This window comes from Hibiscus syriacus, unplaced genomic scaffold, assembly GCF_006381635.1.
Source record: "Hibiscus syriacus cultivar Baekdansim isolate YM2019G1 unplaced genomic scaffold, ASM638163v2 tig00111005_pilon, whole genome shotgun sequence".
NCBI lineage: Eukaryota > Viridiplantae > Streptophyta > Magnoliopsida > Malvales > Malvaceae > Hibiscus > Hibiscus syriacus.
This window is the reverse complement of record NW_024062949.1, coordinates 118,078-238,900: the sequence shown is the minus strand read 5'-3', so window position 1 is coordinate 238,900 and position 120,823 is coordinate 118,078. Positions and strand designations below refer to the sequence as shown.

General features: G+C 34.3%; 8 protein-coding genes, 1 long non-coding RNA gene, 1 other non-coding gene and 6 pseudogenes across 10 annotated transcripts; 9 read left to right on the top strand and 7 right to left on the bottom strand.

Moving 5' to 3' along the window:
* The first annotated feature begins 3,881 nt into the window (after positions 1-3,881).
* LOC120149409 (60S ribosomal protein L17-2-like) lies at positions 3,882-5,723 on the top strand. The gene is made up of 7 exons (XM_039162204.1): positions 3,882-3,987; positions 4,075-4,111; positions 4,219-4,259; positions 4,840-5,070; positions 5,144-5,246; positions 5,328-5,395; positions 5,486-5,723. The coding sequence occupies exons 1-7, from the start codon at positions 3,985-3,987 to the stop codon at positions 5,537-5,539; spliced, it is 537 nt and encodes a 178-aa protein (XP_039018135.1). The 5' UTR covers positions 3,882-3,984; the 3' UTR covers positions 5,540-5,723.
* Positions 5,724-9,959: 4,236 nt separating this feature from the next.
* On the top strand, positions 9,960-12,389 carry LOC120149407 (F-box/kelch-repeat protein At1g67480-like). The gene is made up of 4 exons (XM_039162202.1): positions 9,960-10,032; positions 10,638-10,706; positions 10,807-11,649; positions 11,735-12,389. Exons 3-4 carry the CDS (start codon positions 11,186-11,188, stop codon positions 12,360-12,362), a joined length of 1,092 nt encoding a protein of 363 aa, XP_039018133.1. The 5' UTR covers positions 9,960-10,032; positions 10,638-10,706; positions 10,807-11,185; the 3' UTR covers positions 12,363-12,389.
* A 1,473-nt stretch (positions 12,390-13,862) lies between these two features.
* LOC120149406 (mannosyl-oligosaccharide glucosidase GCS1-like) lies at positions 13,863-22,944 on the bottom strand. The gene is made up of 21 exons (XM_039162201.1): positions 22,642-22,944; positions 22,437-22,510; positions 22,040-22,291; positions 21,322-21,490; positions 20,517-20,603; positions 20,349-20,417; positions 20,059-20,235; positions 19,457-19,564; positions 18,645-18,766; positions 18,387-18,494; positions 18,238-18,311; positions 17,371-17,496; positions 16,510-16,577; positions 15,943-16,092; positions 15,804-15,854; positions 15,490-15,546; positions 14,862-15,008; positions 14,611-14,702; positions 14,414-14,523; positions 14,211-14,274; positions 13,863-14,137 (listed from the first exon to the last, which is right to left on the bottom strand). Exons 1-21 carry the CDS (start codon positions 22,942-22,944, stop codon positions 13,993-13,995), a joined length of 2,553 nt encoding a protein of 850 aa, XP_039018132.1. The 3' UTR covers positions 13,863-13,992.
* Positions 22,945-23,654: 710 nt separating this feature from the next.
* On the bottom strand, positions 23,655-27,070 carry LOC120149477 (proteasome subunit beta type-5). The gene is made up of 8 exons (XM_039162251.1): positions 26,929-27,070; positions 26,619-26,753; positions 26,389-26,518; positions 26,091-26,197; positions 25,097-25,231; positions 24,902-25,005; positions 24,120-24,220; positions 23,655-24,028 (listed from the first exon to the last, which is right to left on the bottom strand). Exons 2-8 carry the CDS (start codon positions 26,730-26,732, stop codon positions 23,901-23,903), a joined length of 819 nt encoding a protein of 272 aa, XP_039018182.1. The 5' UTR covers positions 26,733-26,753; positions 26,929-27,070; the 3' UTR covers positions 23,655-23,900.
* A 6,844-nt stretch (positions 27,071-33,914) lies between these two features.
* LOC120149475 lies at positions 33,915-38,181 on the top strand (annotated as a pseudogene).
* An 846-nt stretch (positions 38,182-39,027) lies between these two features.
* On the bottom strand, positions 39,028-40,706 carry LOC120149476 (AAA-ATPase At3g50940-like). The gene is made up of 2 exons (XM_039162250.1): positions 39,678-40,706; positions 39,028-39,568 (listed from the first exon to the last, which is right to left on the bottom strand). Exons 1-2 carry the CDS (start codon positions 40,659-40,661, stop codon positions 39,170-39,172), a joined length of 1,383 nt encoding a protein of 460 aa, XP_039018181.1. The 5' UTR covers positions 40,662-40,706; the 3' UTR covers positions 39,028-39,169.
* A 2,634-nt stretch (positions 40,707-43,340) lies between these two features.
* Positions 43,341-45,644, bottom strand: LOC120149504 (annotated as a pseudogene).
* Positions 45,645-49,651: 4,007 nt separating this feature from the next.
* On the top strand, positions 49,652-50,688 carry LOC120149462. The gene is made up of 4 exons (XR_005518476.1): positions 49,652-49,835; positions 49,979-50,140; positions 50,409-50,449; positions 50,532-50,688. It is a non-coding gene; the product is annotated as an uncharacterized LOC120149462 (long non-coding RNA).
* A 377-nt stretch (positions 50,689-51,065) lies between these two features.
* LOC120149503 lies at positions 51,066-54,795 on the bottom strand (annotated as a pseudogene).
* Positions 54,796-56,116: 1,321 nt separating this feature from the next.
* LOC120149536 (ankyrin-2-like) lies at positions 56,117-58,723 on the top strand. The gene is made up of 4 exons (XM_039162287.1): positions 56,117-56,448; positions 56,565-56,840; positions 56,912-57,049; positions 57,185-58,723. The coding sequence occupies exons 1-4, from the start codon at positions 56,122-56,124 to the stop codon at positions 58,721-58,723; spliced, it is 2,280 nt and encodes a 759-aa protein (XP_039018218.1). The 5' UTR covers positions 56,117-56,121.
* A 2,943-nt stretch (positions 58,724-61,666) lies between these two features.
* Positions 61,667-66,913, top strand: LOC120149538 (annotated as a pseudogene).
* Positions 66,914-81,538: 14,625 nt separating this feature from the next.
* On the bottom strand, positions 81,539-83,002 carry LOC120149451 (annotated as a pseudogene).
* Positions 83,003-96,290: 13,288 nt separating this feature from the next.
* LOC120149498 (non-specific lipid transfer protein GPI-anchored 1-like) lies at positions 96,291-97,010 on the top strand. The gene is made up of 2 exons (XM_039162270.1): positions 96,291-96,675; positions 96,778-97,010. The coding sequence occupies exons 1-2, from the start codon at positions 96,312-96,314 to the stop codon at positions 96,993-96,995; spliced, it is 582 nt and encodes a 193-aa protein (XP_039018201.1). The 5' UTR covers positions 96,291-96,311; the 3' UTR covers positions 96,996-97,010.
* Positions 97,011-101,602: 4,592 nt separating this feature from the next.
* LOC120149398 lies at positions 101,603-104,802 on the bottom strand (annotated as a pseudogene).
* A 5,240-nt stretch (positions 104,803-110,042) lies between these two features.
* On the top strand, positions 110,043-110,124 carry TRNAS-UGA. The gene has a single exon. It is a non-coding gene; the product is annotated as a tRNA-Ser (tRNA).
* A 1,950-nt stretch (positions 110,125-112,074) lies between these two features.
* Positions 112,075-113,974, top strand: LOC120149495 (nuclear transport factor 2B-like). The gene is made up of 2 exons (XM_039162267.1): positions 112,075-112,437; positions 113,571-113,974. Exons 1-2 carry the CDS (start codon positions 112,144-112,146, stop codon positions 113,643-113,645), a joined length of 369 nt encoding a protein of 122 aa, XP_039018198.1. The 5' UTR covers positions 112,075-112,143; the 3' UTR covers positions 113,646-113,974.
* The last annotated feature ends 6,849 nt before the right edge of the window (positions 113,975-120,823 follow it).

Genomic DNA, 120,823 nt, shown 5'->3' with positions numbered 1-120,823 from the left:
AGTTTTTTTTTATGTATCGATTTATTTGTAATGAATACTTCTTATTACAGTCGTACATATAAAGACTGCATAAGAAGATTGTTTAACTATGTATTTATTTATTTATTTATGCATATATTATATTTTATATTTATTTTTAATTTTTTAATTGTCGAAGATCTTTCACGGAAACTATTTTCAATTTGGAGTTGGGGGTAACCTACTACCCCACCTCCCCTTACCCCATTACATATGAGAAAAGAATTTTGTTGTTGTTGTTAACGGTTACTTGGTTCATAGTCTCATTTGTCTCCAAATTGTTGATTTAATCGACTAAATTATGTATTAAGAATAATATGTTAGATTATATTAATGTAGATATTATTATTAGTGGTTTTATATTTAGAAATGTTAGTAAATATTATTATGTGTAAGTAGGTAAGTATTTAACGATTTTTAAATTATTTCATTTAAAATTTTAAATATGTATTAAATACTTTCTCGAATATATGTATTAAATATTTGATTGAACGCAATAGAAAAAAAATGATTTACAGATAAGTTAATTTTTATCTATTTATAAAATTCATTTTTCTTATTCTTATTATTAAATGTCTCATAAATAAATTTGATCACCGATAAACATAAAACACACACCAGACCATAAAATCTTAATATATACATATATATATATATATATATATATATATATGTATGTATGTATGTATGAGCACATAAATATCGAAAGTTTATACATCCGGTTTATTTTTTTTCATATAATTTATAGTTTTATCAAACAAGACGTTTATTATCGTTAATTTATGATAATTATGAAATAATAAATGTTTAAATTCATTTTAATAATTTAATAATAAAAATTAATTATTCTTGTTGTTTTGGTGTCGGATATGAAAATGAAATTTCTAAAAATAATTTATTTTAATCACTAAAATAATTTTACTCGCAGTAAATAAACCATCTTTTAATAAATACTATATGAAATGAGAGGGTTTCATGCTAGAGCAATTGACAATGTTTAGATTGGGAATTGGGATGAGGAGTGAGAGGGGTGTCGGTAGGGATGGACATGGGATCCAAAGTCGACGAGTTTCGATTTAATTCGATCGGGTTAAATTTTTCTTTTTATTTCAGGTTCGGGTCGAGTTGGATTCAGATTTAGGGTGAAAATTTCTGATCCGATCTGAAAAAAATTAATTTTACCTCGTATATTTAAGAATAATTATAATAATATCTCTCTATATATTATTTTTTTCAATTCAATCATTCTTTTTATTGAATAAAAAAATCTTTTTTATTATTTCGAATCGGGTCGGATCAAATTTAGATTTTATCTTAAAAAATTAGATCAGATAAAGAGTATATATTTTTTAAGTCGAATCGAATTAGATAAATAATATAAAATTTTTAAGTCAAATATAATTGCCCTAAACATGATCCATGTCCATCCCTAGGTGTCGGGGCCAAGTGGGGGAACAGAGGTTTAATAACGTGGGGCTTGTTGTGGGGGAAGGGGGCGCAGCTGCTGTGAAATCATTAAGGTGCCTGAAATGGGCCCTCATCAAAAAGTGTATCATTAAATTCAAATCGACTGTTTGGACTGTCTTATAATGCCATTGGAATTGGATTGGATCTCCAAGGTGTTAGATGACAACTTTTTATGTTGCACTTAAAGACGGATATGGGATTGGTGACCCAAAATATTTTTGGTAGGGTACGTAAATAGTCTCTTAATTATAAAATAGTTTAATCAAAAGTTACAAAATAATTAGTCTGTTATTCGTATGTTCTAAATTGATCGTTGTTTAAATGGATGTTAACTAATTGATTTGTATGATAAAAATTTAATATTATAACTATTTGAATTATATTTTGTAGATCGACTTTCCGTTTGTATTATGTCATAAGCCAATGCTTGAAATCAACGATGATTTCAATCTACATCATTAAAATACGATTATATAATATCTCAGTCAGGAAGTTAATACCTAATTTAAATGACTATAAATGTTTTAACGAAAAATTACTAATTTTAAACATATGAATAGTCAGTTAATTATTTTATAATTTTTAATAGTCAAAGTCTCAACAATGCAACACTTTATATTTAAGGGATCATTTGTATACTTCATCCTAATATTTTTAAAAAGTGTGAATTTATTAAATTTTATAAAGACAAAAATAAATTATTATCAGAATTATATAAAAATTAAAATTTCTTAAAGACATTATCTTCGTCAACCTTCTCTATCCATCTTTGGTTGTACTTAGGGATGGGCATGAGTCAGATAGGTTTTTGGTCCACCGAACCTGACCCGATAATAAAGAATCCTCCACTCGAGATCTGACTCGACCAAAACAATGTTTCACCCGACCCGATATATAACTTCAAAGTCGACCCGACTCGAAATAATAATAATAAATATTATTTTTATTCAAGAAAAACAATGACTTAATTGAAAAAATAATATATAGATGAATATTATTATAATTATTTCTAAATATATAATGTAAAATTATATATTTTTCGGGTCGGGTAGGGTCGAGTATTTTTCACCCTAAACCTGAATCCGACCCGACCTGAACATCACATTTAAAAAATCTGACCCGACCCGACCCGAACATAATTTTTTAAAAAAATCTGATCCGATCATATTGAATCAGAACCTGTCGGCTTCGAGTCCATGCCCATCCTAGTTGTACCTGCATTACTCTGTTTGGATTTACTTGATAGGATTATGCTGATGCAACTCATTTAAAGAGGTGTTCTTCAATAATGAAAATCGATTGAGCATAATGCTCAAATTCTTTTTTTCGTAAAATAAAAAGAATATAAGATAATATATGTTTAAAAAAAATTAAATTCTTTAACAATGAAAGCACGAACTAATTTATCTTATGGTTAAAGTTATCGTTGTTGTTTATAGAGGTCATGGATTCGAACACCAACAGCTGCAACATGGTGATTGAGCGTTCATTGTCAAGTGATTGAAATTATTTAGAACAGATACTACTTGTAAGTGATTTAGTAAATATATTGTATTAAAAGTATTTAAAACAGATACTACTTTTACGTAACAATATCATAAATGTTAGTTTTATTTACTATAATAACATTTTAAATTATAATATTACGTACAAAATGATATAGAATATCAATATATTTTATTTATTCGTAAAATATTTGATACTTTATAAGAAATATGATACTATGACAATCAAATGTTTATCGAGAGAACTGAAGTTAATTCGATTCAGTTAAATTGATTGAGAATATAGTAAAACAATCAGATTATTTTTTTGTTAACCGTTGATCAATTAAATCAATTATTTATGTAATATTATTATAATAAATAAATGATTAAAGAAATAAAATCATAAATAAAAATACATATATTTACGTGGAAACCCTTGACAAATAAATTTCCTAACTTCAAACCCTAAATCTTAAACTCAAAACCTCCACCCTAAATTTAAGTCACAAATCTCAAACCACAAATCCAAAATATAATCCCTAAACCCTAAATCTTAAATCTTAAACCCTAAATCCTAAACATTAAGTCTAAAAAGGAAAAATATTATTTTATCGTGAATTAAAGAAATAATTATTTGTGGATTATAAATTTTAATTAAATCCAAGTCATTTATTTATTTAAATATAACACTATAAATTAGTGTACAACTTATTAATTTTACATAATGTAATTGGATATATATATATATATATATATATATATATGATAGAATATTATCATTTGCTAGTTTAAAAAATAAATTATAAAATAATATTACCTCTTTCTCATGAAAATGGTGTGGGCCTCTTGGGTCTCTAAATGCTTTAAATTTTAGGTCTGGATCTGGGTACTTAAAACCCAATTCTGGAAGCTCTGAAAACCCTAGAATCATATCACATATAACTTGTTCTATCTTCGCTCCGTTAGTTCTTTCACGCGGCAGAAGTTAGCTTAGGCAACCAGTTTAGCAGCCATGGTACACAATACTCATCTTTCTTGGTTTACATTTTCATTTTTATATTTTTTGGTAATGAATGAACACTGAACTCGATTTTTTTTCCAGGTGAAGTATTCGAAGGAGCCAGATAATTCCACCAAGTGTAAAGTCCCATTTCTTCTTCTCTCTCTCTTTTTGAGCATTTTACTTCCTCTTTATGCCCACTTTTTGTTGGAGATTGAACTCATGGTTCGTGTTGATCTTGTGCAGCCTGCAAGGCAAGGGGCTCCGATCTCAGGGTTCATTTCAAGGTATTATAGCCTTAGTTCGCTGTAATTGGATCTGATCTTCATATAAATTTATGGGTATTGGTTTGCTTGTTGCTTAGGAGTGTATGTTATTGTGTACGGTTGAAGATTCAATGTACTATGTTTGCTTGGTGCTGCTGTTTTATGATTGTTAATTAGATGTCAAATGGCTTGGCTCTACTGTTTTCATGTAGTTATAAATAGTCATATTGTTGTCTATATGAGCAGGTGCAAATCATTTATGTTTTCGTTTCATGTTTGCTGGAGGGAGGATCTTTAAGTGTTTCATGTATTGTTTGAGTGTGTTTTTTTTCCGCGTAGTGTCTTGTTGCCTTTTGTGAGCGTGGCTCTCGTAAATATAGGATAATTACTTGCATTGTTATTCAGTGAACCTCTGGATCTTCTTGGTGACTGAAGGTTCCGTAAATGATAGATTTTAGTGTTTGATTAATATGGAAATTCGTTAAATTGGTTTTTAAAGGTGTATTGATCTTGGTTGGTTTTGTTTTTGTTTGCCTACTCGTTGTGTTTTTTATTTTCTGGTGATCACCATCGAGTCTCATACCTGGTTATTGCTCTATAGAACACAAGGGAGACTGCATTTGCTATCAGGAAGTTGCCATTGGTAAAGGCTAAGAGGTATTTAGAGGATGTTATGGCTCACAAACAGGCTATACCTTTCAGACGCTTTTGCCGTGGTGTCGGACGTACTGCTCAGGCGAAGAACAGGCATTCTAATGGACAAGGTCGCTGGCCTGTAAAATCTGCGAAATTTATTCTAGATTTGCTGAAGAATGCTGAGAGTAATGCTGAGGTATGCTTGCTGCTGTGCTTTGTTTCATTCTCGTTGATATTCCGTTCATAACAAACCTTAATTAATTTTGTAGGTCAAGGGTTTGGATGTCGATGCACTCTATATTTCTCACATCCAGGTTAACCAGGCTCAGAAACAAAGGCGCCGTACTTACCGCGCCCATGGAAGAATCAATCGTATGTTTTAGAACCATGCACTTATCCTTTTATACACTCTATTTTGTCTTTGCATGTTTACTAGACTGTTTGTTTTGCTAGCTTACATGTCTTCCCCTTGCCACATCGAGCTAATTTTGTCCGAGAAGGAAGAGCCTGTCAAGAAAGAGGTAAATTGATAACAGAACTTAAATCTCTTCAATGGTTGAAAATATGCTGCCAATGTATTTATGGTTGAAAATAACTTCGCCTTCTTGCAGCCCGAGACTCAATTGGCAGCTAGCAAGTCGAAGAAGTCTCAAGTCGCTGCGTAAATGTGCTTCCTCTCGAGTGAATGATTGGAATTCTGGTCGATGAAAGTTGTATGTTGAACATCTGGTTTCTTTCAAAGCAGAATGAGTTGTTATTTAAGATGTTTTCTGAAACCATGTTTAGTTAACTGTTATCTGAGATTCCTCTTGGAGACTGTTTAATCACTGTTTTTATATGTTGCATGAAGTTAACGAAGAATTGCCATTGCCATAAATAATAATTAGTGGGAAAGGATCAATGGCCTCTCTCACCACCAATGGACCTAGTGGTTTCAGTAGTTGCTCCGGCAGTGGCCGAGCCGAGCCTTTTGAACGGGACAACTCGTCTGGCCCTCGAGCGAAATCGAAGGTCACGGTAACATATATTATATTTTTAATAAATTAAGAAAATTTTAAATAAATATTATATGGGGTAAAAATCTTGATAGGTTCAAAAAAATCATAGAGTTGAGAATGTAATAAAGCAATTGGTCTGGTTTAGTGGTAATGTATAATATCAATGGATGAAATGACAATCCAGCTCAGTTGGTAGAGCACAAGGTTCTTAACCTTGAGGTCGTGGGATCGAGTCCTATGGATAGTATTTCATAATTTTGAGATCTCTTACGGAAGCTGTTCTTAACTTAGTATTGGTGACAGTTTACTATCTTACCTCATCCTTATCCTATTACATGTGGGAACAAGGGACAACCATTTTGTATAATATCAATGATAAGAATCAAATTCCCCAATCCTTTTGATGTGATAAATATTATTTTATTTAGGCAATGGTTGATATGAAGAGTTCAAAGGATAATAACAAAAGTCAAGTACATAGATAGTTATCGACAATAGAGTATTGTTTTATTGCGTTCATTGATTATTAAGAGTTATAAAATGATTTCTCGATTATAAAATTTTGTTTGGTTGAATCCCTCAATTATTAAAATCTACAAAATGATCACCTAATTATTCATTATGTTTTAAACTAGTCTTTTTTTTGTTAAAATATGATATTCTAAGTTGAACGTTAACCTGTTAATTATGATATGATAGAATATGATCTCTGAATCTAAACGACTATCACATCTCAGTCATCGTATTAACATCCGACTTAGACAACTATCAATTCTTTAACATAAAAAGATGAATTTGGAACATAATGAATAGTCGGGTGACTATTTTGTAACTTTTAATAGTCGATAGATTTAACATAGCAATATTCTATATAATCAAAGATTATTTTATAACTTTTAATAATCGAATGATTTAATAAAATAATATTTTATAATAAAAAAACATTTATGTATTTTATTTTAATAACAAATAGCTTAACTATTATTGAAATCACTTTATTCGTTTAATATCAACCACTTAAATAAATTAAAAGTCACAATTTTCAACAGCCTTTTGTTTTATAATTTTCTTGAACAACCCACAAACGCCAGCACCGCACCATCAAACGGCATGAGACTCGAACCCAGCCTAATCTGATTTGGTCGGATTTTTTTTAAAAAAAAATTGGGATCGGATCTGATTCGAATTTAGGGTGAAAATACTAGACCTGAAAAAATATATAATTTTGCTTAACTATTTAGGAATAATTACAATTATACCCTCTATATATATATTTTTAATTAAAACACTGTTTTTATTAAATAAAAATATTTTTTATTATTTTAAGCCAGATCGAATTTTTAAATTATATATTGAGTCGAATTCGGGTCGGGTCAGGTCTATGATGAAAGATTCATTATTCTCGAATCGGATCGGGTTGACAAAAAAAACCTGACCCACCGATTCCTATAATGATCCAAATGCCCCATTGGCCGTCAACTTCGTCTCCACTCCACCACCATCGCCCTTCATCCCCAAAACAAACCCAACTATCTTCAACAAACATAATTACGGCAATACATATATTGTCCTGTCCATTGCGCCATGGACTTTGTTCGGTTGCTTACGGCGGAGGAGAGGCGGCCGCAGTGGAGCAGAAATCCAGAACTCCAAGTAATCTTTAACATTCCCATGCGAGTCTATGGCATGGACGAAATGGAATCTCATTGAATTTTATTTTTCTTTTCTTTTTTTTAAAAAAAATAACAGTTGTTCATGAAAATTTATCGTGAAAACGCCACACTACCGGCCGATTCGTTGAAACTAACGGTGTGTAATTAAAGGCGATAGTGTGGAATGAGAGTGGGAGCACGAAAGTCAAGGTGATGAGTCTATTCTAGAGGATAAAATATGGAAAATTTTGTTACTACAAGACACAACCTATCCTTTTCTTTTATGTTTTATCAACTTGAGGATACTTTATCGCAAACTTTAAGAGACCCCATTATCAAACTATACCGTCTTGAGGGATAAAATATAAAAAAATAATGATTGTTTAAGTTAAAAAGATACGATAGTCGTTTAAGATTATAGAATTAGATTTTATCATATCACAGTTAATCTGTCAACAATCAGCTTAGAATATCATTTATTTTTAATGTAAAATGACGAGTTTTGAATATAATGAATAGTCGAGTAACCATCTTAATCTATAGTTAGAAGATAATTTTATAATTTTTAATACTATGGATGTTCAATTCAAAAGTTATATTTTTTATCGGAAAAATATGTAAATATAGTTTAGGTTTACACTAGATGTCTTAAGTAAGGTTAAGAGTACAAATTTTGGCGACTGCAAATAAAATAAATTAGGTTGGGAGGGTCACGGTCATCCTTATCTTGTAGTACTCGATTCAAATTAATCGATCAATATATCAAATATCGGTGATTTTTAGCAGTATTGTTTGGACTTAAATGTATAAGCAGATTATTGGTTTCCTATACCGCTATTCGTTACAACACTATTATTTTGTCTTTCTATCTTGTGCTAATAAGTGATATATATATACTTTATATATTACGAGTTAATTCAACGTGAGTTAAAGTCAAAATATTATTCTAACAAAAATTAAACCACTCCAGTCGTAAAATAATTGTTATTACTTTTTGAAGTCTCAAATTCAAGTATAAAAAATACTAAAAATACGAGTGTTTAATGTTAAATGGTTGAGAATTATCTTTGAACATATATTGTCTTCTACTTACCCCAGATCAATAAAAAAAATTAGAGTAAATTATCTGTTTAATATCTAAACTATCACTTTCGTTCTATTTTAGTACCCAAACTTTCAAAATGTTCAAAACCGTACATTATGTTTAGTTTTTATTTTATTTTAGTACGCGTCACTATATTTTTATGGGTAAATTACATCATTCATCACTCAATTATATTCTCGCTCTTATTTTGGTATTAAAGTTTAAAAAATTTATGACATGACATTTTTTTTATCATTTTATTAATATATAATTAAAAATAAAAAAAATTAAATTTAAGAGTTAGAGTGATTAAATTATGAGTAATTTGAAAATTAACTAATTAAATTAAAAATTTAAGCTATAGTGACCAAAATATGAGTGACAAGATAATTGAGTGATAAATAATGTAATTTATCTATAAAAAGGGTGCCACATACAAATCACATGTTAAGTTTTTAACGGTGAGTTACTAAAATGAAACAAAAACTAAATATTATGTATAATTTTAAAAAACTTAAAAGTTTAGATACTAAAACTGACCAAAATTGATAGTTTAGACGTTATACACATAATTTACCCTTGTTCTAAAATTAGTAAATATTATTATAATGATAGCATTTTTATAATAAAAATGAATGAATTATTTATCTAATATTAACACGATATAAACAAGACCCTAAATATAAAAAAAAGGTAAATTATAGTTTTTGTACTTAAACTATAAATTTTAGTCCGTTTTAATACCCACACTTTCAATTCTTTAAAATTATAACTAAAATTAAGGTTTTGTTTCATTTTAGTACCCCATTCATAATTCAATGTTAAATTTTGAAAAAAAGGGTGAAATTTTATGTACTAAAATAGACCAAAATTAATAATTTAGCTATTGATGATGGGGTAATAAAATGAAACAAAGCTTAAACGTTCTGTATAATTTTGAAAATATTGAATGCTTGGGTATTAAAACGTATTAAAATTAATAGTTTAGATATTAAACACATAATTTATCCTAAAAGAAGTTAAGGGGTGAAGAATGACGTGGTGGCGTCCTGTCAGTTCAATCTTCATTCTCCCTCGCTATTTCCATGCTTTATAAATTCATTTTCCCACTTGATGACTATCCAGTTCAGTTGATAGAATACAAGATTTTTAATTTTGAGGTCGTGAGATCTAATTTCATAGAAAACATTTCATAATTTGACGATTTTCTACGAAAACTGTTCTCAATCTAATATTGGAGTCAATCTACTATCTTATCTCCCTTATCCCATTACATATGAAACAAGAGACAGCCATAAATTCATTTCCCCATTCGCCGCTGTTTTGCCTCAAAACAGATCACTCCCACCTCCATTAACACTTTCCTTATTATTATCATTATTAACAAAAAACCAGCACGTTATCTCCTGTTTTCCTGGATCAAAGTAACCCTTCCTTTACCATCATCTTTCTTCATCTTTCCTTTTCTGTTTTAGATCTTTATCCTCTTGTTATTCTCGGATTTAATCTGTGTTTCCTTTTCCATTACCCTTACATTGAGTTTGTTTATTTCTAATCTAGTTTTGTTTTGTTTTTAAATTCTTACCAGACTAGATAACCTCTTTAAGACATAGATTTGTGTGTGTGTTTTAACTGTGGTTTAGTGTTTATACTCAGATCTAACTGTGTTTCTTACGCTGTTAGAATGGAGCATTGAGATGTCTGTGTTGATTGGCTTTGGCTTAGGAAATTTCCCAGCAGTACATAGTTGCTGCCGCCGATAGGGACGGAGCTAGGATCGAACATTAGGAGAGATAAAGATATATTAAGTATTTAAATTTAAAAACTGGAAAGATTAAAGGCCTTATCTGACTAATATTTAAACTAACAAGGACCTAAAATGTTATTCTACCAAAAATTTGGAGGGCCACAGCCCTGGCTCCGTCCGGCTGCCGGCCTGTAAAGTCATGGTAAAAATAAGTTGGTTCTACAGGAACTTGGTGTGGTAAAAGTTGAATCGACCTTTCTTCATTTTACTTTATACATTCAGGTGATTCCTGGTTTCGTCGAAATGGAAGTTATCGGGGGTTAAAACTGCTGAAATTTATGGCCTTAAGAGGTATTTATGTTTCCGAGTTTTCCGATCATGATCGGATCGAACTATTGTGGTTTCCCATCTTTTGTTACTAATTTTCCTTGGTTTGTGATCTTGTGTTCAGATATTTGGGCGATGTGTGGGGAAAGGAACGGGTGCGGAGGTGTGAGAAAGACTTTACCGGGTGCGACGGTCGATAACTACTCGAAGAGCGAGGCCTCTGGTATGGAATATGAATCAGACTGGACTAAGAATAGAGTGTCATCGGCGTTGACAGCACAGGTGATCCGTTCAGCTACGTCGCTTATGCCTTGGTGTTGTAAAATCCCTATAGGTGATGGATTTCGTGAGTTTCTTTAATTAGTTGACTAGCATTTGTAGAATTATCGACGCTTTCTTTTGGGAAATATATTCGAATTCGAGGACTCGTTTAGAAAATGCCTGGTTTTGCGAGAGAATAGAAGAGAATCACGGAACCGAATACGTGCCTTACCTCCCCGGTTATGCAAGATACACTGATTCATTCGAAAGGCAATCCGCATCAATCTTCTGCAGCCATTGATGAATTAGACAGCCCGCTGCTTCCGGGTCTTCCTGATGATGTGGCTAAGTATTGCCTTGCTCTTGTTCCTCGTTCCAGCTTCCCCGCCATGGGCGGTGTATGCAAGAGGTGGAGATCATTCATTCAAAGCAAAGATTTTTTAACAGAGCGAAAGATAGCCGGAATGCTTGAAGAGTGGCTTTATGTTCTAACTATGGATTCCGAAGGAAAGGAAAGCCATTGGGAGGTTTTGGATGGTTTGGGGCAGAGACACAAGCTTCTTCCACCAATGCCTGGTCCCGAAAAGGTCGGGTTCGGGATAACTGTCCTTAACGGAAAGCTGCTTGTCTTAGCGGGCTATTCTGTTTTGAACGGTACTGCCTTGGCTTCAGCCGATGTTTACCAATATGATTCTTGCCTCAACAGGTTTGTTTTTGGTTTTCACTTCTCATAGCAGTCTTAATCCCCTCCAGTTCCACTTGTTGGTTTTAACACGTCTTCACATTTGCAGCTGGAGCAAACTAGCAGACCTGAATGTTGCTCGCTATGATTTTGCTTGCGCGGAGGTCAACGGTGTGGTTTACGTTGTTGGAGGACATGGCGCCGAAGGCGAGAGCCTCTCCACTGCAGAGGTGTATGACCCCGATACAGATAAGTGGACCCTTATTGAGAGCCTACGCCGACCTCGCTGGGGTTGTTTCGCATGCGGATTGAACGGAAAACTCTATGTCTTGGGTGGTAGGTCGAGCTTCACTATAGGAAACTCGAGGTATGTCGACGTGTACAATCCCGAGAAGCGCACCTGGTGTGAGATGAAAAACGGTCGCGTGATGGTCACTGCACATGCCGTGCTGGGGAAGAAGCTTTTCTGCATGGAGTGGAAGAACCAACGGAAGCTGGCGATATTCAGCCCGGACAACGATTCTTGGAAGATGGTTCCGGTGCCATTGATGGGGAGCACGAGTATAGGGTTCCGATTCGGGACACTGGACGGGAAACTTTTATTATTCTCGGTGGAAGGAGACCCCGGTTACCACACCCTTTTGTACGATCCGGATGCAGCCCCGGGTTCGGAATGGCGAACTTCTGATATGAAGCCATCTGGTTTGTGCCTATGCAGTGTGACAATCAAAGCTTGATTAATTGAGGATCTCAAATGACCAATCCCACATGTATTTTCCATTCAAGTTCATTTGTTTTGTGTTAAAAGACTGATTGTCAGGTTTCAAAACTTGTGTTGGGACTGAACTTTGTTTTGTGTAGTTGATTAATGGATTCACAAGTGGTTTGGTAATAATAATTTTAGGCCAAAAGCATAAATGGTCCTGTACTTCTGAAAAAAATTCCAATGAAAAAAATTCAATGGGAAACTTATATTATTTTTTCTTTTAATATGGTCTTCCAACCAATAAAATAAACTTAATGCGTTGACTAATGTTTTTTTTCATGGACCGTTATAATATATATATGTCAATTCACAATGTCGACGTGACGGTTTAAGGAATTAACATGACAATCTAGGGTGATAGATTAACAAGACATATGATATGACACATGAGCTAGATTGATAACTCAAACATGGTAGATGAATTGCTACTTCAGCATTATGGACCATTACGTTAGTATCGTGAACCGACAAAGCAGTATTGTAACAGTCATCAACGAAAAATGTTAGTTAAAGAGCCACGTTAGATTTGTTTTCTGAGTTTGAAGGTCACATTGAGAGAAAAATAATACAATTGTCACGTTAATTTTTTTCAAAGGTACATGGACTTCTAATGTATTTTTACCTAAAATTATTATCAAATGTAAACGTACAACTCAAAGTTTCCATGCTTGTTAACTTATGGGAATAATAACTATTTAATGATATCTAAATACATGTTTTTAATACGTAGCGTATGCATTGTTTCTTTTTGAGTAAAATTTGTGCAATTTTTAACGTAAATTTATTTTGATTTTGAATGGTGACAATATTAAAAATTTTATCCGAAAAACCTATCACGTCGACAACGAAGACAGCACGTGCTGAAATACTTCATACATAGATGAGAGCGTCATTTTCCTAAAAAAAAAAAGTTGAATACCATTTTTTTTCTAAATAAAGTTGTTGGTATGTCAATTTCTTAAATAAATATAAAATGAAAATTATTCTTACAATATTATCAACGCTGCTGATATCTTTAGTATATCGAATAATAATAATAATAATAATAAATTGGATTTAAAGGTTTATTTTGCCAAAAAAAATGGGGAAGTGATTTTAGAAGATATTGTTCATATTGTTTTAGTATTTATTCTGCATTAAACTCGGTCAATAAAATTGATTGATTTAAAAACAATCAATTCTTTTGAATAAAAATGTAGGGTTCACTTTTTTTATTAATTTGAGATAAATATAAGATATTGTGTTCAAAAATAATTATTAATCATTGAACACTGAATGCTCACACTCTTGAGATTTCTAGTACTTGAACCCAAAAGCTTAATGAACAACAATTCATTTACCACTTAGATTGCTCGGTTTGTGCAATTCATTTAGTTTCGGCAAAAAAGTATCACTTTCGTTTTTACTTTTAAAAGAATAAAAATGAGATTGTTAAGTATAGAACCGAGATTCAGTGGACTTGCTCTTAGTATTTGAAGATCTCAAACATAAATTAGATTCAGTCATTTTCCAAGTAAACTGAGCTAACTGAAAGAACAAAAATAAAACAGTTCTACAGGGGGCTTGGTTGTAGTTTTGAAACCACAACTTACAAAATCTGGCTACATTTCGGTGTATTCTTCTGCCATGATTAACAGCACGAGTGCTGTCCAACCAGTAAATACGCGCGCCCCTTTCCCCTTTCCCTGCTTTTGATCATATTGTTCCCACAAGAACCCGGTGTCGTGATAGTTATCAACTACGTTTCTGCCACATTGTGCAAAAGCAATTTGAATCGTATTCGAAAACCCGTTAACGGTAGTTAATTCCGAATGCATACCTTATCAAATTCTGTCTCAACTCCTCATAAATGGTTCTGGCTTTGTCTCTGTACGGTCCGTTCTCTGTGGAAAATTGCTCGGTATATCATCAGGAACAGAGGCATTGAAGTTGAAAGGAAAACGATCAACTCTTTTTCGAGGGTACGGGTTCTGGTGGTTATAGGAAGAAAAGGGGATGAAAGGTTAGGTGGAAATCGCTTACCTAACGAGTAATACCGGAGTGATGAAAGGATCATGTAGTTCATATTCATCCAAATAGGACCTCTCCAATAAGGTGAGTCGTGCTCTGTGTTGCGTTTCATGTACAAGGAGCTGAGACATGCAAGACCAGAGTTAATTATATATTCACTGATTAAGCAAATCCTAGCATTAAACTCAACAGAAAAACTAGTATATTACCTAGATTTCGCAAGTGAGCGAAGTCCATAATTAGTCCATAAGACGCTCCGGTTTGAAATGAGCTCCAGCTGCTTTTCCAGAATCCACGATTCCTGCCCAAACAAAGTATAATATAAGAAATATATCCAAAAAAAAAAAGCAAGAGAAATCTATGTTGGTGAATGAAGAGTTTTTAAGATAAAAACGACAACAATGTAAAAGCATCTATGAACTGATATATTGATGTCATTAGAACAATCTAGGGAACTTACAGATGGAATAATTCTTGTCATAAATGGGAAAAGGCTGACATAACCAACATGAGGAACCAATTTCAGCTCTGGCCTTTCCAATACTTCCCGCACAAGCTCTCGGTTCACATAATTATTTCTTATCACTTCTTTCCAACGTAAACGGACCTATAATAAAAAAACAGCAGAGTGATTAAAAAAAGAAAAGGCAACTCAAGTTTGGAAAACCTGAGACCTAAGCAAACAGCATAACAACCTATTTTACAGAAGAAAATCCGGCTTCATATTACAATATTGTGAATCTTAGCAGGTTAAATAAAAAAGCCTCGCATACGCCATTTATAATAACAGGCACAGAACAGTGCGATGCCCAAAAGAGAATTGTTAGCTTATGATAAAGTATTGAATGTGCATTAAATAAGTGAATCTTGTCCATATCATCAAATTAATAAGCGCCACAAGGGTCAGACAGTGATATATATATATATTACTAACAACAGTTGAAAAAGCAAGTGCATTAGAAGAGTCTCATCAGCAGCATATAATGCCAGATAAAATGGAAAACATGTAGCGCATATGTTTTCATTCATGAATAGATTAGCAGATAAATATACTTGTCTATAAAAAAAGCAAGATGCAAGAAGTATACCTTTTCCGTATGATTTCCAAAGTCGAAATAAGTTCCAGAAGCATGGTCAAAGTGCATCTGGTAAAACATCAACTCAAATGAGACATGAAAAAGCTGAACTCTAAGTGCAATTCGTAGAACTATGTCATGTACATTGAAATGAACATTTAACGCTTCCATATTTTGCTCTTTGTAGATAAAAGAGGTAAAAGAATGAAAAGAAAAATAAAGCCATGCATAATAACAACACAATAATGAACTCATGTATATTATGATTTTAAAGAATTATGCATGGCTTAATAAGAAAGCAATTTGAGCAATGATGAAAGGCGAACCTCATTCAGAGTATTGAAGTCTGAAAGCAGCTTAGATGTAGAAACATAGTCCTGAACCAATTCATTTTCAAGATCCCGTTAGTAATTGAATTTCTGATACTTAATGGGGATATTTTATTCTCATTACTGTATTTCTAACCTTTCCAAGTTTATATTCCTTCCCAATCAATTCTGCAATTGAAACCATGCAATCTGCTGCAAGAAGCATCCAACATCTAAGATCCACGTGACGCTCATCTTCAGTTGGGTGTGATGCACGAGGATAATCATCCAGCCCAGAAGAAAGCGTCTGCAGAGAACCCAAACCATTCCATTTACTACAGATGCTTCAGAAAGCTTAGTTTTTATTAACTTTATCTTTTTAATAAATCCAACGTATATGATTTTAAATGAGAAAGGAAAACTAACTGTTCTAACAAAAGTTCCACAAAAACTTAAATAGGCCGACTTGTTTCAAAAACCATGAACCAAAAAAACCCTTAAGCCTTAGGCCAGGTTTGAATCCAACTACACCTAAAACATCCAATCTGTAGCCCATCCCAGGCTCAAGCTCAGTGAGAAAAAACACATATTTGTCAAGCACCATAATTACCATGGCGTCTTAAAATACACACACAAATCATTTGCTATTTAAAAGATTGTAAAGAAAAAAAAAGTTATATCTTCAATGCACTATCAATGTCTTGGAAGTGCTGCAACATAGAACCTTTGGGTTTAATTCACGAATTGTCGAATTGTCTCTCCCATGCCAGTAATAGCTACCAATATCCTTCCCTGATGTCATAAAAATAATAGCATAATTAAAGAGGGGAGGTGATAGATACAGCAAAAGTTTTCATTATCTCAAGTTCTAAACAGTTCAAAATGGAGGCAGATGCGCTAGCTAAGGCTGGTATAGGCTAATTACAGTGGTTTTTAGGGGTATTTTATTTTGGGTCTTCGGGTTCTTTGTAAGGGTTTTATCTTGTTCTTTTAAATCTTATGCATCTTTTTCTATTAATGAAGTATAAGGCACTCTTTTCCTCCTTCCTCTGATTAAGGAAATCATTTTGAGTTCCATTAATCATGAAGGGGTTTTTTAATGAGGCCTTCAATTCTTATAAAAAAAAAAGTATCCATGTCGTACTTCAGAAAACTAGAAGAGACTGATGAATATCTAGTAATAATTTCTATAAAATATTAGTGCAGGAAACGTGCTCCCAAAAGTTTCATGTTTAAGAAACGCAAGAAAACCATAAGCCAAGCCATATTTTCAGTTTTCACATGTTTATATTTTCTATAACTATTCTACCAGCAAATATGGAACAAATAGTAAGAAATTTTAGTAGCTTATATCTCTAAGAATTTGAGCCACATTCTCAATAGCCTTGCTCAAAACTCCACCATATCGCCATTAACCTTGAACTTGTTGCATTAGACACAACACACAAGGGAGCATTCTGTGAAAGGTTGGTCTGACTCTACCTCCTTTACATAATGTCATTGCAGAAGCCCAAAAGGAAACTGGTGTGGCAAGGTCAATTATTTCTGTGAACACTCCCCTAAAGATAAAATATCAGTAATATACCTGACTGGGTAGTATTGTACCACTGGAACCATGCTTCAAGCCGAACAAAAGCCTGCTGTAGGAAGGAAATGATCTCATTGTTTTCAGAGGCTGTAAACTTTTTCTTCTTTACACCATTAACAAGATCTGGAAGAGAAATTCATACTACATTTCACACCATGTGTATAGAATCTTAATCCAGGAAAAAGAATGAAATCAGACTAAAGAAAGGAAAATAAGATCTAAATATCTGGCAATCATAACTGTATCCAAAAGAGACACTCCTGAAAAATAAGAAACACAAGCAACAACATAGTCTGAGTGCATGTGCAACAGTCCCCGTACTTTTTCAAGCACTGTTCCCAAATGGATGTTTTCCAGCTGTGGAACCTAATCTAAATAGTTTATCGACCTATGTCCAAAAATGATGGCCAAATTCACAAAGCAAATCATACACAGATACACTAGTAGACTTTGGCTTTCTAATCCACAGATCTGATCCAACTTTGATCACGTTCATATGTGAAATGTGCAGTCTTTCTATCAGAAATATTTATCAGTAAAAAATGTTCTTCCATCAGAAAATAACTGGTTGAATTAAGATAAAATCATCTCTTTACTTAAGAACAATAATTATAGTCATTTAAACCATTATTGGAACATCACCCTCTGGTTATGCACTGGGATGAACAGCATATCATTGCAAGAGAACCTAGGACCAAATCCTACTTCATTCACAAATTATTCAAATCACATTGCATCAATGCAGCAATCCTTTTCATGATACTGAAATAATCCTCCCTTCCTTGTCATATGAGTATTGATTTGTTCGACTTAAATCACCTCCCAACATCAGTTGAAAACAAATTAAATTTGAAAACAACTTACCACGTAAAACCAAAAATAGTGTTGGTGGATTTCCATTACTTGAATGCTGTAGAACAAATTCTGAAGGAACCTTACTGCAATTAAACCATAGAATACACAGAATTTTGTCAACTGATATAACTTGGAACTTAGAATTTACTGCAACCTACCTTAGTGCTTCAGCACCCAAAATTTGCTCACGAGGAATCCAGCCATCAATATTTATCAGATCTAACCAGTGTCCTACAATATCCAAGCTTATATGAAGATCCCAACGCCTGCTCAACATTCATCGACATATGTGCAAACATATGCCCCAAGCATGATAAGCATGATACATCCTAATCAACTATAGATTGTGCGGAACAGTGAAGAAATGAACTAAGGGCAATCAAGAAATTTATCTTTAAGACAAATGCATAACTAACCAGATTAGTAGTTGATGAAAACCTTCATCCCAGAGAAATCCCCTTGGAAAGAATGGTCGACTTGGAACAGCTGTGTATAGCTCAGCTGGCCAATATAGAAGAAAATCATCATGACTTTTAACCTGCAAGATATGTTATCCCACTGTATTGCTTTGTTTCACAGTATAAATGACAGTTTATGATAAGTACAAGCTCTAGTATTTTTTTCCCTTTTTCTTAATAGAGTTAAGCATAGCTAGGTAAAAGGGGGAAATAGCACAGAATAGACACCTACAAACTAACAACATGGACCAGGTTAACAAACAGCAAGAGTCTAGAATCTAATCACTAAAGTTTCCTGGTCTAGGTATTCCATTCTCTTGGACAATAAATCCCCAATAGATTCTCAAATAAGAAGAACAGAAGAGATCCTAAAGGAAGATTAGCCAAATGCTATCGTATAGGATTGTACTGTTAAAGGACTTGACAAAGAAAGACATTATATGACTGCTATTATATGACTGCTGCAACCTCAGGAAGCATTTTGGAAAGAGAAATTCTTGCCAAAAGGTTGTTACTTAGGGCCAAGCAAACATACATTTGGCGCTCCCTCAGAATCATGTAACCATACTCCCAGATGCTTACCGAATATCTGGCTCTTAAAAAACTATTAATGAACTAAAAGTCAACTGAAAATAGCAAATTATCTAACTTCTTAGGGAATGGATTAGGGAGATAGGGATAAAGCAAAACGTGAATTATTCCCAAAAAATGTAATGACTAGAATGACCAGAAAAAACTAATAATAATAAAACAAATTGCAAGTAACTCACATTAGAATTTTTGGGAACTGATATTTTTGATTGGCCATAGAAGTAACCTATGCCACCCAACATATTTCCAATAGCAGCCTTGCCCACATGAATGGAATTAGAATCAAGCTGCAAGTGCAATGCTACAACATCAGCGTTACTAGAAGAGCAAAATTAACAGCACAATGCAGACAAAATATAAAACGAAGGAAAAGAAAAACAACTCTTATTGTCTACTAAGATCATGTTGAATGCCAAGAAGAGGGTATCCTATCAAGCATTTTTTGATCCTTAATAGCCATAATGACACCACGCAAAATCAAACTTATCTTCAAAAAGAGAGGATATGATAGTTTGATCAGTTGAGTTCCAAAATAGTTGACAAAGAAATCTATCAACTACCAAGACTTCCCTTTTCCAATTAAGCTACAAAGACTGATGCATAAGGGGGGGGGGATCGTTTCCTACCATACATGATCAAAAGTGACCAGAAGGGATAATAAACTGGCAGCAAGAAAAATTAGGAAAGAAAATGATGCAGAGGCAGCAGAGTTAAAAGAACAAGTAATAAAATGTGAAGAACCACAGAATATGTGGAAGAGTTACTTCACAAGAATCAATACCTTGTCAGCAAGCTTAAAGCAATTCGCAAATTTAGCATCAAATTCTCTTTGTTTCTTGTTTAGTTGATTGGTCAATGAGACACCTGCAAAATTGTTTATGCGTTCTTCTACTCTTGAATTCTTACCAGTTCCAGATACAAAAACAAAATCTGTTTCCAGTGGAATCCTTCCAGAAATCTGCATAAAAAATGAAAACCAAGGATGTTGTAGGCAAGAAAGTCAAATCAACGCTAACATCAAGAATGTGAACATTTCAAGTGTAGTAGTATTCATTGCGTACATGATATTACCTGAAACACTAAAATGTTAGAAGAACTCTGGTAGATATCAGGTAGCTGCAGCCGATTAAATCTTATTAACTAGTAAAAGGCAAAAGAAGCAAGGGTGAAGACAAGTTATTAAAAAAAACTGTCTCCAACAACTGAAAAATATAGGATGCATATGAAAATCTGACATACTTGGGACGCAAGGTTTTCTTGGACAAGATCTGACAAATTGTAGATATGGGGTGTCCTCAAACCAGAATAATGTACTTCCAGATCAGCCTACAAAAGAAGAACAAAAAATGTTGGCCGCAAATCACTATCAACTAACAAGTAAAAACTTGTGAAAAACAAAAATTTATTGAAGACCATTATTTTACATAACAAAATCTAGATCTTGAACGCAAATACCCATTTGGTGTAGTGGCTAAGCCACTTGGTGTTGCACCCAACATCCAGGGTTCAGACATTGTGAATTGCATCCCCCTCCCCCTAAATTGTAAACTTATAACAGTACCCAAAAAAAAAAACAGATATTGAACTCTCACAATCAATTGGTGAGAAGGTTAGAGGGGAAATTTCGATTAGTCAATAACTAGCTCAAGAAATAGCTCGGGAATATATTAGCTATTTGGAAGTTAACATTCAGAAAGAGGCTAGCCTAGTTGACCCATATAATTCAGACACTGTTTAGTTTGAATCCAAGACATTCAAACTGCAACATAACTACCAAACACATGTGATTCCGTAAAAATATTAGGCACTGCTGCAAAGTATGATTTTGAAGCAACAGAAGACCAATTATATTAGTGGGCAAATTTTGTCAGTCACTTCCTAAATGCTAACCAACAAAAATAATATTTGAGTTGCTTTGGTAGCATGAATGGCAAGTAGGCAAAGAGAGCTTCCTACTATATGAACTAATTTTCTCTTTGGTATCAAATTTTCATTCAAATAGAAGCATTGTGATTTCTAACTCTGCCACTCAACTTCCCTTTACCTTTGATTTTAGATGTAGCTGCCACTCTCCAATGTCTGTCCGCAACCCTGATGCCAGGAGAGAATCCTCGAGAATGTCCAATTTATCTCTACCTAAACTTAGAGCATTTCCATCTTCATCAGCCAAATAGAAAAAAAGATGCCCATTTCTCTGCATCTCGTCATTCCACCTAGAGACGTAAAATGAAACATTATAAACTTGATTGCACAGTGAACTTGAATAGTGAACCATGCCACACTCAAAATTGAACATCATGCTCTGCATGCAAATAAATGCATTCTTTAGATATTTCTAGGCATACCTTGTCATTCTAGATTGACAATAAACATGCAATTATGAGTGTATGGAAGGATGTAGAGAACAAGCAATATTTCTAAGCGGTAGTTTACCAGGCTTTACATTCACACTACTGAATAATGAAATTAAATTTCATTCTTAGAGTGAAGGGCATGCTATATATATGGGAAAATACAATCTTCAATGCATTAAATGACTGAAAGAATTCTACACATAAAATTCAAAGATACAGAACATTAAAAATGTTAAGTCACAGAGTTGATCGTCAAATCATTTAAAATGTATTCCGTTATTCAAACTTTTTATAGGCCCGTCATAAATCAATTTCAACATTTTCCCATGGCTTCTTTTAAAGAAAGCACCAAGTCTAACATGTCTAATTAACAACACAAAAGCTAAAATAGCATATCAAACAACATACCCTTGACTTCGTACATTAATTCGAACTGCCCAATCTCCTCCATAACCACTTCCATCCTCCTTATGTTTCAAGAAACTTGTTGATAAAGTCGTATCCTGGTCAACCAGAACTTGATGACCAAAGTCACGTCCATTATGACTCGTCCAACCATATGTGCTCAGCTCATCAGAATCTTGGCAAACGTGTCGAATAACATACCTCCCATCCTTTATACCAATCCACATTAATCCAGCAACTAATGACCAAGGTGTCCTGCCAGTTACAGATTGCTAATTAACACCCCCCAACCACAATAGTTTAGCTCCCCAAAAAAAATATGAACTTATCTCCTCTGCTCCAAATTATAAAGTGAAAGGGAAAACATATAAAGTTCTATAAATTTAAAATATGAGAGTACCTGGCGCGAATCCCAAAATAAACATGAGGACGATAAGTTCCCCAGTATAAGCTCTCCTTATGCTCGCCTTGAAACTGCAACAAACCGAATCCTTCATTACCAAATACGTACATAAAAATACTCCTATATACTTACATTCATAACGGCAATTCAAAAACCTTTATTTAAAAAGAATGATTAGATAGAAATTTATTTTCTACAGTACCTGAGGCAAGTCCATGATTTTGGGAGCTGGAAACGGAGTGACGACTCTAGGTCTCCGAGCTTCTTCAGCTGAGCTAATGAGATGATTGACAAAAAAGAAGACAATTAAGGCCGAGACGATGCCGATACCTAGCATGATTTTAAGATCAGCGTTGAGGACTCGGAGTGCGTTTCCGTGATCTTTGGTTTTAACTCTGCGGACTTTAGAGGTTGGTTTAGGCTTATTGAAAGCGTCATCGTCTTCGTTGACATCAGTGGAGGATTTGGCTCTGGTCCGAGCGCTTCGTCGACCGCCGCCGTACATTCTCAGACTAGGGTCTCGATGGTTGTGAGATCTTAGATTAGGGGATATTTTCTTGCACTGATCGATGGAGGTTGGAGAAAAAATGGAGCTACAGAGCGAACGCCGGTGAGTAGGTAGGTGTGCCAAAATGGTGGGGAGCCTACGTTTTGAGCCCAGCCCATCATGATGGATATTGGACCATTTTTTCTTAATTGAGGTTAATGATCTTATAAGTCCCTATATTCTTCAATTTTTTTAAATTTAGTCTCTCCATTCTTAAAACCAGCCATCTAGTATCTCATCGTTTATGTATGTATCTCATCGTTGGGTTTAACGAATAAAAAGTTAAACAATATAAGCATATTTAGTTGCCGAAAATATAAGGGATTGCTCACTATTATAAAATTAGATCAATGAACGAATCAATTTATAGTTAAGGTTAAATTACATGTTTAGTACATAAACTATCAATTTTAATCTGTTTTAATACCTAAACTTTTAATTTTTTTCAAAACCATATCTAATATTTAATTTTTATTTTATTTTAGTACCCATCATCAAAAACTTAATCAGTTTTAATCCGTTTTAGTACCTAAACTTTCATTTTCTTTTCAAATTTTAATGTTAAGATTTTAACGAGATACTAAAACAAAACAAAAACTAAATGTTAAATATAATTTTCACCATTCTATTTCACTCGTAAAAAATGCTTGGAACCTAAAAAACAAGGATAAATATAAAAATCTTGGGAGTTTACTAAAACCAGATTAAAATGTTCAGCACCAAACAACAAACTGAAGATCACTGAATTCAAACTGAGGGGAAAAGTTCTTATCACACTAACTTTGCACCCAGATCCATGAGCAAATTGTCTTTCAAGGCGAAGTTGAGGAAACTGCTTCGTAAAAATAAGAGAGTATATCGCGCTGACCGATCTTATGAACCTTCAACTTGGCCCCAAGTTGATTAGATCCCACTTATGCAGCGGCTACTTCAACCATTTCCTGTTCCACCGTGCTCGGCATCACCGGATAGTATTTATAGTGAAGTTCTCCGACATCGTCACCGGATAGCTTCTTCCAGCCATTTGGCCCCACGTAGTAAACTGATAAAATATTAAATTCAATTAAGTGTGTTCAAACAACAGTTACTGAGAAAAATCTTTTCAACTTGAGAGAGAGAGAGAGAGAGAATACCGCTAGCAACACCACCACTGGCTCCATCACGGAACGTGGCATGATAAATAGCTCTTCTGGCCAGCTCTGCAGCTTCTTCAACAGACATATCATACCGATAGCTAGCACCAATCCAAAACAAGATATTAAAAGAGTATGAATACAGATCATACAAATCGAGGCAAATATAAAAATGTAGCGAATAATCTGATAAAATGGGAATAGGAAAAGGGAAACTCGTTGGTTTACATGCTAGAAGGTTAGAAAAGTTGATGCCCTCAAACAAAGTTATAGAATTAATTACGGGAACAGCGATACTATCATTGAGCATGGAAATCAAAAAGATTTCACTGGAATAGAATTATATTATGGTAAAAATTATGATTAGGCAGCAAAGCACGCTTATTATCAAAGCCGCAGGTAAAAAATGTTTTCAACAGAAGCACTTGGAAGTAGATAGAGCCCAAACATTAAAATAAAGCATTTGACAGGTTTCTTCAATGCGTTCCTCTCCACTGACTTGTCTATTAATATATAACTTTACAATAAGACTGATAACTTTGTAGCTTCTTAAACTGACTATCATTTGACAAACATAATTTTAAACCTGACTTTACAAGGAGGAGATCGTGATAACTTCACAGTTTCTTGGCCAACCATGTAGCTTCTACAACTAACTTATCATTTCATGAACTTAATTTAAAATATAACTTTACTAGTAGTAGACCATGATAACTTTACGTCATAATATTGTCATTAATCAAGAACGATGATAATGAAAAAACATGGAGAAGATTGCATACCCGTTATCCAGCACACCATAAGCATATGGTGAACCAGATCCAACAGAAAAACGCATTCCTTTTAACCTTCCCCCTTCACTGTCCACATAGTATAGTCCAGGACCCTAGAATCCAGGTTAGGCAGATAGTTCAAACATGCAAGCAATACAATGCAAGGGGAAAACGGGGAAAAGAATAAAATTTAGTTTTGAATACCGTTTCGTCCCATCCAGCGATCATGGTTCCAACTGACAGTCCCATTCCTCTGTAAGAGTAGAGAATGTTCGCCAACAGTTTTGATGCCCCCGTAACAGAAATTCTACGCTTGTTTGCTAATTCATGCAGCCGGCACTAGATCGTAGAAAATGATAGTCCATTAGCACTTCATGCACAGAAGGATAATTAGAAAAACACAATAATGAGGTCTAAGATTTTTCTCAACTAATTGAAAGCCAGGAAGGTTGCATTGTGGGTTATATTGGCACCAAAGGAAAGGCACAGACCACAGTATTGCACGAGTGCTCCACTTTCGTTTTACAATATTACATTTTGATAGCAAGGCAATTACGCAAACAGAATGCCACAATATTTAGCTACCCAAGCAATGGTGAACTCATTTGGAATACTTCCTACTAAAAAAAACTAATATTAAAAATCTACATGCTCTATGAGTGGCATTTCACAACTACGTACATAGTCTTAATATCAATATCATACAAATAATTTCGTGTGGTTAGAACTTGAAAAGGTTAATCTATGTGTGTAAGTCACATTGGAAGGGGCACTAAGACTACTTTGTTTATTAGTAAGCTATGCTAAAAACCAAACTTTTTTTCTAATACATTTGTTCTCATATACATGACATTGATGTTAGATTATAGATCCAATGAAGAAAACCACCTAAAATCTTATCAAAAAAAGAAAAAAGAAAACCACCTAAAACTAGATATAGTATCATACTCACTTTCTACATTGTATAACCCCATGTTTTATACAAAATTGCAACATATGAGCATCAATGAAAACCGCAACATATGAGAATGTCAAAATGACCAATAGACTACTTTTTTTTTCTCTACAATTCCTTACATAAGATCCAACATGCAAATATATACAGTATATAACACGCAATAAGATATCGAACACAAAAAGAGAAAAAGACCAAGATGCTATCCCATTGACACAAGAGGGCACTTTTTTGTTCTATTACCTTGATGCCTAAATTTCTGTGCCAAAACTGGCAGTCAGCAGCTCCTCCAGCCATTGTGCCAAGCATGTAAGGATTGATTTCAATAATCTTCTTCACCGACTGTGAAGCTGCCAAATTTTACCAAAAGGAATGGAAAATATACTTTGTTTCAGCATTTCCATCCCAGAAAAATCATAATAATTTCAAGGTATAATCTACAATGTCCATGAATAATAGACTCTTTACTGAGCAAGAAATTTCTGAAAAAAATATCAACAACTTCAAAAAAGAAATAATGAAAAAAAAAAAAAAAACATACAGATATAGCCTCCCATGCTAGCTCTAGAATCAGCAGCAACCATGACGCCTTCCTTAAAGATGAAGGCAAGCGTGGTGGTACCCTTAGCAGGTTTCACCATCTGAATAGCTTCTTTTTGAAACCCATCAAACTGTGCAACACACCGATCAAATATAAAATAAAGCGTAAATCTCTACATTTACCAAGAAAATTAATGCAGTGCTACCAATTAGCAGAAAACTTCAACTCACATCAGTAGTGTTTGGGACCTCGAACGACGGAGCGGCGGAAAACCCATCAACAAGCTCACTCGGAGCACCCCAGACAGGCGCAGCCGATTCTAAACCGCTGGTGTCAAGCTTCATGATCGGTTCTTACAAATTCTACAAAACAGTGAGATTGAATCAGAAAATTCGATGCATTCGTTGATAATTTCTTTGCCCAAAAGACAAATCGAAACATAAACCCTAGGCGTAAAAACAAAAAACTCTCCCGGTTAAAATATTAAAACCGATATATACATATATAAACACACAAATGTGAGGTTGAGAATAAACCCGCTACGATTCAAGACGAGAAAAAATAAGGGAGAGATCGAGTGAGAAATAAGCTGCAGCAGATTGGAATCTAACGAGGAAAAATGGGTCGTCTTCTACTTTTGTTTCCCATTTTTCTTGCGCTATGGGAAACTGGGAAAATCTGCTTGTTTGGGTCGTCTCGGATTGGCCCAAGTTTTTATTCAAAACAGGGATTGAAGTTTCGATACCACACGATAAACCCAGAGGCCAGAATCCACGACATCGGCAAAATTGGCCCAAACAGGTCATACCGATAAAAAAAATTAGCTTATTAGATCATCTTTAAAGTTAATTTCGAATCTACGATAAATATTATAGTCAAGAAAAATTCATCAAGTCCATATATCGAGTTTATTCAGATAATATTTTTTTATAACTTATCACATCGACGTGGATTCAAGTCATTGTAATAAATATCGTAGATCCCAAATTAACTTTAAAAATAATTTAATGGACAATTTTTTTATCCCACTAACCTATTAAGCCAATTTTACCCACAACATCACCTATCAAGATCTATGGGCCAAGAACTGGATATGTACTATTTTACGATATTATATTCATGTAATTTTTTTTACTTTTTTATATATACTGATCAATAATTACTGGTAAAGTAATGGAATCAGAATATTTAAATATAAAATAATATAACAAGTAAAATTATTATACAATTAGAGTATAAAGATTAAATTTATTTTAAAAACAGGGTTAATTTAAATGATAAATAAATTGATTATATCGAAAGGACTAGTTTATCTTTAAGTATAAATAGGGGATCGTTGAAAAGGAACCGAATGAACAAGTACAATTTTCAAATAAAAGGACTAGTTTTCTCGGTCCAACTTCTCGATTGCCCTTAAAAATTTATCTTTAAACATATATTATATTATACTTACGTCATATTACTTTATCTGATTCGACACACATATAAAAAGGTTACCTTTTAAATCTAATGTATTTTATTTATTATACTTTATATAAAGAACCTAATAATTTATCGGGTAAAGTATACAAACGATCCCCGATTGTATGATAATATTCTATTGAGTCACTTATTATTAAAAGTTATAAAATGATCCCCTGACTATATAAAGTTTTTTTGTCGAGCCCCTCGACTATAAAAAATTACAAAATAGTTAATTAAATATTTATTATGTTCGAAGTTTGTCATTTTCCATTAAAAAAATAATGATTGTATAAGTTGGACATTAACATGTTGACTGAGATATGATGGTCGTTTGAGATTATGAAATCAAATTTTATCATATCTCAGTCAGTACGTTAACGTAAAACTCGAACTGTAGGCAAATGTTTAACAGAAAAAGACAAGTCTGGAATAAAATGAATAGTCGAGTAACAATTTTGTAATTTTTAATAGTCCGATGACTCAACAAAACAACTCTCCATAGTCAGAGGATCATTTTATAACTGTTAATAGTTAATAGATTTAATAAAATAGTATCCCATAGTCGGGGACTATTTGTTGTACTTTACCCTAATTTATTTTACTTGACCAAACATAACTCAACAAGCAATTGAGGTCAATAAATGCTGAAGCAGCTGAACTACTAGTTTTCATGCAAGAGAACGTGGACGCAACCAACGCTACGAGAATCACAATACAATCCACACTATCCACAATTTGTTCATTTTGATACTTATAATTTAGATACCATAAGATTGTATAATATATATTTAAAAATAAAATATAGTTTTAAATAAATAATAAAAAAACATAAAATGAAGATGATATAAATCATGATCGGATCAAAATAGATAATATAAATCGCTTATGTCTACAATAGTAATAAAATAAATTATAGGCTAAATTACCTATTTGGTATTCTATATATTTTTGAATTTCCATTATGATCACCCACTTATTATTATTTTTTCAAAATCACATTCAACTTTATATTTTAGTTATATTTTAATATATCACTCTTTAAATTGCCTAATTATTAATTTTGGGTAAAAAATAATTAAATGATTAAATAAAAACACAAAACAACCAGTTGGTCTAGTGAGAAGAGACAATATATCTCTAAGTAAGGTCAGGGTTTTGAATCTTGACTATTGCGAATGGACCAAACTGGGTTGGGGAGATCGTCCTTGCTTTTGCAGTACCTGATCTGGATTATTCGATCAATAGACCAGATACCAATGGTTATATAACAAAAACACAAAAATAAATAAAATATCACATAGGAAATTTACCCAAAATTCTTTTGTTTTACCTGTGTGATGACCAAGTAAAAAAACATTGTAAGTTTTTTTAAAAGCAAAAGACAAATATGTAGCGATGAGTAAAACCTAACGCAAATTATTCCAAAAGCGAAGTACAAATTGTTCAAAATTTTGGGGGAGAAATGAAAACATAACCAAAAGATACGGGTATGCATGGAATTTTTAAGATTTAACATTAATTTTTTGAACTACGGGCATCAGATCCTATCGATCGACTAATCTAGATAGAGTACTACACAAATAATATCGACTTTTCTAATCAAATTTGCTCTATTTGTAATAGTCAGAATTCGATAAGATTTAACATTAATTTACATAAAGAGTTCACATTATTTGCGCTAAAGAATGGGAAAGGAGGAATATTCACATCTTTTATTGTGACGTTCTCTAAAAATGGTTAATAATTGACTATAAAATATATTTCCGTCAAAATTTAAATATCGAATTGGTATTACTTTTTAATATAATTAGTTTTACTAATTTCATAACTGATATGGATCTAGAAAGAATTTAGATTAATTATTTTAATAATTTAGGTGATCAGATAGGGATGTATGCATAATTTTATATTAACATTTTATTTTTAAAATTTTATAAGTTGACAAAATTTAAAAAATTTAAGAGGTATAAATAGATTATAAATATTAAATACAATAAAAAATAAAATATATGACAATTCGAAATTTTTACGAAACAACCCTCACAATTTTAATAATTTTAACGATTATCTAAAAAGAACAACATTTACATTTATCACTTAATGAATTCAAGTAGATTATAAACATTAGGGTGTGTTTGGCTGGGGGAATGTGAGATTCCTATAGAATGAAATTCACATTCCCCGTTTGGTTGGCCGAGAATGTAATTCCCGGAAATCTTACATTACCAATAGTAGATTTTTTGGGGTATATTACCGGGAATGTCATCACCTCCATTTCCTTAGGTATTGTTGGATTACCGACGTTTTGAATAAAATACCCTTAATTTATTTTTTCCAAAAATATGCTTATTCTGTCATTGAATAATAAAAATTCTACGAATGTTAAATTACAAATTTATCCTTAAACTATTTTAGATTTACAAAAAAAAATCTATAATTAAAATTTTATATGAAGTTCAGGAGTTAAAATAAAATTTTACCCTTTCATTAAACCTTTTTATATTTTCAATTTTGTAAAAAATATATATAAATTTTATGAAATTGATTTTTTTAAAGAAAATATATAAATATTTTCCAACTTGTTAAAAAATAAATATATAATAAGGACAATTTGGTCAAATATATATTCCAATAATCTTTTATTCCTTTAACCAAACACGGTAATCTTACATTCCTGTTAAACCAACCAAACACAAAATACAACATTCCCAGTAATCCTATTCCCTGGTAATCTTTGATTCCCACTGGTAATCTTACATTCCATGAACCAAACACACCCTCACAATTCAAAATTTTTACGAAACAACCCTCATAATTTTAATAATTTTAAGGGTTATCTAAAAAGAATAACATTTACATTTATCACTTAATGAATTCAAGTAGATTATAAACATTAAAGGGGTGAAGTATGGATAAGGATGACAATACGTCGAGTTTTTGGTTAATTTGATTCGGAAAAAAAATTATATATCTCCCACCCAACCCAACCTGACCAAAAATATATATATCTTTCACCTGACTGGCTGACTGCAATCCAATCGTAGTTTTTCTAATATAAATCTGACCCGACCCGATCTGATATAAAATAATTACTTAATTAATATAATAATTTTTTAAAAAATAAATTATATTATTATCTTCAGGTCGGAATTTTTTTCATCCTCCACCAAAACTGACCCATTCTGACCTAAACCCTAATTTAAAAAGGAAAATAATTATATCGGGTCGGATCAGGTCAAAACTCATTAATTTTGGATTAAATTACGATCCCTAAATATGGATGATAAATAACACCTACACCGCTATACGAAACTAGGCTGTTTTTTTGCTAGTAATTGCTTCATCTATGCTTCAAATTCACCTTCAAGACTCGCCAAACGTTACCACGATACATGAAAAATATATGCACACACGTAGCATCTCTTGTTGGAGAGGCAAAGATTAAAAGCAAAGCAACCAAAAAGGCATCGATCTCAACTGTTATTTAACCAGATGCTTGGCTTCAGGGATAAGGGTGACAACAAAAGGGGGCTAAAGTGTCACCACAACGTTTGCTCCATGTGACATGCACCAAATTGTGTCCATGACCTTAAATTCTTTCACATTTCTTGACCAAACTCTTCCCCCTTTTTTTCCAAAATGGGGAAGTACAAATAAAATATTTGAATTTAATTCTGGTAGTGTATATGAGAAAAATTATTTCATATAGTTAATGGAGTTAAGGGTTGTGGTTTAGGATCTTAAAATCCAGAGTTTAGGGTTTAATATATATATATATATATATATATATATATGAAGAATTATTGAAAAATTAAAACATTATAATCAATATTGGTCGATCTCTGTCATTGTGACACGTTTTTCTATGTTCTTGTGGCATGATCCTTATATTTTTTTTTGCATTTTTTCGCATACATGTGGGGTCGTTTTGTTTATTGCACAAAAAACATCACGGCATTTATTTTATGATTAGTTTATCGGTGGTCACGTATAGTAGATATTCTCTTTTGGAAAATTTGTTTGTCGATGTAATCATAATTGTATAGCGAAGAAGCCTGTCAGACTGTTTGGTTCGCTCACCACTCCTTTATCACCGCGTAAAACATCTCATCCGACAGAGACAATTGTTTTTTATGAAGATTATTAGATTTTAATATTGATCGTCTCAATTGATTTTTTTTTTGTATCTTTAGGTTTAATATTTTGTTTTCCTCTTCATATTTCTTCCATTATTAATGAAACTCAATTATTTTCGTTCGGAAAAAGAATAATAATATTTCTTTCATCATTAAAACTATTTAATGAGTTTTCTATTATATAAAAATATAATATAAAATTATCTTTGAAGTTTCCATTTCGGTAAAGGAAAAAAAAAACAACTTGGGTCTTGTGTTAAAATCTGGCCGCCAATCCTCAGACTGCAAACAACCTGGCCGCCAAAGCTTCGGACAATCGACACGACATCATGTGACATGGCACGTGCGCATTCATCTCCCAATTACTGCCGTAGGAATAGTGACTACGAGTCCACGGGAATCCATAAATCTAGCAATCTGAATCCAATCCTCAAATTGTTTAACTTAAATATTAATTAATAATTTTTAAACATTTATATATTTAATAAGAGATGACCATTCAGCTCAGTTGGTAGAGCACAAGGTTCTTAACCTTGAGGTCGTGAGATCGAATCCTACGGAAGGCATTTCATAATTCGGAGGTCTTTTACGGAAGCTGCTCTCAACCTGGTGTTGGGGGTAGCCTACTATCTTACCTCCCCCTTACCCCATATATATAGGAAAAAGGGACAGTCATTTTTTTATATTTATATATTTAATAAATCTTTATTCTTTTACTAAAAAAATAACTTAATTTCTCATAATATTTAATCTTAATTTCGTCCTAACTAATTTCAAATGAGATATAATAATAAGATTGAGATCTAACCTGTATTATAGCTTTTTGTAACTTTGAATAACGTTTGCTCGTTGGAATTGGATCCTTTCTCGTGAGAATGATAATGATATAACTCTTTGGGTACCTAGGGTTCGTAACGAGTCGGATAAGGGTCGATTTTCCGGTCAATCAGGCTTGATTTAAAAATATGTATTATTCACCCAAATTTGTTCCAACCTAAAATTTATATATGTTTCATCTGACTCGACCGACCCAAAAATATATATTCTCCACACGAATCTTATCCGATCAAAGTTTAGAGTATAAATCTGACATAACCCAATCGATCTGGTATAAATAAGGACTTAATTAAAAATAATATTATTTTAAAAAATTATATTATTATCTTCGGATCAGGTCGGATAAAAGATTCTCATCCTACCCAATCTCATATCTTTAAAAAATTTAGTCCGCTTAATCATAGTCAAATTTAATTTTTTTTAAAATCGAATCAAATCAAAACTCATGAATTTAAGTTAAATCCTCCATCTTAGGTGCTGTTGATCAGATCACAGCGGTGGGCATATTATAAGCGGGTGAAGTTCAAAATTTGTATTTAAAACATGTCCACGTGGATGGGCGGGCCGGCCCTTATTATTATTTTCACAACACCATAGGAGATTCCCGCCTCTGTTCTCCTTCACGGAAACATGTCTGCCGCCAATGAAATAGAAGTTTGTTTTTTTTCTCTTGTCCCCAAAATGCCCTTGAAATCGCTTTGTTTTTGCTTTTTTTTGTTGGTACGTTATCAGTACGTATACGACCGTATGTTATCGGTACAAATTGTGTCGTCCTCATGTTCGAATACTGATAATTATAATTTAGCAATTAGTACACTCTTATTTTATTTACAAATTTAAATAAGTTTAATATTTTTAAGAATTTAAGAAGGAAAAAATATATTTGAAAAATAAATTTGATAATATTAATAATAGAAGTAATGCGTGGCACAGAATTCACTGGTGCTTTATACTTGTAGCATTTACAGTCTTTCACCTGCAATAATTTTTATTTATTTCTTTATAAAAATAATTTCCAATATTCCTTTCCATTTGGTTATTTACCCTCACTTTCTCGAGAACCAAACACCCAATCCTCTCTGCATTCCAGATTTTCCTCTGAGAAAATTTTGAATCCAAGAATCTAACTGAAATCCTAATTTTCCGAGAAAATTTTATATGAAGCCGCCTTGGTTACCTCCGTTTTCTCCTGTATGTTTCTCCTTTTTTTTGAACCCTGACTTTGATCCAATCTCGTTTTAATTTTTCCCTTTCTTTACTTGAAAGCTTGGAGTTAGCACTTAACCAACAATCCACATGGCTATTGGCAATCTCATTGTAATTTTCATTTCAGAACAAAATAGGCATTGTTTGAAAATAGCAGAGTTTGTTTTTATTTTCAAAGTCGTGTTTGTAAATTCCATTTTTGGCGCGTTTCTGTTTTTTTTTTCCTGTTTCTCCCGATCTCCATAGGAAAATTAGCATTTCGTGTTACATGTTGTTATTTTCTCCGCCCTGCTTAGTCTATGTTCGTGAGTTTCTTGTTTGTTTTGCTTGTTTTCGAATTCAATCCGATAGTGATTCTCGTCCAGTCTTGTCTCCGATCGCTTTCACAAAGGTCATTTTGTTCCATACAATTTGTGGATTCATTTTTCTTCCATTCTTTTAAACAGTTATCGTTTGATTTAACTGTTTCTTTACTTAATAAAATATTGATTTCATTTTTCAATTGTTTTATGAGATGTCTAAACCAAATTTCTTAGCAGCAATGGTAAGATTTTTGTTTCTTCCAGGATTTCAAGTTCCCTCTCACGGTGTTTGACGGTGACATATTTAGATCAAAAATCGAATTTCTGCAAAATTTTTCTTTCCATTTAAATACGTGTTTGCATTTGTTTTGAAGTCGCAATGATGTCCAAATCAATAGCTTATCCATGAACGCTCATATTGCCTAGTTTTTTTCTCTTTTATGTGGTGAGGCCTTTTCCCTGTCCATTTCAACGTATGCAGTGTTTTATTTTTAAACTTTTAGGCGTATGAGAGGAGACAGTTGAAAATTATACATATATGCGTGCGTGTATCTCTCTCTCTCTATATATATATATTCTGAAAGATAATTTGTTCATATAGAAAAAGAGAACTATAGAAATGAGACAAATATGTCATTTACTTTGCTGAGGTGCATCCTTTTATTCAATTTGAAGTTCTTAAAGCTTGGTTCCTTTCAGTGCAATCCGAGAGGGGTTGTGATTTTTTTTCATGGTTGGTAACCATTTTGGTGTCGAAGAGAAGGGCAATGATTTTCTTTTTTCTGTTCGAAATTGTTAATTAAGGGTATAAAATTAATATAACATTAAAGTTTTAAAATTATCAATGTAATTTGAACTTTATTTTGTTTTTTAAAATATTTGTTGGCGGCTAGTTTATAACCTATCTGACTCTGTTCTATTTTCCTGGGCATTTCAGTTGATATAGATTGTATTTTAATGGTTTCCTGCTTTGAAGGCTAAATTATGGATGACTCTGAGGTTGAAGAGAACCTGTTTGCAGTTAGTGATGCCAAGGTAAGAATTTGGTAGCATTTGGATTTTTTTTGCTGTTCTTTGAATTCTAATTAACTTCACAAAAAAGCACATGCTTGCTTGCCATTTTTTTAAAAAACTTTGCAGAATTTTTTTTTGTTGGTATCAATTCATCTCTTAAGTTTATAGTTCTTGTTACTGTTTTTTTTTAAAATAAAAGACCTGTTTTTGGGAAGTTGTAATGTTTGAATCTTGTCGCATTTTTTTAGGACAAAGGAAAAAAATCTGAATTTTCACAGTTTTCTAACCTATTTTCTATTTTTTTTCTCATGCAGTTACATGGAGAAATGTGCAAGACACTTTCAGAAATTTATTGCAAAGTTTTGTCGATATTCCCTTCCGTAGAAGCAGCACGGCCTAGGAGCAAATCTGGGATTCAGACTTTATGCTCATTGCATATAGCTCTAGAAAAGGCTAAAAATGTTCTTCAACACTGTTCAACATGTAGTAAACTTTACTAGGCAAGATATATTTATGCATAGTTGTATATGTATGTACTCATATGTATTCTTAGAGTAGTGTTTTTGATTTTTGTTTGATGCATTCACTTACTGATTTTTCTATGTTTTGTTTTACACCATGTTTTTTCTTAGAGATTTTTACTAACGGTATTGTTCTTCACATTTAGGCTATTACCGGAGATTCTGTTCTTCTGAAATTTGAGAAGGCCAAATCTGCTCTTATTGATAGTCTTAGGCGCGTAGAAGATATAGTTCCACAGTCCATTGGATGTCAGGTAATGATTCTCCCCTTTTGGTTTGAGATTGAAATTATGTAATTTTTCGAGTATTCAAATAAACAAGGATCTTTTTTGCAAGCAGTTAAAGTTTGTGTTTATCCAAATCATCCTAGTGCATTGTTATATTTCCTAATGATTGTGGTTCAAATCAAGAAGGATTTTCAAATTATTAGGAAATTTGCTGTCATGGTTATATTGGAGTTACCTGCAATATGAATCTTCCTATGTGAAACCCTGAGTAGCTGTTGCTTTTTCTCGTACACTAACGGTATTCTCGATTACTTGTTTGGCTTCAGGTGTTAGAGATTGTAAATGAACTTGAGGAGGCTGTTTTCTCACTCGATCCGTATGAGAAGCAAGTTGGTGAAGAAATAATTGCATTACTCCAGAATGGGAGGAATTTTGAAGAATGTAATGATACCAATGAACTCGAGTCTTTTCACCAGACAGCTTCTAAACTTGGCATCACGTTTTCTAGAGCTGCCCTTGCTGAAAGAAGGGCTCTCAAGAAGGTGATCGAAAGAGCCCGTTTAGAAGAGGACGAGAGGAAGGAATCTATTGTGGCTTATCTTTTATCTCTTATGAGGAAATACTCCAAGTTATTTCGAAGTGAGGTTTCAGATGATAATGACTCACAGGGTTCAGCACCCTGTTCCCCCATTGTTTTGGGTTCTCTTGATTATGGAGGGGCTGGTGGTAATGGCCACGCATTTGAGCTGCAGCTGTCAAAGCTCAATTCATTCAATTTCAGGACAAACATTAGGAGATCTGAAGAGATACCCCTTCTACCCGAAGAATTACGTTGTCCAATATCATTGCAGCATATGTATGAACCAACTGTAATTGCCTCTGGACAGACATATGAAAGGATCTGCATCGAGAAATGGTTTAGGGATGGGCACGACACCTGTCCGAAGACTCAACAGAAGCTCCCGCATCTCTCTTTGACTCCTAATTACTGTGTCAAGGGTCTCATTGCAAGTTGGTGTGAACAGAACGGAGTTCCTATCCCCGATGCCCCCCAAGAGTCTCTTGATCTTAACTACTGGAGACTGGCCTTGTCTGTATCCGAGACTGCAAATTCTAGATCAACGGATAGTGTTGGTTCATGCAACTTCAAGGGGGCTAAGGTGGTTCCTTTTGAGGAGAGTGTTACAAGTAAGGATGTGGAAGGAAATGAAGCTGAAGATGAATCTTGATCCCCACAGGAAGAAGTTTTCGAGCTCAACGTATTAGAAAGATATCAGGAAGTCCTATCTGTCCTGAATGACGAAGAGAAATTGATGGAGAGATGCAAAGTTGTGGAACAAATAAGGCTTTTGCTGAAAGATGATGAAGAGGCCAGGGTTTTTATGGGGGCTAACGGTTTTGTTGAAGGATTATTGCGATTTCTAGAGTTGGCTGTGCGTGAACGGAATGCAAGAGCTCAAGAAGTCGGGGCAATGGCTCTCTTTAACCTTGCTGTCAACAATAACAGGTATGTTGCTCATGTCTTATGCCTTTGCTTAGTTAAACCCGGAGATGAATCGTTACGAGCAATACGTGTTATTAATATTAGCACTGTTATTCATGTGATTGTTCGGCGTTATGTATGCCATTATTAAGATGAATCTTTTTGATGTTCTTGTTTTTCTCTAAAATAAATATCAGGAACAAGGAATTGATGTTAGCGGCTGGGGTGATTCTATTGCAGGAGCGTATGATTTCCAACTCAAAAGCCGATGAATCGGCAACTGCTCTGTATCTTAATCTCTCTTGCTTTGAGCAAGCCAAATCGATCATAGGCTCAAGTAAGGCTGTCCCATTTTTAGTCCAGCTACTAGGAGGTGAAACTGATTCACAATGCAAGCTTGATGCTCTTCACACGCTTTATAATCTTTCAACCGACCACTCCAGTATTCTTTCTGCTGGCATAGTTAATCGCCTCCAGTCACTTGTGGTCTCGGGTGACCATACCTGGACGGAGAAATCCATTACGGTTTTGCTAAATTTAGCTTCAAGTGAAGCAGCAAAACAAGAGATGGTATCAGCCTCTGGTCTCATAACTATAGCCCGTTTTATTTTGACCATTATTTTTGAATTTTTGTCAGTCGTCACTTAACTATTTAAATACATTCATCATGTCACTTGCCGTTAACATTTAACGAAAATACTGATGTGACAGTTAATAAAATTGGTATAATTACACATTTGGTCACTGTTACCTATATATTATATCAATTTGATCATAATTTTAATAAATTAAAATTAATCTTCGAATCATATCGTGCCACATGTCATTAGTTTTAAATATCATGACACATGTCATCGTTTGATTGGAAGATTTAATTTATTTAAATTTAATAGTTTTATTTCTCACCAATCAGATAATAGCACGTGTGATCCTCTAGTGGAAAAAAAAATTGAAGCTGCTTAAATAAGGGAGGGGGAAATCAAACCTGGGCCTTGGGTTTGAAAGAAATGCGTGCCAACCATTAAACCAAGCAAATTACTTGATTTGGGATAGATTAGATATAATATATATTTTGTATATTAGTCTAAATTTAAATTCCTATATTCTAACTTAACTATTTTATTCTTATTTTTAATTTAAAATATATTTTTTATTTTTATTTTGATTTAAAAATGTATATTTTATTCTTATTTTAAGTTAAAAATATATTTTATTTTTATCTTAATTTTAAAATATTATAAAAATAAAATATAAATATTTAAGTTAAGGTAAGAATAAATTATTTTTTAAATTAATAAAAAAATTAAAGTTCACAAACGCCGCTACCTTTTGCGGAGCTTCTTGCGACGTTTTTACATACGTTGGGAAAGTTTTTAGCGGCACTGAAAAATGTTGTTATAGAGCTAAAAAAATGCCGCTAAAAACGTATATTGATATTGGGTCAAGTTATATAATTTAGACAAGCTGAAAATATTATTCAAAACCTTTTGCAATGCTAAATACATATCACCAAGCAATGCAATGGTGTTTGCCACTAGATTTCATGTAGGTAGAAAACCATGTCTTGAAATTCAATTTAGTATGAACGGATTTACCTATCTAAACCTGCTTCTTTGCGATCGGAGTCACGATCTTCAGATCGCACTTTCTTGTCCCGAAGGAACTCGATGAGTCCTTCGAGGGCAATGTCAGTGTCTTCACTCTTCATAAGCTCTTCTGCAACTTCTGCAGGAGTTACCTCCACTTCCACCATCAATTCATCAATTTCATCGAACAGATTATGATGAGTGATGCATAGGTAATTAGAAGCAAGGACCCTGAATCCACTAGGGGTGCAGTAGGACATGTGGATATGCATGTCCATTCGACCCGGCCTTAGCAAAGCCGGGTCAAGCTTGTCTTTATAATTTGTTGTAAACACTATTATTCTCTCGTCTCCGCAACTTGACCATAGCCCGTCGATGAAATTAAGCAACCCTGATAAAGTTATCTGTCATGAAGATAGATATTAGCAACAGTTTAGTAATTAATGGAACTTGTATAGGCTTATTATGTGATAAAATAAATCATGATGATCGCCTATATATGCTTTCACTTACCTTGTTATCAGTACCAGGCCCAGACCTCTCATCTTGTCTATTCTGGAGGTCAATGCTGCAATCGATATCCTCAATCACAACCATTGATCGATTTTTGGTCGAAACCAACAACCTTCGGAGTTCCGAGTTGTCGTAAATGCTAGTGAGTTCGAGGTCATAGACATCAAATTTTAGGTAGTTGGCCATGGCAGCAATCAAGCTCGACTTCCCTGTCCCGGGAGGACCATACAATAAGTACCCGCGTTTCCATGCTTTTCCTACTCTTTTGTAGTAATCCCTTCTTCGAACAAATCTGTCCAAGTCGTCGAGTATCTCTTTCTTGACTGCAGGGTCTATTGCCAGTTTATCGAAAGTGGCCGGATGGTCGAGATTGGTCGATCCCCATGTTCCATCGCTGTCTTCACCAAAGTGTCCGAGTGAAAGGAGTTTCACCACCTTCTTTTCTTCTTTGATGGCTTTCGACATCTCAATTACATATGGCAAGTAAGAATTTATTACCATTTCCATGCATTTGTTATGAAAACTGAGCTCAAACACTTTATTTTCATCATTTCCTTGATGATTCATTTCCTTTTTCTCAACATAACACATTTCCCATTTGAGTTGGATTCCTTCGTACATGTCGAGAACCTTTTCGCCTCTTTGAATGGTTACAGTTACTTTATTGTCTCTCGGAGCCTTGGAAACCTTAAGCCTCTTCATCGACGCTGTGATTTTCGTCTGTAAGTAGGTCGTCGAAGCTTCATACAGTTCATTGAGGCAGTACCCTTCATATTCATTGATGAGGAGAGTCATCTGGGAAGAAGTTGAACAAAAGCCTCTGAGTTTCGACAGTAACAGGTTTTGGAGTTGTTCCGGGATAACCTGCGCGGTTATGGCTTGAACCTCCCTAACCACGCTTCGGGCCAGCATGGCCGATGCGGTGAATGTAGTGTATGTGGAGAGGACTGATGTCGTTGAAGGGATGTTTTTTACAGAGAACATCTTGAGAATTTTGGGGTGATTAAATTGACAATTTAAAATGCAGAAAAGGGTATGATCTTCGACTATCATCAAATATCATTGGCTTTTTATACATGGGAGATTTCTTTCGTTGCAAGCTACTCAAGCACGTGGTTAAGCTGGCTTTGTTTTTTTTTTTTTCCTTCTTTAGTCGATAAGTAATAATTTGCGTGATAAATTACAAATTTGATAATTGAACTTTCATGCAATTCTTATTTTACTCATACTTTCAAAATTTTCAATTTTCTCACTGAACTTTATAAATTGAGTCTTTTGATCACTCCACTGTTAAATAATTAACGGTATTATGACTTGGAAACATATAACAAAACGATGTAGTATTGGATCTCTAAAACATTTAAATTTTGACCAAAACGACATCGTTTTAATCTAAATATAAAATTATATTTCTTTTTTTCTTCATTTTTCCTTTTCTTTCTTTATTCTTCTTCTTCATCCTCTCATTCTCATTTTTTCTACTGTGGAAGTTGTGGAAGCATGCAAGGAAAATCAAAAATGATTTTTTGGTATTTTCATCCTCTTCATTTTTCTCTTTTCCCTCTTCATCTTCTTTATTTTTTGATATTTTCATTTTTGGATTTCAAAGAGAGCAAAAACGATTTATTATGATTGTTTGGTTCTTGAAACAAGTTTATAAGATTTCCACTGGAGTTGCTTGTGGATTTTGATGGTTGTATCTGATTAATTTGCTGATCGAGTTAGAGTTTGGTATATATTTTAGTTGTAAATTTGGGGTTAGGGTTTGATGGTAGGATTTGAGGGTTAGGTTTTTTTTCCCTGATTAATTTTTATTTTACTAAATAGAAATCCTATGTGGCTGAATTTTAATATTAAAATAAGTTTAATATATAAAGTTCAGTGAGCAAATTTAAAATTTTTAAAAGTACAATGAATAAAATAGAAATCACATGGCAATTCAGTTATCAAATTTGTAATTTACCCTAATTTGCGTGACAAATATAGGTGCCTATAGGGTTCCTTTCCCTAAGTCTTCAAACTTTTATAGAAAACGCGTAAAATAAGTATTCAATTTTTTCCTTAATTAAAGGGGCACGTTAGCTGTAAAACGTGTTTGGTGTCTATATTTTTACGCGGGTGATTTGTTGTGTAGAGTTTTGAAAAAAATTATTTGTTGAGATAAGGTCTAATTGAAATTATTTGTTGAGATAGGTGAAATTTACAGTTTGAACATATGTCGCCAGACGCTCCTGACGACCAAGGAGGTCGCCATATCGTCCTGCGAGCTGTGGTGAGTTGCTTTATTACCTATATCGGTAATTAGGCATCTCGCCAGTTTGGTCGTCGGGATCATATGACGACCTATAAGGTTGTCCGGAATACATGACAACCTCCATTTCAACGTAGTTAAAAAGCCTAATTACCGATGTAGGTAATCGTTGTTACTTAGGAAAATTTAGGTAATCGCATGAAAGCCTAATTACCGATGTAGATAATATTTGTTACTTAGCCTAGCGTGCATGGCGACTACCCCTCGGATGACATCGGATGCTCAGCGTGTTGGGACGTGCATGGCACATGCAAAATATCTCGTAGTTCGAGAAGAAATGGCGACCTAGTAGGTCGCCCGGATGGCATGGCGACCTACGGCCAACACTGTGATTTCATCATATTTGAACAATTAATCTGGGGAGTGCATTATCTCGTGAATTAATTTATTGGAGAACATTATCTCAAAAGTTTTACTATTTTTACACTATAAATATGAGAAATAATAAAAAAAAATCTTGTATCTACAAGGATTAGAACCATTATCAAAGATTAAATATTAAAAAAATTCAAAATAATGAATAGTTGCATTTACATAAATATTTACAACCTTTATTTCAATATTTTCAATTTAAAAAAAAATTGTAAAGAGAAAGCAATAAAAATCGTTTTCAAATGTATATCCATTTATCAAAAATTATTTTAAAAATTTTCAATTAAATAATCATATACTTTTTCCATTTTATAAAAAAATGAAAAATGAAAATTGCACTATTCTGCTGAAACCAAATATAAGTGCTTATGTTTAATATTTTGTTTAATACAAAAATAAGTGTCCAATTTATCTTTTGAAGAATATTTTATTATTTAAAGAATTTTTCCCTTGAAATAGATACTTAAGTTTTCTCGATTATACTTTTAGGTACATATTATTTATTTTTATATTTTAATAATAAAAATATTATTTTTAATTAAAAAATTTTAAAAAAAAAGTTTAATTGTTTTATAAAAACCTATTTTTTAATGAAATTGTAAAAAATCCTAAGAAGCTAAATATCTCATTTCAACCAATTATCAACCGTCGCCGGTCTTCTCCGACCACCATTGTCATCGTCGGACGGTCACCCACCCATTGCCACCCATCTATTGATAAATCGTTGTCCTTACAGTCACCCAAAATCACTAAATTTAAAATCCTCAATATACAAATCCCTAATTCCCAATTTTAATTTTCTAACCCAAATGATCGCCAACCATCTCCAGTCATCTTCGTCGTTAAACGGTTGGGTTTTGATCAGAGTTGCACGGTGTGTCAAATGGTGGTGGCGATAAGAATCTATGAAGAATGACGATTGTATTCGATGAACCTTTGAATGCTTATCCAAGGTAAATGGTGTTATATTACGACAAAAGTCAACAGGGTTTGATCGGAGGTCGACACTGGTGATGATGGTGGTGGTGGTGACGGTCACCATTGACCGGCCGACAGGGCATGGAAGGAGAAAGGGAAGGGATAATGGAAGAGAGAGCACAGGGAGGGGGCTGCTTTTTTTTTTTTTTTTTACAAAAAATGTTTTTAGTTTTTTTATTTTTTTAAATAAATTCTCAAAATTACCATGTGAAACATGTCACTTAACAGAGATATTTAACTGCTGTTAACGTCCGAGCACCTAAAAGTATAACGTTTGAAATATTAGACATCTATTTTTAGCGAAAATTCTTTAAGCATTAAAATAATTTTCGAAGCATAATTTAAATACTTATTTTTATATTAAACCTTAATATTATCTTCACCATTGCTATAAAAATAAAATGATAATAAAAAAAACTTAAACAAACCTCAATTTAAACTCCCTCCAAAAACAAAAAATAGTAATTTCTATGCTTTTTATTCTGTCTCGTCATTTTCAAGACTAAAAAAATTAACAATTCAAATTATTTAATAAATTTATCCTATGTTTAACCCTAATGTTTCTTGCCTTCTTTCTCATCTTAATAATCTTATCAATTTCACCCCCTCTCTCTTTTGCCTTGATCTTATTTTCACTCTCATTTCTTCCATTTCTTTCATTTTCATCCTCTAACCCGGTCTCTCTTCCATCGGAGTCGCAATTTTCCGACTTCGATTTCTTGTGTTGAAGAAACTTAAGGAGTCCATCGAGGGCTATATCAATATCTTCACTCTTCATAAGCTCTTCCGCAACTTCTGCAGGAGTTACCTCCACTTGCATCATTAGTTCATCAATTTCATCGAACAGATCATGATCAGAAATGCATAGGTAATTCCAGGCAAGAACTCTGAATCCACTAGGGGTGCAGTAGGACAAGTGAATATGCATGTCCATTCGACCCGGCCTTAGCAAAGCAGGGTCGAGCTTGTCTTTATGATTGGTTGTGAACACTATTATCCTCTCATCTCCGCAGCTCGACCATAGCCCGTCGATGAAATTAAGCAACCCCGATAAAGTTAACTGTCATGAAGAGAGATTACCGTGTTTGTTTGACATAAATGTAAGATTACAATATACGTGTAACATATTATTGTGAATGTTGTTCTCACCTGTTCGTTAGTATCCTCCTCATATCCGTCGTATTCCCCAAGCTCGAATCTCTCGCTTTGTCGATTCTTAAACTCAATGCTGCAATCAATATCCTCAATCACAACCATTGATCGATTTCGGGTTGAAATCAGCAACCCTCGAAGCTGCGAGTTGCTTAGACCGGTGAGTTCGAGGTCATAGACGTCGAATTTTAGGTAGTTGGCCATGGCAGCAATCAAACTAGACTTGCCTGTGCCAGGAGGACCATAGAGCAAGTACCCTCGTTTCCATGCTTTCCCTACTCTTCTGTAGAAATCCCTTCGCCGAAGGAATCGGTCCAAATCATCGATCAACTCCTTCTTCACCGCCGGATCCATAGCCAATTTATCGAACGTCGCCGGATGGTCGAGATTGGTCGATCCCCACCCTCCATGGCCGTCACAAATGAAGTTCTTAAGTGAAAAGAGTTTCACCACTTTGTTTTCTTCTTTAATGGCCTTGGATCTCTCCATTACATACGGCAAATAAGACCTTGTCACCATTTCCATGCATTTGTTATTGAAACGAAGCTCAAGCAATCTATTTTCATTCCCCATATTTCTTCCGGGTTTACCTATATGGATATTTTCCTTCGTCTCGACACATATCATCTCCCATTTGAGTTCGATTCCTTCGTATACGTCAATAACCTTTTGACCTTTGTGTATGGTCATTTTTACCTTCGTTGAATGACACAAAATTTTATGTTACGAAACAGATTATTAACAGGAAAATATAAACAGTATCTAAATTACATAAAAATTCGAATTTTTAAGATTACTCGTTAGCCTCTTCAGGTCATCTTTAATTACCTTATTGTCTCTCGAAACCTTGAAAGCCTTAACTCTCCCCATTGAGGCCGAGATTTTCGTCTGGAGGTAGGTTTCGGAAGCTTCATACAGTTCGTTGATGCTGAACCCCTCGTATTCGTTGATGACGAGAGTCATTTGGGAATACGGATTCAAGAAAAAGCCATCGAATCTCGATAGTAACAGATTTCGAAGATGTTCAGGGATAAGCTGACGATTATGGCTTGAATCTCACTAACCACGCTTCGGACCAACATGGCTGATGCCGAAAATGTGGTATACGTTGAGAGGATTGATGATGTTGAAGGGATGTTCTTGACGGAAAACATTGTTCAAGGGATGTGGACGATTCTGTTGATGTTATGAGAAATGCAGAAGCAACTATTTGTGTTAGAGGTTTAAGGTTTTGATTTTGTTATTTATTCTTGGTTTCCGATTTGAGTGAAATTCTTAGTTATCTTAGTTTGGATTTTAAATTAACGAAATATTTTGTTTAATATTGCCTAGTCAAAGATATCTTAATTTAGATTTTAAATTGATATAATATTTGAAAAGTGTGATATTCTTAATTCAAAATTTTGAATTTAATCAAATTTATCTCATTTTTTTGTTAATTTTTTATTTTACATTATAATTTAAATTGATTTAATTAATTCCATATTTAATCTTTGATTTCACATCGATTTAAGTAGCTTTATTTTTTCCCTCTAAAAGGTAGGGTTAAAACACTCAATGGGAAAAATAGTTCTAAATAAATTTTAAAAATTATGTAATATTTTTAAAATAAAATTGTTTGATATATAGCACGAATAAACTTACTTCAGTGGTTAAAGGAATCGTTGTTATCATCTAGATAAGTACAAAGCAATATTTATTCAAAGATAACTATCAACCATTTGACATTGAGCGGTCACATCCATGATATTCCTAGTGCTCGAACCATATACCTCAAAGAATAACAATAATTCTTTTACTATTGAGATAACTTGATTTGTGCTAAAATGTAAGTGTAGACAGTGATTTTCGTCCTTACATTACATTATTTATTATAATAATAATAATAATAATAATAATATTATTATTATTATTATTATTATCATCATTAAATAATAATTAAATATTATTACAGACCCAGTTACAAAGTAGTCTGGAGCCCCATTTACAAGCAAATCCAAACCTGCAAGAAAAAACCCCACCAACATCCATTCGAAACGGAGAGAACCCAACAAAAAAAAAACGATTCGAAAACAATCAACAACAACCACTAAACAACAGAAAGGAAACAAGAAAGAGAAGTGAAGCTTATCCTCGTTGAAGCCTCCAAATCGTCGTCGAACCACCGGATATTTCGAAATAAACACTTAGATCTAGGTCAATTGACTAGCTTATAGGTAAAGGGGCCAAATTTGGGTTTAGGGGAAGTCGAGGTCATTTTGGGTTCATTTTCCAAATTTCGACCACCGTCGACGGTGGTTTTTGACGCCAATGTACGGTGTGGCCGACCTACCTCCGACGAGAGGTTTTTAGAGAGAAGTCAGAGCATTTCCTTTTCTCTCTTTTTAGAGAGAGAGGGAAAATAGAAAAGGAAAGGGTTTGGTAATTTAGGGTCGATTTTGGGTATAAACACCCCTCCATGTGACGTTTTGGGGAAGGGCTTTTGCGTATTTAGTGTATGGGAAAATCATTCTCCCAGTCCCTCGAGTTTTTTAATTTTTCATTTTGGTCACTGAAATTAATTTCTATGCATTTTAATTTGGGTTTCAAATTTTATTTTGTTCCCATTTTAGTCACTTAACGTATTTATATGTATTTTATATAAATATTTGATTTAGTCCTTTAATTTTAATAATTTACATTTTGATCCTGACCTTTAGTTATGGTTAAATTACAATTCCAGTACCTCAATTACATGATGTTTTTGTTTAGGGCCATAAGTTTTTATTATTTTACAACTTAATCCTCGAATTTAATATTTTTAATTTTTAATAATATTATTGGTTTATTTATGTTTGTAGTACCTCACATATTAATTATTTACAATTGTTGTCTTGATCTTTTATTATTTTTATAATTTAATCCCTAAAGTTACTATATTTATAATTTTATCCTTTATTTATATATTTATAAATTTATTACATAAAATAAATTTTTTTATATTATTTTATACGATTAATTTAATGAAATATCCCTTAACTAGCAAGGAGTGTGTTTCTAACAATTGCTCGAATAAAATAATATTTTTTATGTTTTAAATGAATTTATATGTTTATATATTTTTATCTATATATTGTATCTAAAATTTAGTGTAATACTATTTTGTACAAGGAATCCATAAAAATACCCCCTTAACTGACAATGGAGGTATTTTCGAGGATTATTCGTATAAAATAATTTTTTATTTTTCTAAAAAAGTATCACAATTTAAATATTATTCAAATTTGTCAATTTTAATATTGAGATGACGTATAATCATTTAAGTACTGATTTTTTGGCGTTGTAGGGGTGCTAATCCTTCCCACACGTAACCGACTCCCGAACCCGTTTTTCAAAATAAATCTCTGGTCAAATACATATCAATTTTTTATCTTTTAAATTATTTATTAAAATTATTTTAAAATATATTTTTAGGTATTCGACTTATCTAACCCAAAGATCGATGGCGGCTCCAATTTTTTTTATTTATATATTTATTTAAAACCCGCATGTCCTAATATTAAATTGGATCGATCCCGATAAAAACCTAAAAAACCGCGGGCACAGTTTCGACAGTAAAGTTTAGATACATAGATATTTTATAATTTCAGGATTTATGTTTTAGGATTTAAAAGGTAAGAATCAAGTTTAGAGATATTTTAATGTTTAGAGTTAGAATTTAGGATAAATTATACTATTGATCATTTAATTTAAAATATTTTAATTTGACCATTTATCTTTTAGTTTCTCAGTAAGACTTAACGATTTAAAAACACCAATCAAATCAGTTGTTACTAACATTTGACGAATGATTTAATATGATAGTTAACAAAAAAATTATATAATTATAACTTAACAAAATAAAATATTGAGGGTTAAAATGTTTTAAAAAAATAAGGATCAAATTGACTATTTAGTCAAATATTATGTGTCTTTTTACTCTAAAATAAAATGTTGAGGAAAAAATATTTCAAATAAAGAATATGGATCAAAACGATCATTTTAATAAATATTATCGAATTAGTTTTGATACTATGTCAATTTAATGTAGAGTGTGAGTAACATTGACAAGTAAACCTTTAAACAAACCGAACGAACACGATAAGGGTGTATTCATGTTCGTTCGTTTAACTCTAATCAAACGAACGAACAAACAAAATCAACTAAACAAACAAAATTTATTGTTCGTTCATCAAGGAATGTAACTTGTTCATGTCCTTTCATATTCATTCATTAAAATGATAAACAAACAAACGTGATCAAACATAAATAAACGTAAACGAAATAAATGAATTAACATAAAATTAATTGAATTTATATTTGAGAATTGTTTTTTCTTTTCAAAAATTTTAGGGTTCATATTTTCTTTAATTGATTTAACTATTTTTTATTTAGATTAAGATTAATTATATTTTAAAATATTAATGTGTTTAAGGATAAAATATAGGGTAAACTATGTCAGTAATCTCATTTATTTTTAATTTAACTGACTTTGGTTAACAGATTTTAATTAAGTACATTTGATCTCTTATGTTATCGATTTATCTAATTTAAGTCCCTTAAACATTATACTTGGTTAACCCATTAACGTGACATGACAATTTTAAAATAATAAAAAAAACCCACATTCACCCCAGCTGTGCACGTCTTCCTCTCATCTCATTTATTCTCCTTCATCCATCATTTCTTATTTGTCTCCTTCTCAAAATTAGAAGAGGGCAAAGATCTAGAATTCCGGTGCCCATCCGCCTCTCACCGTCGGCGTTAGGCGTCGCCGATAGTCATCCTCCATCACCCTCCACGTGTCTTTTATTCTTCTTCACATTAAACCACACATGAGCATTTCACGTGTAAGCCCTCTCTCTCTATATGCACACATGACCATTTCAACTCCACAAACCATTTCACGTGTCTGTTTCTTCTTCACATGTCTGGTGCTTCTTCTTCTTCTTTTCATTAAACCACACATGAGCATTTCACGTGTAAGCCCTCTCTCTCTATATGCACACATGACCATTTCAATTCCACAAACCATTTCACGTGTCTGTTTCTTCTTCACATGTCTGGTGCTTCTTCTTCTTCTTCTTCTTCTTCTTCACATTAAACCACACATGAGCATTTCACGTGTAATCCTCTCTCTCTCTCTCTCTATAAGTTAAAATAATAGAACAAACACGTAAAAAGCTGGAAAAAAATCATTGAAGCATTAGGGACACAAGCCATACATTATAAAGTATTACAGAATTATAAAGTTGTCTACAAGTAGACGAGATAAACAAATCACTCGGTCAATGTATGAACTTTATACTTTGTAAAACAGGAAAAAGGTAAGAGGAAAGCAAATCACTCTCTGCTTATGTATATGTTGCTTAAGTTCTTGTGTTTGTTCAACTTTTTGTTTAAGTTTTCGGTAACGGCTAGTTACATCTAAGTTGGTGGCTGCTTAATTGTCTATTATCCATTTTTGCAGGTTTATGAAAGAAGAAGAAGGAGAAACACATTACTTTTTACGTGGAAAAGGTATGGGAGATGTTTGTTCCGCTCGGTAATTCACGGCGCTTGGCTGAGGTCAGGGAAGCAGTCTCCGACCGAGTGCCGCCAGAAAGATCTTGCTGATGAACTCAGAGCTAAAGTACATTTCTATTCTATTTTTCACAATGTCTGATTCCATTTGCATCATTCGGTTTTTAGTTGTACTCACTGCAGAATTCGATATAACTTGGATGGAATTTTTGCCGAATTTTCGATTTTTCTGCGATCCCTTTTCAGTTTTCTTGTTAGCTGCAGATGTCTTTCTTGCTTTATCTTCATTTCGAACCACTTTCGGTCTATCACAACTCGGATGTCTTTCTTCTTTAACTTTGCATTGGCACTCGATAAAAGATTATATGTCTTGATAGGTTGTTGATGAATTCATCAAGAGGCGAGCCGACACCGAATGGTAAGCATTTTCTCTTTTCGAATGAACCTTTGTTGCCACAACTGGGGCACCACAAGCAAGTAAATCGTTAAACTTTTTGCAGGTTCCTCGAGGGTGATTTCGACAACTATGTCATGCAGATGCGGCAGCCTCATATCTGGGGAGGAGAACCCGAACTGCTCATGTGCTCACATGTCCTACACTGATTTTTCCTTGCTCAAATGAAACCTTTTTGCTATCAATATATCAAAATTTTCTCATATGTCAATATATATATTTCACACACAGGACCCCTATAACAGTTTACATGAAGGATAAGAATTCCGGTACCCTCAAAATTATATCTGAGTATGGTCATGAATCCAATTTATAGGGTATCTTTACATGTAAAGAAGATCATCTTTCCTTTTACTAGCAACCGTGCAATAGGCGATATGGATTCGTAGTCCGTAATATATGTAGGATGACTTGAAGGAAAATACCTATTTTTGCTCAACTCCAACAAAACTCAACAGCTTAATAAACCAGCCTATGATCACACGCATGTATACAAAAACATGTTTGGTGAAAGTACAGGGGGAGGGAAAAGAAAAATTGCTACTCACCATCCTTCCATATCTCTCGGATTAGCTCATATCTAACAACTTTCCGGCCTCCCTTTCCCGTAATCACCCAAATGGATTCTTTTGAAGTGGGAGAACCGCGGGGGTTCTCGAATCTCGATCATGATTGAGGTAATGGGTGAATCCAATTCATCGAGCTCATCATCACTAGTGTATGATTTTCTAAGCACCAATGACCGACTCCTTTCCATGGTTTGACCTCCTGTAACGTCTTTTAGGGAATTCGTGGAAGGTGGCGAATAGACTATAGGAGTAGCCATACATTGGAAGTTTGAAACAGAATCTTCTCCGGCCTCGGAAAGGTCCTGATTGAGAAGAAAACGAGAACTGAGTGCCATAAACTTGCAACTGTGCAGAGTGATGAAAGAAATGGAAAGGTTGTATCTAAGCAAAAAATTGTATCTTGTTTTACAACAAACCTCCTCCAATGCTTCAAAAACTGCCTGTGAAACTGAATTCGGGTTGAACTCAACAGGTACAAACTTGTTAAGAACTCTGATGATCAGGGGGGCACTGAACTTAGGGCATACCTACAGCATTAAAATTCAAAGGGAAGATGAGGTATAATACAATATATATATTATTGCTTATGGAAATTAAAATTAATGTTTTAATAATTTCAGAACTATACCTCTTTCCTAGTAGACCTATCCACAAGCATCTCGGATGGAAGCATCGTGAGATCACTCAATGCATTTAGGAGGCAAAAAGACTTGAAGGAACCGTCACATACAGCATTTTTGCAGTCGCCTACTTCCTTGCTGCCTTCGGGACTCTCATTTTCATCGATACCAAACAGATCTGTTGGCCATCTTGACCAGTTTCCAATCTGGTAACACAATGATAGAAATGTAATAAACGTCTTCGTTCTTATGTCATTATTCAAGCAACTTCATTGAAGCAATTTCAAATTCTAATCACAATCTTTTATTATCTGTTGACATAACATTTGGAGCAAGGAATCACAGGGTGCAGACATTTAGCTTTCTTTAAATGAGTAATAATTCTGCGACTAGAAAAAGCATCTGATGTGTTACATAGATAAGATCTTGCACACCGAGGAGGCAATTAAGTACGAAAGTAGCTACATAGAAAGAAGCCAGAACTCTGTTACTCACGGCATTTTTTAGTTGTACGCCTGCCCCAAAACTTGATTTTCCTGCAGGAATGGGAAGAACCTTTGAAACGCTTATTGGATCGGAGATGGGATCCATTGGCATTTCATCAGCTGATTCACGAAGAATAGCATTGAACATTGCAACATCTAATCTACTAACCAATTGCTCCATTACCTAATGATGGAACAGACAACACTGTCTCTATCAAATTTGCATTTCAACAACATTATCAATTAGATAATAAAATCATAAGAAACAAGGACATGTCCTCCATGCATATGTGAAAACAAATCATATAGTATATCATAATACCAATTTAGCCAGCACAGCTAAGCAGCCGTACTAGTGCCCACATGCTCCAAGGGGACAAAGCCTTTCACAGGCATCTTCAAAAGCCTTCTTCCAAAGCTCAACTGAAAAGTTCCCCTGCTCTTGATCACCTAATCCATGTCTTCAGCCCAAGGTTTTCCTCGAGCTTGAGCTCTTTGCAGCAGCAGACTGCATATATGGAGTCAAAGTCTAGCAAATATAATAGAGGGAAATAATGTCAGGTACGACCTCTGAAGATATAATGATGTGAGCTTACAGGAAGGATTGACCTGCCACCAGACAGATTCGATTATTCTGGAGAAGATCCAAGCTTCAAACTTTTGCAATGCAAGTAAAAATGTCTGAAGATCCACCCAGTCATCCGAACATTTTGAACATAGCTTCATTTCCTTAATAGCGTGGCTAACAGTAGCTCTCAATACAATTGTATTTGATAACCAGAAGGTTAACCTATTAAAATTGTAAAGAAATGAATATCAGGTTAAAGGTGTGAAGAGATAAGCATTACGCCACAGATTACTAATTGTTATTTTGTACAGCATGCAAACAAATTAACATCTTTGACAAAAGAAAAGGTAGAATCTAAAATCCCCCGGATTCATTTTCTAAAAAGAAACAAATTACGGAAACTGTGCGTGCACACATTGGAACATCATTTCCACATGCTTTAGAGATCAAAACCAATCCTGAAATAGCAGCCCTTGCAGCACTCGGCCTCTTATCTTGGGTATTTGCTCTACAAGCATGAAGATAGAATCTACAAAGTCGTCTAGCAGGAGCATGAACCTTGTTTGTAGAACTTCCATGCTCTGCAACAACAGAATAAAGACTAGCCTCGAGAACTGCAGCTTCTCTTAATTCTTCTTCAAGCATTTCAATTTTGGAGTACAGTTCAACTTTGTTGTTGGAAAAGCTCTTTGCATTTTCGTTGCTTTCATTACACGTGTCGCTTGTAGAACTGTTATGAATCTTTTCAGAAATATCATTTTCCTTTGCCTTCTTGACCTGAGTTTTTTTTAGCAGCCCATGACTGTTTCCTGAGTCAACTTTGCTGTTTGAAAAGCTGTTTGTGGATTCTTCCCTTTCACCAAGTATGCCAGTTGTACCATTAGAAGTCTTATCAGGGATAGGATTCTCCTTCGAGTTCTCCATGAACTGGATCTTTGATGGTCCATTGCTCTTAGCTTTGCTAACATGTAACTGAACAGGTGTCGCACACTTTTGTCTATCATTCGATAGGAAACCACCTTTCAGTTCAGTTGTTGCCCTACTGGACGCAAAAGTATTACTCCTCAATGCGACTTGCTTTCTCTGAGAATCCTGAGGTGGTCTAAAACCTAACCTCTCCTGCAGAGAATATTCCTCGGGACCCAAAATCTGGCTATCCAGCTCATCTTCCCATGATGACTTCTCAGCATTTCCCTCCCAATGACGAACACGTGAATTGGTACTTAAATATCTGTCTACGTGGCTTTGGTCATGTCTTCTGGCTTTTCTAGCATCCTTTGTCTTTCTTTGGGAGTCTTCATCTTTTACATTATCTGAGTTCACATCAACAGGAATGGCAACACGGGCCTTTGAGGATGAAACTTTACCCGTGTGATGAGTTACAGGATTCTCAGGATTGGAGGAAAAGTGCTTTGAAGAGGAAAGAGATGTATTCCCATTCAATTGCTTGAATACTTCACCCAATGTACTTACCCCTGAGTTTGCACTTGTTCCATCAGAAGGAAAAGCGAGTCCAGGCCTTGCTATCCTGCCATTCACTGGTTCTGATCCAATCTGTAGTCAATTGTGACTTGCAATTAAACATTAGAAATATATAGTTTGCTAGGTTGATGACAGTCATCAAATTAACCAGAAACTACAACAGCCCTATAATAGAATCATGCTCGTACATAGAAACTTCAATCCAGTGTCTGTCCAAAGCTAACATAGACTCTCATAAAGCAGTAACAATAAATTTTGCTCATGTTATTGCTCCTAGTGATTTTGAGTTCAGGGTATGGCCTAATTGCCAGCATTATTCAGAACGATGCATATGCTCGGTAAAAGTAATTTCAAATAACAACAGCATAATACAGGATTATCAAAGCATAATTGTTCTTATTCCCATGAAAACTTTGCTTATGGCAATGCTTCAGGAACCCTTGAGTCTGCCAAGACGATTTCAGAAATCTTAAAGCCAACTCAATTAAAAACCTCTAATTCAAGGGCATTATAGAGACAATTCAATGTAAATGGAAACAAATAACAACAGGAGAATAATGAACTCAAATACCTTGTCATGTTGGTTATGTGATGAATGTGTAGAAAGATCATCGTCATCAGTTAAAGAGGCAATCTCGGCTTCTTCATATATTGATTCAGAAACAGTCACTCCCATCCTTATCAAGTGACAGTCCTTTTGGCAAGCTGCCTCTCGATGACGAGCTGGAGCTACCTTTATCAAACGGTTGGATATTAAGATAAAGAACAGGCTGTTCCGGGATCCCGGTCTTTGAACTCTTCTTCAAGTTAATAGGAGTGGCAACACTTATAGTTTCCATGATAATCCCATAATCAGCAAGGTTTACAGCAGCAGATCCTAAAAGTAAGATATTGTTTTATTGAATAAAAAATATTATATATTTATATTTTATGTAAATATTAAAATTTGAACTCATACAAAATAAAATAATATTTAATCACTGAATCGATGAATAAATTTGAACTTGATTTCTCTTTTACCTGTTTAGAAAGTGAATTACTCATTTATTACCAAATCTATAATTTCCATGTTACTGAATTTTCACATAATATTTATATTATTTTATAATTCTTTAAAGTTTTAAATTGATTAATCAAATTATGTGTAGAGTATAAAAATATATTTCGACTACAGGGCATTATTTATTAAGTCATTCGACTATTAATGTCATAAAATGGTATCTTGATTATAGGATGTTACTTTGTTAAGATAATCAACTATAAAAAGTTACAAAATGATCATCTGACTATTCATTATGCTTCGAACTCGTCATTTTTTTGTTAAAAATTAATGGTAGTTTGAGCTAAACGTTAACATACTAACTGGGATATGATAGTCGTTTGAGATTCTGGGATCATATTATATCATATCTCAGTTAGTAAGTTAACGTTCAGCTCAAATTACCATCAATTTTTTTAACAAAAAAGAAAGAGTTTACGATGAATAGTTAGATGGTCATTCTGTAAATTTTAATAGTTGGTGACTGAAAAATAATATCATATAACCGAAGAACTATTTTGTAACTATTAATAGTTAATGTACTCAATAAAATAGTGCCCATAGTCGGGAGGCTATTTGTAATAAAGAAAAGAGTGAATCACTTTCATGCAGGCCAAATCCGGCTGACATACAAATTAAGGACAAATCTTTGTCTAAGACCGGGTTTAATTAGTTAATACAAAAGTAATTAACAAAAATTTAGCCTTGTATTAGGCCAACCGTTTGGGTTAACAAAGAAATAAAACAAATGATGATTGAAATCATATGGTTCAACAAACCAAAGAAACCTTCAGCCCAACGGAGCTACTTTAAGCGGCCATTGTAAAAATCAAAGATTCAACAACAAACGTCAAAGCCTTTTGTTCAAGGAACATGACAGCGGTGCATGGTGGTTCTGGCGTCCGATATATCGCCCGGAAACTTGTGTTTCCGGTCAACTACGAGGAGGAGGTTTCGCAGAGGCTCTGCGATGCTTTGCACGGAGATGATTCGAAGCTGGCGTCTGAGTGTTTAGCTGATCCTTTTGTGGACGTCAACTTTGTCGGAACGGTGAACTTGAAGTCTAAGACGACCGAGATTTCGTTGCACGATGAGGCTGCCAGCGAAGTTCTCGTCGAATATGAGGAGTTTAAGACTGAAGTTACTCCCCTCTTCCTTGCTGCTCATGCCGGGAACATGTTTCTCGTTAAGAAGTTGCTGGTATATATAACAGTTAGTTTATATATGTGCGCGCGCGCGCGTATGTATATGTATATGCATGCAGTATTGGAAGATGAAATAATTAAAGCAAAGCCCTAATCCTTTTTATTTGGCAGAGTTTAGGAGCTAACGTGAATCACAAGCTATTTCGAGGTTATGCTACCGCAGCGACAGTCAGGGAAGGCCATCTGGAGATACTCGAGGTGCTCATCGACAGTGGTGCGTGTCAAGAGGCGTGCGAGGAGGCATTGCTGGAGTCAAGCTACCTCGGGTATGCCAAACTCGTCGAGCGGCTAATGGCAACCGATATGATCCGCCCGCAGGCTGCCTTACGAGCTCTCGTATCCGCCTGCTGCAGGGGATTTGTTTATTTTGTTGACATGCTTATCAAGGTAAAATAGTTCTCATCATGACAAATTTTCACCTGTTTTTTAGTTCTTAACCGCGGTTATGCTCATGACAGTGCGGAGTAGATGCCAATGCAACTAATCGGGTGCTTCTTCGATCTTCCAAGCCTTCTCTATATGCGAATATCGACTGTAATGCGCTATCTGCTGCCGTTGTTTGTAGGCAGACCTCTGTTGTTAGATCACTTTTTCAGGTATGCATCTTTGAACACTATCGATGAAGATCCATAATTACTGTATAGGGTTCAAGATCGAGTTGTTGCTTGTATAGTTACATGCAGAAAGTTGTCAAATTGCATTACTAACTTATTCGAAACCGATGATACTAGTTCGGCATCAAGACAGACGTAAAGGTGAAAGTTGGAGCTTGGTCTTGGGATATCGATACGGGCGAGGAAATTAGAGTCGGTGCCGGACTAGCTGATGCTTACCCCATCACCTGGTGTGCTGTGGAATACTTTGAAGTCAGCGGTTTAATCTTGCGGTCCCTACTTCAACGCCTCTCCCCGAACAACCTTCACTGTGGCAGGACCCTCATCCACCATGCCATCTTATGTAACAATGCTTTAGCTGTTGAAGTGCTTCTGGATTGCGGTGCTGATGTAGAAATTCCAGTCGAGACAACTTCGAAAACGGAGTTACGCCCTGTGCATTTGGCTGCGAAACTAGGATTTGCTGATGTTCTTCAATGCCTGATTGTGTCCGGATGTGATATCGATTCCCGAACAGCTTTTGGAGATTCCGCACTTATGATTTGTGCTAGATACAAACGTGGGGACTGCCTTAAAGTATTGGCCTCAGCTGGAGCTGACTTTGGATTGTTAAACTCCGCTGGCCAAAGTGCAAGTTCCATTGCAGGGTTAACCAAATGGAATCATGGCTTCCAACAAGCAGTTGTGGATGTGATTCTAGCAGGGAAAAAGCCTCGATCGAGCAATCCCTCCGTATTTTCTCCATTAATGTTCAGTATTCAAGCAAACGAGATCGAGGCTTTAAAGAAACTCCTTGAACGGACCGATATCGACCTTAACGAACAAGACGATGATGGAAATTCAGCTATGATGATGGCTGCATCAGGAGTCCATTTGGAAGCCTTCGAATTACTTCTTCGTGCTGGTGCTAATATAAAGTTGTCGAATAAATACGGCGACACCGCCATCAGCTTATTAGAGGTAAACCAGAACGGTGATGTATTTGACCAGTTGATGCTGGAGTATGCACTTGAAGAGGTACATGGTCCGATCGGGTTTTACGCTCTACATCGTGCGGCGAAGCGAGGAGACTTGAATTTGGTTCAGGTATTAGTTAACAGAGGATGTGATGTTAATGCATTTGATGCTGATGGATACACCCCATTAATGCTATCAGCCAGAGGAGGCCATGGTGTATTATGTGAATTTCTTATATCCAGTGGTGCAAAATGCGACATAGAAAACGCGAGGCACGAAACAGCTCTTTCGCTCGCGAGGAAAAAAGGGTGCGGAAACGATGCGGAGAATGTCGTGCTTAACGAGCTTGCTCGAGCCCTGGTTGTCGACGGGAGCCGGGTGAAGAAGCACACTAGGTGTGGTAAAGGATCACCCCACAGCAAAGAACTGAAAATGATGCAGAGCAGTGGCATTCTGCGGTGGGGCAAATCAAGAAGGAGAAACGTGGTGTGCAAGGCAGCCGAGGTCGGTCCAAGCGACAAATTCCGGTGGAACCGGAGGAGGAAGCTCGACGTGGAAGAACCGGGGATGTTCCATGTAGTGACTACGAGGAACAAGGAGGTACATTTCGTGTGTGATGGTGGGGTTGAAATGGCCCAATTGTGGGTCAGAGGGATTCGGCTTTTGACGAAGGAAGCCATTTTTGGCGAACACAAATAAGTTAAGACGTGCAATGAAACATGGATTAGGCCAATTTGAACATGCAAGCCACTTATTTCTAATACTTCTCAAGATGTATGAGAATCGGGCTCGCTGTTTACTAGACAAAACTAATCGAGTACCTTCGTTTCATTCCATTTCTAACTCGAATCGAACTCGAATTTCAGAAAGTAAAACTCGATCGAACTTGATATATCCAAATAAATATAATGCATAAGGCTCATCACTCATATTTAATAAATTTCGATTAAAATATTAAGGATGGTCATGGATTAGATCGAGTTAAATTTTTAACTTATCCAAATTCAACTCAAGTGTCACGCTCCGTCATAATTACGAACCAATGGGCAATGGGACATCATCGAGTAAATTCGAGTTAAAACTCATCAAATTGAAATCAAATAATATGTTAGACCCTTGTTATTTCAAAACAGTTCTTTATAATAAATCGGGTCAGAGAATTGTTGGTTTAACTGATTCATCGTGACTGAGTTTTTTATGGGATAATACACACCTATCGTATCAATTGTTGATGAAAACACTTTTATCTCACCAACTGTTAACGATATACCTCTTTTGATTTGGATGGAGAGTCGTGACCAATGAAGTAATGATCGTATGTCAATGTTAATATATGTTGAGTAGAGAAAATGAGTTTCAAGTGGAAAAAGATATAGCCTTCTTCTCGATCGTGATTGAAATGTATTTATAATAACTTTAATTAGTTTTGTAAGTCAGTAAATTAAATAAATCTAAGCAATAGAATTTATCCAAAAATCTCAATTAATAAAGGGCTAATTGTACGCACTAATTTGTTACCATATGAATAAATTTTTTTAGGTTTCTTACTGTAAGAAATGTTTAGGGAGTTTTTTAAAAGATTTGTGAAATGGTGGAAGTTGTCACCAATCATTTTTAAGGTGCGATTGAAACGTCTAAAATTGGGTAATTTTAATAAAACATTTTATTTTACCAAAAGTACTAAATTTGGGGTCTAGTAAAACCAAAAATCAGGTTCGCGGGACACGGTTACGTGTGAGGAAGGATTAACACCTCACCACGCTCGTAAAAACGTCTTTACTTGACCACGAATATTTTTATCTCGACTCATGTATGCACTTAATGTATTTCTAGATTAACGATGAATTTTTTTTATTTCTCAAATATAGCTTTAAATTATCTAAAAGCTAAGAGAGTACAAAATTATGCTTGTAAAACCTAAAATTTCATAAATTAATCTATATAAAATTTCAAGGGAGAAGTCTTTCATGAGTGATCTTAAATACTCCCCAACGTCTAGAAAAATATTAAAATTTAACCCTATTCAAGAATACACCTTGATTTTCATGAATTATACTAAAACTCAGAACTTACAACTCTTTAAAATATCTCAGAATTCTCTAACGTCTAAGAAAATTTAAAATATTCATCAAAGTCCAAAAATTCCTATGATATTTGTTTTTATGAAAAAATCAAAAATATGTTCTCTAGTTAAATAACCTCGAAATCCTCCGACGTCTAGAAAGATATTGAACTCCCAATTAATTTGAGAACGTGCCTCGTTTAAAACAAAGGTTTTTAAAGTTACGAGGTTCTTTTGAATTTTCTGTTTTTTTAAATATGATTTTAATTTTTTTATTTTAAATAAATTTTTTAAAATTATCATATTGTGACACGTGTCACTTAACATGGAAATTAACGTTGTTGACAGTCCAAATACCTAAAGTGATAGTATTTATAATGTTAGGCGTCGGTATCATTTAATAAATAATTTATAAACCTATTCGTGAAAATCGCTATAGTTTGATGATTTATTTTATAATTAAGTCAAAATAAATTTTAATGAATAAAACAACGACAAAATGGGTAAAGTTGTAATGCGGACCGAATCTGCCTAGTTCTGGATCCTGGTCTGACCCATTTCAGAATACAAAGTTTGTTCAAGGCCCATTTTTCAATCAGTTACGTGGCGTTTCGATAGAGTTACACGTCATCGTCAACTTGATTTCCGTGCAGACAGCGATGCTAACTCCAATTAAAAAAAATTCAAAAAGATTCGGGAGGCACTGCAATTATTAAATCAGCGACTCCAAATTATTTATCTACATGGCCCTTCTACTTTAAAAAAGTTTGTATTTAACCAAATAATTTTCCTTTTTTACTATCGAACAAAAGGGCAAATTACATAATAAAAGCCTTAATATGAGTTTCAGATAGGTCTGTAAATGAGACGAGACAGATCATGAACTACTCAATATTGATTCGATGAACGCTCGATAAATACTCGACTTGAGCTCGACTCAAGTTCTTAATGAATCAAGACGAACTATTTGATACTCGATTTTAAAGCTCGAGAGCAACTCGAAAAAATTAGTTATCAAAATTTTATTTTTAATAAAACATAGTAAAAATATTTGATAGGTATTGCCAATATTCATATTCGTATTAAATTTCATCATCGAGATGATTTTTCTCATAAAACTATATTATCTAACAAAGTTTAGTTTAGCAAATAAAAATTCGATAAAAAAAATTGGCTCATGGGGTTAATTTTGGATTTGAGAAACAAGAAGGTCTCATTCAAGAAAAGTAATAAGTATAGACACCTATAAATAATTTAGGCAAAAATGTCGGTGCCTCGGGACTTAAAATAGAGAGCAAAACGGGAAGACGAAAAACAATCTCCCTCCACTCCAAATTAGAAAATAAAATCCGTCTCCAACGGCGTCGTTTTAAGCTCAATCATGCTTACACACGGCACAGAGAAGTTCAACTCCCACTCGCTCAATCATAAATTCATAGTCACTCGCTGTGTGTTAACCGCCACGTTATCCATTAACGATATGTGTAGCGAGTAGATAGACTCAACATCTACCGCGAGTAGGCATTTTCCGATAAGAACAGATATTTTTATTTTAGTTCAAGCAAAAATAATTATCGATCCTCTTCTTCGTTTTCTTGTTCATTTCCCCCCCCCCCTTTCTCCGTCTTTGAAGGGAAAGCAAAATCCCCAGAGAACCTAAAACCCAATAGGGTTTCAATTTGCTCAATTTCGCATCTCTTTGTCTCCATTTTTCCTATTTCACTTTATCCGGTAAGCAATTTGTTTTCATTTTAGTTCATGTTACATATAGCTAAAGCTCGTAGCATTAGTTGTTGCATACAGCTTTGCTTTGATGAACTCTATTTAGCTTAACTTAAATGCTATGTTTATTGTACTGGTTGGACGATCCTTGTTCGAGAATCAATAAGGTTTAAGTTGGTTTTGTGCATTCTTCATTGGGTTGTTTTGTTTGCAATTATTTGTAGGTTTAGGGTGTTATATTTTGGGGAGCTGGTGTTCCTTTAGGTTTTAAAATTTTTTTGTCCTTTTCGATGATTTAAATAGAATGGGAGCTACACCTGAATTAGGTGGGCAGTTTTGGGTATGATCTGGTTTTGAATGGAAACAATTCTAAATGAGAAGAGACTAGGCTACTGCTTTGAGTAATCTAAATCAGGATTAAGCTAGAGATTTTAGACGGTTGTCTTTTTTCAATTGTTTCTGTCTATGTTAAATAGTCAGAACATAGTTTGACAGGAGTTCAAAATTATTTCTAAAAGAATTGCTGTATTATAAATGCTTTAAATTTGATACATATCCTGAAGATTAGGACGAAACTTCTGGTCCAATGCAAACAAAGAAAAGAATTTCTGGGAGGATTGCTTCTCAAGATCATGTCAGTCCCAAGGCTTCAAGACCTCAGAAGAAGGTATCCGAGAAGGTACAAGGTCCAGAGAAGAAAGTAACAGAGATAATTACTTCTTCTGTTAGGAAGAAGAAACCTGGTATGTTGCTAATTTTATCTCAGTATTTGTTTGATTGAAAGAAGATTGCAGTGATAATGCTTTTCATTTTATTGATTTCGGCACCATTGAAAAGTTTCAGTAGGTTTCATTTTATGTGGTTTCCATGTCAAAGTCTGTCCTTAACTGTCAGATTTGCTATGTTAGTTAAATAGTGAAATTTATCAAATTTCAGCTAGCACACTCCCAAAGAAAAATGAAGTGACTGTTGAGGCTACAAATTTAAATGCTAGATATGGCTTGCTACATGATGATGCTTCTGATGCTTGTCTGGGATTTGATGTGGTTAATGGTGTTCATGTAGATCATACGGTAATTTGTTTAGCTTTATTTTATTTTAGTTAGCTCTATGCTGCTGAGATTTTTCTTACTTCTTTTATTGTGTTGCAGGGCACTGATCAGCATATGACAGGTACTATATTTTCTCCAGGCTTCCACATACCTAAGATTTGTGGAGCTGAGATTGCATGCGCAGGTAGGTGATATATATGTGTGCGTCAATTGTAATAGCTTTCTGTGCTTTTATTTCTTTTATGTGAAATTGTTATCTTAATGCATGCATGATGTATCCATATGACTTTGTCAGAGGTTGTTATGGATTCTCATACTGGAGAAACTCTTAAGTATACTTCTGTAGAGGAAATATTTGTTGTGGACACAAATCCTGTAATTTGTACCACAGATTCTGGAGCTGTCCTTTCATCTGAAGTTTCAGCTATATACATGGCCATGAAAAACTCGAAATTGGAATGTGTTGATGAGCATGGTCAAGATTCTATGTCAACTGATGTCTGTGTGGAGGATGAATACTATGAGGAATTTGACGACTTTGATCCTTATTTGTTTATAAAGAACTTACCGGAGTTGTCATCTCTTGTTCCTGCTTTTCGGCCAGTGCTGCTACCCAAGCAGACCCGAAGTTGCCCACCTACGACTCTAGTCTTGGACTTGGATGGTGAGAATACTTTTGAATAATTAAATTGGATGAACTTTTATGCTTACAGTAGTATTATCGGCAGTATTTTAAACCTGAGCAACAAGTTCTAGATTTATATTCTTTTTTTTATCTTAATAATTAAGCAGATCTGAATTTACAACTGATTATTTGCTTAGAAAAATTTAAGCTTATTTTTGAAATGTCATTAGAATTCCTTAATATTTTTTTAGGTTTGTCTATATTTAACATTTTTTAGCATTGAATTTTCTGCTTATAATTGGCAAGGATTACCCTGGGGTATTGATTCGATTGTGTTGCTTTGGCAGAGACTTTGGTTCATTCTTCACTAGAACCTTGCGACGATGCAGACTTCACATTCCCTGTAAATTTTAATCTCCAGGAACACACTGTTTATGTTAAATGCCGTCCTCACCTAAGAGATTTTATGGAATGGGTTTACGGTCTTTTTGAGATAATTATATTTACAGCAAGCCAAAGTATATATGCTGAGCAACTTCTAAATGTGCTTGATCCAAAGAGGAGAGTATTTCGCCGTCGTGTTTTCCGAGAATCATGTGTTTTGGTTGATGGTAATTACCTCAAGGATTTGTCAGTCCTTGGCCGTGATCTGGCACGTGTAATCATTATCGACAACTCTCCGCAGGTACTTTTGGACCTCTCTTGTATGGATTTCGTGTTAGTGCTTCTGCTGAACACAGGAAAAAAACAAAAATGGAAGATAGTTATTTTCTATTAATTCACACCCAGCTTGTAGGGCATGGTCTTAGCATTAAGAAAATTATTTCTGCTATGGTTCTGATAGGTTTAGTATGGAAGGCATATAGATACATCTATATCTTTTCTTATTGGTTTATTATATTTGTGTGGTCTACCTCTACCACACTTCTCGGACAAATTCTGATGAAATCTGTGAAACCGGTTTATGGAACCCTTGGTCTGTATTTTCGGAAAAGAAAATTATCCGATATATACAGACTGGTTTATAAAAGCTTGTCCATTTTAGGGTTTATAAGGCCTATTTTGGGTTTATGGTTATAGTGGTTAGGGTTGTGTAAAATAAATTTTACACGACCTGTATCAAATAATAACTTTTTACGAAATGGTTATTCTTCTCGAGGAGAGTTAGAAGCTGAGTGTGGTTCAATCCTTCTCAATGTTTGTCTATTGGATATGCCTATTAGTCTCAATATCATGATGTCAAATTCTTATGATTTTGTGCCACGTACGAAGACACGATAAACATTGTTTCCGAAGTTTAACCGAGGTGTTTGTTGGCTTTCTTAGGCATTTGGGTTCCAAGTGGACAACGGAATTCCAATCGAGAGCTGGTTTGACGACCGTTCAGATCGAGAACTACTTTCACTACTACCGTTTTTGGAGAGCTTGGTTGGAGTCGAAGATGTGAGGCCATTGATAGCTAAGAAATTCAATCTTCGGGAGAAAGTAGCCGCAGCTGTTTATCCCCACTTCAATTTGAGCAGAAGAGACCTTTTGAAAGGTGAGCTTCATCATGAAACTGAACTGCAAACGCAAGCTATATAGTTTTGAATAGGGATTGATTTTGATCCTCTATCGTAGACGGTTATAACCATTCTCTTTGTTTGTGGCACGAGCCTAACTCCGACTCGGAGGATCTTTGAATGAGTCGATCAAAAGACTCGAAATTGAAAGTGTGGGATTCCCAATAGAAAAAAGGGGGGAGAAATAAGTCGAGGTGTAGTGTGTTCGAACAGTCTAAAAAAGATTTAACATAGGCGAGATTCAGATTAAATGATGTTACTGTTAGCGTAGAAAAAATATATGTTACAGAGTTGTGTGGCTTTAATATTTGAAGCTCGGTCGAATGATTTTCTTTTAACGTTCTGTTGATTATTTACGATAATGTTCGATTATGTTCGTAAGTTTTCTCGAGTTGGGTGTTAAAGAAGTCCAAAGTTTATAAATCGAAACAATATGTACATAAAACGAAGATCGAATCAAACGTCCAAATGCTTCGACCGAGGTGAGATTGATCCAGTCTTCTAAAGGATATATGTACTATTGTTTTATACACTTTCTTCATTAATTACTTGATATCAATTTAAACAGAAAGGTCGCATACTCTCCACGAAGAAAACGCCTTCCACCTTTCCATCACGAATCCACTCATTTTTCCTTTCATCCATCGTTGGATCTTCATCTAACGATCCAGATTCAATAATTAATTGATATTTGTTCGTTGATCTATAAAGATAATAAGGCGACACGCACGAGTGCATTTCTGAAAAACCGAAACTGAAGCCGTAACGATCTCCGATCAGAAAGCTTACGATCATGGAAAAGGTATTAATCTTTTCTCTCTCGTTAATGTTTTATGAATTATAGTTGAGCGTATGAATTTTTTTCTTTATGTATAATTAATATTATTATGTTTTAGGAGAACAGGAAACAACTCCTGAAGCACGTAGGTTTGGTGAGGGTGGCTGCGATCCTTTTGCTGGTTTGTGCGGCGAATCTTTACGAGTTCGCTAAACAGAATTCCGGTCCGTTACAGCCCACCGTTGGCATAGTCGAGGGTGCTGTCATGACCATAATTGGCCCCGTCTATGAGAAATTTAAGGACGCTCCGGATCATCTTCTTGGGTTTCTTGATACGAAGGTAAATGTATATTCATGTTTAATGGATTGTAGTGTGTAATTTTACGAACTCAGTGAATTGTAAAATTCTGTTTGGATCAAAAAAAAATTCAATTAATTATGCGAACCAGTTTGTTCTTAAATTAACTGTGCAGGTAGACGAGGCTATGCACAAATTTGACGAGCATGTGCCACCAGCAGGTAAGGAAATGGTGAACCAAGCGCAATATATGGTTCACACGACGGCACAAAAGGCTCAGAAATTAGTCGACGAGGCTCGAACTAACGGCGCTCGCGGCACTTTGAACTACGCCGCGAGTGAGTACAAGCAGTTTGTTCTGGTGATCTCGACCAAGTTGTGGGTGCAACTGAACTACAATTCAGCTTTCCACTCGATTGCGAAGGTGGTCATTCCGGTGGCGAAGAATTTGTCCGAGAAGTACAACTGCTTGATTAAGGACATGAGTGGGAAAGGTTACCCTGTGTTCAAGTATCTGCCATTGATTCCGGTTGCCGAGTTGAGTAAAGCTGTGAAGCAAGCTGAAGCGAAGGACAAGAAACACGTCCATGACACTCGTAAATCGGATTCCGATTCCGATTCGAACCCTGGTTCTGGATCGGATTCAGGTTAGGGAGGTTGTCTTCTTTCTCTCTGGTTGTCTCATAATGTTTTGCTTTTGCTCATAAATCAAAGAATTCATATTTGATCTTTGCAATGTATAATCAAAATATGAATTAGGATATGGTGGTTCAGAGATTCTCGTTTTACTTCATTTTCAGATTCAATACCTTTGGTTTGTGGCGCAAATGCACAAGCAAAAGATATGGTCAGAATTTCCTATCATTGTGTCCAATTTTAATACCCAAATTTCCAGATTTCTTGTTTCTGGAAAATTCAACGAAAGCAAATCTTCCTTGGCTGATTTTGATCCTTGCATGCAAATAATGGGGGTTTCTCTATCAGCTAATGCAACGTCAGTTATGATTCGCGACCTATATGTTACATTCACAATTTCTTTTTGGTAAAAATACATGAGGTCCCTGTATTTTAAAAAAAATACTAATATAGCTCTCTTATTATTTTTTCTTTTAATATGACATTTCAACTCAAAAAATAAATCTAATGTGATCTCTTTGACAAATATTTTCCGTTATTGAACGTTATAGTATTGATGTAACAGTTCACTTTATTAATGTGATAGTTTGTAATGATTGATAACATGATGATTGACATGAAAGATAAATTAAATTGATAACTCAAATATAACAATTGACATGTTAGATAAATTAAATTAATAAGTCGAACATAACAAATGAAATATTACGTTAATATCATAAACCTTTATATCAAAACCATAAATTATAACGATCAACAATTAAAATTATTGATTAAAAATCATATTAAATTTATTTTATAGATTGAAAAATCACATTAAAAATAATATAAAAGTCACATTTTTTACCTTTTGTGCGAAGTTCAAAAAGTGAAGTATCATATATGATTTTTTTACTGAGAAATAATAACAATAATATTTGAATAATGTAAATGCAATTTATTTAAAGAGAAAATAACCTTAGTGACCAAAAATCCCATATAATATACGATTTTAACCAACTTTTTCCGGATTTGCCAAAATGACCAACAAAATCGCAATGCGATCGCTAATTCGCAACGCGATCTCCATTATCGCAAATTCACGTTGCATTTCGCGTTGCGATAGTTGAAAATCGCGTTGCGATGGTCTACAGTGTCGTTGCGATTTTCCCAATTCGCAATGCGAATAAGTAAATCGCAACGCGAATTGGGAAAATCGCAATGCGATACTGACTATCGCAATGCGATACTTACTATCGCAATGCGATAATACAAAATCGCAACGAGATACTGACTTTCGCAACGCGATTCTGACTTTCGCAACGCGATAATACATAATCGCAATGCGATTTTCAAAGCGCCATTAGTATCCTGGCCAAGTATTTTATTTTTAAATTCCAAACACGAATATTAATATATTGGAACACTGAACCGTCCACGGTATATCCCGTAATCGCAACTCATAACCTAAAACCTAAAATCACAACTCAGTCCCATCTCCATCTCTCACTCTCTCACCCATCTCCGACGAAATCCGTCCCCATCTCCGGCGAAATCCGTCTATCTCCATCTCTCAGAGCCACCCTCACAATCAGAAATGGAAAATCAACCAAATCAACCAACGAGGGTTAGTTTTTTTAATTATTTTCTTTTTGAAATTTTTGCAAATATTATTAGGTTTTTCATATTGAAATTGATGATAAGTTTACTGGTAATTTCAATAATAGATTAACCATTTCACTTAGATTGCTTATTAAATCAACCGAGATTCGCAACGCGAAATACAAATCGCAACGCGATTTTAGTTTCGCGTTGCGATTCTCTCGTTGCGATAGTCAAATTCGCGTTGCGATAGTCATTTTCGTGTTGCGATTTTCATTTTCAGAAACTATTCTTCTTCTGCAAATTGAAACTTGAATGAATTACATTACTTCAACCAAAAAACAAAGACAAATACGAAATTCACAGTGTTGCAAATTTAAGTTTGAAGAATAAACTACTACTCTTTATGTTTATTATTGTTTTTGGTATATCTTCACAGTGTAGTTTTTGGTATATCTAACTTAGTATGTTTATTGTTTTTGTAGAACTTTTATTCGGCTCAATTGACCTTAAGAAATAAAGTCAGCCTGGCCAAAACAATTGCGTCAAAGCTTTCACCTGCACAAAGAAAAATGTTTGAGGATACATGCTTCGGGCCATGGCTGAAAGTACAACATCCCGGTGGAGATGCGATGTTGACACACTTGTTTCTTCAAACCATGACTAGCGATCTACCAGAGACTATACAACGTCGTGATGAAGAGATATGGTTTGATTTTCCACCGGCGTATACGTGTTTTGGGCGGGAGGAGTTTTGCTTAATCACCGGTCTACGCTTCAGACACGATGATGTAGGTCGGTACACTAGACACATTACCCGCCCATCATGGCTATCCCGGGTTTTTCTTGAGCTGGAGAGGCCGAATCTACACGTAGAAGACCTGACAAGATTGTTGAATAAGAAAGATGGTTTTACTCGGATGGATGACGTCGACGTTGTCCGAGTAAGCCTTCTAATTCTTTTGCATGCCTGCTTTTTAGGCAGAGAGGCCAGACAACCTATTCCAAATGATCTAATCAAATTGGTAGAAGACGTAAATGTGTGGAACCTGTTTCCGTGGGGCTCGTATTTATGGAAAGCTACATGGAATAAGTTATCGTCTGCCTTGGATGATCGAAAAAGTTTGCATGACGATGGTTCCAAATACACTTTGACAGGCTTTATTTGGGCCTTTAAGGTAAGAATTTTTATATAATGTTTCCAAAATTATAAGTAATTATTTAACAATTACTAATGTTTGTTATTATATTGTTTGTAGATTTGGATATTTGAGGCCTTTCCCGCCATGAAGACATATGCAATAAAAACTTCAAATGATATTCCCAGGGCTATTTCTTGGAAGAGGAAACGAACCTTGCAATGGGAAGATTTACTACGGTATACGACAATAAATAATGTAAGTTAACATAAATACTAACATATGTTTATAAACAAGTTATTACTAGTACACGTTTAACTTTGTTTGAGCTTATATATTGTTAGGAGGCCAACACTCCTCTACAGAGGCTGACACCCACGGAAGCTGAGCTTGCCACTGATTGGTGGCAAGCTAATAAGCGTTTTTTTGATGGAACGGTTGATGAGCAGCCTCCACTTCGGGAGCCATCACCTCGCCCAGAGCTATCACCTCACCCAGAGCCATCATCTGATCGACCCGACTATACACCTCCACAACGACAACCATCACCTATTATGTCACATCATCGAGCCTCTTCTCCACCATCACCGCAAGATAGGCGACCGGCAAAGATGCCACGACGTTTATCTCCCTGTTCTCCACCTCCACCTCAACGGGATGAGTTAGGGGAGTTACGTGATGAGGTCAATGCCTTGCGTGAGGAGGTCGGTACTTTACGCAAAGACGATGGTGCATGGCGTGTTGAGGTGTCTACATTACGCGGTGAGGTAGCCGCTCTACGTGAGATGGTAGCATCGTCGCAGAATGAGGTTCATACTCTACGCAACGAGGTAAGTTTAAGATTTTTCATACTCGTAATTCATTCGGTTGCTGCCAATACTGCTAAACTGTTTTTGTTAGTATTTGTTTTTGGTTTTGTTTTTGTCTTTTGGTTGAAGTAATGCAATCCATTCAAGTTTCAATTTGCAGAAGAAGAATAGTTTACTTTCGCAACATGAAAATGACTATCGCAACGCGGAAATGGCTATCGCAATGCGAAATGAAAATCGCAACGACAAAATCGCAATGCGAAATGAAAATCGCAACGACAAAATCACAATGCGAAATGAAATTCGCAATGCGATTTGTGTTTCGCGTTGCGATTTTGTCATTGCGATTTCATTTCGCGTTGCGATTTTCATTTCGCATTGCGATTTTGTCGTTGCGATTTGCATTTCGCATTGCGATAGCCATTTCCGCGTTGCGATAGTCATTTTCGTGTTGCGATTTTAAGTTTCGTGTTGCGAAAGTAAACTATTCTTCTTCTGGAATGTTTATATATGTTGTCCTTTTAAATGTTTATATAAGTGCTTACTTCTGGAATGTTATCTGAGCATTTTGTGAACTATGATAGAATAATGACTTGGGTGAATACAATGCTAGTTTGAAACATATTTGTCTTTATTTAATATCATGTCTGTTTATTTACTGATTTATGTATTAATTTTTTTTAGCGGCCCGATAAGGTGGATGCTTTACGTCGGGTTTTCCTTGCACGACGGAGTTCACGCATCAGACGGCGTAGACGTGCTATTACGTCTCCGTTCACCCTAATGGTGCGAAGACTCCGCAAGAAGAAGCCCGACTCACCTGTCATCCCTCAAGAGTCCCCTCCAATCGTTCAAGAGGCCCCTATCCTCCCTCAAGAGTCCCCCCCACCGTTCAAGAGGCCACTGTCATCGTTGAAGAGGTCCCTCCCACCATTCCAGAGCCCGATTCACATGGGGTAATATATTGAAGTATTGAGAAACCCCCACCGGTTTCGGACATGATGGATGAGAGTTGGCTCTCGTATGAGTTACCGGCTAGTACCCTTCCGGTATCTGAAGTGGAGAGGAGACAATTACCGGAAACAATTGTGGATAATACCCTTTGGGCTAAGACCGCAATTGATTTTTATCTACATGAGCGGAGCCAAGGGTGTTACACTGACATAAGCAAACTCAACGATGAAATGTTTTTGTTGCTTGATCGGTCTTGGTGGGGTGTGCTATTAGGGGTTGAAGACAGTGGCTATTTCGATGGGGAGGTAAGTCTTATATTTGACTTATATATGATTTTGATTAATTTTTTTAAAAATTAATGTAATTCACTAATATATGTCTTTTTTTTTGTAAAACAACATATCGATGCGTGGGTGTCACGTCTTCTAATAATAAGGAAGCTTAGGAAAAATAAAAAAAATTCGCGATATACAATAATACCGGCGGCTTTTCACGCAGTTCACTTGAAGAATCAACGAGATGAATCATTTTCGTTGGGCAACGGACAAGCTAAAATTTATCCTGCATGGTGGGAGGTCGATAAGGTTAATGTTTATTTTTAAAATTTTTTAAAGGTGTTCATAAATAAGTGCGCAAATAAATGAATTATTACTTATGATTGCAGGTGTTTATCCCTATTTGGAACGTCGTCTTTGGTTTCTCGTCCAACTTCAGCTCTCATCCCTGAAGATAATAGTATATGACAGCATGATAAATTACATATCACTGTCTGATTTGAGAGATATTATCAAGGGATGGAGCTCTCATTTGGCTAAATTCTTGGATGGGATTAATTATTGGACTCATTCTGGACACAAGAAGCCGAAGAAGTTCAATGTCACAGTTGTCAGAGACGAGACCGTGCCACAACAATCGCCGGGAGGCAGAGGGGATTGTGGTCCTCTCGTATGCATGTGCTTGGCGCGTTTGACGACGGGAAGCACAGAGTTTCTACCTCCCACCGATAGAGATAGAGCTGCAGTAGGCTTGTGGTTTCGGCATTATATGGCTAGAGCGATATATTCTAGACGCTGCCTACCTACATCAGCGTTATGAAAGTATCCATTGTTAATTGGTAAGTCAAATGCAAGTTTTGTTAACATATATACTCCTTTTGGTTTGAAAATGTTTGGTTAAGTACCTATAATTCAATAATTTACTGTTTATAGGTTTTAGATGTGTAGGAAATCTTGTTTGAGCAAATGTTTGGTTTTTGCAGGTTAATCCTTAAGTGAGCTGCGTGAAATGGATGTACGGGTGCAAAAGTTGATTCATTGATTCAATAATTGATGAGGAAATAAGAATTATTATTATTTTTTGATTGTTTAATTGATTTGTAAAAAATGATTTGTAAATGTTGATTTGTTTAATTGGTGTGTACATAATTCTTATTTGTGCTTGTTTAATTGATTGAAATGTAATAGTTGATTTGTTGATTTTCAATCTGCATTATGTTGAAGGCAAAACAGACTATCGCAACACGAAACTGACTATCGCAACGAGAAAATCGCAATGCGAAATGAAAATCGCAATGCGAAATGAAAATCGCAACGAGAAAATCGCAATGCGATTTTCATTTCGTATTGCGATTTTCTAGTTGCGATAGCCATTTTTGCGTTGCAATTTTTCATTTCGAATTGCGATAGCCATTTTCGCGTTGCGATTTCCCCGTTGCGATAGTCAAATGAATGTCTAATAAGTGATAACAACTGAACATATCATAGCAATGTTCAAACTCAAGTTACTAATACATGCCTAACTGAAAATGTTAAAAGTGCACACATAAAATACACATAATACAACGTTTGCATTTAAAAATCACCTAAGTTAACAGTCCCAAAAGGTGAAGCCGGTTGTGATTGGGATTTTGAAGATGATTGCGATTTTCAGAATCTCGTTGCGAAAGTCAGAATCTCGTTGCGATTTTGTATTATATCGTTGCGATAGTCAGTATCGCATTGCGATTTTCCAAATTCGCATTACGATTTACTTATTCGCATTGCGAATTAGGAAAATCGCAACGCGATACTTACTTTCGCAACGAGATAATACAGAATCGCAATGCGATTTTCAAAGTTCGCAATAGGTTTTAGTTTCGCAACACAAATATTTTGTGTATATATCTACGCAGAAGCAACAACTCAAATCGCAACTCATTCCATCTCCATCTATCACTCTCTCCGGCGACATCCGTTCCTATATCCGTTTCTACATCCTTCCCCAACCGGCAACAGGTCTTAGTTTCGCAGCTCGTTTGTTTAGTAAATTAATTTACAACCATGAAATCATCTAATGTTGATCATGTTTGGATAGATTTGTGTTTTGGAGGGTCATGGGAGAATGTTCATGGTGTTTTACAATATATGCCTTTACCCATGAATCTTCAACTAAAACTGTCATTAAAAAAAGTTAACTTATGAAACTCTAATGTTACGTGTTTCAAAGAAATTGAATTTAGAGCCCCTAAGTGGATTTAGGCTATCTTATCAGAGTAATGGTAAAGTTTATTTGTTAACCGACAATGAAGATGTTGAACGATTCATTGCTTACATTAGTGTTTCAAGTGATGATGTTACATTGTATGTTGTTAAACCTAGAAGTAGTATTGTTGGGTCAGTAGCGGGTAGTAATCAACTAAGTTTTTCTCAAAACCCACAACCTTTCTCTAATCCAAATCTCAATCAACTTTCAGCACCAAATTCTTGTTTTCGTATTGACCAATTAGACGATGATGAACCAAGAGAAAAAATTGTGAGTACTAGTCAGTATTCAAAATTTGATATTGGTCAATACCCGGACTTTGATATTGGTCAATACTCAGATTTTGATGATGTTTCAGAAGAAGAAACAGACCCTGCGTGTAATGATTTTGATATTGGTCAATACCCGAATTTTGATGATGAAACAACCGTTGCCGAGGAAGATGTTGTTGATGATAATGAGGAGGAAGTGGAGGCTGTGAATGAACATGTTGAACATCCATTCTGTAATTCATATAATCTTGAATAAGAAAAAGAAGAAGAAAAAGTCCCGAAGAAAAGAAAATGCCACGGGAGTATAACTGGAATATGCCAGAATTACTTCAGATACCGGAAGAAGAGTTGGTAAAGAAAGCAGTTGATTGTTACACAAAAGTTATTCGTATCAAGAAAGATGATTGTTTTGATACAAAGGAAGACTTGAAGATAGCTTTGTATACGAAATGTGTGGAAGATGGCTATTAACTAAAAGTTAACAAATCAAGCAAAGATCGTTTCGAAACAAGGTGTATGATTGACAAAAACTGTACGTGGCGTATGATTGCAAAGAGGATAAAAGATTGCGAAATGTTTCAAGTTAGGACTTTTATTGATAAATATACATGTTCAAGAACCCAAGTTTTTCCTCACCATAGATAGGCAAACAAAAAGGTGTTGGGTGGTTTTCTGGCTGAGTTAATGTTTTTGAATGGCAGGGTATATCGGGGACATGAAATTATGACTAACATGAATGCTCGGTTCAAGATTAGTATATCATATTCTCAAGCTTGGAGAGCCAAATGTTATGCCTTGAAATTGTTGAGGGGGTCGCCAGAAGCATCGTTTGCCCAACTGCCGGCTTATTGTCACAATTTAAAGCTGAAAAATCATGGGTCGGTAACTCATATCAAAACAGATAGAGATGGACGCTTTGAGTTGTTGTTTATCACCATTGGTGCTGCGGTTAGTAAATCAATATAATTCTGTTGACTCATTTCTGTTAGTTACATGCATTTCACATTTAAATGATTATATTTCTTGTGTATATTATTTTGTAGATTCGTTCGTTTATTACTTGCATGCGCCCAGTTATTATAGTTGACAGAGCACATTTGAAAGGTCGATACCTTGGAGTAAACTTATTAGCAGTAGCCTTGGATGCTAACAATGGGATATTGCCAATAGCTTACGGGGTTGGCAAATCTGAAACCTCTGATTCATGGACATGGTTTATGGGGCATCTTAGGGATTACATAGGTCCTATTAGCAATCTTATGCAATCTGACAATCATATCCGATAGGGCAAACTCAATTGACAACGCTGTTAGAAGGTGTTTCCCAGATGCTATTCATGGACTTTGTGGTGTTCATTTGTATAGAAATCTAAAATCAAGGTCTGCTGGTATAAAAAAGCACAAATGGACATACTGGAAGGCTGTAAAAGCTTATCGGGAAGTGGATTTCAATAAGCATATAAACTGTTTAAGACGTGTTTTGCCTCAGTGTGCTCAAACACTAGAAGATGTCGGGTTTGAAAGATGGTCAAGAGTACATCAACTTGGAGCAAGATATGGTTTCATGACGTCTAATAGTGCAGAATCAATCAACGCTCTAAGTCGTCATTCCCGGAAATTACCCATTACTATGTTAATGGAGTTTTTTCGAGCCTCTATTCAACAGTGGTACTACAAGAAAAGAAATCATGCAGGTATTATTTCTTTGAATTCGTAACTTATCATATATTTTACTAAGTATTATTTATTTAAATTTACAGGAACATTGGAACATCGTGTTACACCATGGACTGAAAAAAAAGATAACGAAACGTGTTGCGAAGTCAATGTCATGAAGAGTTAAACCATGTTCAAACATCTGGTTATCCGTGTGGCCATGTTATAAAAGTTGCTCTTCATCTAAACCAAGATGATTCAAGCACATACGCTATGGATTGCTACACTACAGAAGTATATCGACAGACTTATGCCGAGATTGTCTACCCTATTCCACATCCTTCTGAGTGGGACATACCAAATGACTTACAAACAGTTTTGCCACCAGCCATGGACAGAAGGCTACCTGACCGACCAAAAAGTCACGATCGTATACCGTCTAAGGGTGAAGAGAAGAAGAGATCGACATGTAGTCGGTGTAAGGAAAGTGGTCATACAAGGTTGACATGTGGATCACCAGTGCCATCACAATCATCTTTTCCTCTACCAAAATATGGATCATCATCAAAATCCAAAGCTCATATGGTGTCAAGAAAAAGGCAATCAAAATCGCAATCATCTTTAAAATCCCAATCACAACTGGCTTCACCTTTTGGGACTGTTAACTTAGGTGATTTTTAAATGCAAACGTTGTATTATGTAGATTTTATGTGTGAACTTTTAACATTTTCAGTTAGGCATGTATTAGTAACTTGAGTTTGAAAATTACTATGATCTGCTCAGTTGTTATCACTTAATAGGCAATCATCTTAATGTCTATCGCAACGCGGAAATTACTATCGCAATGCGAAATGAAAATCGCAACGAGAGAATCGCAATGCGAAATGAAAATCGCAACGCTAATTTCGCAATGCGAAATGAAAATCGCAACGCGAATTTAATTTCACGTTGCGATTCTCTCGTTGCGATTTTCATTTCGCATTGCGATAGTACTTTTTGCCTTCAACATAATGCAGATTGAAATCAACAAAATCAACCATTACATTTCAATCAATTAAACAAGCACAAATAAGAATTATGTTAACATCAATTAAACAAATCAACTTTTACAAATCACCTTTTACAAATCAATTAAACAATAAAAAAATAAGCAATAATTCTTAGAGAAAATAACACTTCTACTATTGAATCAACTTTTGCAGCCATACATCATTTTCACGCAGCTCACTTCTGAGATTAACCTGCATAAACCAAACATTTGCTCAAACAACACTTTCTACACATCTAAAACCTACAAACAGCAAATTATTGAATTCTAGGTACTTAACCAAACATTTTCAAACCACAAGCCTATAAACATACCAATTGTTTATGGACATTTTTATAACGCGGATGCAGGTAGGCAGCGTCTCGTATATATCGATCTAGCCATATAATGTCGAAACCACAAGCCTACTGCAGCTCTATCTATATCGGTGGGAGGTAGATACTTTATACTTCCTGTGATCAAACGGTCCAACGCCAAGCATACGAGAGGACCACAATCCCCTCTGGGTCCTTTCTTTTTGTTGTGGTGCGGTCTCGTCTCTGCAAACTGTAATATTGAGCTTCTTTGGCTTCTTGTTTCCAGAACGAGTCCAATAATTTATCGCATCCAAGAATTTAGCCAAATAAGAGCTCCATCCCTTAATAATATCTCTTAAATCAGCCAATGATATGTAATTTATCATGCTGTCATATATTATTGCCTTAAGGGATGGGATCTGAAGCTCGACGAGAAGCCAATGGTTACGTTCCAAAACAGGGATAAACACCTGCAATCATAAGTAATAATTCATTCATTTGCGCACTTATTTATGAATACCTTTAAACTCAATCTAAAATAAACACTAACCTTATCGACCTCCCACCATGCAGGATAAAGTTTAGCTTGTCCATTGCCCAACGCAAATGATTCATCTCGTTGATTCTTCAAGTGAACGACGTTAAAAGACGTCGGCATAATTGTATATCATGTATTTCTTTTATTTTCCTTAAGTTTCCTAATTATTAGAAGACGTGACACCCACGCATCGATATGTTGTTTTACAAAAAAAGACATATATTAGTAACTTACATAAATTTACAAAAAAATAATCAAATTAAAATATAAGAAAAATATAAGACTTACCCCTCTATCGAAATAGCCATTGTCTTCGACCCCTAATAATACGCCCCACCAAGACCGATCAAGCAACAAATAGATATCATCGTTGAGCTTGCATATGTCAGTGAAACACCCCTGGCTTCGCTCATGTAGATAAAAATCAACTGCGGTCTTAGCCCAAAGGGTGTTATCCAGAATTGTGTCCGGTAGTTGTTTCCTCTCCACTTCAGATACCGGTATGGTACTGGCCGGTAACTCATACGAGAGCCAACTTGAATCCATCATGTCCGGCACGTCAGAGGGTTTCTCAAGAATCCTACATATGACGCCATGTGAATCGGGCTCTTGAATGGTGGGAGGGACCTCTTCAACGATGACAGTGGCCTCTTGAACGGTGGGAGGGGACTCTCGAGGAATGATAGGGGCCTCTTCAATGATAGGAATGGACTCTTGAGGGATGACAGGCGAGTTGGGCTTCTTCTTGCGGTGTCTTCGCACTATTGGGGTATACGGAGACTTAATAGCACGTGCACGCCGTCTGATGCGTGAACTCTGTCGTGCAAGAAAAACCCGACGTAAAGCATCCACCTTATCGGTCCGCTAAATAATTAAATACAAATATCAGTAAATAAACAAACATGATATTTAAACAGTGAAAACAAAGACAAATATATTTCAAACTTTCAACCAAAAGACAAAACAAAGACAAATACTAACTTCACAGTGTTAAAGAATACACAGTTTAGCAGAATTGGCAGCAACCGAATAAATTTACTTCAACCAAAAGACAAAACAAAAAGACAAATACTAACTTCACAGTGTTAATAAACAGTTTAGCAGTATTGGCAGCAACCGAATAAATTTACTAAGAAATCTAAGTGAAATGGTTAATTTAAGTGAAATTACGAGTAAATTTATCATCAAGTTAAATATGGAAAATCTTAAACTTACCTCGTTGCGTAGAGTATGACGTAGAGCGGCAACCTCACCACGTAAAATAGACACCTCCACACGCCATGCACCATCGTTATCGCGTAGAGTACCGATCTCCTCACGTAATGCATTGACCTCATCACGTAACTCCCTTGACTCATCCCATGGAGGTGGAGAACAGGGAGATAGAAGTCGTGGCATCTTTGCCGGTCGCCTATCATGAGGTGATGGTGGAGAAGAGGCTCGATGATGTGACGGGATAGGTGATGGCTCTCGTTATAGAGGTGTATAGTCGGGTCGATCAGGTGATGGCTCTAGGTGAGGTGATGGCTCTCAAAGTGGAGGAAGTGGAGGCTGCTCATCATTCGTGCCATCAAGAAAACGCTGACTAGCTTGCCACCAATCAGTGGCAAGCTCAGCCTCCGTGGGTGTCAGTCTCATTAATGGAATGTTGGCCTCCTAAAAATATAAAAACTCAAACAAAGTTAAACGTCTACTATTAATAACTTGTTTATATATGATAGTATTTATGTTAACTTACATTATTTATTGTCGCATATGGTATTAAGTCTTCCCAATCCAACAGACGTTTCCTCTTCCAGGAAATAGCCCTGGGAATATCATTTGAAGTTTTTATTGCATATGTCTTCATGGCGGGAAAGGCCTCGAATATCCAAATCTACAAACAATATAATAACAAACATTAGTAATTGTTAAATAATTAATTATAATTTTGAAAACATTATATAGAAATTCTTACCTTAAAGGCCCAAACAAAGCCTGACAAAGTGTATTTCGACCTATCGCCCCGCAAACTTTTGCGGTCATCAAAGGCAGACGACAACTTAGTCCAGGTAGCTTTCCATATATACAAACCCCACGGAAACAGATTCCATGCATTTAGGTCCTCTACCAATAATATTAGCTCCTGAGGAATAGTTTGTCTGGCCTCTCTGCCTAAAAAGCCGGCATACAAAAGTAGTAGAAGGCATACTCGAACAACATCGACGTCATTCATCCGAGTAAAATCATCTTTCTTATTAAACAATTTCTTCATGTCGTCGACGTGTAAGTTCGGCTTCTCTATTGACTCATCAGGAAAAACCCTGGATAACCATGATGGGCGGGTGATATGACGAGTGTACCGGCCTACATCATCGTGTCCGAATCGTAGACCAGTGATTAAGCAGAACTCCTTCCGCCCAAAACAAGTATACGCCGGTGGAAAATGAAACCATATCTCTTCCTCACCACGTTGTATACTGTCGGGTAGATCGCTAGTCATGGTCTGAAGCCACAAATGGGTCAAATTAGCATCTCCACCCGGATGCTGTACTCTCAGCCATGGCCCGAAGCAGGTTTCCTCAAACAATTTTCTTTGTGCAGGTGAAAGCTTCGAAGCAATTGTAGTGGCTAGGCTAACTTTATTCCTTAATGTCAATGAAGCCGAAAAAAATTTCTACAAAAACAATAAACATACCAAGTTAGATATACCAAAAACTACACTGTCAAGATATACCAAAAACAATAAACATAAATAGTAGTTTATGCTTGAAACTAAAATTTGCAACACTGTTTTGTCTTTTGGTTGAAATGAAAATCGCAACGAGATAATGAGAATCGCAACGCGGAAATGACTATCGCAACGAGAGAATCGCAACGCGAAATGACTATCGCAACGCGAAATGAAAATCGCAACGCGAAATGAAAATCGCAATGCGATTTTGGTTTCGCGTTGCGATTTTTATTTCGCGTTGCGATTCTCTCGTTGCGATAGTTATTTCCGCGTTGCGATTTTCATTCTCGAAACTATTCTCTTCTGCATTACTTCAACCAAAAGATAAAACAAAGACAAATACTAACTTCACAGGCTAAACAGTTTAGTAGTATTGGCAGTAATCGAATGAATTTAATAAGAAATCTAAGTGAAATGGTTAATCTATTATTGAAATTACCAGTAAACTTATCATCAATCTCAATATGAAAAACCTAAAATAATGCAAAAATTTCAAAATAAAAATAAAACAAAACTAACCCTCAGAGGTTGATTTTCCATTTCTGAATGATTGTGAAGGATTTTTGACTGTGAATGGTTGTGAGGGATTTCGCCAGTGATGGGGACGGAAATCTTCGGAGATGGGGACGGATTTCGCCGTAGAGAGTGAGAGATGGAGATGGGGCTGAGTGTTGTGATTTTAGGTTTGAGGTTATGAGTTGCGATTACTGTGGACGGTTCAGTTTCCGATTTATTAAGAAAAAATTCGTGTTTGGAATTTGAAAAAAAAATACTCGTTAATACGAATGGCGCTATGTAAATCGTATTGCGATAGTAAGATTCGCATTGCAATTTACGTATTCGCGTTGCGAATCGCAACGCGAATACGTAAATCGCAATGCGAATTAGGAAAATTACATTGCGATAGTCAGTATCGCATTGCGATTTATTTATTCGCATTGCGAATTGGGAAAATCGCAACGCGAAATTAGAAAATCGTATTGCGATAGTCATAATATCTGGAAACTGATTTGCGATAATGAAGATCGCGTTGCGAATTAGCGATCGCATTACGATTTTGTTGGTCATTTTGGCAAATACGGAAAAAATTGATTAAAATCGTATATTATATGAAATTTTTGGTCACTAAGGTTATTTTCTCATATTATTTAAAATGTAACGAAAGTCAAGCTGAGCCTGGAAAATTACCGGATATTGAATTTTAATTTACCGAAGTGAACATTTCTCTGTATAGTACAAGAGAGATTAAAGAAGAAGATAGAGAAAGCCCCCCTCTATGCACTCGTTTCACATAGAACTAAAACTGTGCCGTTTCGGCAACCATTGTCATCGGTGAATTTTTGATATTTAACCTCGAATTTACCACCAAAACTGGCCTCGTTTTCTCCTGTTTTTTTTTCTCGTGGCCTTGAAAAGTTAAAACTAAATAATAAATTACCGCGACCCTTAATTGTTTTTTAACTTTCTGCGAAGACTTCATCTTCCCATTTACCGCTTCGTTTCCCTCGCCACCATCGCCTTCTTCACCGCGCCATTGGTCCACCGGAGCGCACTCGGTTTTGTGGCGGAGCTTCCAGTCGAGAGCCTGGCAAGCGCGTGAGCATTAATTAACTCTCCCGCAAACGGAACACCTCAGGAACTCGTGTTTTCTCGTCTCCGGTCTCCCGCACCCGACGTGGGTGGGAGCATAGTCTCAATCCTGGGCCGGGCACTCCGCCCCGAGCGCCTAACCATTCGACTAAGAACTTGCTAGCCGGATGCGCCTCCGGAGCCGGCACATTGCAACCAAAATCGCTAAGCAACGGGCAACCCGGCACAGTCGGATGACGGTGGTTAAGGTGCGGGATAGGGTGTGTGCTTCATGTGAGCCAAGAGTGAGTAAATTTGTTAGAAGCAGCTGCCGTTGATGATAAAATCGCCGCTAGCTCTCGAGCGTTGGCTTGGAGAAGAAACCGACGGCCCTCGACGACGTTCTGCCGGACGCTGTATCCGTTTTGAAGGCAGTGACCGAGCTCACGGAGAGCGTCGATGTGGCCAAGAAAAGGTGCCCGAGCACACAAAGCCACGCCGCCTCTATGATCCTTGTCGTTCTTGGAACCGCCGCTTCCGTTGAACTGAATCACAGCTAAGGAGTAAAGCGCCGGTGCGTGGGAGCTCAGCGCCGCCTTAGCCATAAGAGAGGCTCCACCCCCTCGCTTTTCCAAACTCACCGTGCCGAGTGTATAACAAGCTTCAAAATTCCCAGCATCAGTTCTTCAAGAACCTCTGAGCTGACTCGGACCAGTTTCTAGCTTTAATGGCAAACATTTTTCGAGAGGCTTTGGATAATACCAGAGGATGAAGCGCTAAACTATTAAATCGCTTGCATCTGTTTAATAAAACAAACCAAAAAATCAATAATAAAGACACAAACTTTAACCAGAAACAAGCAACTCCAAAAAAAAAAATCTACGTACATAACCAAAGCGTTGGCGAAATCGGAAGGGCAACGGGCGGTTGAGCTTAGTTTAGAGAGAACAGAAATGGCAAGATCATCGGGCAAAACATCAAAAAAGTCTCTTTTTCCGGCACTCTCCGGCAAGAGTCTTCGTCGTTTCCGGCAACCCATGTTATCTCCGGCTAAACCCAAAATTTTAACATCTATCTTCTCTAAACAAACATCGGCTGTGGGATAACAAAGCCCTCTCCTCGTCCTCATTTCTTTTCTCTAGAAAAAAAAAACTATACCTTACACGACCTCAGAATCTGTGCACTCATCGTCCTCCTTTTACTTTCTCGAACTTTTTTCTTGCCGCCCTTTGTGGCTCAGTATATATATATATATAAACAAACTCTCTCATAGGCCATTTTATGGAAATATCACCCGTAAAGGTAATAATTATCTGTTAGATATTATTTCTCTTAATATTATTGATCTAATATATATTTTGATAAGTCGCATATGACGATATTTTGATCGAACTGACGTCAAGTAAGAGAAGACACAAATCGTCATCCGGACCTTAGCTAAACCTCTTACTTATATGAAAGGCGTAGAAACACCTTTCATAAATCCACATCATCCCTAAAAACATTTTAAAAAAATATACTTTATTTTTTTTTAAATATAGGTACTAACATCATAATTTAATACATATTAGTTCCATGAGTTGAAGAGTTTAATATGGTTATCTTATACATACATATTTGAGTGTTCATGTTTTGTTTCTTGATAATGTGAGATAAAAGCTAAAATGTGTATTTCTTAATAACGTGTTTAGATAACTTAAAAATTAAACAAATATTAATTTATCAACTTTCTTCTATATTTATATGTAATTCAATTATTTTCATTATATATTTTTTATTTTAATTATATACATATTTATTTATTCAAATATATCTCTCAGCATTTTAATTTAAAATTAAATACATATATTTATGATATTCGAATCGAGTCTTTAAGAAATACCAACAATTCATTTATCGCGATGTTCATATGGTTCATGAGAAGATACTAAACTTTTAATCAATATATCAAGTATCGTTATTTATATTACATGATGATTTCAACCCCCTACACAATATCACCTACTTCGAACGACACCGACCAATACCGCGATAAAACATATCAGACCGATACATCAATGCATACCTGACAAGACCCACTTATAAGCTTAAACGTCGCCGTTTTCTTCATCATCTTCAACCTCTTTGATTACCACGAATCCCAGCCATCGTCGATCGCTTGTAACTCCCTGCGCATCTGGTTTTGCAAATCCGAAGACAATTTAAGTTGGCTTGCGGTCATCACAGGACCAACATTCTGCATAGCAGAACCCCAATGAGCAGCAACAACGCCTTTAGCAACAATTTTAGGCATCTCTGGGAACTCTAGCTTCAAGCACCTGCTCCATGGCCAATTGGGATGCTTTTTGCTTATCTCCAGTATCTTAATCTCGTAGTATATTAACAACCCTACGTAATATGCTACCTTAACAGCTACCCATAATCCCATATCGTTCCCTTCTCGATCTTTTGATCTCTTTATTTACTCTGCAATTCACTTAAGATGAAACGATTCCGAACAAAACTAGTATTTATAGGCAAAGTAGGGATCTGAACGTACGAGATAATTTTTTTTTTTAGAATCTCATCCTAGCCATTCAACAAGATATATTTGAACAAATTTATGTTCGAATCTTATTATATGTAAATCAATATAATATATATTTGAATGACTCTGACCCTAATCTCAAATTTTTCTCCATTCTAAAGCTTTTTCTAGATTAAGGTGGGTCGACCCGCGTCACACACTTAATTTTGATAGATAAGTCTCCCAACAAAGATTTTCTGCATACAATGACTCAAACTCAATAAATTGCTTAAATCATATTAAGCTACTTACCACTAGGGATGGGCATTTAAACCCGACCCGACGGTTCCGACCCGACTCGATCGGGTTGGATTTTTCTAAAAATATTTCGGGTTCGGGTCGGGTTCGGGTTTAGGGTGAAAAAAATCTGACCCGACCCGAAAAATATATATAATTTTAACCTATATATTTAGGGATAATTACAACAATACCCCTCCATATATAATTTTTTCAATTAAGTCACTGTTTTTATTGAATAAAGATAATTTTTTTATTATTTCGGGTTGGGCCGGGTCGGGTTTCGATGTCATATATTCGGGTCGGGTCGGATCGGGTGAAACCTTATTTTAGTCGGGTCGGGTCTCAGGTGGAGACTCTCTTGTTCTCGGGTCGGGTCGGGTGGACCAAAAACCCGACCCATGCCCATCCCTACTTACCACTTAAACCAATCCGTTGTTGCTAACTCTAATATCAATTTTAATTTTAGCTTCTAAATTCTAAACTAATTTTTTTTAATTTTAATGCTTATATTTTAAATTCTATAACACTAAATAAGATATATAATAATATTAAAAATCATTGAACTTTAAACCATGAGTCTTTAATCTTAAACTTAGCTTACATACCTAAGATTCTTCATGATATCATATTCGACGTGTCATCATGGAGAACAAATGCCAACAATATGGAAATTAAAGTTGGAGAACTACATTCCACATATAAGATAAGTAATCTAATTATATTTGATTTTTTAAAATATAAATTTTAGATATTTAGGATCTTTTATTATAATCTTAATATATATATAAAAAAGAAATTATAAATGATAAGATTTTTCTTTGTGTGTGTAGCTAATTATTAATTCTCCATATTAATATGAGATTAGTGCATTGGACAGTTCATTCCTAAAATCATCCACAAACCATTTAGTAAAATATCATATAAAATGTATTGGCAATTCATACTCGAAATCATTTGAATACCATTTTAGTAAAACAATATGAAAATAATTCAAAATACGATTTAAATTCTTTTCTTTCCAATTCATTTGAGGTTGACTCATCACAAGTCTTCCTCATATCATTTATATAAAATAAGTAAGAATTTACTCACCTAGTATACTTATCTTGCACCCTTTATTTAACGAGATAAGCCTCACTTTTGTACTTTTTCCTTAACTTTTAGCTTGTTTCGATCTCGATTTCGATCATGGTCTATACAAATATCATTTACAAAACATATACATCTCAAAGTACATGTTTGTATCTCACTAACATATTAGGCGCACATTAGCATAAAATGGCTAGAAATTCGATTAATGCATATTCCATACAATGTATTCAAGCTTAATACATCACTATTTGCATAATTTACATTTAATTTCCCAATTTCCCAATGTTTTTGATTTGGTCCCCAAACTTTCAAACTGGTCTAAGTCACGTTTCAAAGCGTGTATAATCATTCTTATATCAATTCTAGCCCTTAGGAAAATTTTGTAAAATTTTCCCTTATTCTCTTCCTTAAGGCCAAATAATATAGGGTTTACTATGCCTGATTTTCAACTTGATTCAAGCATGAATTCAAGAGCCTAACATCATTTCCATGCAATATCAATCTAATCCATACCAAAAAAACAATCTAAATTCAAAATTTCTCTACAAACCTTAATCTTAGTCGAATCTTCCTTAAGCATTTCTAATGATTTTTAATCAAATTTCATGATTGGAATTGATTCTACAACATCCGTAACATCATAAGCTATCTTTAGTTCATTAAAATTCAACTTCCCCTTCATCCACCTTAAACATGAAACCAATGATCCAAGCAAGAAAAACATGAACTTTTTACACCAAATGATAGAGAATTTGATGTAAATTAATTATCTATTTCATGTCTTAATCCATAAACCAAGTAATTATACTTAAAAATGAAAATGAAAGTTTTCTCACATTTAGCTATGGTGGGCACAGCTAGGATGAAGAAGATGGAGATACTTCTTTATTATTCTACCAAAATATCTTAATACATTTGGCTTTTAACCATTTAAAATGAATTTAAAATTCATTTTATGCAAAAAATACCTTTTTACCCTTTAAAATTTATGATAATTACCATGCTACATCTGCTTCCATCATTCTTACATCATCAAATTCAAATATAGACAAAGAATTATCATCTTCCAACTTTGCCCTTATAGTTTTCTCAAAATTACATTCTTACCATTTTAATCTAACGATCCTGATTTAACATGGAAAAATCAACTTAAATACAATGATCTATGTCAAATTTTACAAAATTAAGATTTGTAAATGAAATTATTAGCCTTTTAATATCATCCTTCAAAATTTCCTGAATTTTCGATTCAATTATGATTATTCGAATTTTTATCAGACTTTATCTCTTTATAGCTTTTTATAAAAAATTCGGATAAAAAATATGAAACCCAAGAAAATGTAATTCTTGGGGGTAAACTATTCATTCATGGGATAAATTTTTAGGAAAATTACCACTTTAGTCCCTAAACTTTTCTCATGTTTACATTTTAGCCACTAAACTTTCAAAATTTACATTTTGGTCACTAGATAAAATTTTGGGATATTAAAGCCTATTTAAAGGAGGTTTGTATTTCTCTTCTAATCAAACAATAAATTCAGAGTATCACTTTCATCTTTGTTCCTAAATGCTTACTTTCTACAAGGTTAACTCGAGTTTCTTTTCGAAGGGTAAGATCATCTTGTTCGTTGTTTGAGCTTCCTATACGGAGGATAACTCAGGTTTTTCTTCGAAAGGTTAGTCTCATCGTACTTCCTTTTTTGATTTCTCCTATAGAGGTTAACTCGGGTTTCTCTTCATAGGGATAGTCTCCATCATCTTTCTTATTTTGGGTCCCTCTACGGAAGTTTCGGGTTCCTCTTTGGAGACTAGGATCACCATATTATATAGTTATAAGGAGACACGAGGTTATTGAAAATTTTTGTTATGATATTTGAGGTATGAGAATTTAAATCTATTGATTTGCTTGATTAAGGTGTTGTTTGATATCCTATGTTGATCACAATATTTATGTTTTATGTTGATACATGTTTGCACTTAGAGTACATTGAACTCTATAACTCACCTCTTTTATGTCTTCGTCTCTCAGATTTTTTTAGATGTAGGATTTGATTCGACAATCAGATATTAATCTCAGTTTTATAGTATAGGGTGATTGAATATTTATTTTAAAAATTTCTTAATTGTAGCACGAGTTTATTTTTATTACTTCATTTCATAGAAAAAAATGAACTAGGGTGGAGAGAAGAAATCAATTTAGCTAGTTATAGTTATTTTATTGATGGTTAGCTATAATATCTCAAAGAGTACTTATTTTATCTTAGGTATAACATTGCTGACACTAACATCTCAGTCGGCATTCTCGATGGATAATATCGACCCTAGAACAAACTTAACGAAAACCAGACGATATGACAGACTCCGAACGACACCGACCGGTGCAATTTAGGAGACTCTAAGCGCATAATTGACATGATTCACACTAATATTTAAACTCCATTTATGAGCTTAAACGTATCTGTTTTCTTCATCTTCAACCTCTTTGATTACCATGAATCCCAGTCATCTTCGATGGCTTGCAACTCCCTGCGCATCTGGTTTTGCATCTCCGACATCAGTTTAATTTGACTTTCGGTGATCACAGGACCAATATTTTGCATGGCAGAACCAAAGTGAGCAGCAACGACACCTTTAGCAACAATTTTAGGCATCTCTGGGAACTCTTGCTTCATGCACCTGCTCCATGGCCAATCCGGATGCTTTCTGCTTATCTCCAGTATCTTTATCTCGTAGTATATTAGCATCCCTACGTAATATGCTACCTTAACAGCTACCCATAATCCCATATCGCTATCTTATCGCTCTTTTGATCTCTTTATTAACTCTGCAATTCACTTACGATGAAACGATCTCGAACGAAACTAGTATTTATAGGCAAAGTTCGGATCTGAATGAGACTTTAAATTTTTATTAGAATCTCGTCTCCTGACCATCAAAATAAAATACCTTTGATAAAATTTATGCTCTAATCTTATCATATATAAATTTAAGGGTAAAGTACACAAATGATTCCGACTATAAGATAATGTTTTATTAAGTTTCTCGACTATAAAAGTTACAAAATGATCATCTGATTATAAAGTGTTGTTTTGTTGAGTCCCTTGACTATCAAAAGTTACAAAATGGTCACCCGACTATTTATTATGTTTCAAACTCATTTTTTTCTGTTAAAAAATTAATCGTTGTCTAAGTTGGGCATTAACATGATAATTGGGATGTGATAATTATTTGAGAATTTGAGATCAAATTTTATCATATTACAATCAGCAAGTTAATATTCAAATCATAATACTGACAATTTTTTAACAGAAAAAGACGAGTTTGGAGCATAATGAATAGTCGGGTGACTATTTTATAACTTTTGATAGTCAAGGGACTCAACAAAATAACACTCCATAACAGAGGATCATTTTATAACTTTAATAGTCGAGTGACTTAATAAAACAATACCCTATAATCAGTGACCATTTGTGTACTTTACCCTAAATTTAATTCACGTTTATGTTTTTAAAATTAATACAATATATTAATTATTCAAGGTTTATAAAAATACAAATATTTTAAGGGTAATTGTTTATAAGAATTATTTATAAATGATTTATATTATTGCGATACGATATATTTATTGACAGTAACCCTTACTTCTAAAGTATAAATTTTAGTACGAACCAATTTAATTCAGTAGTTAAAAAAATGTCGTTATTCCTAGAGGTAACAAATTCGAACACCAACGGCTGCAACAGGGCGATTAAGCTTTTATTGTCAAATGATTGAGAGTATTTAGAACACATACTACTTTGTAATCACCTTAGCTTAGTAAAAAAAATATACACTTTAAATTTTAAATATAAATAATAAATCTTATAATTTATATTCTAAAATTTAAACTTTCAATATAACATGTGATTATGTTATAACTATGTAATAATAATAATAATAATATATTTAAAAAGTAATAATAATATATAAACCAATAGTTTCACGTGATTTCTTTCGTACCTAAGATTCTTCATGATAACATGTTCGATGTGCCATGGAGAACAAATGCCAACAATATAAAAATTAAAGTTGAAGAACTATATTCGATATATATATATATAATATATTGGATTTTAATGGTGAATAATAATATTATATTTCCACTAAGTTAACTTCTCTTTCAATAAGTTCATGACAATCTAATCATATTAGATTTTTAAAAATATAATTTTCAGATTTTAGATATTTTTCATGATATATATATATATATATATATATATATATATATATACTGCTCGAGTTTTAGCAAAAGCGGCTCTCCGAGGTCGTATCGATTGGTTAAAAGGCCTAGAAGAGAACGTTGTGCTAGGGAGTATGATACCCATTGGTATCGGATTCAAAGGACCGGTCACGACAACATAACTTTTTTTGGGGGGAAAAAAGAATTTCTTCAGGGGAGAAATGAGAGATATTTTCTTCCACCACAGAAAAGTGCTTATGAATTGATCTTGTCCGTTAATAATTTCAATTTTGATTTGTTGAGTAATAACTTAAGCCTTCTATAAAATACTTCTTGTAGAATATCAATAGACATTTCAATTCATTGTTTTCGATTACGAAAAATATGAAACGTTACTTTAGCTAATAAATCATGACACGAATTAGAGCTCTCTATATATGAAAGAAATAAAAAAAAAATTCTTTTTTATTCTTTATTGGTTCTTTTTCGTTTCTATTCTTCTTTCGGATATGAGAAAACCACGAATGGGGGCTTAAACTAAAAAATAGTAAGAGATTATTTCGTTCTCGATAGTCATTACTTTAATCGGTGGATAGGAATATTCTCTGGACCGGAATAGTGGGAATACGCCAGTCATTTCTATGAATTTTAAGCCTCAATTAGTATTCTTTTTATGTTATCCAAAAGTCTCTTTTCATATAATTTACATAATATATATATATATAAATAAAAGAAATTAGCTAGAAATGATAAGATTTTTTTTTTCTTGTATGTAGCTAATGTATTAATTCCCCATATTAATATGAGATTTTTGTGTGGATAAAATGTATTTTTCCAAGTCAGGTGTACAATTCAGGTCAGTCCAGATTAATCAGGACGAAACTTTAGAATTGGAGGACAACAACAACAAAAAAACAGCTAAGTTTATCTTTATAATCATTTGTTTATTTATTAATTTAATCTTTAATTTTTTTTCTTTTTAATTACGCCGAATATTTCATTAATTAAACTTTCAAAGTAGACAAAAAATATCATCATTCACATGTGAAATGTGACATCTACACAATAAACAACCACATTAACAAGATGGACGGCCATATTAGCATGATAGATTGTCACATGACTACTATTAAATGAAATTTCAACATCATAACCGCCAATATTAATTAATGGATAAAATTGAAAAAAAAATCAAATGACTTCGAATATAAAATTGATGCAATTACAAATCAAGGACAAAATGATTCTTTTGAAATGTCTGCATGTTTTTATTTCAAAGAGATATAAGATGGAGCTATAAGCACTAACCTCGTTAAAAATCTCCATAATCCTAAATAAAGAGAAAGAGTTTAAAAAGCATATGTACATTACACAATTCACCTAGTTTTACTCTCAAGTAATGATGAATTTCAATTAGTCTAAATTTTTTTTCATTTTATATAATCAAACAATATAATATAACATTTACAGACATATTTTAAATAATTTTATATCATAATAATATTATTCTCAATAACAATGTTACATTATATGAACCAAATGTCCTCAAAGAATTAATTTTTAATGTTGCCTTGGGGATTGCAAATGAATCTTCATGCCATCACCCTTGTGCTTGGGGTATTATGCTAATTTAGCAATGAATGGTATAAATTAGTGTAAAAAGCTAACCCGACCTCAAGTTATCTGAATTGATTGAAATCGATTTGAGTCAAAACTATTTGACCCGAGGTGGTGATGATCTAAAATCAATTCGAGTCTGAACTGGGGTTGACCTGAACTCACATTGGACCTGAAAATTGTGGATCTAAACCCGATCTGAGAACGACCTGAACCCGAATTGAACAAATAATATGATAATCGAACCTAACTGCATCCGACTGATATGAACCCAAACCCTAGATTAACCTGATAATTAACTGATATTACCCGACTTGTTATCAACCTGACCTGTTATAAACCTGACTTGTAATTGACTCAACCTGTAAATGATCCGACTTGTTATTGAATTGATATGATATTTACCTTACTTAAAAGTTACAATTGATGAAACTGTAAGATTTTGATGAAGTTGTGAAATTTTAAATTTATAATAAACTATGATAATTAATATGATTACTTTTTAAAATTAAAACATATTGTTAGTTATGATAATTAAATTAATAAATTTACTTTCTATATTAATTATAATTCTTATATTATAAAACATAGGGACAAGATTCGTTTACACTATGTAAAACTAATGAGTTTTATATTAATTTATAGTCATTTGACTTAAACAAATAAATGGCTTATATTTAATTATAATCTATTACTCATAAATAATATATTTTAACTCAAAGTAAATAATATCTTTTTTTTTACTCCAAATCTTAAAATCCTAATTCCTAAACCCAAAATCCTAAATTCCAATTGCAAAACCCTAAATCCTAAACCTACATCCTAAATCTTACATTCTAAATCATAAACTCTCATTCTTAAACCCTAACCCTAATAAGAAAATAATATTATTTTATCCTGAGTTAAAAAATATTGATCTATGAGTTATAAATTTTAATTAAATCTAAGTCATTTATTTATCTAAATCTAATGGCTATAAATTAATGTAAAACTTATTAGTTTTACATAATATAAGTGGATCCTAACCCCATATATATATATATATATGCATATACTTTAGGATCCACTTACATTATGTAAAACTAATAAGTTTTACACTAATTTTTAGTCATTATATTTAGATTTAAATTTAGGATTTAGGGTTTATAGTGTAAGATTTAGGGTTTAAGATTTGGATTTGGGGTTTGGGGTTTTAGAATTGGCATTTAGGATTTTAGGGTTTAAGGATTAGAATTTTTTGATTTAGGGTAAAAAAATATTATTTTACTGTGAGTTAAGAGATATTTATTTAGGAGCAGGATTCATTTACACTATGTAAAAATAATAACAAGTTGTACACTAATTTATAGCCATTTGATTCAAACAAATAAATGGCTTAGATTTAATTAAAATCTATTACTCATAGATAAAAATATTTTAACTCGCAGTAAAATAATATTTTTACCCCCAAATCCAAAAATATTAATTCCTAAATCCTAAAACCCTAAATTCCAATCTCAAAACTTCAAATCCTAAATCTCAATTCAAATCTTAAACTTTAAACCCTAAATTCTAAATTTAAACTTTAATTCTTAACCATAACTATAATAAGAAAAATGTTACTTTACAGTGAGTTAAAATATATTTATTTATGAGTAACAAATTTTAGTTAAATGTAATTCATTTATTTGTTTAATTAAATAAAATTGTTATAAATTAATGTAAAATTTATTAGTTTTACATAATATAAATGGATCTTGTACCTATATAAGTATAATATATATATTAAAAGCAGGAGGAAGAGTGAATTTCATGCCCGGCCATAAGGCATAATTAATGAAATTTCAATTTCAAAAAATTGGAACATCTAAAAGCATGTAATTTTTGCATCAATTTTTTAATTTTCATTAACTAACCATATTTAGCCACGTGGACTGTGTAATTAGGGCTGAATTTACGAGATAATGTTGTGAGAAAAAAAAATTCACGAGATAACGCGTTTCAACAATTAATTGTTGAGATAGAGTGTTTGCTACAGGTCGAATATAGATCGCCAGGTGATCTGGGCGACCAATGAAGGTCGCCAGGTGGTTTGGGCGACCAATGAAGGTCGCCAGGTGGTCTGGGCGACCAATGAAGGTCGCCATGTATGCTGGGCGTCATGCGTTTGGGTTTGGGTTGTTTCTCAAACGAAATGTAGTGTTCTCATCTTAGTCAAACACTAGTTGTTTGGGTTAAATGCAAATTTGGTCCTCACAACTTTACACTCTCATACGCGTGTTTTAATATTTAGGGGATAATAGCATTTTCGGTCCCCTATGCTTTGTAATCTATTTGTTTAATCATTTAGTGACATTTTTAATGTTTTGTTTCAGGCATGTATATTTTAATAATTATATTTTAGTCACTAGTTGTTTATTCTGTCAAGTTTGTGTATGCTTCATTTTGATCATAATATTTTTAGTTATTTCATTTTAATTACTGATTTCATGTGTTTTATATATTTTCCTTAATTTTCGAAATTGGCCATGAAATTTGTAAACATGTTATTTTAGCCATCCTATTTTAGTATGTATTTATTTCTCCCTACCAACGATATTATTTCGCAAATTTTTCCAATATAAAATAAAACTAAATAAACTAAAAAATAATGAAAAACTTGAAATAAACGTAGAACAAATAAAAATTATTGAATACAAAACAAGATATCCCAATAATCAATTTTAAAATAAATACATACTAAATACAAAACAAGATATCCCAATAATCAGTTTTAAAATAAATACATACTAAAATAGGATAAACAAGAAACATGTATAACTAAATTATAATTGTTTGTGACTAAAATAAATACATGTATGAGAGTGCAAAGTTATGAGGATCAAATTTGCATTTAACCCAAACAATTATTGTTTGACTAGGAAGAGATAACACTACATTTTGTTTCTCCCAAACTCAAATGGCATGGCGCCCAGACCACCTGGCGACCTTCATTGGTCGCCCAGATCACCTGGCGATCTATATTCGACCTGTAGTAAACACTCTATCTCAACAATTAATTATTAAAACACGTTATCTCGTGATTTTTTTTTTCTCACAATATTATCTCGTAAATTCAGCCGTGTAATTAGATTCCAAGTTCGGCAGCCTCATTTAAAACTCCTACATTACTGCTTGCCGCCCATCTAATAAAGTGGGGCCGTCCATTTATATCTCAAAACATCACCACCGTTGACTTCCATATCCATTCACTACAAACAATCCTCTCCCTCACCGTTCAACTCATGTATTAATAGCCCTAAAAATCTTAGCTCAATTTCATACAAGGTCCCTCCACTATTCATTTTTATGAACTTAGTCCTATACTACAATTTCAATCATTTTAGTCCCTCTATTTCTTAAAATGTGTATTATTAGTTTTCATATATGTTAATTCTGTAAAATAATATGATGCGATACACACACATGTATATATATAAGGTTATGGTCTACTTACACATAACGTAAAACTTTTAGTTTTACACCATTTTAGGATAGTTCGATGAGAGAAAATCAAATGCAAGGACCAAACGACCTCGGTGGTAAATGAATTATTGTTATTCTTTGAGGTCCCGGGTTTGAGCATTAGAAATGTCAGATGTGTGAGCGTTCAATGTCAAATGTTTAAGAGTAATATTTAAACAGATATTGCCTTATACTTACTTGAGATTAATCAAATATATATATATATATATATATATAGGTTTAATATGTTAGGCTTCCTATATTTAAAAAAAAATAATTAAGTTATTATAATTCAATTTTGTGACACTGGTCCCTATGTTATTTTAATTTGAATATTTTTATCCCTCATCTAAATCATCTTAAACTTTATCATCACCATTGACATGATAATCATTAAAATAAAATAACTTTTTTGTATCCTACATTTTAATTTCATTAAATTAACATATAATGTTTAAAAGTAAAAAATACCATTAAGATTTTTAAAATAAAAATAAAAAATTCAATGTCACAAACTAAAATTGTGAATAAATTTTAAAATAATATAGAGATATTAAGCATATTTAAGGTCTTTATACCATATTTGGATAAATGTTAGGAGATTTTTGGTTTTTCTAAACATGAAAAAAAATCTTTTCAATTATAAAATGCCATGTTATTCTATCATGCCATCATATCTTTTCAATAAAGCATAATACTAAAAATAACCCCTAACATTTATCAAAATGATAATTTTGGTTCTTATTTTCTGGACCATTTTGATCAAACGTTTCACTTTGGGGCAAAAAGTTTCTTCTATAGATGAAAATTATTAGTTAGCACACAATTAACGTTTCAAAATATGGGCTTTTTTAACTTAAAATGAAACGTTAAGACTAAAATACCCTAGAAAAAAGAACAAGGGATAAACTAATTATTCTGTCAAATGTTAAAGGTCTTTTTGCCCAAAAATAAGACGTTGGAAGCCAAAATACTCTAAAAAATAGAATAGGGATAAATGACCATTTTGATAAATATTGGGGCTAATTTTGATATTATACCTTTCAATAAATAGAAAGTTAAATGATGAATTAGAGCGGGAAGACTATATATAAAAAAAACAATTATAGTAAAGGGACCGTGTTCATAATTTGACCAAATAGTACTACTCACTCTTCCATATTTATGTCCTTCCAATTGTCCTAAAGTTTAAAAGATATTTTCCAAGTTGGTTTAAAAAAACTCAAGGAAGCAGCGAAGAGATGGCAATAGAACAAAGGAGAGTCAAGGGCTCGACAGTTTCAGCCGCGACGGCAATCACTTTCTTGGTGTGTGTCGTCGGTGCAGCCGACGAGAGTGGGTTAGCGAACCAGTGCGCCAAAGATTTCCAGAGCGTGATGAGTTGCCTGAACTTTGCTCAGGGCAAGGCGGAGACGCCGTCGAAGGAGTGTTGCAGTTCGGTTTCGAGCGTAAAAGAGAACGAACCAAAGTGTTTGTGTTATATTCTTCAGCAAAGTCAGACATCCGGTTCTCAAAGTCTCAAGAGCTTGGGCGTACAGCAAGATAAGCTTTTCCAACTCCCCTCGGCTTGCCAGTTGAAGAACGCTAGCGTCAGCGATTGCCCAAGTAAGCTTTTAGTTCTCCTTCTCCTTCCTTCTTTTGATAATATATGTAACGAATGAATGAATTAATTGTGTTGCATGGTGTGATGATTTTTTGAATGAATAGAGCTTCTTGGATTAGCCCCGAACTCACCGGACGCCGCCATATTTACGAATTCAACAAAGGCGACGCCCGCTGCGCCATCGTCGTCTGGTTCGCCGAATAGTGATGATAACTCCGGCGGGGCGAAGTTTCAAACTGGTCGGTTCGTTGGCTCCGTGCTGCTGGTTGCCTCGGCTGTGTTTTTCTATATACTCCAAGAGGAATCGCTCAACTGTTTTTAGGCGGGGGATCAGATCAGAGCATAGGATGAATTCTTTTCTTTTCCTTTTCGCTACTCCCTGGCTGATGCAGCTTAGTTTTCACCATTAATGTTGTTTGTTTCTTACTTAAAAAGCGATCATATATATGGGAATTTTAACTCTTATGAACTTGTTTCATGGTTTTCTTTTTAAGTTTAACACAGCAATAGGTTGAATGAAAAATTAGATTAAATTAAAGGGTAAAGTAATAAATGGTCCTATGATTATAAGATATTGTTTTATTAAGTTCATTGACTATTAAAAGTTATAAATTGTTCATTCAACTATTGATTATGTTCCAACATGTCATTTTCCGTTAAAATTGACGATTGTCTAAGTTATATGTTAATATGATGACTGAGATATGATAATCGTTTGAGATGTTAAGATTAAATTTTATCATATCACAATTACATACTAGTTTAACTCAGAATACTGTCAATTTTAACTGAAAATGACAAGTTTATAATAGATGATCATTTTGTAACTTTTAATAGTTTAAGGACTTAATAAAACAGTTTTTTACTTTTAATAGTAGAAGGAATTAATAAATATTATCTTATAGTTGATGACCATTGATGTACTTTACCCTATATATTAAATTAATAATTAAATTATCTTGGATGGTTATGACTACTATTATCTTGTTTCTAGTTAAAGCAACTGATATATATATATATATATATATATATAAATTTATATAATATATATATTTTAATTTTTTTATTAATATGGGGTAAGTATAAGACAATATATGATCAAAAATAATTCTCAGCCATTTGATATTGAACTCGTACACCCCTGACATTCTTGATGCTTGAACCCAAACATCAAAGAATAACAATAATTCATTTACCATTAAAGTCGTTTTGGTTCATGCTATACATCATGTTAATACTAATATCTAAAATATTAATTATAATTATAAAATTTTAAACTATAAATCCTAAATTGTAAAACTCAAACAATGACACTAAAATAAACATTATTATATACATTAAATTTTACATAAATTATGTGTATTAATAATTTTCCATACATTAAATGCAAGTATTTAAGTGGTTTTGATATAAAAACGAAAAGGGGGTGAATTAATGAGTTCGAACATACATAATTTAACGGAGGCACGGACTTGTGGCTCAGAGTTATCTTTCATGTATCTTCTATTTTAATGGAGAAATGTCGAATTTTGAAGGCACTTCCGTCCATTTTGCTCGTTCAAATTGAGTTAAGAGGAGATATATTTTGAATGGCAGTTGAAATGTTCACCCCAAATTAGTACTTAAATTTTCCTTAATTTTATTTCACGGATTAAATTAAAATTCGATAATTTAGGAACCAAAACGAATTTTAGTAAATTTTGTGTCCAATTAGAAAGTTCTAATTTGATTTCGGAGATCGAGAATCGAGCGAGTTAGGGAGGTTTTGGTACCATTTGTTAACATTAAAATGCGTTAAATGCGTTTTGGAGAGTTTTATTTTGGTGAATTGTTGTTGTGTTGGGAAAGAAGAAGAAGAAGAAGAAGAAGAAGAAGAAGAAGAAAAGAAGAAGAAGAAGAAGAAGAAGAAGAAGAAGAAGAAGAATAAAGAAGAAGAAGAAGAAGAAGAAGAAGAGAAGAGAAAGAAGAAGAAGAAGGAAAGAAGAGAAGAGAGGAGAAGAAGGAGAAGAAGGAGAAGAGGAGAAAAGAAGGAGAAGAGGAGAAGAAGAAGGAGAAGAAGAAGAAGAAGAAAGAAGAAAGAAGAAGGAGAAGAAAGAAGAAGAAGAAGAAAGAAGGAAGAAAGAAGAAGAAGAAGAAGAAAAGAAAAGAAGAAGAAAAGAAGAAGAAAAGAAGAAGAAGAAGAAGAAAAAGGAGAAGAAAGAAGAAGGAGAAGAAGAAGAAGAAGAAGAGAAGAAGAAAAGAGAAGAAGAAGAAGAGAAGAGAAGAAGAAGAAGAAGAAGAAGAAGAAGAAAGAAGAAGAGAGAAGAAGAAAAGAAGAAGAAGAAGAAGAAGAAGAAGAAGAGAAGAAGAAGGAGAAGAGAAGAAGAAGGAGAAAAAGAAGGAGAGAAAGAAGGAGAAGGAGAAGAAGAAAGGAGAAGAAGAAGGAGAAGGAGAAGAAGAAGAAGAAGAAGAAGAAGGAAGGAGAAGGAGAAGAAGGAGAAGAAGAAGAAGAAAAGAAAGAAGGAAGAAGAAGAGAAAGAAGAAGGAGAAGGAGAAGAAGAAGGAAGAAGAAGAGAGAAGAAGGAGAAGAGAAGAAGAAGAAGAAAGGAGAAGGAGAAAGAAGAAGAAGAAGAGAAAGAAGAAGAAGAAGAAGAAGAAGGAGAAGGAGAAGAAGAAGAAGAAGAAGAAGAAGAAGAAGAAGAAGAAGAAGAAGAAGAAGAAAGAAGAAGAAGAAGAAGAGGAGGAGGAGAGGAGGAGGAGGGAGGAGGGGAGGAGAGAAGGAAAGGAGAAGGAGAAGGAGAAGAAGGAGAAGGAGAAGAAGGAGAAGAAGGAGAAAGGAGAGAGAAGGAGAAGAAGGAGAAGAGAGGAGAAGAAGGAGGAAGAAGGAGGAGAAGGAGGAGAAGAAGAAGAAGAAGAAGAAGAAGAAGAAGAAGAGAAGAAGAGGAGAAGGAGGAGAAGGAGAAGAAGAGAAGAAGAGAGAAGAAGGAGAAGAGAAGGAGAAGAAGAAGAGAAGAAGAGAAGGAAGAAGAAAAAAGAAGAAGAAGAAGAAGAAGAAGAAAGAAGAAGAAGAAGAAGAAGAAGAAGAAAAGAAGAAGAGAGAAACGAAGGCATCGGGAGGATGATGAAGGGAGAAAGGAGGGGAAGGAAATATCTACGAGTACGGAAGAGTGGGCAAAACGCTACTCGTCCACCTGCTCCCCCTACAGGCCCGACCCTGAGGGTAGGCGAGGGGGGCGACCGCCTAGGGCCCCGGTTTGGAGTGGACCCATTCTTGAAAATATTTTCAGCTTTTAAGCAGATCCATTGACAAGAAACCGAGGGTGAAGTGCTGGAAGATGGTGATAGTGAAGTTGAACCAGACGAAACACCCAGGCCCCATGCTCCGCAATACACTAGGGGCCCAAGTTATTTTTTTAGGGGTCTTTATTTTTATTTTGCCTAGGGCCCTTAAAATGTCAGGACCGACTCTGCTCCCCTACTCAAGCAGTTTTTTGCTTATGTCACTTTACGTGGGTAAAATATCGAAACGATAACTATAATTTCGGATTCATTCATTTTGGTCACCAATTTTGAGAAAGCTATGTATGTTGAACGGTGACTTACGTTATTGTTTCGTTACTTAAGTTACCAACTTTTATATTTTGATCACTTGGTTATTGACTATTGTAAAATGATATAAAACATTAATATAAGTGATTGATTTTCAATTTAACTCCTGAATTTTAGATGAAATATCATTTTGATCCCTAAATTTTAGATAAAATATTAAGGTTTAAGGATCACTTCTGCCCATGTAGTAGATTCAATCTATTATTTTCCCATATGATATGTTCCCATCAATTTAACCCTCAAATTTATTTAATTGCATCATTCTATATCCTACATCTAACTTAAAAACCTATATTCTAAACCCTAAACCCTATCTTAAAACCCTAAACGATAGTAAATATTTTAAACATTGATGCAATTGAGTAACTTCGATGACTAAATTGATGCGAAAATACCACAAGAGCGAAAATGATAGATTAATTCTACTACAAGAGTAAAAATGACCCTTAAATCAAATATCAATTTGAATTCTAAATTAAACCAAAATCTCTTTTCATCGACGGTCGCTCACCACTATTAACATCAATAATCATCGGTTGTCATTATCGAAGATCAAATTTACGTCGAAACGAGTATCATATTTATATTTTAGAGATTAAAAAAGCATGTACTAATAATTTTGTTCAAAATATTCGACGACGATGATGTTTTAAATTATTAATATGATGGTACCCAAATATAGCAGTCCATGATATTTTAAAGCAAACTATTATAGTAAATTAATAGGCTTACATAATTAGGAATGCATAGATTCAAAATAATGATTATTAAGGAATATTTTTTATATAAAAATCACAATTTAAGCCAATTATGAAAGTAATGATAACTTATTTATAGAATGTGAGCATCTTTACTTTTATCGGGCTAAAACAAACATTAAAATATGGGGTAAATTATATGTTTAGTACTTAAACTATAGTTTTAATCTATTTTACTACCTAAACTTGTAACTTTTTCAAAGCCATACCCATAGTTTTTGTTTCATTTTAGTGTCCATGTTCAAAATTTAATAATAATTTAGGTATTAAACACGTTCAGTCTTTAACAGTAAATACTAAAATGAAACAAAAACTAAACATTAAATATGATTTTGAAATAATTGAAAGTTTAGGTACTAAATGTGTAGTTTATCCTAAAATATATAGCAATGCTATCAGCCCAAAACAGTTATGAACGGCCCACATCGTGAAGCCGGCATGTGAAAAATTTCAATTGAACATATAAGAGCCAGGTTTTGATCCAGGGACCTATGGATCAAACCTTCCTAAGTTCAGACAGGTCTGCGCCTGTTGGTCACTTTTAAATTTCAGCATTTATACCAAGTTGATGAAGAAACAATTCTAATATTAAGCATCTTTTTGTAACATATAAACGAGGAAACTGGAGTTTGAATCCAAAATGTTTTAAGCTTTGAATTGATTCCAATGGGACCACAAATTCCAAATTATGGAAAGAAGAAAAATGCAGAATTGGACCATTTTGTGAAGTCAGTTCATCTGGTTGGAATAACAGACATTATCATAGGGAGGCTTGAGCGGCTGGAACTCTTGGAAATGGTCGTCACCATCACTGTTATGCACTTGGGATTCAGCCGTCTGATGATGTTCTATCAACCAGTTTTCGGGTAAGGTACTCGGAAATCCTTGCCAAATTGCATTCATAGGTGGCTGAGACACATTGGTAGTAGGATTGACATGCATGGGGTAGGCAACCGAACCGTGTTTTGGCTCACAAGAAACCCAGGAATCATTTGACAGAAGAGAGGGAGCACGATGAAGATCTCGTGTCGTAGCCATATCTGATGCAACTGTGGATTCTTCTACACCTACAAAATTTGACAAAACTTGTTTTGGTTGTAAATCAGTTCAGTAAGAAGAGCATCATGTAACATCATCTTGTAGCTCATGAATCATGTTTCGGAAAAAGTTTTCCGGGTATAAGGCTAACATTGTTAAATTATTTTTCTATAGGAACGTGATCCTCGGGCTGCATTGCTCCATTCCCCATGGAGGGCAGCATGTAATTTAAATGTACCCATCTAAAAAACCAAACTGAAACATCTTCATATGGAAGAGCCTATGATGAACCAATTTACTTCGTGGAAAATTAGGAGTCATTCAAAATTAAGCAAAAGGGCTAGGAGGATGGGTGGCTCAACGGTTTGCTTTTGTGGTACGATATTTCCTTATTCGATTCTTAAATATGTCTTTTTTTTCCCTCTCATACTTGAGCTTGTCAGGGTCTGATCCCTAGAACTAAAAGTCTAAAGTTCTACCAACAAACCACATAACTACTAGCAACACTTTGACATGTCACAGCAAAAGCTTTATGAAAAAAGCAAGGCACTTTTAGTTCTTTACCTTTTGGTGAAGGAATTGAAGATTTGTTATGATGAATTGGTCAGAGAACATTTTGCCAAAGTTGAGACCTAAATAGTGAAAGGGAGCATTCTAGGGGCATTTACGGGTGCATTTCAAAGCAATTTATGTGTTAAAATAGCACTAAAAGATGGCACATAATATATCTCAATGATCAAAAACCCATATATCATAAAACTTATTTTCCTAGTAAGAAAAACAAAACAAACCTTGGTTGATAACATCAACTGTGCTTTGCTTGCCCTTCGTAGGCAGGTATCCATTGGAACGCATTGTGATCGAATTCAACAGCTGATTGCCAGGAAGGTGTTGCTGTCCATTGACATTTCCAATTTTGTAGGATTATAACCTTTAAGTTGAAAGGGCTTGGAGTCAAGTGTGCTTTCCCATGCAAAATCCTCGTTTGGTCTAGCATTATGACGAACTGATACTTTATTCCAGTCAAAACTCATCTGTTGCTTCCCACCTGCACCATGTAGAGGCACAGCTAATCGAAACCTTACACAAACTTGAAAGCTGGAACAGCAATTATATTATAATCATAGCATCCCATAAAGTATGATGTAAATCTTCCCCAAACTATTTGATTATATCATGTCCCAGAATAAAATCAAAGAAAATATTTGATAAGCATGAAATACGTAACTCCCACAATATCTCGATAGACATGTAAAATGGCATACGACTTTTAGTAATGCATGAAAGGAATTCAAAAAGCATCAGAAACTTGGACACAAGAATAATATGCCTTTTCTTATTATATAATTAGTTGCAAATAAAGATAGCAAATACGAAAAATATAAGAAAACAATAACAAACAATTATACCATTGGCTTGTGTCTTCGACACAAGTGTGCACCATTTATAAGAGTAAAAATCAAAAGAGGAAAAAATATAGCAAAGCCTGGGCATATCCATTGACATTATTATTTGCAACCAATACGGAAATTGTATTACCATTTCCTTCCAATAACCATTTTGAAGTTCATAAAAAAAATATCACAAATGCCTATATTTGAGACTTGAGAGAAAATAAAAATGAAAGATGCTTCCAGGTGGTCAACTCCTGTGAGACTAGAATACAGAAAAAATTATATGCACAAAACACATCAAATCTAAGTCCGAAGCCAATACCATTTGATGATGACAAAAGTGTTGCAGCATTGAAGTGGAATGCTTCCGTTTGTGGTTTGCGTCGTCTTGCATTGTGATCAGAAAGACGCCTGCGACAACTTCTCTTCTTTTCATCAAATTCCAACAGGCCATGCAACCTTGAACATCATGAACATAATTATCATTTTAACATTCAGTAAGAGATTGAATCACAAGGCCAGTACTAAGGAATCAAATAATTACTGCTAAGAACCACATCTTCGATACAGAATTAAAATATCACAATGCAAAAGTTCACACTCAACAAGAATTATTCTTGGATACAATTAACTTGAATAAAAAAAGGTTTACTTGCTACACTGCTGGCAGAACCGGCGTTCTAGACCACGTACAATGACTTTTGGGCTCTTTGAATGACTTTCACAAATTCTGTGTTTCTGATGGTAATTCTTAGCTGAAGACAGGTCAAGGTTACAGCCCTCCACTTGGCAATGTGGAACTTGTGTGCCCTGACAATTGCGTTTGGATCTCTTTGCTGGGGTAGGAGATGGTACAGGAGTGGATTGATAAGACAAATTCTTCGCATTGCTTCCTGCAGAAACATCTTCAAAGTATGTTCTTTTTCCAAGCTTTAAACCAAGCAATGGCTCGTCAGAGCCAACTGAAGCCTCAAGTGTTGGGGATGTACCAGCCAGCTCAACCATGGAAACTTCTTTTTGGTTGTTAATACCATCTGGTACAGCTTCAAAGGCTTCCAAAGTATATCTGGCTGCCTTTACCTCCCCCATAGATGAATTAATAGATGCCGATTTTGAGCTTTTAGACAGAGAAGCAAGGCCCAAATCTGAGCCAGAAACTCCACTACCCCCAGCAGCACCGGGAGAATAGAGAGACCTTAAGTTAATTCCTTCATCTCCATCAATATGCCACTCTACTGGTCTCAGCTTCCTTGGAATTTCAGTAGGTGGTGCATTTAACATCATTAAATTTTCCCAGTCCCATTGCAAGGGGGTTTTGGAACTCCAATCCATCAAAGAAACAGAACACAAAGAAAACTAAGCGCATAAAAAACACAAGCTAACTTGCCACAAGATCCTGAAAATAACCTTGAGGCTTGTTCAGTTCACTGAGGAAATAAATCAGAAAAAAGTTTCAATCAGGCATTCATGCTAAATTAAACTACAGATGAAGGAGACCATTTATGGTTTCTATATAGATGCATAGCATGCAAAACATAAAAAAAAATAAGCTTAATCATTTTGGTTGCACAAAGAGAAAAATTTACCTCTAAATCCAACAGCATCAGAGCTCACTCATCTCTGATCCTCAGACCTAGAGGAGTGCAACTTAAAAAAAATGTCAATCCCCATTAATACTAAAAGCATTTTCTGATGACACTTTGAATCCACTTCACCGAAAAACTGCAACCGAAGAGAGGTTGAACTAAATTAGCAACCACTTTTCATACCAAGCAATTTTGTATTTTGATAACAATATCCATTCTTCAAAAACTGACAACTCAAAAGAGACAGGAAAAGGACCACGGATTAGGCTACACAAATTCAGAACAAATAATAGTACAGCTTTCTCCTCCTTCCATTATGGCTAACACAAATAAGCTGACAACATAATTCCAAATGATCTCTATTCGCTCTTTGTACATATGTAAGGCTACAAAATCAAGATATAAAGTTTCACTTCAATCCCAAATATGTATACACAGGTATTCCCCAAACCTGAAAGTGTAATACTTGGATCAAATTCCACCACAAAAACCCTAGTTTTTACCCTTCAACCCATTTAAAACTAACTACCTAGTTTCTGCACCCTTAACAACCAGCTCTCTCTCCAATAATTATAGGAAGCAGTAACAGATTTCAAGTAAAGGAAAAAAGTTCTTTTTTTAGGTTTTAATTTTACTGATGCTACCGTACTCTAAAAACCTTCACACCTTCAATAATTCGCATTCAATAATTCAATTATCTGGGCAATTCCACAAAGTAGGTCCCTGACTGAGACCCACAAAAGACTGAACTATACTTTAAGAAGTATTGAATGAAACCCTAATCCATCATAAATTCAAAAGCTTACAGCCTCAAAAAAAGGGCACATGTAAGAAAATATGAGAGCCAATCAACATATATTCAAATACAGTAAATGCATTAAAGAATCAGTTCAAGCTAATAAAATCATGCTCATAAATTCATCCTCCATATAGATGTTCTTAGTCCCGCACTTACAGAAACATATTAAATCCTATTAAAAAAAGAAATAAATTAAATCATTTTTTATATAAATCATGAAAGAAATAAATTTTTAGAAAGTATTTACTCCTTATCCAGGTATCACCCATCATATTTATATCGTTATTTCAAAAAAAAAACTTAATTTTAGCCAGAAATATAAAGTGAACCAAAAAGGAAAAATCTTATTTTAAACGGGAAAGAAAAACCGTAGTCGTTTTCTTTCACTTTCCCCAGAAAACAAGAAAAGAAGAGGGTAAAAAAACAACAGGGACAAACTAAAAAGGTGAAGCAATATAAATTATAAAGGAATCCATAAATTTATTTTCTTCTTTTTCTGAACATCAATTAATTTATTTTTCATATTAACTTTATCTAATGCTCATAATTGACATAATAATAGAAGAATGTATGAAGAAATTAATGTATCAATCTGAGCCGCAAAAGCGATATGTTTCTCCATTTTGAGAAGCTCAGGTGCTTCCATTATTACTCTGATCTTTATCAATCAAAAACAATAAAACATGTAAAAAATGAACTTACTGGTGAGTTACTTAAAGATCGGCCACAGCTAAGTCTGAGTCCTACTCGGAGTTGACTCAGAGACTGAAAATAGAGGGAAAAAACATAGACTGAAGCATAAGAGAAAGCGAGAGGAGAAGAAACCTTGTGCTTTTTGGGACGAAAGAATTTGCTTTCTCTGGTTTGTTTTTATTTTATTTATTTGAAAATAAATATAAGTAAATAAACACATGATGACATGTGGCGGTAAAAAAAGTTAGTTGCAAGTTGCTACACTTTTTTGGACGGTACTGAAAGGGGAAACTTTGTTGGTAGCAAGAACCAATATTGTAAAGGCTAAAATATATAAGGTAAATTATGCATTTAGTATCTAAACTATTAATTTTTGTTTGTTTTAATATCTAAACTTTTAATTTTTAAAAACACATACCCAAAGTTTAATTTTGGTTTCATTTTAGTACCCACGTTCAAATTTAACGTTAAATTTTGAAAAAAAGTTGAAATTTTAGGTACTAAAACGAGTCAAAACTAATAATTTAGGTATTAAACGTTTTAAACTTTTAACAGTAGGGTACTAAAATGAAACAAAAATTTAACATTAAGTATATTTAAAAAAAACATATTCTAAAGTAGACCAAAACTAATAATTTAGGTACTAAATACATAATTTATCTAATATATTTGTCGCTAAATTATGCTAAAACAATTTTTTTCCTAATAAAATTTTAAAATCTACAAAATAATTAATTATACTTCCCAAGAAATTACAAAATCATCATTAAACGTCATTAAATTATAATAAAATTATCATTAATACTTATCAAATATTATATAATAATTCTTAAATTATCAAAATTTATCATTATTTTATAACGTAAGGTGATCGTTTTATAATAATTTAATAAATTTATGATTAGTTTGTAATAATTCAATAACTTTAATGATCATTTTACAAAATTATCATTAAATTTTATGTGTATTGTGGCATTTAATTTTTTTGATGCAATCTGATATCTAACTTTGGTATTTATTTACAATATAGTATCCAAGTTTTTTAATAATACAATTAGACACCTAATATTTTGGGGTGCAATATTGTACCCAACTTTTATTTTTGATATAGTTAGGTATTTAGTTTTTCTAAAAAATATATATCGGCTCATACTTAAAATTTTAATGGTTGATTTTTGAATATGTAACACACATTATCATTTTAATTAAACAACTTCATAATTATAATTGTATAATGGAAAAATAATATTTCATAATAGGGTAAATTACATCATTCCTCACTGAACTTTACTGTCTCTCCTATTTTACCCACCATACTTTCAAATTTTCTATTTTGCTCAGGAACTTTACAGATTGAATCATTTTTGTTCACTATATCGTTAATTTTTTAACAGTGTTATGACGTGGCACAAGTATCCAAATGTCGTCATTTTGAAAAACTCAAATACACACCAAAACAATGTCGTTTCGAATCCTCTTCTCCTCTCCCCCCCCATTTTCTCTCTAATTTGCAAATAAGGTGATCGTTTGTTTCGACGGCCATCATGTCATTTTTTATTCCAACCATCATCTACCGTCATTGATGGTGGTCTTTCGATCTCAAAATTCATGGGACGCTTCATCTTGACCCCTTGAGTCCGAATCTAGTGGTTGTTTTCAAAATCCATGAATCTCGATTGAAATGTTATGGTTTCCTCACTTTCAGTCTCTAATTCGTAGACTTTAGAGCAAATTTTGACAAAATGGAGGTCAGATTCTGACTCAAGGTGTTGAGGCGAGGCGACCCATGAAATTTGGGACCAAACGACCACCGTCTACAACGGACGACAGTGGACAGCAGTTGCATCCAACCACCTTCTGTTTTTATTTTATAATTGGATGAGAAAAATAGGAGAGATAATAAAGTTCAATGAGGAACAGTGTAATTTACCCTTTATATTTTTAATTATTTTATATTAAATAACTTTTTTGACACATCAACACAACGTTAGAGAGATAACAAATGAGTGAGCAAAATGATTAAATCTGTAAAGTTTAGTGAGCAAATTAGAAAAATTAAAAGTACATTGAGTAAAATATGAGAAAGAGTAAAGTTCAAATAGGAGCGGTGTAATTAACCCTTAATAATATATCTTAAACCCTGGCCGTTTTCTCCCTCCCCTCTCCCATTTTTTCTTTACTATTTGTGTCATTTTCTGTAAATCAAATCAAATTTTTCTTCTTTGATTTTGTTTAGCCAGCATCAACACCAATATTAATGTTGGTTGTCGACTATTGATTGTCTTTTCTCTTTATCTTTTTTAATTTTTTAATAAAAATAATTTTGTCATTGTGACGCATTTATCTCTGCATTTGTAGCATGTTTATCTCTGCATTTTGGTAGTTTTCAGTCGTTTGGTCGTTATTTTCATTTATCTTTTTTTAGGGTTGGATTTGATATCGTCATGACTGATCAAGATGGTGCTTATTTGTTATCATTCTGATCTTCACTGCTTTAGACTCTTGGATTGATTTTGATAAGCATTTTGCATTCGTTGATAGTTTTCTCACTTCGCTTGACTTTGGTTTGCGATTTGTCAGTGATCTTTTAATAGTTTCATCATTTTTTGTGGTTTGTTTACTGATTCAATCAAATTTATTCGTATATTTATTTTGTTCAAGCATTTTGGTTAGATTTTTTAACCTTTCCCTTCTTTGGTCATTGAGTGATCTAGATGGCTAGTTTTTGGGTCAATAGTTATATAAAAATATACTAATTATAATTTAGTTAACATTTACAGTTTTGCTTGTAAATATTAATTGTAATTTTGGATAATTTATACTTTTAATAAAATTAGTGACTTTCTATAAAAAAAAAATTGTCTAATGATTGAGAGAACTTAAAATAAATATTATTTTATAATTATCTTTATCTTAATAAATAAATATGTAACTACCGTACAAAAATAATTTAAATAATTGTTAGATATCTGTTAGTAAAAAAATAAAAAGTTAAATAATTAATTTACAAAAAAATAAAAAAATATATATAACTGCATTAAAAAATAGGTACTTCCCTTAAGCAAAAGTCAGAGGTCTGAATCATAACGTTTGTAAATGGAGTAAAATAAGTTGAGAGGGTTGCCATGGCCTCTACAATAATCAATCCGAATTTGTCGATTAATAAATCGAAAATCGATGGTTATATATAAAAAAAAAATAGGTACTTAATTATACCATTAAAAAATTAAGTACTATATTATACATAAATATCAAAGTTAGATAACTAAAAGCACGAATTAAACAACTTTGATGGTTAAAGAATTTGTAACTTTTTATTTTTTGAGGTTTCGTGTTTAAGCACTGTTTATATTAAAGGTATGAGTGTTTATTGTCAAATATCCGAAGTCTTTAAATAATTATTACCATGTATATATTCCATATTTATGCTTTAGTACCAACAAACTTATCATTTACTTCTTCGGAGCAGTTTAGACACATCATGATCAGCTCATCTTGAAATCTGGCACAAATGTCGATATGTCCGAGTGGTTAAGGAGACAGACTTGAAATCTGTTGGGCTATGCCCGCGCAGGTTCGATCCCTGCTGTCGACGTCCTGTTTTGTTTTAATTATTTACCCGAATAGCGTAGTTCAATATTATAATAAAACTATGTATGTTTGGGTCTCTTCTTGTTTTTTTTATAACTTTGAAAGTAATATAATTATTGAATATCGTTAATTCTCTTTATATTAATTACATGATATAAAATATATATTTTAATTTAACTCATAAAATTTAGAAAAAGGATCAATTTACCCCTTAACTTTAAATAAATATCAACTTGACTTTTAAAGTCTTTTAATCTTTCTTTTAGCCCACATTATTGTTGTTTATTGTCAACATATTTTTCAAAGTTTAATCGTCAAAATAAGAAGAAAAATTAACTGGTGATAAACTCAATAATTAATATATACTAAATCGATAATATAAATAGAGTTAATTGTATCATATGTCTCCAAACTATGACCCTCATTTTAAATTGGTCCCTAAACTTTTAAATATTTCAATTTCATTCTTAAACTATGACTATCATTCTAAATTGATCCTCAAACTTTTGAACATTCAATTTTCATCCCCAAACTATGAATCTCATTCTAAATTGGTCCTTAAACTTTTAGATCTTTCAATTTCATCCCTAAATTCATCTAAGTATGTAATCCACTTCAACAATAGTTTAACCTAAAAAAAATTCAAACATATAATAATATAACTTATTAAAGAGATGTGATTAGTATATACATATAATTTAGGATAAAATTGATATATTTAAAAAGTTTGGGACCAATTTTGAATGAATATCATAATTTGGTGATGAAAATGAAATGTGTAGTTTGAGGATTGATTTAGAATAATAGTCATAGTTTAAGGATGAAATTAAAAAGTTTAAAAGTTTAGGGACCAATTTTGAATGAATATCATAGTTTGGGGATGAAAATGAAGTGTGCAGTTTGAGGATTGATTTAGAATAATAGTCATAGTTTAAGGATGAAATTAATTTTTTTAAAAGTTTAGGGACCAACATGGAATGAGTGTCATAGATTGAGGACATATGATGTAATTAACTCATATAAATAATTAAAACATTATTTTTCAAAGTTTAATGATCAAAGTAAGAGAACAATCCAAGCAAAGGGGATCTACTATGTAGTTTACCGAAAAATTAATCTAAAGACGAAAATTTGGTGGTTGGCTGCGTTGGATTAACGCAAAGAGCAATCCGCTGGCTGATAGACACTTAGACACTAAAGATTTTTTTCACTAAAATAGAAGTCTAATATTTTCAATGTTACACTTTTAGGTATCTAGATTATAACGGCCGTTAAGTTAAATTGTTATCTGACAAGTGTCACAAATATAAAATTTTAAAAAATATTTAATATTATAGTTTTAAAAAAACTAAAAAAGCACAAAATTCTACCACTGATCAATCACTGTCGGTCCATAGCTATCATTATTGATACTATTAGAATCGTCTTGCCATTGTGACCAAAATCCAGTCCCTCCACCCACAGTGAAACTTTAAAAGCTTCGCAAAGGGTCGGTGGTTTTCTATTTCTTTATGTTTTATGATGATTCTGACGGCTACAGTTGGTTGTATGTTATACGGTCTCCACCGTTGAGTTTCTCGCCCTATTCCAAATAAAATTCAGTAGGTGGTGACTCTTTGTCGTCATCGGAGGTGTTTTTTATTCTTCTTGAATTTTTTTTCTTTTTTTAAATAATGTTTTTATTATTAAAAATAAAAAATAATCATAGACACTTAAAAGTGTAATGAGAAAAACGTTAAACACTTATTTTTAACAAAAAAAAATTAGACACCAAAAGTCAAATTAAGGTATAATTTATGTATCTAAAAGTGTATTAAGCCAGAAAAGAAAAAAGATAACATAACACGCTGGCAGCCACCTGTAGTTAGATTTTCATTATTAAAATTCAGCCGTAGGATCAATCCTCCTATTAATTCATACATAACCTTCGATCGCCACACAATTCTTCATTTTCCCTTTCACTGCTTCGTGACAGCTTTCTCGAGGCGACGGCTCAAATTCTGATAAAGAAGAGAAAATCTCGATGGATCCAGACGCTGTAGCGAAGGCGTTCGTCGATCACTACTACTCGACATTCGATGCGAACCGGGCCGGTTTAGGTAATCTCTACCAGGAAGGTTCCATGTTGACCTTCGAAGGTCAAAAGATCCAAGGCTCTCAGAGCATTGTCGCTAAGCTAACCAGCCTTCCTTTCCAGCAGTGCAAGCACAATATCACCACCGTCGATTGCCAGCCATCCGGCGCAGGCGGCATGCTCGTTTTCGTCTCCGGTACGCTACAACTCGCCGGCGAGCAGCATGCTCTCAAGTTCAGCCAGGTAGCTCTCTTTCTGCCGTTTTGTAGGGGTTTTATGATTACTTCAGTGATCGATCTAAAGCTAATATGTTTTTGACTGTTGATTTCATCGGTAATATATATGATGTGATTTCGCGATTCGATTTGTTAGTGATCTATCTGCTTAATTCTGGATTGAATCAATTGGATTTTGATTATTGGTCAGGATCTTATGAATCGAATTAACTCTATTGCATGAATCAATAGTGATTTGAATTTGCATGCCTTCCATTGATTTTGATAACTGAGTTAAGAAGAGAAACGAGTATAAGATAATCAATGTATTGAACATTTTCGATTTCATTAGACTGTATCATAATTACGTTTTGAAGGATATAGATATTTTTTGTTCCATTATCTCGCAAAAGAACTTGATATATCTTTTTTTGTTATGATCTATGTGGTTCTTCATATTTACATGTTCATAGTCATTATTTATGGCGATTAATTGGACCTTGTGGGCTGTGAATCTTCCTATCTTTTTGCTTTATGTTGCAAAGTTATAAATAATTGTATGATTACTATAGAAAGAAATCTAGAGCTTTCTTCTGTACCTGATGTCTTTTTTATACTAGGCAAGCTTTGGTTGTAAATTTTAATCTTCTATGCTTGCTTAATTACACTCCTCACTTAATAAATTGATGGTGGGTGCTCTCATTGCATACTCTGAAAGGTTCACCCGGCGATATTGTTGACCTCCTTGTGGTTTATCACTTGCTTTCTCATAGAGCATGTTCTTATCTTCTATTTAGAAAAATAATGGAGTTCTAAATGCTAAACTATGAAAAAGGCCCTTTTTTAGAGATTGGCCTATAGTTTTATTTTACCCAAGTAAGCCCTTCTTTAATTGTTGCCTAAATTCAAATGAGCAAGTGATTTATGTCAATGGTTTCTTCATTTATAATTTAAAGATCATGGTTGATTTGGCTAAAAGTTCCTAAGGGTTGTCTAGGTGTAACAAAAGTATAGGGGGGATCATTTGGATGAAACTGTAAAGTTCAGGGTTTTCGTTTTTAGCCATTTCAAATCCACCATTGAATTGGTTTTGATATGGTGATATCTTTTGGTTAGCAGCTTTACTAACCAAGACATTTTGGCTTTGCTTTCTGCTCCCAGATGTTTCATTTGATGCCAACACCACAAGGAAGCTTCTATGTGTTGAATGACATATTCAGGTTAAACTACACGTGAAGAGACGTGAATCGCTACAAGACGATGGAAATACAATCGCTCGAGGATTTATAAATTAGTCTGGTTATCTCTCTCTTCAGTTTTAGTCATGTTAAATGAAAAATGGAAATATTTTTTGAGTCTTGATTATGTCGGTACTACCGAGTACGTTATGGGTTCCCGTTCCAGTCTCCATATTTCTTCAGAGACGTCTGTTGTGATTGGTTTTGTTGCAGGACGCTGTGTTATGAACTGGATGTGTTTGATTAAAGACGTCTTTTTTAAAATTAAAGCTCATGGCTTTCTGAAACAGATTTTCAATCAATAAATCACAGGTATTTGCAGTTGAATGCTTATTTTGTTTTGTTTTGAGAGATTTGACCCTTGTTTATGTAGAGCTGTGGAGTCCTTGGCTTGAAAATCTGGGGTGTTTTATTACATAATAGTTAAACTTTTATTAATCTATATATTGGTAAATTTAATCTATGAACTATAATATGATCATTTATAATCTATATATTGGTAAATTTACTACATAATATCTATGATGCTTGAATTCGAATTTTTAAAAATATATTACTTGTACGAATAAATTTATTTCAATGGTTAAAAAAATCGAATTTTAAAGTGTACAATATCCACTTTAGATAAGCTATAGATCTTCCACCGATTATAGCATTCATTATATAATGAGAGTGGTGGTGTCTAAAATTATTATGAGAAAATAACCTCAGTGACTAAAAATCCCATATAATATACGATTTTAACTAATTTTTTTTCGGATTTGTCAAAATGACCAACAAAATCGCAATGCGATCGCTAATTCGCAACGCGATCTCCATTATCGCAAATTCGCGTTGCATTTCGCGTTGCGATAGTTGGAAATCGCGTTGCGATGGTATACAATGTCGTTGCGATTTTCCCAATTCGCAATGCGAATAAGTAAATCGCAACGCGAATTGGGAAAATCGCAATGCGATACTGACTATCGCAATGTGATACTTACTATCGCAATGCGATAATACAAAATCGCAACGAGATACTGACTTTCGCAACGCGATTCTGACTTTCGCAACGCAATTTACATAGCGCCATTCGTATTAACGCGTATTTTTTTTCAAATTCCAAACACGAATTTTTTCTTAATAAATCGGAAACTGAACCATCCACAGTAATCGCAACTCATAACCTCAAACCCAAAAACACAACACTCAGTCCCATCTCCATCTCTCACTCTCTACGGTGAAATCCGTCCCCATCTCCGAAGATTTCCGTCCCCATCGCCGGCGAAATCCCTCACAACCATTCACAGTCAAAAATCCCTCACAATCATTCAGAAATGGAAAATCAACCTCCGAGGGTTAGTTTTTTTTTATTTTTATTTTGAAATTTTTGCATTATTTTAGGTTTTTCATATTGAGATTGATGATAAGTTTACTGGTAATTTCAATAATAGATTAACCATTTCACTTAGATTTCTTATTAAATTCATTCGATTGCTGCCAATACTGCTAAACTGTTTAGCCTGTGAAGTTAGTATTTGTCTTTGCTTTGTCTTTTGGTTGAAGTAATGCAGAAGAAGAATAGTTTCGAGAATGAAAATCGCAACGCGGAAATAACTATCGCAACGCGAAATAAAAAATGCAACGCGAAACAATCGCATTGCAATTTTTATTTCGCGTTGCGATTTTCATTTCGCGTTGCGATTTTTATTTCGCGGTTGCGATTTTTATTTCGCGGTTGCGATTTTCATTTCGCGTTGCGATTGTCTGGTCGCGATAGTCATTTCGCGTTGCGATTCTCTCGTTGCGATAGTCATTTCCGCGTTGCGATTCTCATTATCTCGTTGCGATTTTCATTTCAACCAAAAGACAAAAACAATGTTGCAAATTTTAGTTTCAAGAATAAACTACTATTTATGTTTATTGTTTTGTTTTTTGTATATTTTGACAGTGTAATTTTTGGTATATCTAACTTGGTATGTTTATTATTTTTTTGTAGAAATTTTTTTCGGCTTCATTGACATTAAGGAATAAAGTTAGCCTAGCCATTACAATTACTTCGAAGCTTTCACCTGCACAAAGAAAATTGTTTGAAGAAACCTGCTTCGGGCCATGGCTGAGAGTACAGTATCCGGGTGGAGATGCTAGTTTGACCCATTTGTGGCTTCAGACCATGACTAGCGATCTACCCGACAGTATACAACGTGGTGAGGAAGAGATATGGTTTCATTTTCCACCGGCGTATACTTGTTTTGGGCGGAAGGAGTTCTGCTTAATCACTGGTCTACGATTCGGACACGATGATGTAGGCCGGTACACTCGTCATATCACCCGCCCATCATGGTTATCCAGGGTTTTTCCTGATGAGTCAATAGAGAAGCCGAACTTACACGTCGACGACATGAAGAAATTGTTTAATAAGAAAGATGGTTTTACTCGGATGAATGACGTCGATGTTGTCCGAGTATGCCTTCTACTACTTTTGTATGCCGGCTTTTTAGGCAGAGAGGCCAGACATCCTATTCCTCAGGAGCTAATATTATTGGTAGAGGACCTAAATGCATGGAATCTGTTTCCGTGGGGTTTGTATATATGGAAAGCTACCTGGACTAAGTTGTCGTCTGCCTTTGATGACCGCAAAAGTTTGCGGGGCGATGGGTCGAAATACACTTTGTCAGGCTTTGTTTGGGCCTTTAAGGTAAGAATTTCTATATAATGTTTTCAAAATTATAATTAATTATTTAACAATTACTAATGTTTGTTATTATATTGTTTGTAGATTTGGATATTCGAGGCCTTTCCCGCCATGAAGACATATGCAATAAAAACTTCAAATGATATTCCCAGGGCTATTTCCTGGAAGAGGAAACGTCTGTTGGATTGGAAAGATTTAATACCATATGCGACAATAAATAATGTAAGTTAACACAAATACTATCATATATAAACAAGTTATTAATATTAGACGTTTAACTTTGTTTGAGTTTTTATATTTTTAGGAGGCCAACATTCCATTAATGAGACTGACACCCACGGAGGCTGAGCTTGCCACTGATTGGTGGCAAGCTAGTCAGCGTTTTCTTGATGGCACGAATGATGAGCAGCCTCCACTTCCTCCACTTCGAGAGCCATCATCTCACCTAGAGCCATCACCTGATCGACCCGACTATACACCTCTACAACGAGAGCCATCACATATCCCGTCACATCATCGAGCCTCTTCTCCACCATCACCTCATGATAGGCGACCGGGAAAGATGCCACGACTTCTATCTCCATATTCTCCACCTCCACGGGATGAGTCAAGGGAGTTACGTGATGAGGTCAATGCCTTGCGTGAGGAGATCGGTACTTTACTTGATAACGATGGTGCATGGTGTGTGGAGGCGTCTACTTTACGTGGTGAGGTTGCCGCTCTACGTGAGATGGTAGTATCGTTGCAGAATGAGGTTCATACTCTACGCAACGAGGTAAGTTTAAGATTTTCCATATTTAACTTGATGATAAATTTACTCGTAATTTCACTTAAATTAACCATTTCACTTAGATTGCTTAGTAAATTTATTCGGTTGCTGCCAAAACTGCTAAACTTTTTACTTTAACACTGTGAAGTTAGTATTTGTCTTTGTTTTGTCTTTTGGTTGAAAGTTTGAAATATATTTATCTTTGTTTTCACTGTTTAAATATCATGTCTGTTTATTTACTGATATTTGTATTTTTATTTAGCGGACCGATAAGGTGGATGCTTTACGTCAGGTTTTTCTTGCACGACAGAGTTCACGCATCAGACGGCGTGCACGTGCTATTAAGTCTCCGTATACCCCAATAGTGAGAGAAGACACCGCAAGAAGAAGCCCGACTCGCCTATCATCCCTCAAGAGTCCACTCCTATCGTTGAAGAGGCCCCTATCATTCCTCGAGAGTCCCCTCCCACCGTTCAAGAGGCCACTGTCATCGTTGAAGAGGTCCATCCCACCATTCAAGAGCCCGATTCACATGGCGTCATATGTAGGATTCTTGAGAAACCCTCTGACGTGCTGGACATGATGGATTCAAGTTGGCTCTCGTATGAGTTACCGGCCAGTACCATACCGGTATCTGAAGAGGAGAGGAAACAACTACCGGACACAATTATGGATAACACCCTTTGGGCTAAGACCGCAGTTGATTTTTATCTACATGAGCGAAGCCAGGGGTGTTTCACTGATATATGCAAGCTCAATGATGATATCTATTTGTTGCTTGATCGGTCTTGGTGGGGCGTATAATTAGGGGTCGAAGACAATGGCTATTTCGATGGAGGGGTAAGTCTTATATTTTTCTTATATTTTCATTTGATTATTTTTTTTGTAAATTTATGTAAGTTACTAATATATGTCTTTTTTTGTAAAACAGTATATCGATGCGTGGGTGTCACGTCTTCTAATAATTAGGAAACTTAAGGAAAATAAAAGAAATACACGGTATACAATTATGCCGACGTCTTTTAACGCCGTTCACTTGAAGAATCAACGAGATGAATCATTTGCGTTGGGCAATGGACAAGCTAAACTTTATCCTGCATGGTGGGAGGTCGATAAGGTTAGTGTTTATTTTAGATTGAGTTTAAAGGTATTCATAAATAAGTGCGCAAATGAATGAATTATTACTTATGATTGCAGGTGTTTATCCCTGTTTTGGAACATAACCATTGGCTTCTCGTCGAGCTTCAGATCCCATCCCTTAAGGCAATAGTATATGACAGCATGATAAATTACATATCATTGGCTGATTTAAGAGATATTATTAAGGGATGGAGCTCTTATTTGGCTAAATACTTGGATGCGATAAATTATTGGACTCGTTCTGGAAACAAGAAGCCAAAGAAGCTCAATATTACAGTTAGCAGAGACGAGACCGCACCACAACAAACGAAAGGACCCAGAGGGGATTGTGGTCCTCTCGTATGCTTGGCGTTGGACTGTTTGATCACAGGAAGTATAAAGTATCTACCTCCCACCGATATAGATAGAGCTGCAGTAGGCTTGTGGTTTCGACATTATATGGCTAGATCGATATATACGATACGATGCCTACCTGCATCCGCGTTATAAAAATGTCCATAAACAATTGGTATGTTTATAGGCTTGTGGTTTGAAAATGTTTGGTTAAGTACCTAGAATTCAATAATTTGCTGTTTGTAGGTTTTAGATGTGTAGAAAGTGTTGTTTGAGCAAATGTTTGGTTTATGCAGGTTAATCTCAGAAGTGAGCTGCGTGAAAATGATGTATGGCTGCAAAAGTTGATTCAATAGTAGAAGTGTTATTTTCTCTAATAATTATTGCTTATTTTTTGATTGTTTAATTGATTTGTAAAAGGTGATTTGTAAAAGTTGATTTGTTTAATTGATGTTAACATAATTCTTATTTGTGCTTGTTTAATTGATTGAAATGTAATGGTTGATTTTGTTGATTTCAATCTGCATTATGTTGAAGGCAAAAAGTACTATCGCAATGCGAAATGAAAATCGCAACGAGAGAATCGCAACGCGAAAATGAAAATCGCAACGCGAAATTAAATTCGCGTTGCGATTTTCATTTCGCATTGCGATTCCCTCGTTGTGATTTTCATTTCACATTGCGAAATTAGCGTTGCGATTTTCATTTCGCATTGCGATCCTCTCGTTGCGATTTTCATTTCGCATTGCGATAGTAATTTCCGCGTTGCGATAGACATTAAGATGATTGCCTATTAAGTGATAACAACTGGAACAGATCATAGCAATTTTCAAACTCAAGTTACTAATACATGCCTAACTGAAAATGTTAAAAGTTCACAAATAAAATCTACATAATACAACGTTTGCATTTAAAAATCACCTAAGTTAACAGTCCCAAAAGGTGAAGCCAGTTGTGATTGGGATTTTAAAGATGATTGCAATTTTGATTGCCTTTTTCTTGACACCATATAAGCTTTGGATTTTGATTATGATCCATATTTTGGTAGAGGAAAAGATGATTGTGATGGCACTGGTGATCCACATGTCAACCTTGTATGAACACTTTCCTTGCACCGACTACATGTCGATCTCTTCTTCTCTTCACCCTTAGACGGTATACGATCGTGACTTTTTGGTCGGCCAGATAGCCTTCTGTCCATGGCTGGTGGCAAAACTGTTTGTAAGTCATCTGGTATGTCCCACTCAGAAGGATGTGAAATAGGGTAGACAATCTCGGCATAAGTCTGTCGATATACTTCTGTAGTGTAGCAATCCATAGCGTATGTGCTTGAATCATCTTGGTTTAGATAAAGAGCAACTTTTATAACATGGCCACATGGATAACCAGATGTTTGCCATTTCATACAACTACACGTCCTTGCATTTAGATCGACAAGCCCATTTAAGTTATTATCCAGTACTTCAAACAAAGTGTTTGAACATGGTTCAACTCTCCATGACGTTGACTTCACAACACGTTTCGTTATCTTTTTTTCAGTCCATGGTGTAACACGATGTTCCAATGTTCCTGTAAATTTAAATAAATAATACTTAGTAAAATATATGATAAGTTACGAATTCAAAGAAATAATACCTGCATGGTTTCTTTTCTTGTAGTACCACTGTTGAATAGAGGCTCGAAAAAACTCCATTAACATAGTAATGGGTAATTTTCGGGAATGACGACTTAGAGCGTTAATTGATTCTGCACTATTAGACGTCATGAAACCATATCTTGCTCCAAGTTGATGTACTCTTGACCATCTTTCAAACCCGACATCTTCTAGTGTTTGAGCACACTGAGGCAAAACACGTCTTAAACAGTTTATATGCTTATTGAAATCCACTTCCCGATAAGCCTTTACAGCCTTCCAGTATGTCCATTTGTGCTTTTTTATACCAGCAGACCTTGATTTTAGATTTCTATACAAATGAACACCACAAAGTTCATGAAAAGCATCTGGGAAACACCTTCTAACAGCGTTGTCAATTGAGTTTGCCCTATCGGATATGATTGTCAGATTGCTAATAGGACCTATATAATCCCTAAGATGCCCCATAAACCATGTCCATGAATCAGAGGTTTCAGATTTGCCAACCCCATAAGCTATTGGCAATATCCCATTGTTAGCATCCATGGCTACTGCTAATAAGTTTACTCCAAGGTATCGACTTTTCAAATGTGCTCCGTCAAATATAATAACTGGGCGCATACAAGT

What these genes read in the sequence shown, in the direction of transcription:
- LOC120149409 (XM_039162204.1), top strand. An exon ending in ATGCTGAGAGTAATGCTGAG is followed by an intron (nt 5,071 to 5,143) that starts GTATGCTTGCTG and finishes TTAATTTTGTAG; the next exon opens with GTCAAGGGTTTGGATGTCGA. An exon ending in CGCCCATGGAAGAATCAATC is followed by an intron (nt 5,247 to 5,327) that starts GTATGTTTTAGA and finishes TTGTTTTGCTAG; the next exon opens with CTTACATGTCTTCCCCTTGC.
- LOC120149407 (XM_039162202.1), top strand. Translation starts at nt 11,186, where the DNA reads ATGCAAGATACACTGATTCATTCGAAAGGCAATCCGCATCAATCTTCT. An exon ending in TATGATTCTTGCCTCAACAG is followed by an intron (nt 11,650 to 11,734) that starts GTTTGTTTTTGG and finishes TCACATTTGCAG; the next exon opens with CTGGAGCAAACTAGCAGACC.
- LOC120149406 (XM_039162201.1), bottom strand. Translation starts at nt 22,944, where the DNA reads ATGTACGGCGGCGGTCGACGAAGCGCTCGGACCAGAGCCAAATCCTCC. An exon ending in TTGGGTGCTGAAGCACTAAG is followed by an intron (nt 18,312 to 18,386) that starts GTAGGTTGCAGT and finishes GTTTAATTGCAG; the next exon opens with TAAGGTTCCTTCAGAATTTG. An exon ending in CGCTCACTTGCGAAATCTAG is followed by an intron (nt 14,524 to 14,610) that starts GTAATATACTAG and finishes TGCATGTCTCAG; the next exon opens with CTCCTTGTACATGAAACGCA.
- LOC120149477 (XM_039162251.1), bottom strand. Translation starts at nt 26,732, where the DNA reads ATGAAGCTTGACACCAGCGGTTTAGAATCGGCTGCGCCTGTCTGGGGT. An exon ending in ACAGAAATTTAGGCATCAAG is followed by an intron (nt 25,232 to 26,090) that starts GTAATAGAACAA and finishes TCTACGATCTAG; the next exon opens with TGCCGGCTGCATGAATTAGC. An exon ending in TATGGTGTGCTGGATAACGG is followed by an intron (nt 24,221 to 24,901) that starts GTATGCAATCTT and finishes GATTGGTGCTAG; the next exon opens with CTATCGGTATGATATGTCTG.
- LOC120149476 (XM_039162250.1), bottom strand. Translation starts at nt 40,661, where the DNA reads ATGTTCTCTGTAAAAAACATCCCTTCAACGACATCAGTCCTCTCCACA. An exon ending in GGCCTGGTACTGATAACAAG is followed by an intron (nt 39,569 to 39,677) that starts GTAAGTGAAAGC and finishes TCTTCATGACAG; the next exon opens with ATAACTTTATCAGGGTTGCT.
- LOC120149536 (XM_039162287.1), top strand. Translation starts at nt 56,122, where the DNA reads ATGACAGCGGTGCATGGTGGTTCTGGCGTCCGATATATCGCCCGGAAA. An exon ending in TTCTCGTTAAGAAGTTGCTG is followed by an intron (nt 56,449 to 56,564) that starts GTATATATAACA and finishes TTTATTTGGCAG; the next exon opens with AGTTTAGGAGCTAACGTGAA. An exon ending in TTGTTGACATGCTTATCAAG is followed by an intron (nt 56,841 to 56,911) that starts GTAAAATAGTTC and finishes TGCTCATGACAG; the next exon opens with TGCGGAGTAGATGCCAATGC.
- LOC120149498 (XM_039162270.1), top strand. Translation starts at nt 96,312, where the DNA reads ATGGCAATAGAACAAAGGAGAGTCAAGGGCTCGACAGTTTCAGCCGCG. An exon ending in TAGCGTCAGCGATTGCCCAA is followed by an intron (nt 96,676 to 96,777) that starts GTAAGCTTTTAG and finishes TTGAATGAATAG; the next exon opens with AGCTTCTTGGATTAGCCCCG.
- LOC120149495 (XM_039162267.1), top strand. Translation starts at nt 112,144, where the DNA reads ATGGATCCAGACGCTGTAGCGAAGGCGTTCGTCGATCACTACTACTCG. An exon ending in ATGCTCTCAAGTTCAGCCAG is followed by an intron (nt 112,438 to 113,570) that starts GTAGCTCTCTTT and finishes TTCTGCTCCCAG; the next exon opens with ATGTTTCATTTGATGCCAAC.